The sequence below is a fragment of the Amblyomma americanum genome, chromosome 2, assembly GCF_052857255.1.
Source record: "Amblyomma americanum isolate KBUSLIRL-KWMA chromosome 2, ASM5285725v1, whole genome shotgun sequence".
Classification (NCBI taxonomy): domain Eukaryota; kingdom Metazoa; phylum Arthropoda; class Arachnida; order Ixodida; family Ixodidae; genus Amblyomma; species Amblyomma americanum.
This window is the reverse complement of record NC_135498.1, coordinates 145,857,961-146,002,139: the sequence shown is the minus strand read 5'-3', so window position 1 is coordinate 146,002,139 and position 144,179 is coordinate 145,857,961. Positions and strand designations below refer to the sequence as shown.

The 144,179-nt window shown below is 47.4% G+C and overlaps 2 protein-coding genes and 1 long non-coding RNA gene across 7 annotated transcripts; 2 read left to right on the top strand and 1 right to left on the bottom strand.

Moving 5' to 3' along the window:
• Nucleotides 1-3,359: 3,359 nt before the first annotated feature.
• LOC144119154 (uncharacterized) lies at nucleotides 3,360-48,019 on the bottom strand. The gene is made up of 2 exons (XR_013312276.1): nucleotides 47,711-48,019; nucleotides 3,360-3,530 (listed from the first exon to the last, which is right to left on the bottom strand). It is a non-coding gene; the product is annotated as an uncharacterized LOC144119154 (long non-coding RNA).
• Nucleotides 8,347-28,365, top strand: LOC144119153 (uncharacterized). Its single transcript, XM_077651855.1, has 2 exons — nucleotides 8,347-8,783; nucleotides 28,141-28,365. Exons 1-2 carry the CDS (start codon nucleotides 8,349-8,351, stop codon nucleotides 28,306-28,308), a joined length of 603 nt encoding a protein of 200 aa, XP_077507981.1. The 5' UTR covers nucleotides 8,347-8,348; the 3' UTR covers nucleotides 28,309-28,365.
• A 22,808-nt stretch (nucleotides 48,020-70,827) lies between the features above and the next one.
• Nucleotides 70,828-134,899, top strand: LOC144119151 (monocarboxylate transporter 13-like). Of its 5 annotated transcripts, XM_077651851.1 has the most exons (8): nucleotides 70,828-71,098; nucleotides 84,014-84,062; nucleotides 93,932-93,974; nucleotides 94,688-94,788; nucleotides 96,276-96,592; nucleotides 105,313-105,456; nucleotides 109,653-110,477; nucleotides 134,673-134,899. In XM_077651851.1, the coding sequence occupies exons 4-8, from the start codon at nucleotides 94,733-94,735 to the stop codon at nucleotides 134,840-134,842; spliced, it is 1,512 nt and encodes a 503-aa protein (XP_077507977.1). In that variant the 5' UTR covers nucleotides 70,828-71,098; nucleotides 84,014-84,062; nucleotides 93,932-93,974; nucleotides 94,688-94,732; the 3' UTR covers nucleotides 134,843-134,899. The 5 variants fall into 5 exon arrangements, with proteins under 5 accessions (XP_077507977.1, XP_077507979.1, XP_077507976.1 ...); XM_077651853.1 differs by lacking the exon at nucleotides 84,014-84,062; XM_077651850.1 differs by lacking the exon at nucleotides 93,932-93,974.
• The last annotated feature ends 9,280 nt before the right edge of the window (nucleotides 134,900-144,179 follow it).

Genomic DNA, 144,179 nt, shown 5'->3' with positions numbered 1-144,179 from the left:
CATTTTGAAGGTGAATCCTGCCCTCTGTCTCACAAAGCTGTCGAACAGATATGTGGTACTGCCTACCAGCTATTTGCCGGTACTGTCCAAAATGACTCTAGAGAGGATTTGTTTGAACTTTCCCTAGTAGGACGTACTTAAAATGAAGTTCACATATGCAGTACTTTGCCAATGCCAGTAAGGATTGAGTAGATAGCCTTAGGGCACTCAATGTGTCCTGGGTAAGGACCCCAGTGTCATGCCCATCAAATTCTCAGTCATCAAGCCAGGTAATGAAACCATTCAGAAAAGCTACTTTTGGGTCATCTGTACTGCAAGACATGGGATCTTCGTAAACAGTACGATGATGGAAGGCTTTATTCGGCGTTTTTACGTTGACAATACTCCACCAGCGAAGAATGATTTTGATGAAATGTGTTGTTGCTGCCGCATGTTGAAAATCAGCTTCACCATGGCGAGCTGCCAGGGCTGTGGCTACGTGCTGATTAAAAACCCGCCGTATCAGCTTTACATTTTGCCGTTCCAAGTTGCTCGGATTAAGTGCCTTGGATGTCAAGCCATACCCAGACTTTATCAGTTGAGATGACTCCTCTTTATGTAAATCTCTCAAATTCTTAAATAAGGCAGTCATTTTGCATTCAGGACGAACATCTTTGTTTGAAAGCTCAAAGGGTGGGTAGAAATAGCAAACCCCAGCATTTTTCTGATTCAGCCAATTGTTTCTGATACACTTCAAAAGATGTACAGTATGTACCACATAAAATAATGGCCGATCTGGATCTACTGGATGTGGATAAACATGACGAAGCATTGGCTTTGGCAGAAACATCTTCATTGCCTTTTGTGTTTAGAGAGTTATTGTCACAAACAACGGCTATGACCCTGTACCCAATCTCTTCTAAGCGTATGATCACTTTCTTCAGTATGGCATGAAGTTGGTCGCCCTGTATGGTTTTTACCAGAAGAATGTGTGCTACCTCCTGGAATGAGCTCAGCAGACTTTGTATCATAAACACGTGTACAGATGTGGCTGCCTCGCTGGAATTCACTGCAGCACCACATTTTGCTGCCCCCTTATAATCAAAACAAGGCTTGATATGAATTTCGTCAAGCATCAACGTCACTGTCTTTTCATGTGGCTGCAGATGTGTAAATCTATGGGAAACATACTGAAGAAAAGTTGCATCACAAGAATCAATTTCTGGGCACATTTGCACAGATGAGCACGCTTTCCTAATAATGCTCGGATGGGGCAAGGCTACTGTACTTGTTTTTCTCAAATGCTTGTAGGCATGCGGCGATATTGTGTGGAGAATGCATGCAAACACCATTACCTCTGTGCTGTACTGAATACGCTCTGCAGAGAGCAGTGTTAGCTGTTCCTTTAAAAATTTCACAGCCCCTTTCTTGTTTTCATTAATGCTTGCTTCGAATTTGTATCGAAGGGAATTTACTGCAAGCGACAGGTGGCGAGAGCTACAACGCTCGCCAGACACGTCAGACAATTTGCACAGGTTGTTCAAAATTTCCAGCAAGGAGCTTACTCTGAAACCGAGCCTCTTACAACAGCACTACCAAGATTCTTGATCGCGGATCCTTGGTAGTAGGCTTAGACTTGGAGGTTTTCAAACACTGTCAATGACGCCTTCAACCAAGGTTCACGATCGTTGGTGATGTTCAAAAACATCGTACACTTTTCTTCATGAATCACAGTCCACTGCACTGACACTGAGGCCACTTGCAGGCGCGGCTTTAGTTCTTCGAGTTACGAAAATTGGTCTCTCTCCTGCTCCGCTTCATATGACGCCAGTGATCCTTTGACCGCACGGGTGAGTTGGGAAGCTTCTAGTCGGCTCCTCTTAGCATCAGGTGCTTCTCTTGCTGTTGTCTGGTGCTGAAAGGTACTAAGGGCAGTTGGGAAATACGGTAGGCACCGATCCACGGCGCAAACGCGGTACTGGCAATCGAACTGTAAGAGCATTTCCTGTTCTTGGATTCGTGTACGATGTCGCCGTCTCGATGCATGAAGCGTCGAAATGATCGGCGCAAACCTGCAGAAACGTACAAACGTTTCGTAAACATCTCCGAATCGACTTAGTAAAATAGCCTAATGCTAGCCCCTTCGTCTATAAGCGTGTTTGCAGCAAACAAATGTGGCCACAATCAATCTATCTGGGCTTCGGAAGTATCACAATAAACGTGCCGATTAAGTAAAAACAACCAGGAGCACATAACAGTACCATAAACATTACTTACCTTAGTGTACGAAGTGGGCACGAAGTCATTCCTTGGAACGGCTCGTAACCACTTCTTGAAAGTGTCGTCGTCTTTTGGGAAAGAAAACACTTGTATCTTCCTGCCCGTATCGTAATTGCCGGTGCACCCCGGCACACAATTTAATAATAATTGGTTTTTGGGGAAAGGAAATGACGCAGTATCTGTCTCATATGTCGGTGAACACCTGAACCGCGCCGTATGGGAAGGGATAAAGGAGGGAGTGAAAAAAGAAAGGAAGAAAGAGGTGCCGTAGTGGAGGGCTCCGGAATAATTTCGACCACCTGGGGATCTTTAACGTGCACTGACAATGCAGAGCACACGGGCGCCTTAGCGTTTTTCCTCCATTAAAACGCAGCCGCCGCGGTCGGGTTCGAACACGGGAACTCCGGATCAGTACCGTGGCGGGTGCACACAACACTTGTTCGGCATTGTAGTATCCACTGCACATCGCACACGGAAACAAAATTTCCGCAAAACAACGACGAGAGACGACAAACGCGACCACGCCGCTGCACCCAACCGGCCCGCGTGGCGCAGGGAGCGTGAAAGAAATAACAGCAGAGACTAAAATCATGTCGCTGGCATGCGGCTTCTGCAAGTGTCGGCCTGCCGGATGTGACGTCAAAATTTTGGGCGCAGGCCTGAAAGCTGTTCAGGGGGTAATGCCACTCCGCGCGCACCGCAGCCGGCGGGGGTAGGTGAGGGGACGCGCGAATGGGGCCGGCGGAGGAGCGAGGAGCGTGCGAGAGGAGAGGGAAAAGGCGCGAAGACGCGGGAGTTCTAATTTTGCCTGCATATAACTTAGCTTCCACAGAACGCATTAAAATAATTCTTGCTGGAAGATAATTATGAACCGTCGTCTTTTAACATCCCGTACATATCGCACCTTTATTGAGACCGCCTTTCTGGGTCCCATTAAAGTAAAGATGGTAGAAATGGGCAAACGTTGGTGTGGTTTCCGCCTACTAGAGCGTATGCTCCCGTATTTAAATTGTAGCCCCTGAACCAGGAAACGTTAAACCAGCTAGCAAAATCTTTTTGCATGTTGTCGAAAACGTGCTCTAGGTGTCTAAGAGATTAACGTGTAGCGCTGTTTTTATTTCTCAGTGGCAGCGCGCGGCATCGTCGTCTTCGATTGCTATCGCAGATGCTCGGTGCCCATTACCATCAGCGACACAATGAGGTTTTCAGGCACCAGGTATGGCACCGAAGACCAGTCCACAACACGCAGCAGCTTCACGCCACCCGGGGTTCTGCAAAGAAAAAGACAGTCACATTATTGATTGGTCGGTATAGGTTGCTCGGCCCCACCAGCGGCTTCGTTTTAACAGCCACCTGCAACGATTAACCGCTGCACCACAGCGTCAGGAGGGGTATGAGTACTCCTCAATTCAACGTATATAATTCAATGTAGAGAATGTCCGTGTCGGCAAAGTGGTACAAAAGAGGACCCCAGGCCGCCGCAGGAACCTATTAACGCAATCGCGTCATACACTTAAGCCGGATGTTTCGTTTAGCCTCAAGCTTTTAATGCCATAACATTAAGGCTCTCATTCTGCAGAAAATCCGGCGTCGTTGGCGTTGGTGTTCAGGCCGAAAAATCATAGAGAGAAGCAACCTAGGAGGGTCACATGAGCTTGTGGCTTCAACACAACCTGGCCACCAGATTATGAGCAAACTGCCCACCGTGGCAGGTGGCTGGTAATTGAATGACTGGTCGCGAGAGGTTGCTCGGGAAGAGAAATCTGCGACGCACAAGCCCCACCGGTGACAGCACTCGTCATCTCAGGGCAGTGGTGCATCTCTTAACCGCTGCACGACTGTGCCAGCCAGGAGTGGTATAGGCATTCCCAGGGACCTATGAATGTAAAGCAGAGAATTGCCAATTGCGCATATATGGGCATTGACCTATTAACGCTATTGCGTCATACCCGCAAGGTGGAGCTTACGAGTCCCTTCTAATTTTAATTTTTGTTTTTATATTCACTGTTTAATTTTTTTCGCATATCTATGATCTGCTAGTGCTACGATGGCTGAAGTGTCGGCTTCAAACGTATTCAGCCGCGTTTTTCAAAATGAAATGCGCACAGATGAGAGATGGTGAAGACGACGTTATCCAAATCGCAGTTCGAGAGCCCAGCAGTTTAACGCGTGGGGCGACACATTGAAGTAATCGCTCCACTTTTTGGAATTAATATAGTATGTTTGAAATAGAAAGTGGGCGGCAGAAGACCAATATCATAAGATGCTTGTAAAACCATGTCCAACAATCATGGAGAAAAATTTTTAATATTGTAACATTGCAAAGTAACATTGCAGGAAAACTTCGAAGGCAATGATCTATTCTTCGGATGCATAGCAAACTCTTACTTTTAAAGTTTTTCCATCGCTCGCATAGAGCGAAAACGAAAACATGCAGGTTTCTTGACGGCAGATCTGCAGGTATCGACTGTAAAAGTTGAATATTAAAATGTATGTAAAAATTGCGCTCACTAACTCGTGTCCTCTTTGAAAAATGCTTTTGTCCAAAACTGTTGGGCACGTTCCATCAAAACAGGCGCAAAGCAAGGCAATTTTTTTATAACGATCGCTAACAAAATTTAGTATGCATCCCCCATCTGGAGCCCTAACCAAAAATATCTGCTACCTTTCGTAGAGTCACTACAGAATCGAGCCGCTAGATTCATTCATTCATGTTACTCATACAACTTCAGCTGATCATGTCTAAAAGCTAAGTCTAGTCTATCAAATCTTGCTTGTCGTCGTCGAACTACCAAAATGTGCTTGCTTCATAAGTTTGAACGCGAGAGCGTTAATGCCCCTTTCTCCAGAAAATCTGATGTCGGCGTTGTGAGCGAAATATCAAGGGCATGGCTCTGGCAGGTTGTTCCCAGAGAGCAACCTAGGAGGCAGGTGGGCCACCTAGTTAACGTGAAATTGCGGCGTCATCGCAATCTGCCCACCGCAGCAGGTGGCAGTTTAATTAATGATTGCTCGCTCGGGGGCAGCAACCTGGGCCGCAAAAGGCGTACCGATGCGAGCACGTGCCATCGCAGGGCATTGGCGCATCGCTTAACCGCTCGAGCACTCCGCCAGGAGGGGTAAGAGGACTCCCAGTGATCTATGAATTTAAAGTATAGACTTATCTTCTGCATTTATAGGATTTAACCCTTTGCGCTATCCGTCAAACCCTTAAGGCGGAACTCAAGGGCACCCTTAAGTTTTTTTTCTTGCACGCCGCTTCGTATTCCGCCCTACGTCAGCCCTCCGGCATGCATTTCATTCCGCGTTGGTCATCCCTTGCAAGTTTCCTGTTCAAGTGTTCATAGTACAACTAAAGCCCCTCCATGACGTTTTTTTCCAACCAGTAGCGTCATGGAGGGGCTTTAAGTACAACGTTTTCTGCGTCAATCTTTCCTCGCCCAACCGTAGGCTGAAACGGCCTTCCATAGACTTCACTGCAACCACCTGCCCCCTTATTTTTCATTTCCGTTATTTGCTTCATCATGCATTAATCACGCGCGCGTCCTGTACATATTCGTTATTGTACAAATAGTTTTTGTCTCTATGGGCTCATACTTCAAACAGAAGATCTCGATTCTGCAGCACGGTTTTTTGAAAGGTCGCTCTGTGGAAACGAATTTATGCAGCTTTCTTGATTATACTGGGCCACATGTATTTAATCGTGGTCAGGTAGATGCAGTCTACTTTGACATGACTAAAGCTTTCGATATGGTTTCCCATGAGGTACTTCTGATGAAGATGGAAAGATACGGACTTTGCCCCATATACTGCAGGTGGCTCAAAAGCTACCTTGGCAGCCGCCGTAACATGGTACGATTTTCCGGCTGTGTGTCCAACGAATTTCTGTTATCTTCGGGAGTGCCTCAGGGCTCCAACTTAGGACCGCTGTTGTTTTTAGTGTTTAATAATGATTTGCCGTTACATGTCAAGAACTCGAGAATTTTGCTCTTCGCAGATGATTTCAAATTATTCCGTAATATTGGAGATATTGAGGACTGCCGCCAATTGCAAGCTGACATTAACAACGTTGAGAATTGGTGTTTCATGAATCGCTTAAAACTGAATATTAAGAAGACTTCCGTTCTGTCTCTAACTAGGAAACGCGACACAGTTACGTTTGATTACACACTTTTGGCGGGTGAGATTTCTCGCGTGGCTCATGTACGAGACCTTGGTGTTGTTGTTGATTCAAAGCTTGATTTTAGACTGCATGTAAATTCAATTGTGTTACGCGCATTGAGGCATATTGGTCTTATCTCTAGATTAACAAAAAAATTTCGGCGGCACGAATGTCTACGCACTCTATACTGTGCCCTTGTGAGACCGCGTCTTGAGTTTGCGTCAGTAGCCTGGAATAGCGTATCTGTCGCCTATTGCACGAAAATTGAAAATGTCCAGCGTAAGTTCATACGCATCTATTATGATAGATATATTGGTCGCCGTCGTTTCTACGACTATGATTCTCTCTTGGCAGACCTCAATATGTCTACCCTTAGCGACAGGCGACGCATACGTGACATGCAGTTTCTGCAAAACGTCGTGCGCGGTTACATTAACTGTGGGACCTTACTGATGTCGCTGAATTTTCGTGTACCGCATGCAAAAGCTGCAAAATGTTTCGACACATTTTATCCCGATTTGCACGCCATCTGTCCAATGACTCGTTTACAAATCTTATATAACAAAACGTTTAATGACATGGACATATTTGCCTAATTGTTGTTTTTGTGCCTGCTTTTAAATCTTTTGAAGTGGTGTTTTTGATGTATCTGACCTAGTGTGCGCTCGTTTAGGCCACTTGGCTGTTGAGGCACACTCAAATAAACATATCAAAAAAAAAGAAAAAAAAAATTACCTCCACCCCCCCCTCTTCCTCTCTTCCTGTCCCCTCACCTCTTTCATTTCATTTCTCCATTCTGCCTGCTATCCTTTATTTCCGCTGCTCCATCTGAGGTGCTTAAGTATCGATGGCAGATGCCGGGGCTAGCAAAAATCTTTTCCTTCGTTTGTATTATTATTTTAAGAAACCACTTACTACTACTGTTATTTTCTATATTTGTTCGTTTTTTATTACTCGAGAAAGTATACAGCTCGTTCAGTCGAAAAGCCGTTAGCGTCGTAGTAGTAGTTGCCGGCCCCGCGCGTAGGAAATATTCCTTCCACTACGGCACGATTCGAGTGTCCACCGCGATTTGCATGTCAGACGTCATTTGCTTACCTTTAAACTAATTTTCATTCCATTTTTCTTCCTTAGCAGCGCGGTCCAGGCGCCCACCGAGAAGGTGAACAAGCGTCATTTCCTGTCCTTAAATACAATTTTGTTTTCATTTTCCTCCGTTACGGCGCGGTTAGGGTGCCCACGGAGATATGTGAGACAGGCGTCATTTCTTATCTTGAAACTGTCCAACAGGCAACGCGTCGCGCCGAACGGGCGATGACGTTCCGTGGACCCCTTGGGAACGCTGCCACACGTAGTCGCGTCCTTCATTTTTTTTTAATTTTTTGTTTTTTTTTTGATCTCTTGTTTTTCTTTGTTTAATATTAATTTTACTTTTTGATTTTATTTTTAACGTTGAACTGATTTATTTCATTATATCTACATTGCTTAAGAACCGTTGCCTAATCAAATTTTACATTTTTGTTTTATTTACCACACAACTTATGACTGAAAGTTCGTGCGCACAGCTTCCGTCTACAACTTGCGTCCACACCACTCATGAGCCAAGAAAGGCTTTCGCCTTTAAAAAAATGCTTTAATACGCATCTGGCATTATAACACCGACTAAGCTCTATGGTAAAAAATTGAGATGAAAGTAGAGCCCACAGGGTGCGATCTTGTTCATCCTGATATGGCACAGTAAAGACATACTATATTAATTGAGCAGTGTGAAGCAAGTTGTAATCCAAACAGTAATGCCGAGCTTCATGCCGGCCGAGGCTCAACAAACGGCCGGAGGACGGCCGTTTGTTGAGAAGAACTATCCAATCCCCCCGCGTGGGTATGTGCCATATACCTGGGGTGAAGAAGAAGAAGACGAAGAAGAACTATGACGCACAGCCGCGACAGCCGACCTCTTATTTCAAAGGGCATCTTTCGTGGACGAAGAGCACCTCTGCGAAAGCGTGTCTTCAGCGTCTTCAAGCGAAAGAGGGCTTCGACGCAAGAAGGGAAGTCGAAGGATGCTGAAGCATTGGGGGCTATCGAGCAGCTGTCCGACCTCTTCCTGGGCGTGGTGCCCATGGCGGCGCTCGACACGAACGATCGCGAAAGCGCTTCGGAGGACCCCAGCTCGTGGCCAAAGCTACGCGTCTGCCTCGTCGTCGTCATGGCGGTGCTGTTGCTATTGGTGCTTGCCACGCTGATTATTCGTCTTGCCCGCTACGACTCCACGCATGCGAACAACGCCCGAGACATAAAGTCGAGCTGGGTGCCAGTCAGGCCTCGAACGTCGACCAGCGTCATTCCGGCGGGCGAGGAAGTCGTGAGTGCTTTCAATACCGGGAGCCTAGAGAGTGCAATTTAACTTGAACTGAGGACGATTGCCTGGTTAGGTTAGGTTGCTTCAGGATGCGATGACTGCGTTTGGGTGGGTCACATAACTCAACAACGACGCCAACGTTCTACCGAGCGTAGCCGTACCGGAAATATCGGTGCGCAGGGCAGCTTATAGGCCCTGGCATGTGCGGCCTAGTAACCGCAGCTGACCCTTTCGACGACATGCCGCAGCGCGGCGACTTAGGCCACGGGCGGGATTCTGGGCTTACTTCGACAATACTTCGTTTTTACTGCCGTCTTCATGTAGTGGGTGATTTACGCCATAGGCACTGTTCATTGCAGCCGTACGCAAACTGATCGCTCTTTTCGTACAGTCATGAGAAACCGATGAAGTGTTTGTCACAGTGTGACTGTCCCTTATATCCCGTTTATGTGACTCCCTGCTTTGGTGTAAGTTGACAAAGAAAAGGCAAAGCAGGATGCAAGAAAAAAGAAGTACCACTGACAATGAAGCTACAGCTGGCGCTTGCAAATCGCAGGCAGAAACGTTAAACTTAATCGGAGGTGACTGACCTGCAGCGATGCTTACAGTAATCATGTTAGACCAGTGTACGTTAAAACACGTGCTAGCGCATCACATGCCATTTCGGCCCCTGGTTTAAATCCCCTTGCTGCTGCTGCTGAGCTTCGCGTGGTAGTAGAGCAGTGACGTGTATATGAGCTTGTTTGGACGCCTGTGACTTGTTCGCCTCTTATCTCTCTTCTTATTAGCTCTACATCACCTAATAGTTAGTTGAAGGAATTTAAGCTCATCTGGACTGTATTTTAGATTATCTAACCGCTGTGCTTCAACCGGTATCAGAAAGGTTAATTTATTTCTCGATTGCTGGGTTGCGGTTATTAACCCCTATGTAAAGCGCCAGCCACAAATACGTTAAAAAAGAGTGGAAGGCTATGGCATGCTCAACGTACAGAGAAAACACTGCCGGCAATGCGAATAGAGTTGGCCAGTTTGATCACATTTCGCTGTAAAGGTCGGCCAGCGCGGCCGGAAATGACCTAGCACACTGCATGTGGAATACAGCACACGTCTCGAAATCGGTATATAAGGTGAACAAAAAGCAAAGATAACTGTATTACACTTCAATATTACATATACACGAGAGTCTGCAGACAGCGCACACCAATCACCTTTCCTCTGTGGTCTCGAAGAGGCCGGTCTCACGCAACAAAAAAAGTCCTGGCCATTCATCGTTTCCGGCCAACCAAAATTTTCGCCGTCAAATTTGGAACGCTGGCGCCAGCTATCTTCACTACGCCGCTTGCCCTCTTATCACTTGACGCCGCCTGCAACGAGACGAACACTTAATTGAAATGAGAGAGAGCTTGGGGTTGTTGCAGCTACTGGTGGGGTTACCCTGGCGGATTCTACCGGCAGGTGCTGCACCGTAGCAACTCTTAAATGCTGAATACGGGCCACAACTCAGGCACATAGCTGACACCTGGCTCACCTACATGGATCTAGACAGAATAACTTATAACGATCAACAGTGAACTCCTGCTGTCGCCATCTGGAATCTAAATCTTTTTCCCGAAGAAACTTTAAAAGAAGGCGTGAATACTACTTTCTACACGACTTTTTGTGCACGAGTAGACAATGGCCTGAAGGGAACTCTGAGGGAGTCCTGTATTCTTGAGGAAAGCGAACAACACACACTTTTCCGCGTTGTACACTAAGCACCATATTAGATAATCTTTTATATCACCGCACGCACCACAAGTGGAACACAGTGGAGGCGACGCCAGACCCGTCTTTTACATCCACACAGGGGTACGAGCAGAGCCCGTGCGAATGCCATATATTAATGTGGCCTCGGATCTTTTTTGTCCTTTCGTCGAACATATGGCTTGCTGGGTAAACTACACACGGTTCTCAAATGGCCGAGCGCCGTTTCTCTGAAGAGTTCCTTGGCATCATGAGGTACCTTTCTTGATGGGTTATATGACAGCGCTGCATGGGCGAGACTGTCCTCCACCTTGTTGCCTATGACACCTATATGTGAGGACACCAATTGGGATTGTATGAATAAGCCGCTGCTGTGCAGATTATGCACCATGAGTAGAGAGCTGAAAAGACAAGGCATCAGTAGGGAACCCGCGCTATAACCTTTGAAGGGAAGATTTTGAATGTGTCAGGATCACAACAGGTTAAGTCGGACAAGACCCTAGCTTCCGTTATGCCGCCTCAATTGCAACCCTTCCGGCTGTTCAGAGGGCATAACTTCAGTAAAGCGTCCAGATCAGGTGGCATTCAAAGGAGAAATGTGAAAAGCTGCTGGCCTAGCTCCTCTGGGCTTGTGCACAGAACAATCAGTAAAAATTTGAAGATGACGGGCATACTCTAAATGTTCGAGCACGGGGGTACACGTTGCCGCCAAAGGAGAACTGCGTTCAGCGCGCAAGTTAGAAATAGAGACCGTACATTCGAGGCGCTCAAATGACCAGGATGGTTTCAACCGCTTGCTTTGTCTTCGAACAGCAAGGCCTAGGGAACTAAGTATTAAGTGCCAAGTAGGCTCGGGACTCAGATCTCTTTCGGAGCCGTTGCGGAAGGGCTCACCAAGCTGCTGTCTCTGCTAGGCGGCCAGATTGCGTAAGTAACCTTTGTGAAGAGATAAAGCCAAGAGGTTTGGATAGTAAGCCATGAATAACGGCATTGTCCGCGGGACTACAAAGGCTCTTCTGAGTTCCTTTATGTGCATAATTTTAAGACGGTCATGTTGTGACACCGAGGGGAAATTAAAGGCAGTTGGTACATTATGCGACTATTCACCAGAGGTTCGTGAATTCATACCATTGAGAAGGGTATTTTCTCCATTTCTCGCTTGCTATTCTACGCATTACGTCCAGACGCGAAGATAGAAACGAAACAATCGAGTCCACAGCTCGTCGCTACTGTAGACGGTAGTCAATAATGACGACCAAAAAGCACATGTGACTAAACTGACGAAAGCAACAGTGACCAATTAAGGTCTATCTTCAACCGCGCATATCATCTTCCTATGCCTGGAAGCAGGATGAAGGCGGATTTTTCCTCTGTTAGATACAAAAATTGAAGGGGCCACTTTGTTGACCTAAAGTGCGGTGAGTCGAAAGCCTTTAGCGCAGTATTAATGCTTGTGTAACTGATGTGTGGTAAAGATGTTGACTAAGTACAAAATTGTTTTTGAATCTTAAATGCTGCAGACACTGGAGTGCGTTTGAGAGGCATCCGTCTGATTCGACGCCTTTCCGCAAACCCTCTCCAGCGTCCTAGCCAAAGAGAACTACATATGAGTTGTCAGGAAGTAGCGTGGTCGTTAGCACGCTCGGCTGCGGAACGAAAGGACGCTGGTTTGAATCCCATCCTGCACAAGGGTTTTTTGTTTCATATCGAGTTGCTGAAGAGAGTAACGGAAGGATGCACGTACGGACACGGTCGCGAGCATGAGCCATTAAAGGCTTTCGCCTTAATACCTCACCTTGAAGATAATCTTGCGCGGCGGCTGCGTTTTTATGGAGGAAAAACGCTAAGGCGCCCGTGTGCTGTGCGATGTCAGTGCACGTTAAAGATCCCCAGGTGGTCGAAATTATTCCGGAGCCCTCCACTACGGCACCTCTTTCTTCCTTTCTTCTTTCACTTCCTCCTTGATCCCTTCCCCTACGGCGCGGTTCAGGTGTCCAACGATATATGAGACAGATACTGCGCCATTTCCTTTTCCCCAAAACCAATTATTATTATTAAGATAATCTTGTACTTAAAGTAGGGCCCATCGAGCTATCAATGCTAACTGATTGTGCTTGTAGAGGGTAAACCAGACAAATGTTGTCTGCATATAAGAAAGTACGCGCATGCCTGCAATTCTTGTGCAATGAATCGGCAGGACCATCCATTACAACTTTAAGCGTGGGGAAAGAACACGCCCTTGAGGCACATCTCGCGATAGAGCCATTTCGGTGCTTTTGGTGCTCCCTAGCCGCACTCGAATTGCACGTTCACAGAGAAAGGAGTTGATCAATCTTGGCATACCACCCTGTACGCTGATATCTTGCAAACTATTCAGCACCGAGCTGTTAATGACGCTGTCATAAGCCTTTGGGACCTCAAGGAAAATGGCTAGTGTGGAAAGGCCGAAAGCACTTTGATGTTTAGTGTGGCTTACAAAGTCCAAGACGCTATCTTGTGCACTTACACCTCGGCGGAAATCAGTCATACATGTTGGTAGCGCCTTGCTGTCCTCGAGCCAACACGATAATCGTTCACTTGTTAGCTTTTCCATCAGCTTATTCACACATGATGTGAGTTGCAAAGGACGACACGAAGCCAGGTTCGTCATCTGTTTGCCAAGCTACAACACAATACAAGCTACCTTTCATGACGGAGGAACGTCGCCCGTATTCCAAACTCGATTGATGTAGTTCAGGAGCGCCTCCCTGCGTTTCAGAAGCAGGTTCCGCAGCATTTCATTAATGGTGCCGCCAGGACCTGTTGTACACCTGCGCCATAGGCTACTGAGCGCTGTCTGGAGCTGCCTAAGCGTGAAGTGGGCGTCCACGACAGGCGGGCAGGAAGCAGGTGGAGGACATAGGTCAATTCCAAAATCTGCACATACAAACGCATAGGCAAATTCCTCTGCCAAGCACGCAAGAGGTTTCTGCTTGTGCATTGCAAGAACTTCGAAAGGCTTCCAAGGGCGAGATTCTCCAGCAAGACTGCCGATGACTCACCATTTTCCTGTCATAGCTGAGAATAGTCAAGCTTGCACAGAAGGAGACCAATTTCTGCCTGCAGAGCTTGTTCGTGTGTCGTCGAGAGGCAGAATTCAGCCGATTTAAGGCAGTCTTCAAGGCTCAGTCGTCCTTTTTCCGTTGAGTTGTCGTTCCACCCTTCTGCACGCTGCGAAAATGTTCTTCCTGGGCAGGAAAATGATCACCTAACTTGACCGCCGAACATACTGTCATCTTATTAGAAATAATTTTGTCAAGGACATAGCCGGATACACATGCTAGGTGCTCTCAGTACATGTTCCAGTTGACAACATGGCAAGTTCGATAGCCACGCACATGAAAGTTGGTGCCAAACACAAATATCTGGTAATGGTCAACCCTCCTGTGGTCGGATGCACTTGTCCAGTTCACCCGTACGTAAGGTGAATGCAATGTCAGGTCTATGGGACGTAAGGTGAATGCAACGTCAGGTCTATGGCTGCTAATGAGGCTGGAGGTCGGAAGAAAGTGGGGCTTCCTTCATTGACAACACAAAGGTCCAAACTGTGAATCACGTCGACAAGTTTGTGCCCACGAGAATCCGTGTTCCTGTCACTGCTGACGGAAAGATGAGCGTTGAAGTCACCGCAGATAATTCGGGAAGTTGGGAGCGATCACAAAGCTGCTAAAAAAACAAACCTTCCTCGGCGGAGACACCATACGGATGCAACAGAAGGAGTTCGAAAGCCGAGCTGTAGACTTACTGCCGCGAGTTCGACAGCCGGCTCTGAAATTTTGCAGACGTGCCTCTCGCAGCTCCTGCTAGGCTCCCTGGCTCGTGCTGCCCGGTGCGGGCCGCTGCTACGGCTGCTGCCGGGCCCGGGGACTTGCCCTTGACTCCTGCGGACCACACCAACTGCGGACCATTCTATTGAAGTTAAGGACGACTGCGAGCGGTTTTTTAACCGCTTTTTTCGGTTATTTGCCGCTTTTTGCGGACCTGGACTTGGCCGCGGCTGCTTTCCACCGCGGCCAGTGAGGAGAAAGATTCTCCTCCTGGCTGCCTGAGCTGCGCTGCTACCTTGGGCTCCTTTGTGGGCTTCCGAGGCGCCCTGCCTTGCTTTTCCTGCTACTGGTTCGCGGGGCCGATTTGCGATTTCCTGGCCACTTTCGTGGTCGGGCACTTCGCTGTAGCCTGATATCCTGCGCCTGCCCACGGCCCCTTCCCCGGTTGGGGAACAGTCTTGCTGCGCCTGCCGTCGACGCGACCACCTAGAGGTGGGTCTCGCCACCTTCTGTCGCCCGATTGCGGTTCTCGCCGGCTCCCTTTTACGGGACGCCGGCGATTTATCCCGCTTTTACGCGGTGTTCGGACTTTTGGCCTCGTGGTGAGGCTTAGCCCTAGTGAGGCCTAGGGCCGGCCCCGCCCTGTCGCGCTGGTGTTCGGGCATCATCTCTATCGCCGCCGCAGCCATGGGCGCCTCGCGCGCTTCCCCTTCGGCGTTGCCCACTGGGGTGAATTCGCCCGTTGTGAGCTACACCCCCTATCGCCGGACATCACCTCGGACTCGGGCACTTCGGGTGCCCGGTCCAACCGTGCGAGCTCACCGTTATCGGCGGCCGGGACGACCTCCTGGCTCGCATTCCGGAGCCGGACCAGACCATGCCTCCTCCTACTGCGCCTCAGAGCGTCGCGGGTCCCGGGGCGCACGAGAGCCCTCGGCGGCCACCCTCTCCAGCCGACGACCTTCCTGCACAGGGGTCCTCCTCCGGTGCGTCCCCTGCCTTTCCTGCGGTGCACGACACACCTTCTGCGGTTCCAGCTCTTTCCGAACCGCTCCTCAACCTGGGATGCTGCGCTATGCCAGGTGACTGCGCTCCAGGAGAAACTGGTCGTGTACGTTAACTGCGGCGAAAACAAAATTGCCGTCAACCATCGTGTGGCCATCATTGCCCTCTTTGGTGAGGTGGTAAACCGCTGCGCGCGATACCAGGCGTTGGCCTGTGATGCGCGTGGACGAGCTGGGATCTTACGGGCCATGTGGTCCGCCGAGCGCCGGGTGTCCTCGGACGCCAGGGCATCTACTGCGGAGGCACGACTTCAGGTCGCCGCCCCACCCGTCCCGCGGCCCACCTTTGCGGAGGTGCTCCGGTGCCCTGGGTCCCGCTCTGTGACTTCAGGTTCTGCGTCGGCCGCGACTACGGCTGCGGCCCAGGCACCTGCTACTGCGCCACAACGTTCGCAAGTGATGTACCATGTTGCATTTGTCACTGCGACTCCACCGGACTTCCTCCCCGGCGCATTTAATTCAGACCCTTAAAGTGAACATTGTTCCAGAGGACGTGGGGATAGGTACAGTAACATTCAGGCCGACGCAGAACGGTGTTATCGTCCTTGTGCACTATCGCACATCTGTTGATAACCTGCGCACAGCAGTGACTACAAATGCAGTAACGCACACTGCCTGCCAAATTAGGGTTGCGGAACGTCATCGTCCTCACGTTCGGGTCTGGGGCGTTGACCGTGACGTCGTAGACGACGACGTCATTAATACCAAAAACCCTGGAATCAATCTAGACCCCCGAACAACATCGCGCCGGTAGACTTTTCGGGAGCGCGACGGGACGAAGACACACGTCATGTCAATGGCGGCCGATGCCTTTGTGCGCGTAATCGCCAGGTATCGCTTAACGATTGGATGGTCCTCTGCTCCCGTGGCAGAGGACTTACATGTACCGATGTGTACGTTCTGTGCGACGTACGGCCATTCGAGGCACAACTGTCGCGCGAGGGTGGGCGCTGCTAGGGCGGTGTGCACGAGGTGTGCTGGGGCCCGCCTCGTATCCGATTGCGCTCAGTCGGAGGACACTCCTGTCGCGTGTGCCGTCTGCCGTCGCGCCGGACGGTAGGCACCGCCGCACAGGGTGGGTTTGCCTGACTGCCCCGTCATGGCTGCCCGCATTGCCCGATTGCGGTCGCGCACTGACTACGGTGGCACGTAGTTGCAGGACTCCTCGAGAAGGTGGGGAGATAGCCGGAATATTTTCATTTCTGTTCATATTGTTAAGTGACGGCAAGCTGATGAACGAGATGACAGATGGCTACAGAATAATTTTAATGGTGGACGGCCTGGCGCGAGCACTCCATGCTGCGCCAGAGCCCACTTTATCGTTTTCGAGTCCGCGACGCTGCCCGGGGCTGCCGAGCGATCGTCCCGATTGCGCGAACTAGAAGAACGGCAGTGATGATGAAAGACATGACGTGACGACGGGCGTGACCGGAGTGATGAACAGAGAAGAAGATACAGGGCTTGCCGTCACTATGAAAGAGATGAGCAGATGATTATAAGATGAGCGCTGGTCCTGGAAGCTTCCGGGCCACAGGTCACCTTGAGCCAACGGCCGAGGTCTATGGACACACCAAACGGCATGGCAGGGAGCTGGCTGCGTGCTCACGTGTCGCGGATCATTCGGGTCGTCGGGTCTGATCTGGATCAATTCTTCGTGTCTTATGGTCAGGGCGGCGGACGGGGCTGGGGCGATCGGCGAGGTCGGTTGTGGTCAGGCGGGCTGGGGTACAGCCGGGCGGTGCGGACAAGGAACACAAGGCCGACGCAGCGCGCCGCATCCCCAGGACCAACATGGCAATGGTTACCCCGCACCTCATACCAAATGTTACGTGACGGCAAGCTGATAAACGAGATGACAGGTGGCTACAGAATGATTTTAATGGTGGACGGCCTGGCGTGAGCACTCCGCGCGGCGCCACTGCCAACTTTGTCGTCTTCGAGTCCGCAACAATATGCATGCGGGTCCGGCGTCTGGTCTATAGACGGTGGCGTGGCCCTCCCTAAATTTATTTATTTATTTGTTTATTTATTTTACCCTCAAGACCTGGGGCATTAAAGAGGGGAGTGGTTGAATAAGATACAATACAGAAAAGATAACACGAAGCAGACAAATTAATGATCGACATACACACTGGTGGCTAATGCGGTTCTAAAATGAGTAATGTTTACAATGCTGGCAATTGGTCCGGGAAGGTGGTTCCAGTCCTTGGATGTCCGAGGAATGAAGGAGTTGTTGCATGTTTTCATCCTGAGTGGAGCAATTCCAACCTTGTGTGAGTGTTCCAGATGAGATGAGATGAGATGTACGAAGTCGAAGGGATGAGTGCGCTACGAATCTTGGGACAAATATGAAAAATTTGATGGAATAAGCAAATTCGAGAAAATTTCCGACGAGAAGCTAATGAAGGAAGGTTTAACATGTGTTTCATTAATGATATGCTAGCAGTACGATGGTAGTAATGCAGAATGAAACGAACGGAGTTATTCTGGACAAGCTCCAGGGCATAGGTTAGGTTAGCACAGCTAGGGTCCCAAATGAATGCAGCGCATTCTAGTTTGCTACGGATTAGTGTCTTGTACCTGAGAACTTTAAGTGAGCTGTGGCAGAAGAAAAATTACGGCGAAGATAACCAAGCATGCGATTAGAATTGTTTATTATGTTGTTAATGTGAAGGGACCAAGTAAGATCGGAAGAGATTTCAATGCCAAGATAACAATAGGAAGTGACGGATTCGAGCGCACTGTTATTTAGGTAATAGAAGCTAGGACTGCAGGAATTTCTAGAAACACGTAAGGCTTTACATTTAGATGTATTAAGGTCAATTTTCCACACGTCCCACCTATTAGTAATAGCATTCATATCATGTTGCAAGGCATTAGTATCGTCCGAACTGTTAATTTCTCGAAAGACGACACAATCATGAGCAAATAAATGAATGTTAGATGATACATAGTCAGGTAGGTCAATAATGTATATTAGGAACAACAGAGGCGCTTTATCGGGCGTCTGAAGGGGAACGTGAAGCTCTACGAAACCGGCGTTTTTTCTTGTTCGATAATCTTTTGAGGTGAAGGTTATACCAAGGTTCGTTTGAGTTGCAAGAAATGGTTCGTAGGGGAATGTGCTTATCGATTAGTAGTTGGATTTTGTTACTGAAGATGCTCCAATTATTTTCTACTGACCAGGTTTCGAAACCATCAAGGAAGGTGTCAAGGAATAGAGACAGCTCATTGTTGATGACCTCGAAATTAGCTTTGTTGTAGTCCCTGATCACTTTTTTATGCTGTTATATTCAAGGGGTGGGGCACATATTTAAAAAATGAACAGCTAAATGGTCACTTAACAGGGGCATGTATGTTACATGCGGGACGAGATCGGGGCGTGTTGTTAGTATTAAATCTAAGGTGTTTGCGGTGGCTTCCGTTAACTTAGTAGGTTGAGTGATTAACTGAGATAACGAAAAGACTGAAAAAAGATTTAAGAATTCGTTACTGACCGAAAACAACGTATTAAGAGTAGGCGAACTGGAAGACCAGAATATGTTCGGGAAGTTGAAGTCACCGAATAAAAAAATATCAGCATTAGGATGTCGGAAGTAGGCGCAATTAATAGCATCTTGCAACTGTTCGCAGAAGTTTGATGTGATGTTCGGGGGGCTATAACATAGACAAAATATTATTTTAGGGAGGTGGATTTCAACGCATGCCCAGATGGTTTCAAGGTTGGTATCAATGTGTATCGAATATGACCTAATATTTTTAGAAATAGCCAGCAGAACACCACTACGTGGGCGTTGCGTGCGGTCGCAACGGAAAACTGCGATAAATCATTTATTACTTCGCTGTCGTGAATGCCATATAGAAGCCATGTCTCGGTGAGCGCGATGATGTCGGCGTTACATGTGTCAATAAGGGAATGCAAAGAGTCACGCTTGTTAATAATGCTTCTTACATTAGCTTGTAAGACAGATATGCTGCGGGACGGAGACAATTTTCTACTTCCCCTCTCGTGTACCTAGGGCGTTTTATTGACGGGGAGTGAAGAATCCTGAATAGCATCCCGCGAGGAGCCCGCTTGTGGTTCGGGACTGGGCTGTAAATCAGCTCGTGACTGAATTAATAATTCAGCGTTTTTAGTTATTTCGTTGTAGATGTCGAATTGGTTGTTTGCGAACAGCTTGTTGTAGCGAAGCTGGAACTTCGGGGAGTGATGCAGGTCTTTGCCAAATTCGACAAGTCGGCTCCTCGCTAGGCGAGTAGCGTTCGAGAAATCATCAGATACGGAAAGATTGTTTTCCTTAAGAATATCACGGGAGTTCAGAATTTTTTCTTTGATTTTAAAGGAACAGACTTTAATGATAATAGGCCGACACTTCGAGGCTGAAAAAGAGCGCAAAGATGAGCACGGTCTACGCATGGGGACAGTTAAGCAGGGTCAGCGGCAGGAGATAAGGCAGAAATAACCTTTTTGTCTGTTTAATTCCATGTTTCGCGTGCATCGGGGATTCCACGCAAGATTAGATTGTTCCGTCTTGATCTATCTTCAAGAGCATCTAAGCGAGACTGTAGAAGAGCCTGTTGGGTGATGAGATCTCCTGCGGAACTTTGGATGGTTGAAAGGCTTTGCTCAAAGACATCTATGGTGCTTATTTTATTCTAGAGGGCTTGTAGCCGGCCAAATATATATATGAACTTAATTTCGATGTTTTCCTGGCTTGTCTTGATTTGTTTAATGTCTGCCCAAAGTTCCTCTTGGTTGTTTGCCAAATACTTGCGTAAGCTCATTGTTGTCTTTGAGCACCTGATACATAGCGCCAGATTGATCCGTATCGTCAGTCGTTGAGCGAAGCTTTGGGCCCGGGTTGGTCTCAATATCGCCAGAACAAAGCAACAATCGCACTACATCGAAGCAATCACTCATTAAATCACAGAGCGTTTGTGAGCATGGGAGCACGACCAGAAATCGATTGTCGGATTTTGTAGCGTATAAAGAAGAGCGTCTACAGACCTGCGGGGAGAACAGAAAATCGTGTTGGCCATGCTGTCGCAGTGGCAGCTCCCATGCTCACTGACGCGGAAGACGGAGTGCAGCCAATTTATACTGCTGATGGGAATGGGCGTTGACATGGTCGACCGGAAGTTATCAACTCCAGTATTCTCATTTATACAAGCTAATTTAGATCACTGCAGCAACGCGACCCCTGTGTTGGTAGAAACCATGCGAAACAACAATCACATATTTTCACTCATTTCAGACCCATACATACGACAAGACACCATACAGGGCATACCACCAGAGTGGTTTATTTCTTTCTATTTAACTATTTTTTAGCTTCTTCCGCGAGCATTATTTTTTAATTTTTCCCATTTGTTTCGTTTTTAAATAAGCGTTTTATTCGTACATCTTCCCTTCTTACCAGATTTTTGGGTTTTTCACGCTCATTACGCTCTTTCTCCACCATACCATACCGGTCCGGTTCTCTCCTTTCCCCTCTTTCCACAATTCCATTTACTCCCTACGTTGCTGCACATCTTCCTGCGCGGTAACACCTTGACAACACTTCCTGCACACTTTCGAATTCACACCTCCTCTCTCATTTCTTTGAGGTTTCCTCGTCATCCACCTCACACAAAGGTGTGCCCTTTTCACATTCATGTTCAACATCAATTCCACAACACTACGGGGATCATTTCACCTCATTTCCTGTCATTATGCCATCCGATTCCACTAAATCACAATGACTAACACTCCAACATTCTCATTTATACAAGCTAATTTAGATCACCGTCGCAACGCGACCCCTGTGTTGGTAGAAGCCATGCGAAACAACAATCACATATTTTCACTCATTTCAGACCCATACATACGACAAGACACCATTCAGGGCATACCACCAGAGTGGTCTATCTTCACCACCACTACGCGACCGCGCTGTGCCATTCTAGCACGCCATGCAACATTTGATCTCTTCCACATTCTCACCACGCCAAGAGTGGTGGCTGTGGTCTGCACCTCGGCCGCTGCTTCATTTACACTCATCTCTGCATACGCTCCACTACACTTCCTAATGACACCGACATTCGACGACATAAGACACGTGCTTTTACTCACGGAGGGGACGCCAGCCATCCTCGCCGGGTATTTCAACGCTCATCGCTCGGCATGGGGTCCGCAGATTTCTGATGCTCGAGGTGGTGAATTGTTAAATTTTGCCATGGCGTCTGACCTCATCATATTGAATAACCCTGAATCCCCTCCCACTTACACCATTCCATACACAGACACGTGGATAGACATAACACTGGTATGACCGGCTTTGGCATTGGCGGAACCGCGCTGGCAACTCTCTGACACAACAACCTTTTCTGAACATAAATACATAACAGTTTCGTTTGGCAGCCCGGTCGGTGGCCGCGAGCGCTGCGTAACGCATCGCGGAACCACGCGCGTTTTAGCGTCATTAGCCTCATCTTCATTTTTCACTGCAGTGGTCGGAGCAGCTCTACAGTCACCACAGTCATTAGAATACACACTCGCCAAATTTTATCAAATCTACGACCGCTTGAGACATATGCACTCGTCATCACGACCTCTTCTCCATACTTCCCCATATCACGCCACTAATCCATGGTAGACGCAGAAACTGGCGCTTGAGCGATCCAGGGTCCGTGCAATGCGCCGCAGGTTCCAGCGGACCAGGGACTACCACCTTCGACAACATTTTGCCCACCAATATTACAGAGCTCTCAGGTCATATCGCACGCAAATTTCCACCACCCGCGATGCACTCACAAGAACCATTGCACGTGAGTCCATTAAATCCAGTATTTATGGCCGCCCTTTCCAAGTGGCTTTTGCAAAGTTTCGAGCGCCGGTGGTGCTGCCACCCCTGCGACGCTCGGATGGCACATTAACAGCCACCACACTGGAAACGGCCCAGCTACTTCTTGGCACCCACATCACATCAGACGACATAGCTGCATATTACATGTTACACACACAAATGAGCGCTACTGCAGGGGGCACGCTTCACGGGGGGCCCGACCATGTGGCATTTACACCCGGAGACACACATGTTGCTATTTCTAAAGTGAAGAGTGGTGTTGCCTCCGGGCTTGACAGCCTCACGCCGTGTGTTGTTCGTGCTCTTTGGGAGACCCAGACACAATTCTTTCATTTTGTTGTCAACGCGGCGCTAAGGCGGGGCCACTGTCCGTCGGTCTGGCGTAAGGGTCGCATCATTTTCATTCCCAAACCGGGTCGGTCTCCTGAAGAACCGCGCTCTTATCGACCCATTGTCATGAATTCGACGCACGGCAAAGTGCTGGAGCGTCTCATATACGGTCGCTTCTACCATTTCATGGCAACTAAAAATATACTACATCAGGACCAGTTCGGCTTTACTCGACAGTGCGGCGCGGTTCATGCTCAGCATTCTTTAATTACCAAAATTAGAGGGATAATAGCAGACGGCCTTCACGCATTACTGGTATCATTTGATTTCAGGGGAGCCTTTGACAGTGTGTGGCATCTTCTAGTTCCCACTTCTCTTGGACGATGGGGATGCCCGAGAAATCTCTGTGTGCTCCTTCGGTCTTTTCTATCCGACCGAGAGGTGGTTTACCGCTCACGGGCGGGACACGCGGTGGCACGTCCCATCTAAGGAAGTCCGTAGGGTTCTCCGCTGTCACCGCTCCAATGGAACATCGTAGTGCGTGGTTTGCTTGAGCAACTTATGCCCGAGGGTGCGTCGCTCCAGGCCTATGCGGACGACGTGGTTGTTCTTGTGCCTGTATCGGGCAGGAAGGCGGTGCAGGATTTGGCGGAGAATGCGCTCGGCCGAGTGGAGACGTGGGCGAAGGCGGTGAGGGTTACCATCAGCGCGGAGAAGACGGTGTGCTTGCTCGTCATCCCTCCCAGAGGGGAGATGGGCGTACGCCACCCACCGTTCGCCTTGGCGGTGTGGCTCTGAAATTCAGGACAGCCTTCAGGATGCTAGGAGTCTTCTTTGACCGCACCCTCTTGTTCACAGCTCACGGCGACCATCTCAAGGAGCGTGCCGAGCTGCTTGCCACGCGCCTCGGTGCTTTTATTCGCTTTGGTGACACACCGGCACCGGCACAGCTGAGAGCAATTTATCAACAGGTCGTTCTGCCTGCGCTCGCATAGGCGTCCTTCGTGTGGTGGACTGAGTGTCCCCATTCAGGGCTTCGTGCACGGTTGGTGTGGGCGCGGCGGGCCCCTCTAATGGCGTTGGCGGGTGCCTACTCCACCGCGAGCACGAGGGCGCTTCAAATTTTACTGCATGCGGCACCCCTACAGTTCGACCTTAACCGGTTGAACGCGGAGTTTAGGTTATTCGCGTTGCGATTTGACACATTTGCCCAGCATTCATTTCATGCCACCGAAATGGCGGCCCCATTTGATGACGCGCTCCAGCATCTGTTGGAGGTTATTTCATTTGGACACGTCCGTCTAGACATGTTGGCGGCGGAGCTGGCGGCGTTGGTTCCGGTGCTTAATGTCTACACGCACGGTTAATATCCTTCGATGGCTGCCGGCGCCGCAAATGTGGCGTTTGCATCGGCTGGTCGAATCCAGTCTGTTGGCCGTTTCCGCGTTGAGGGTGCTTCGAGTGCGTATTCCGTGGAATTGGTCGCCTTCGAGGAATGCCTCAAATATTTGATTACGCATCACGAAACAACACCAGTTCACATTTACACTGTCTGCCAATCATTGCTATCTGCATTATCTACACATACAACTATGGACAACACCATACATTCCATAAAACAACTTTTGAAATCTATTACACTTACACGGCCGGTCTACCTGTTCCATGTTCCGGCCCATAGTGGGGTGCTGGGAAATGAAATGGCTGATATCGTTGCCACAAGGGCAGCTTCTTCTCTCAGGCTGCGTACCTCGGCTCGATCGAGGGCCACTGTGCGCTGTGTCCTCCGTCGAGTCGCCCGTGCGCAGTGGGCGGTCTGGTGGCGGGAAAATAATGACGGCACGGGTATCTTTTCTTGGGTGCCCGATGTCCTCAATCTAGCATCAAATTTCCCTCCGCCAAAGCCGCTGGTCTCTCTTCTCACCGGACATGACAGGTTTCCGGCATACTTTCATCGTTTCGGTTTTGCTTCGTCACCACATTGTCCATGCGGCCATCCAGAGGGAGATGTTCCTCATTATATAGCAGACTGTCCACTCATACAAAACATTGTCAGACCATTCCCAACCCAACCATTCACCCACTTCCCATTGGCGATCCTGGTTAGATTCCCATGAACACTGCGCTTTACTCTTAAAAATCACATCTCTCATCAGTTCGGCATTGCCGAACTATTCTCATTAACACTTCCATGCATTCGTTTCATTTGCACGCATTTGGCCACACAGTGTGGCCATGCAGACTTAACAAGGTGCACACGCCTAGCGTCCGCCTCGCGAATTTGCGCGATGAGCCGAGCCCGCTTAGTCCTGCTCGAACTCGATTTTTTCTTCTTTCTTTATTTATTTATCTATTTCTGCATTTATATCTTTTTTATTTTTTTCTGTTTATTTATTTGATTTTATTATTATTTATTATTTCGGTATTTATCTGTTTTTGTTTTTGTGCGCATCCATTTTGTTGCCCCTTTGGCTGCCATTTGCCACGGTTTTGTGTGTGAGCCGCCACGGTGGCTGAGTGGTTATGGCGCTCGGCTGCCGGCCCCGAAAGATTCGGGTTCGATCCCGGCCACAGCGGCCGAATTTTGATGGAGGCGAAGTTCTAGAGGCCCCTGTGCTGTGCGATGTCAGTGCACGTTAAAGAACCCCAGGTGGTCAAAATTCCCGGAGCCCTTCACTACGGCGCCCCTCATAGCCTGAGTCGCTTTGGGACGTTAAACCCCCATAAATATAAACCACAGTTAAGTGTGTGACTTGTTATGAGTGTGTGTGATTGTTTTTTTTTGTCAGTGTGTGTTATGTTTCTTTTGCTTTTTGATTTGTAAGTGTGCGTATTTCTGTTTTCTATTATTATTATTATTATTAGTTTGCCTTTTTTCTTCTGTTTTTCTTTCTTTCGTTTCTCTCTTCTCTTCTAGTTTTCAGAACCATTCGTCGATGCCAATTATGTCATCTAGACCTCATGTTTTCTTCCTTCAGACTTCAAGACCATTCGATCTTCTTGTTTGTGTACTTTTACCATTTCTCCATTTTCACTCATCCTCATTATTCCTACATTTTTCTCTTTTCTTTAGTTATACTCTATATTTCCCTTTTTTCTTCTGTTTTTGTTTTCGGCACCCCCATTGTTATTAAACATCTTTTAATCATTGAATGAAACAACTCTGCGAGGACTTTTTCATCCCTTTTTGATCGTTGAGCGCTTCGGACACCATTTCATTTCAGTTACCGTGCCAATTTTTCTTTTTATTGGCTTTTCATACCAAATTTAAAATTTGGCCAAATGGGCCCTGTTCATTATTTCTTTGATTGGTTTAAGCCTGGTGATGTCATGTAGGTGCAGGCTATTTCTCATTCCACTTTATTTTTGCTGTTACTTTTCTGATTTTAGCCGGGATTAAGACTTCGATTGGGGCGACATACCCAGTCAAAGATCTCCCGCTTGGCAGGCCAGCTCCCGAGAGGGCCAGTACTGGAACACAATTTTCTTTCAAGAATAGTTTCAGTTCAGCTAACCGACATATAATCCCAGCGCAATTCTGTTGCATTATAAAAGACATTTTTCGGTGGTTTTAGATCCAGTAATGCTACGTGAGGTTCCATGAGGTTGAATACTAGCCATATTAGAGCGAAATAACGTTCGCTGGAAGGCAGTAATCATGGACGCAAAGGAAAGCACCAGCTGTGGGAAGATCCTCAAGGTGCCAGGCGGCATCGCTGTAACATGTGAACGCAGGGCGTCGAACAAAACGCGCAGAAGGTCGAAAATACCTTTATTTTTGAGCTCCTTATTTTGCGCCATGCTCTGACTCACAATGTTGGCAAAATATGCGGACTGGGACACACTCTTGGACATTGTAGCTGGTTTTCTCGTCGCTTGTGAGGCATGGGAGAACCCTCTCTGCCGATGAGTCTGGCTGTGATCTGGTCACTGAGGAACATGGACACTTTTTGCTGAAGTTGCTAGAAAAACTTACCCGCACGCAGGGGACTTTGACCTCTTGCTAGAATCGCTTTGCAATAGTTTATATGGCGGCTGATCATGTGAGCTATTTGCTTTGTAGAGGTTTTGAGCCTCTGGTTAGTCTGGGTGACACAGAGGTTGCTCTGTGTCCAAAGGCTAAGCATGCGAATTAGGTTAACTTGCCTAATAGCTTGACCCTTGATGGAGACGTTGATGGAACCTGGAGAGACGTATAGCGGACCATGTACTTGTATGACCTCTGATTTCTGCGGTTCGAAGTGGCATGGTCAACCCAGCGGGGTTACACAGCATGCCCACTTTTACCCCTTTACCCTTCACGTATAACGAACATCTGAGTTTCAATGTCTTCGGTTTGCATAGAATTAGACACCACAGACGCCGCTGTTGGCAGCTGACAGACGAACAGGTTTTAAAACCTCCATGGACTACACCTCATACACCAAACATTCTACAGGCACAAAACACGCCTTTGGAGCCGTGGGAGTCACTGCTGACCAGCGATAACCTGAAAAAGCAACAGGCCCACATCCAACAGGCCCTCAGGGCACCTCCAGCCAATGGAGCCTTGTAACAAGGGCCGCACCCATAAGCTCAAGTAATTCCTTTTTGCTTACTAAAGTTTTCCTCCTCCTCCTCCTCCTCTTCTCGCACTGTGCTCTGGACATCGTCGTCTTGATCAACATCCATCGGTGTGCAAATTTAGTGCGCGGGAACCTCCACGAGCAAGCCAAAATTCAAGCGCATAGCCGCCTTGGACGGAAAATAGCGAAGGGGAAATGAACCCGTGGCGGCCCCCGTATTGGTAGACCGATGCTATTCGTTGAGTATGGACGTGCGTCCTAGAGTTACAGCCACAAGAGTTGGCAATGCTTGCAGAACACAACACAATTGCAATGCACGCTTAAGGTGACAAGCGTGCCCATAAATTTTGAGAGTGTTATAAAGAGAAGTTTGTAACGTATGTTGAAATAATCAGACTTGAGAATCTGGCACCTGACTGCTCTTTCATGTTGAAGACTTAAGCACAAATAATTTTAGTCTTTCTACGTAAGCCGATGGCAGAACTTGTGGGCGCTGCATATTTACGACAGACGCAAGCGCTTTACTGTATCGCTCGTCCACTCATTGTCCCTTCGTAACTTCTGCGTCCGAACTATGCAGCGCCCGCAAATGAGCCCATCGGTACACATTCAATTAGCCAAACGCAAGCTACACTGCACTTAGGACATAGTGCGGGTGATTAATTTATTGCCCAATAAAAGAAAATTTGTGACGAATATTTTAGAGCTTCTTTTCTTGAACCTTTGAAGTAGCAGTTCGATTCGCCTTTGCACGAAATATTTTTTCTTCCTTCTTTTCTTATGCCAAAATTAAGAGGCTCGAAAATTATGCAACATCTCCACTAGACAAGTTTTACCTTCTGTGGTAATTACTGAGATGCTCCTTAGCCATAATTGCTCTTCAAAAGGCTGTCAGACGAGTTGGGAGCATAGACGGGTAGCTGCAGTATTGTTTCCTCGAGAGAACAGGATTGAGCCTTGCTGTACTGGAACTTACACATAACAAATTTATGGTATGTTGAGTGCAGGTTCCGATGGCAGGGCGTGGAGAGCCCGAAGTAAACAACATTGGAGGAGAGGAAGACGGCAGGGAAGCGCTACCGCAAAACACGGAATCGCCGTCGCACGACAACGCTACTAATTCGACCATATTCACAATGAGGCTGGATACTGAAAGCCCGGCGCCTTCTCCGTGACCGTTTGGTCTCTTCGACCTGGCAGCGATATTTTACCATGGGTGGAGATGCGCAGTTCAAAACGCATCAAGCGAATCCAGCATGGACAAGCGATTGTTATCTTTAAATATCCCGAAAAACATAATCCATCAATAAAAGCATTGTTTAATTCAAAGAGAAAAATCAGATGCTGAATAATTTTTCATTCGGTGTTTTATTTGAGCAACTTCGGTTTATACACGTACGTGCGTGATAGAAATATAGTTCCAAGTTTTATTTATGGTAAAAGGAGCAGTGTTTCTTCTCTTACATGTCTGGTGGCACCTTGGTCAAAATAACATCCACAGACTTGCTAGTATATGCGGAGGGCAGTTAACGGCTTTAAATATATATATATATATATATATATATATATATATATATATATATATATATATATTAAGGAAGCTAACAGTCACCGAAATCAAGGTGCATAGGGGAATAGTTCTATTTTTTTTTTAAATCTGGTGCCAATCAATTAGTTTTTTTTTTAAAGAAAATTACTTACAAAGCAGAAGGCGCTGGTGAACACTCTCAAGGTTCGCTTACACGCAAAAACATAAATACCCACGAAAGCAGCAGATTGGACAGCCGTCGCCGTAGCTGAGTTGGTAAGAGCACCGGACGCGATATTCGGAGGTCGTGGGTTCGGATCCCACCGGCGGCATGGTTGTTTTTTCTGCTGCTTTATAAGTAATTTTCTTTAAAAAAAACTAATTGATTGGCACTAGATATTAAAAAAAAAGAACTATTCCACTATGCACCTTGATTTCGGTGACTGTTAGCTTCCTTAATATGTTTGTCAAACGAACCCCTCACTTCATTTGCCCTATATATATATATATATATATATATATATATATATATATATATATATATATATATATATATATATATATATATATCACGTGTTTAAACATGAAGGGTTTTCTAGGCAGCCTGTATATTAGTTAAAGTTTGTACATTTCATTTTTGAAAGCTTATTGAGCTGGCTTAAAGAATTGGCATTGGTTTAGGAGCAGCTTTTAAACCAGTTGTTTAAAACGTTCAGGAAATGGGAGAAAACGGATATAGGCATGTTGTTAGAAACTCCAAGATATGGCACATCTTACAAAGAGGCAGTAGAGTTGTTATTTGCATCATATTTGAAAATATTGCCCAGACAATACAGACGAAAAGAAAACCCCTATTGTACGCGCCAGCGGTAACTTTCATACTAGAACAGAACTTACGACCTTGACATTCATCGCTTACTTAATACTTCGACCCCCTACTTCAAAATCAGATATCATTCGGCCTTTCCCGCTGTTGTATGCTGTTGTGCCGCCTGCGGCTCGGAGTGACGTTCACAAACGCCTGTTGCCATCTCATCGCATTGGCAGACTTTTCAGCGTGTGAGCAGTGCGGTTGCAATGAAACGATCGGGCGCCCACTCTGTGACTGCCCTCGTTTTGAGCGAGAGCGTGCCTTTCTGGCTGCTACACTGCGCGCCTTGGATTCTCGGCCTCTTAGAGAAACCAAGATTGTGGGGCCTTGTACAAAACCTTCATCGCAAAGGACAGCGGTGAAGGCGCTCCTGAAGTTTTTAAAGGACTCTGGGTTGAGTGCCCAACTATAAACTTTAAGTGTGCGCCCTCAGTCTCCTTGTCAAAGTGGTCGATGGACACGTGAAAAACTGATTTCGTTTGCGCTCTATCTTACTTTTTTCTCGCAATGTTCCCATCTTCACGTCTAGGGTACTTTACTGGGCATCGCCTGGTTAACCTCCTTGTGTTTCCGTCCTTCTGTTTCTCTCTTTCTCTCTGAAGAGGCCTAATCTATACGCGCTATCTCAACAGGAGCTGAGGCAGATTTCAGATTGAAAATAGCAGAATTTTCTATGCATTGCCCCTCAAAATAAACTGGTAAAACAATCGACGAATAATATTGCATATTATGTGTCGGGTGTTACTTTGAAGTCCTGGTGCGCGATGTAGCCATTAAATGCACCAATAAATTTTTGACCACTCTGGTCTTCCGTACAGACAAAATAGGGCAAATAGGACATAGAGCTTAATGAAGGAGGACAGGTGAGGCGTATACAGTACTGAATGACGGGCACATACTGTGCTATCGCGGATTAGTGGATAGATGAGAACTAGGAATGAGATTCTTCATTGATCAGGATATAGCTGGCAACGTAGAGTTCTATAGTATTAAGGAGATGATGGCAGCTATCGTAATTAGGCTCAATAGGAGGTACGAGCTGAAGGTGGTGCAGGCCTACGAGCCTACATCCAGCCATGATGATCAGGCCGTTGAAAGCTTCTGCGAAAACGTGGAATTAGTAAAGTAAGTAAAATCACAGTACACTGTACTGATGGGCGACTTCAATGCGAAGGAGGGCAAGAAGCAGGCTGGCGACCAGGCTGTAGGCGACTATGGGATATGTTCTAAGAATAGCAGGGGATTGTTATTAGTAAGTTCACAGATATTAATGATTTACAGATCATGAATACCTTCTTCCGCAAACGAGAAATTTGGAAGTGGACCTGGAAGAGCCCCAATGGTAAGACTAAACATGAAATTGACTTCATACTATGCGCTCAACGGGGCATCGTTCAGGATGTCGATGTCCTCGGAAACGTGCGCTGTAGTGACCACAGAATGGTATTTCTCATATTAACTTAGATTTCAACAGGGAACGGAAGAAGCTTGTGCAGAGAAAGTCCATTAAAGAGTTGGCGGTAAGAGGGAAAATAGATGAATTCAGAATATCGCTGCAGAACAGATATTGAGTTTTAACTGAGGAAGACAATCTTAATGTCCATATAATTAACGATAATCTAACAGGTATCATTACGGAGTGCGCAGTAGAAGTAGGCGGTAGGATGGTTCGACAGGATACCGGCAAGCTATCTCAGAAGACAAAAGATCTGATTAAGAAATACTAAAAGCATGAGGGCGTCTAACCCTACAGACAGAATAGAACTACCAGAGCTATCGAAGTTAATAAATAAGCGCAAGGGGGTAGCCGACATAGTGGTAAACTTTATATCCCACAGTAGGGGTCCTGAAGGACACTCTGCTAGGCACCAGGTGTAGAGGGCAGCTCCCACGTCGGCACAGAGAGCCCGAAGCTCTCCGCCTCCGCACGGGCCTCCTGGACAGCCCGAAGCTGGTCGTGTAGTGAAGCGCTTTTTAGCACTTTTGTCCCAATGGTCCTTGTTCTTGGCGTAGGCGTCACTCGATGCACAACCACACAGCATATGGTTCAAGTATACACGTTCACTGCACTGTTCACACACATGTCCTTCGTAGTCTGGGACGATGTGCTTCAAGCGCCAGGGGTTGGGGTATGAGTTCGTTTGGAGCAAGCGTAACGTGACCGGCTGTCTGCGGGTTAACTACATATCCAGGAGAGGAAACTCTCGTCTGCCTAAATAAAAGTGCTTAGTGAGCTTGTTGTACGTGAATAATTGATCCATGTACTCGATATGTGGCTTAGCGGAGGAAACAGAAGGGACGTGGTCGATGAGTCCTCGCGCCGCCTCGTGTGCGATCTCGTTGAGATTCCGCAGACCACCCACTAAGCTACCCATGTGTGCGGGGAACCATACGATGGAGTGATCGGTGATGTTACTTCCGCCTAAGACTCGTAGCGTCGTCTTGTCTATTCCGCCCTTGGCGAAAGCTCGTGTGGCTGCTCTAGAGTCGCTGTAGACAGTTGTAAAGCTCGAGTCTTTGAGAGCTAGTGCTATCGCTGCTTGTTCAGGTACCTCTGGCTTTTTGGTGTAAAGCGTGAGTGAGTTGCGCGTTCGCCCGTGTCCGTCGATTACTGCTACCGAGAGGGCATGCTTTCCCAGTATGTAGGCTGCATCCACGAAAGCTGTCTCGTTGGGAAACCTTGCCACGCCCACAGCTGCGCTTTGGCGCGGGGAAGTCTTCGTCCTTGATTGTGGACCAGGTGTACGTTTCTTAGGAAGGGGAGCACTTTAATTGCTTCTCGCATGACTTTAGGTAACTGCTGGACGTTGTCCCTTTCTGCTATGGTGTTCAGGCCGAGCTTGACGAGAATCTCTCGGCTCGCATTGGTGCTTGATAGGCGTGCCATCTGTGCCGTGTGCTGAGCCTCGATGATTTCGTCAAAGTTATTGTGGACTCCTAGCTGTAAGACTAGATCAGTGGAGGCATTATCGGGGAACCATTCTAATGGCGTTGTCCTCGCTCAGACCCCTGTGTCTATTCATGATGCGCCGAAACATTCGGATCGCGTTCGCAATCTTGATCGTGATGCTGTCCTGCATCGCCCAGTTGGAGCCGTTACTTTGGATGGTTAGGTATAGAATTCGTATTTTGTTAACCGTAGGTATGTGATTACCGTCCATGTCGTGTAACTCTATGCACGGAGTGTGGTGTTTGCGCCAGTCGTTGAACGGGCGCCCTGGTCTTGGGGCGTGGTAGATGAGCAGCTCGGATTTTCTAGAAGAGCAGCGAAGTCCCATTGGGGTGAGATGGGCCTCGGTAACTGAGGTGGCTTCTCGCATGCGAGCTTCCAATTCCGCATCACTGCCACCGGTGCTCCAGATGGTGACATCGTCTGCGTATATGGTGTGCTGCACATCGGCAATTTCACCCAGTGCGCGAGAGAGCTTTGTCATCGCCAGGTTAAATAAGAATGATGAAAGTACGGAGCCTTGTGGTGTTCCCTTATCGCCCAGATCAGAACTCTCCGAGACGTGCTCGCCTATCCGGAGAGTGGCCGCTCGATCCCCCAGAAACACCATGACGTAGTGGCAGAAGCGTGTTCTGAGATTGTGGTCAGATATGGCTTTGAGAACGGCTAGATGGTGGATGTTGTCAAAAGCGTGCTCCACGTTGAGTCCGAGTAGCGCCTTGGTGTCTCGTGTGGGGCGATCCAGCAGACTTTTCTTGATTCGTAGCAGAGCGTCTTGCGTTGAGAGGCCCGGCCTAAAGCCGATCATATTGTAGGAGAAGTACTCCTTTTCCTCTACGTATTCCGATAATCTATTCAGGATGTCGTGTTCGGCTAGTTTTCCTAGGCAGGACGTTGGTGAGATTGGCCTTAGGTTTGGTAGGCCCAGCGGCTTGCCCGGTTTTGGGATGAGGACCATGTTGGCATGTTTCCACTCTGTGGGTAGATGGTCAGTTTTCCAGGCTTCGTTGATTTGTTGCGTTAGGAACGTGACCGAGTTGTCCTAAATTTCGGAGAGCAAGATTTGTGATACCATCGGGGCCTGCCGCAGAGTTACTGTTGAGTTCTTGAATTGCGAAGCGTGCTTCGCTTCCTGTGAAGTCCTTATCTAGGTCTGAGTTTAGGGCACCGTCATAGTTCGTCCTTTGTAAGTTACTAGGTGGCCCCGATTTAAGCGGTAAGTATCGTTTGGGAAGGTCATCCAGAAGTGCTTCGGCAGTACTGCTTTGCCTCGCATGGTGCACTAATTTGCTTAGCCTGATCCGTTGCATAGTCTTGGACTTTGTTCCGTTTTCATCGAGGAGGTGTTTTATGAGCACCCACCCACTCACTCTGCGTATTTGCCAGTTGAGGGAGTTACAGACATCGTCCCATTGTTGTCGGGAGAGAACCTCGCAGTATTCCTCAATGGTCTTGTCGAGTTCGGCAAATTTTCTTCGTAGTCTTCTGTTGAAACGTTGACCCTTCCACCTGGCTAGAATGGAATGTTTGGCTTCGAGAAGATTCGCTAGCCGACTGTCCATTCTCTCTACCTTAACATCCGTAGTAATCGTTCGTTCCGAGGCTACGATGTCTGCTTTGAGCTGCTCGGCCCAGCTCGTTATCGTGTGCTTTGTGTTTGCCCCTGATGAGTCGGATGGCTGTGTCCGTATTGCACGAAATTGTCCCAGTCGATGAGCTTGTACTCCCTTTGCTTTTTTCCCGGTATCTCTGAATCAATTCGGAGAATATGGGAGCCGACATAAGGAAGTTTAATGTGGAGAGAACTGAGCATGATCTAAAGAACGGAGGTAGCCTAAACGTGGCGCAGAAGAAACTAGGCATAGCTAAAAAACAGATGTGTGCGTTAAGAGACAAGAAGGGAAACGTCAGTAGCAATATGGATAAGATAGTTAAAAGAACCGAAGACTTCTACACAAATCCATACAGTAGCCAATGTAATCAGAACGTTAATGAGATAGACAGTAGCTCACAGTAATGCGTCATCCCGCCAGTAACGTAAGAGGAACTAAAAAAAGCCTTAGGAGCAATACAAAGAGGAAAAACACCTGGTGAGGAACAAGTAACAGCAGATCTATTAAATGACGGAAGGGAGACTCTGCTAGAAAATCTAGCCACCATGTATACGCAAAGCCTTATTACCTCGACCGTACCAGAAGCTTGGAAGGGCTCCTGAATAATTTAAGATCCCCATGTGGTCGAAATTATTCCGGAACCCTCTACTATAGCACCTCTCCCTCCTTTATCCCTTCCCTTAAGGTGCGGTTCAGGTGTCCGCCGATATATGAGGCAGACACTGTGCCATTTCCTTTCCCCCTAAACCGATCAATATTATTATTCAAACGATATATTAATTCATAAGAAAGGAGACGCCAAGGACTTGAAAAATTACCGACCGATCAGCTTACTGTCCGTTGCCTGCAAGGTATTTACTTAGGCAATCGTTAATAGAGTCCAGGCAACCTTACACTTTAATCAAACAAACGATCAGGCTGGCTTTCGTAACGAATGTTCCCCAATAGATCATATTCACATAACCATTCCGGTGATACAGAGTTGCGCAGAATACATACAACCCCTATATATAGCCTTCATTAGTTGCGAGTATCCATTTGACTCAGTAGCAACCTCAGCAGTCATACAGGCATTGCAGAATCAGTGTTATGAAGAGCCTTAAGTCAAAATACTGGAAGATAAATAGAGCAACTGCACATCTACCATAGTCCTCCCTAAAGTCTGCAATAAAATTGCAATAAGGAAGGGCGTCAGGCAAGAAGACGTGATCTCGCCAATGCTATTCACCGCCTGTTTACAGTAGGTATTCCGAGGACTGAATTAGTAACAGTAGGGGATGAGAGTTATTGAAGAATACCTTAATAACCTGCAATTTGCTGACGACGTTGCCTTGCTGATTCACTCCCGAAATGAACTAAGTCATGGTTAATGAGGTGGACACTCAGACAAGAACGGTGAGTCTAAAATTTAACATGCAGAAAACCAAAGTAATGTTCAACAGTCTAGCAAGGGAACAGCAGTTCACATCTGGCAGCGAGGTGCTGGAAGTGGTAAAGCAATACGTCTACTTAGGGCAGGTAGTGACAGCTGATGCGGATCATGAGAGGGAAACAACTAGAAGGATAAGAATGGGGTGGAGCGCATATGGAAAATTCACCCATATCATCAATGGCAGTTTACCAATAATCCTCAAGAGAAAAGTGTGCAACAGCTGTATCTTACCGGTACTCACCTACGGGGCAGAAATATGAAGGCTAACGAAAAGGTTTCAGCTTTAGGTTAAGGTCAACGCAGCGAGCCATGGAAAGAAAATTGGCCGTGGTTTAGCTGTGGTCAAGCCTGGAGTCACGCGAGAGCTACATCTGGCCGAGTGGAGCTCGTTCAGTCGAATAAGTCAGTCTTTCGCGTTTCACTGGGCGTTCCTTCATCATCTTCGTCCCTGGACGTGGATTCACTCTCTCTCCCTCTCCATCCACCCATTCGGTTTCGCCGGCAGCAGCAGCTGCTCCGCACCACGTGACCAGCCACGGTGCCGCCATGGAGCTCAAGGGGTGCCACGCTGAAGGCTCGAAGTGCTAGCGTAGTGTAGCTCTCGCTGCAAAAATGATAGGTGTAACGTTAAGAGACCGGAAGGGGGCGGAGTGGGTGAGGGATCATACGCGCGTTAATGATATCCTAGTCGTAATCAAGAGGAAGAAATTGGCTTGGGCAGGGAATGTAAGGCGAGAGGAAGATAACCGCTGGACCTTAAGGGTAACGGAGGGGATTCCAAGAGAAGGCATGCGTAGCAGGGGCGTCGGAAGGTTTGATGGCGGATTAGATTAAGAAGTTTTCCGGCGTAGGATGGACGCAGCTGGCAAAGGAGAGGGTTAATTGGTGAGACATCGGAGGAGCCTTTGCCCTGCAGTGGGTGGTCAGGCCGAAGAAGTAGATGATGATGACGACAGACAAAATTTGCTCCAACATCTTTTCATGAAAACAATGTCCCGTCGGCAACTTGTGAGAATTAGCATCGTGTGGAACACAAAAAAATGCACTTGCGGCTTTTTTCTCCTTAGGTTTATTCTTCACAACATTGCAAAAGCACTGAAAACAGCGAGGTCCCACTCGTGAATGACTGTTCTTAATTGATTTTCTCGAGCGATACGCCTGCGGGATTTAAATTTTGGAAGAAGCTGTGGCGTTGTCTTTGGTATACATCCTAAGAGTCGGCATATCTGGACACAATTCCTAATTGCCAATTACACATGGTGGCAGAAAGATAGGTGGGGGGGTGAGATTAAGAAGTTTGCAGGCATAGGGTGGGCGCAGCTGGCAAATGACAAAATTAATTGGAGATACATGGGAGAGGCCTTTGCCTTGAAATGGGAGTAGTCAGGCTGATGATGATGATCAGTAGAAAAGGCATGCCAGGTTCGTCAGGAGCTGCCGTAAATGCAGAAAACACTAATTCCTGGAAGCTGAAGAGGATTGAACTTTCTAGAAAGCTATGTTCAACTCTCATCGCATCAGATCATAATTAAGTTTACAGCATGGTAGTACTGATATAGAAGAGCAAGACACGGGACGAGCGCTGTTTAATATCCAGAGCCACACAGGAAATTTGCTGAGCTGAAGAAATTAGGTGTGTAGCAGATGTCCTCGGCGGCTGAGCAGGATGCTGAAGCGTGTTCTGGACATCGCCCCTAGAGCAGAATCTGAGAAAATGTGCATGCCTGGTGGGCGGAGACTTGTCCGGAAGCAAGCTATGCAGACTGAGAACCGTTTGCTGCAAGGTGAACTCCGTGGTCCTCTCTGTCGTTGTGCTGAATCGGTGCCACTGGCGAACGGCACGCGAAGGCCCAATGGTTGACGGTAGACAAGGAAGGAAGCCTTCCGTGTAAAGACGAACATCGTGCTGATATTCATAGCGGCTAACCTTGCAGATCCTCGCGTTATGTCTTAGAGATTTTAAGGGGTATTGAGATAACAAGCGTGGGTCAGACGGGAGAACCTTGAGGTGGACGCCGAATGCGAAAGTGCGCGAATGGCACGAAGCGACGGTAATGAGGCATACTGGGGAACACTGATGCAGAGAGCCCCTTGTACGAAAAATGAAATTCATTGTGGTAGTACTTTTGGTTCGCTCGTGGTGTAGCATAGTAAGGATTGCAAATCGCAGGAAGACCAACGCACAGTACAACGACACGGACCGAGCGCTGTGTGTTGGTCCTCTCGCGCTGTGTAACCCTGGTTGTTTCTCCGACAACGAGCTGAAGACGCTATCATCAAAGTTAAAAAAAGAGTTGAAGCGGGGAGTCACAGCAACTTTACTCCCTTCTGTTACTTGGGGAGTCTTCATTATACTTGCAAAATGAGTCAGTTAATGCGACCGCCATGCTATGAGGACTTCTTGCGCCCACGTGGCAGCAGCGCACAAGGCGGGGTCAAAGACCCATTTCTCAAGCATTTAACCGCTAACAAGACGGGCACCAGGTTGGCGGAAAGCTTGTACCCATTGTGTCACCGGTGGGTACTCTGCGGTGCTGGGGATCGAAGCTCGCACCTTCGGCATGCGAGGCGAATGCTGAGTCTGCCATATATAGGCCACATCTGCGGAGCCAAGCCAAAACATGATGGGCAGATCTTGGAATGTCTGGAAAATTATTTTTAACGCATGTAGACTCAAACGTATTGAAGGGACTGCACTGGAAATGATCTACACGCCCTGTATACAGTTGAGTTTCCCCTTCCGGTGGCTATGAGAGGAAACTACTTGATGATGAAATCGGGGTTTCTTGATGACCCGGTGGTTCTACTCGCAAACATTCACATTACTCAAGGAAAGGAGAAGGTTAACTATTTATTTGCAACATAGGTAAAAAACGAGAAGAAACAAAGCAAGGAGAAAACTATTTACATGACTAAATCGTGGATCAGACGAATTCAGCCCCCGCTCAACCCAGAGCGCTTGGTTTTAAACCCTCTGTCTCCGCCATTAGCGGGGACAGCAACCAATAAGATAACAAACGACCCATCTCGCCAATCAGTGGTTAGGGAAAGGAAAATAAGGTCCGCCCACTCATCAGAGAGAGATTGGGGAAAAAGTTCTGATTAAAACATTTGGGAAGGAGGTTTCAAATAACCACACAAGCAACACAAATGCGACTTCCGTTTCCCACGCCACCCACGGCACCACAGATGCTATAAACATGTGCCGACGAGGCGATGACTCAGGTTGTTGACAGCAACAAAAAGAACACAGTCGTTAAGGGAATAATGGGTTTCCGGTCACTCGGCTAATACTCAGCCGTATCTCGTGCGCCCCCGAAACCTCGTCAACCTCTTAACAACCACATGTCGACAGCTGTACATGGTTAGCGTTTTTCCCGGCGGGTCATCCCCGTGACGGCGCGGCGTAAACGAGGACGTCCGCCGCACGAAGGGGAGGCAGGGACGGGATGGGCCCCTCTGTTGGGGACTTCCGACCCCACTGGAGCGGCCTTCCTTGCGAACACAAGACCAACGAGTTCGCGGAAAGGTCAGCGAACTCCACACCTCCCAACCAAGAATGTCACGCGGACACTTGCTGTCAGTGTGACATAAAAGTCCAGCCACAGTTTCCCGGAACAAAATTACACACACGCGCGCACATGTATGCTCAGCTGTTCAATCAGACCACAAACACGCACACACGCGCGCACATTGCGGGTAATTCAATCCGCACACACAAGGTTAGGACACCAATCTGCACATTCCAGAATCCACCATGTCAGATCAGTGCACCAAATTGGCAGAATGATTTCTAGCCACCTACATCTCGAAAAAGAAGATGTTTCCTTTTAGCTTTGTCCACAAGATTGGACCAAAATTCCAATTTATCCGGCACGGCGCCGGTTGTGAAGGCTACCGCCGTTATCGGGTCTACATCGTCGTTTTCATCAAAAGCAACAAAGCTCACCAGCTCCCTGCATTCTACCAAGATTGCTGCTGCCATCGTGTCTGCGTTCTCTGCCTCTATGAATTTCACAGTTGGGATAGGCCTGTCACCGGCTACTTCACATGCAGTTTTACATCGCTCTTCAGGTAGCGCTAGCTCCCTGTACGGCTGGCAGCCGGCATTCTCTTCAAAGAAAACCATGCCCTTAAGCATTATTTTCTCGCATTTACCTTGACCAGCTTGCTCCCGCTCTTCTGGTAATGAGGTCTTATGCTCCATGTTTAAGCTTGCAGGGATGGGTGTAGTATCCGAATCCCCCAGTTCCCTATCTGCTGCGAAACTCGCAGCTGTTCCTGTTAACTCCCAATCTGCTGCAGGAACATTTGCAGCGTTCGGATCTGCCTGAAGCTCTACTAAAGCCCCGGGTTTGTCGCGAATCGAATCGTGGGGACTTTAAAAATGCTCTTCGAAATCTGAACTGTAATTTTCTTCTTCAAGCTGCTCCCTTTCAGAGTGCTCTGTCAGTGCGTGTGTTTCCGGTGTTACCAGCTGCCATACACCTCTAGCTAGATCTGCTGTCCCTGTGAGTGCGCACAGTGTCAGCACCGGCTGGTAAGACAACTCCTCTTTGGCAGCTACATTTCCATCGACTGCAAAGCACGTTATCGCACTCAGATCTGCCTTCTCGTCTTCGACCCTTACTACTGCGTCAAAGTTAGCGCACATAGACTGGGTCACGATGCTGAACCCTTGATCGCGAGCAACACACTCAAGTGCCCCCTGGGTCTGCTCTATATTCGGTTGCTCGGACAGAAAATGCTTCACAGGTGTGACTAACGCCCCTATGCCTGCAGTACACTCTTTTGGTTTAGCACACAACGTTATATCATCTTCCTGTTTTGTTATTTCGGCCCCTGAATCCACATAGGCTTCAGAACTCTGATCGTCGGTGTGCAAGTCGCCGCATGCCGGCGCCAGTGTCTCTACCTGAGCTACTAGCTCGCACACATCTCCCCTCACCGCGGGAACATCTTGTTATTGCTCTTTTGGACACTCAATCATCGAATGCCCAAATTTCATACAGACAAAACATTGAACTGATGCGAATAAGACCTCGCTATCGACTTTCGCCCCCTGTCTTAATTTTAACTGCATCTGTGCAAGTTTTCTCTTTTCCAGTTCAATTTGCAGTTTCAAATTTTCAATTTCACTTAGCTGTTCAGCCTCCTCCTGCTCAATGCATTGCATCCTGCCCTCCTGATCATACCGTACGGCAGCCATCTCCGTTTTCCGCGCTATCGTTTCTAACACATAAACACTACACCGACATGGTGAATTCGGAGAAAGCAGAAAGGTCTCCTACCTTACTGGTTGCTCTCTGCCCCGGTGATATCGTCGTCCTCAGTGATGACGACAGGCTCCTCGATGCGGACGACTTGAGCTCTGGATCTCTCAGCAGCTCGCTGACTTCTGCCTCGTGTGACTGGCTTGACTTGGTCGCCTGGTTACTTTTCAGCAGCTCGCTGACTCAAACCAGTTCGAGGTGGACGCCTGGTTCTTTTCAGCAGCTCGCTGACTCGAACCCTCGATGGCTTGTTGCTGCCCGGCTCCTTCAGCTCCTAGCTGACTTGAGTCTCCGACGTCCTCTCGAACTCGACCCGTGATCCTGAAGCTCTCCACGTCGTCTTTCGACGCAGCTTTACGTTTTCTCCTTTAGGACAAATAGCTTGTCCACCGACTTGTTCTTCTCATCTTCCGTCCAATGCCTTGAGTAGAAAGAAGTTGCGATCCTGTCGACTGCGCCAGTTGAGTTTCCCCTTCCGGTGGCGATGAGAGGAAACTACTTGATGATGAAATCGGGGTTTCTTGATGACCCGGTGGTTCTACTCGCAAACATTCACATTACTCAAGGAAAGGAGAAGGTTAACTATTTCTTTACAACATAGGTAAAAAACGAGAAGAAACAAAGCAAGGAGAAAACTATTTACATGACTAAATCGTGGATCAGACGAATTCAGCCCCCGCTCAACCCAGAGCGCTTGGTTTTAAACCCTCTGTCTCCGCCCTTAGCGGGGACAGCAACCAATAAGATAACAAACGACCCATCTCGCCAATCAGTGGTTAGGGAAAGGAAAATAAGGTCCGCCCACTGATCAGAGATTGGAGAAAAAGTTCTGATTAAAACATTTGGGAAGGAGGTTTCAAATAACCACACAAACAACACAAATGCGACTTCCGTTCCCACGCCACCCGCGGCACCACAGATGCTAGAAACATGTGCCGACGAGGCGATGACTCAGGTTGTCGACAGCAACAAAAAGAACACAGTCGTTAAGGGAATAATGGGTTTCCGGTCACTCGGCTAATACTCAGCCGTATCTCGTGCGCCCCCGAAACCTCGTCAACCTCTTAACAACCACATGTCGACAGCTGTACATGGTTAGCGTTTTTCCCGGCGGGTCATCCCCGTGACGGCGCGGCGTAAACGAGGACGTCCGCCGCACGAAGGGGAGGCAGGGACGGGACGGGCCCCTTTGTTGGGGACTTCCGACCCCACTGGAGAGGCCTTCCTTGCGAACACAAGACCAACGAGTTCGCGGAAAGGTCAGTGAACTTCACATATACCTTATTCTAAAGTACACTTTTAAATTAAAAACAGCACCTCGAAATCGCACGCACGTTGCAATAGGATAAAAAGCCGAAACCTCCCTACGAACGGGTGCGCTTTAGATACAGGGGAGGGTTCGAAACTAATATATAAAGTAATTACGGCATGTTCCCGCCACATATTCGTTTTTATAGATTTGGCAGCATGAATGGAAGTTATAAAGAAAAGTTAAAAAATGTAATTAACTAATCAGATGCTCGAATACAACAACTGTGCAATATGCCGGCGACAAAAAATATATTGTAATGACCCGAGGGCCCGTATCGGCAGGAGTAAGAAAGAATCCATGAATGAGGTCGGTCTTTTTATCCCAGAGCCAGGTTTAGCCCGAGCACTCGTCACGCACCAACGGCCTCTTCTTCGTCGTTTCGGCTAAACGTGGGGGCCGCGCGGGGCTAGGCACGTGGTATTATTCCCCCCAGAAAGCATCGTCTCGATGCAAATGAGCAAGGAGGCTCGCAGCTCGCGTTCCTGAAAATTTTGGCAGGATCAGAGAGGCACGTCGTAGATCAGTTAGTCTCGAATTCGCCAAGGATTCTCCACCGCCTAAAAGGTTTACGCTTGAATTCTGCAGTTACCGTGCAACTGAATACGTTGGGGCAGCAGCACAATGCTATAAATGTTAGAGGCATGACCATCTCTTGAAACATTGCGCTGGCCCTGTTCACTGCAAAATCTGTCCTGGCCCCCATTCGCACAAGGAATGCACAAATTGATTGCAACCTCAGTGAGTGAACTGGAAGGGCCCGGACCCTACTTCATACGGCCGGTGCATTAAAAATTAAGCTGCTACACTTACAGGCACTCTGCGGCAAGTTCAAGGGAAACCGCCCAAGCGATATGACCATCGCGTAACCCTAAGGTGGTTCTCACGAATACGCCAGACATTAACGAAGATGCATCAGTGCAACAACACGAGAGAGCCGGAAACACATGCAGCAGCAGAGAAAAAAAGAAAGGTCGCAAGCCCGCCGGTACACCGCCTACTTTAAAGCTACCGGAGCATTCAACACAAGCCCCGAAAAATGGTCACATTCCTGAGGCACCGCATCGCGACAGAACGATGAGCGAAAGGCAGCAGAACAGGAAGCACCGAACGCAAAATTACAGGCCTAATGATTCTGATGCTGTTTGCAGACATCAAGGCTCTTGTCTATGCCAAACCCTCCTCACGAGGTCTCCCAGAAGTAGAATATGTCCTTTCAATGGAGCCACTGGTGTCAGCCTCCGGCGCTCCTCAGGGGCATAATACTAGACATGAACAATCATGGCGTCAAGAGCGACAGCTTCACCACAGCTGACTATACACATCTTTCGCACATGCACCACTTTCCAGTGGAACGCTCGCGGTTTAATCTCGAAACTTGCTGATTTTTGGCAGCTCGTGCGAGCGTACCACTTTCATTTCATAGTCATCTCTGAATCACGTGTCGAGGAAAATTTTAGACTGCGCGGAAACTATTTTCAAAACTCACAACTACCAGAAGACGTCAGCAGATTGCTAATTGGCTTTCGCAGTGATATCCCGGCTTCCCTGGTTGATTTCCCGCTTCACAGTGATAACGAATACGTGTGCGCCGTAACAGTAATTGGCAGACAAGCGTACACTGTCATTGGAGTATGTCTTGAGCCAGGAAGTCCATTCGACGCTTCGAGGCTTGATAGTTTAGAAGAACTTTTTGTTGGGCTAGATGGTGCATACTGTAACAAAAGAACTGTAGCGCGACCAAGACGAACACAAGACAGAGGCACACAGGACTTGCGCTAAAGCTTGATAGGAAGGATGCCTTCTCGGCATAATATTCGTGGAGACTTCAATGCTGACAATGAAATTTGCTTCATCCCCGCACGGGAGCATGGCGTTCAACATCATGCGGACCTGCCTGCCATAGACGGGGCGGAATCGGGTAAACTGAGTGGTTTCCTGCGTCGCGGTATTGTACGCGAAGGTGGCGCTCGGCACTATCTCGGCCTACGTTATATGCCATGTCAAGCACGGGGCCGACTCATCAGGCGCCGGCTCATCGAGCGTGCAGAGAAAATAGCGGTGGCAAACTGGGCCATGGACGGAGAGCTTCTTGAGACCGTTCTGACCGGCACGAACCTGCAACACCAGCGACAGCTGCTCTGGTTGGCACGCAGGACCGCGGCGGCACATGGAAGTCTGGTCTGAGGACGAGATTATATTTCTGTAATAAAGGTTGTTCCCCGTCCTCCTCCTCCTCCGTTAGGCCAGTAAAGCTTTGTAGGGGGCTAGTTGGTTGTACATACTGAAACTGGGGATCGCTATAATCAAGACAAGAGGACAACACCACATAAGAACACCACAAGACACGATCGCAAACTTTCAACTGAGTTTATTTTCGACATGGCGCAGTCAGTCCGTTAGGCCATTTGTTTGCCGATGATACGCTTTTGTTGGTCGGTGATCTGTATGGCTTACAGTTAAGATGTCGCGTAGACGCCTTGCCCCGGTCAGTAACGATGGCCGACGGAGGACCATATCTAAGAACAATGTCATATATTCAGAAGTGAGCAACTTCAGTGGCTGTACCTCACGCAGTCGCCTTCGGTTCAGCGTAGGGGGCCAAGTAGTCTCTGATGACTAAGATGCACTTGTGGTCAGTCGAAGAGAGAGGAAATGGTTGCAGAAGGTGCATGCCGACTTTCTCGAATGGTATTTGATGTGGCTTGACTGACTGCAACATGCCGGGAGGCTTGAGCGCAGTTTTTTTTTCGACGCTGGCATTGCCGCCACATCCTGACAACGCCTGATGCTCGAAATAAGTCGTGACCAGTAATAATTGCGCCCAATTCGGGGCATGGTGTAAACTAGGAAGCGCAAAATACCGGACGACGGACAGAGTAAGGGACACAAAAAACAGGTTCACGAGCGCTTTCTCTGTCCGTCGTCCGGTATTTTGCGCTTCCTAGTTTACAACATGCATCACCAACTAGCCCGGCAGCTTGCTCTCCTGAACTGCATTTCTAGTACAGCGGGCCCATCTTTTTGTGTGTCTCCTGCTTCTCCTTCACTCATCGATCTTCTAGTTCGGCACAGAAAAAAGCGCTCGTGAACCTGTTTTTTGTGTCCCTTACTCTGTCCGTCGTCCGGTATTTGGCGCTTCCTAGTTTACAACATGCATCACCAACTAGCCCGGCAGCTTGATCGGGGTATGGTGCGTGTAAAACTAAGATGAGTCGATTCGTCATGGCACCCTAGGAGGACTTCGTCCTGTAGATCAGACGGTATGACGAATAAGTACGTTTTCGCAATGAAAGTGGAGTTCTTATAAAGCAGCACTCCACTCCGGAGGCAGAACGATCATATCCCACGAGTTAGGTAACGGGGTATTTCAAAGTGCCCAGCTTCGATTTAACCGACGAGTAGCCTCAGCTCAGCGTCTGAACGCTGTCTTGAAATGAGGTCGGACCCGCTGAATGCTCCGAGGAAGCGATCGTCGTCGGTAGTGTCTTGCGGAAAAGGTTCGACAGGAGTGCGATGGGCTATCAGTGTCCATGTGCTTCCGGTCAGACTGAGAAATAACTGCGAAATCAAATTCCTGCAGGCGTAAAGTCCAACGTTATAAGGGTCACAAGGTCTTTCAAAATTTTCAGCCAACACAGTGAGTGATGATTGGGGACGACACGAAACGGTCTGCCATACAGGTGTGGCGGAACTTAGCGGTGGTCTATACTACCGCCATACATCTTTTACTGTGGTAGAGTATTTCAGTAAAACGCGCAAAAATACGTGGTTGGCGTAGGCGCTTGCTTTATCGACACCGTCTTGCCGCTGAACTAGAACGGCACCAAGGTCGACGTTGCTCGCATCCGTGTGTACCTCAGTGTCGGCATCTTCGTCGAAATGTGTCAGGAGTGGGGATGATTGCAGCCGGCATCGTAACTTGTCCAAGGCCATCTGCTCGTAGAGAAAGGAACTGATAGAGAGCGGACACTCCCATAGGGCTCAGCGGCCCAATTGAGTCTAGCGCACCAAGCGGCGGAATGACAAACTTTCGGTTTCGGCTTCAGGCGCGCGGAGTTTGGATGCTAGCATGCGCTGCTGCCTGCCACGCCATAATGACGCATTATTTCTGCTCTGTTGTGTCTCTTATTTATTTTGGTCCAGAGAAGTGCAAAATTACATTCTGGGCGCTCTTGACAGGCCATCAACGCCACTGCCCTACGGCCTTCGTGAAAGAGTGTCAATCCAGAAGAGACACCAGGTGCTTTGCGAAATTAACACTTATTTTGCTTCACATAAACACATAAAAATAACACTTATTTTGCTTAACATAAACACATAAACAAACCAATACAGTTGCCGTCGCCATTTGGCGCATCACTAAGCTCGTTCCACGCTTCTGGTGCGTCCATTGTTATGGAAAAACGGCTCACAGATGTGGTTATCACTCCCACCACGCACCGTCAGCTGGAAAATGTAAATCATGAGCAGGTGTCATTCGCAAACCTTACGCAAAAATTGTGTGAACGGGCGAAACGCGCGAAAGCGGTGAAATTGCGAAAAAGGACAGCATTCTTTTACGAACCTCGCGTGCGGAACATTGATGCACCACATACAAGATGACGCCTCCCAATGATTAACAAGCGCTCTATTCCCTTTAAAAGTTTCAGCCAGCACAATGAGTGATGATCGCTAACGACACGAAACGGTCGGCCATACAAGTGTGCGGAACATAGCGGCGCCTCTACTACCGCCAAACATCTTTTTCTCTGGTAGATTATTTCATAAAGCGCGCAAAAGTGCGCGGCTGGCGTGGTCAATTGCTTTATTTGAGCAAGAACACTCCAGGTGGAGAGTTGGAGAAAGCAGATGCAGGCGCTGGGAAATATCAAGCATGATTAAGCTTATCGCAGAGATCACGATATTCAAACCCACAGTAATACCAACTGTACGTTTTGTTCCACAAATGTCTGACACCATAGCGGCTACAACGCGGGCCCCCAACCATGCAGTCGTTCACAGTGTGTTAAGAGCACTGAGAACAAATGCGCGGGAGGAATGCACATCCTCAGAAGCGTAGAAAAAAATTTTCAAAATACCAGCTCCCGATTTTCAAGCTATTAGAAAGTCCTGCGAATTTACTCTTTTTTCCCCGGTCGCGTTTTGAAAAGCGCACTCCCGTATCGTCACTACGCGGGTGCAAGGCGCGTGTTCACTAGGGCAGATGACGTCTTCAACGCACAAGTTTATAATTTTTGAGCTTTTCATGTGTTAACATTTTTCTTGGCAGTCATGAAAATTAAAATTACACTCCCGTTCTAACAAAACAACGCTCTTCAATATCACTCGTAAGAAGTTGTGTATCGTTGGGGGCATAAAAAATTTCACGTACCCGTAAAACTCGACACATAACCATGCGAAACTAACCGCTAGGCAAAGCGCACAACGCCCAAGGCATGGGCGCACCCTTCTCTAACTGCGCTGCGACCGGCATGCTCCCGCCATGGCGTGAGTAGCGTCGACTTGCCTTCCACAACTGCGTCATATTGCGCCGGCCGGCATGCTCAGCGAAACTGCTTAAAATGCAGCGTAGCTCGGGAAAAACAAAATGTGTCTTACCTTGCCACTGTCGGAAACAGCAGGAGTGTCACGAATTGCGCCAGAGGAGCCGGCTGGCAACAAAGCGTGCACGCCTCTTCCCAAACTGCGTAGTTAAAGGCTCCGGCTGGCATGGTCAGCCTTAACTGATTGGATGCAGAGTGCTTAAGCAAAAAAAAATAATTATCTCTTATCGTCGTCAGAAACCGCCCGAGTTCCGCATCGAAGACCAAATCAGACGCAGAGACACGCAGTCAGCGTTCTAACAAAGACGCCGCATGCTCATAGGCGCAGCCGCGCAGACGACTGTCTCCTGGTTTCGTTCTGCTACAGTGTACTAGAATATTATACAGTCGCGCGAGTGGGGGCTATTGTTCAGCGCGTGCCGATTCCGTCGTCGCCCGCACTTGAAGCGAGGCAGCCTGCCCTCCACTTCTCCCTACTGCTTCTCGCCACGGAACGCCTCTTGTTGTTGTTGCCTCTTCTTTCCCATCTTTTCTTGCTTCCTGTTTCTTATGTTTTCCAAGCGGCATTGATATAATTGTTACGCACCAGGATGGACAAGTGGGCATGCGAAAACAGGCTAAGGGCTAAAATGATCTCTTTTTTAAGGCCCTAAAAACGTTAAGAGCAACGGCTTCTTTAGAAAATATGAATTTTCATAGATTTCACTGTTCGTACGCTCCGGCTGTGCTGCGTGTCCATATCTGCACTTTGAGCCACGTTTGATTTCGAAGTGTTGTATGCGCCCATCAGGAACGCTTGACACAGGGGCGTTTCCGATACCTCTACCTAACCTTCCGCTTATCTGAGCTAGAACACTCTAGTTGCAGAGTTGGAGATAGCAGATGTAGGCGCTGGGAAATATCAAGGATGATTAAGCTTGCCGCATAAATCACGATATTCAAATAGACGATAATGCTCAGATGCTGCAGTACATGCAGAAGAGCAATTACTGGGGCTAGTTGGTATTTCATCCTTACGGTTTTTGAAAGCGCTAACTGTGCACAGGAACGGACACACACACACACACAAACGGCGCTGAAGCGAAGCCTTCGACGAAGCAGACGAAGTTTGTGCCGGCGACCTCCGCAGACACATGCATCTAAATACTTGGCGCCGAATGCATTCCTGGGCTTTCCTTACTGTTGCTACGAGCTTTGTACGCCGAACGCAGCAACAAAGGAAACGTTGAGAAAGTTGAAAGATATGACATCTTAAGAAAAATTATAGCAAATGATGGTGATTATGGATTTTTATGGCGCAGAGGCATCAGTGGCCAAAGAGCACCATGGCACAGGGTATTTAGAACTTGTCATGGGGTGGTCAAATACTCATTTGCCAAGCATTTCACCCTAAATAACCCGAGCACCGGACAAGGGGAAATCTTGCGCCCGTTGTATCACCGACGGGTACCCGGCGGCACTATAGGGATCGAACCCCGCACCTCCCACATGAGAGTCGGATGCTCAACCACTCGGCCACCGCTGCGGTATAAAAAAAAATATATTAAATAAAACAACATTGCTAGAATGCATGCGTGCACGTAATACAACGCGGAGTGCTAGATTGTCTTCTGAATATACTACGAAAGAAAAAAAAGGAAAAGGACCGACCACATTAGCATCATAAAGCGTTGTAAATCGGCAGCACAAAACGGTACACGGAACGAGTGCTAAGGAGCGAAGATATAGCGATCGCCCCGTCCGCCTTTTTGCACTGTCCCATGTGTCGTACTAGGAGGTAATTCACACCATGTGGAACAATGCTCCTTCCGGAGATTGCCCCGGCATATGCCATTATCCGGCGACGTGGCATCCCATTTTTTTTTTGCCTTGGCATGAGTTGCATATTCAATTGAACTGTATATGGCGTACACGGAAAACATTTTTTATGTGTTGGAAATTAAGAACACAGGTGAAGAAAGGTTTTATGAAAATTCACCCTCAGTTTGAAGATTTACTAAAATAAGTATATGGAGGCGCGAGGAGCGTATCTTGCTATCAACAATCTCGCAGTCTGCGAGATTGTATATGCGCTTTCTCCCGCTATTTTGCTGGCGGTAGAGAACTGAATAACATAAGTCCATAAATGTGAAGCAACGTTGATTCGTTTTCGCTATATGCATCCTAATTATACCTCAATGGTGGCCATGTGGTTAAGGAGCTCATCTATTGAGCCGGAGCACCCGGGTTCGAACCCGACCACTGCGGCTGCGTTTCGACGGAGGCGAAACGCAAAAGGCCCCTGTGTGCTGTGCGATATCAATGCACGTTAAAGATACCGAGGCGGTTGAGATTATTCCGGAGCCCTCCACTAGGGCACCTTTCTTCCTTTCATCTCTCCTTTCCTCCTTTATCCCTTTACTTATGGCTGGCGGCGCCACTGGACAAAGGGGCGAAAAATGCAGTTCCTGGGGCAAGATATCGCGGAGTGCCGTCTCTTGATAAATTTCTTTCACTTTGATATATTCGTCGCTTTCCCACGAAAAGGATGTGTCATCCCGGCTTAGGAGCGTCAGTGGGCTGGCGAGCTAGGCAAAGTTTTTAATGAAGCGACCGTAGTAGAAGCGGAGGTCTGGCCACCGTCAGAACACTTTTTTTGTGGGCGCGGACCGGAAAAGGCAGCAACGGCATCAAGTTTCTCAGGGCCAGCTCAGATTCCGTCAGCACTCAAAACGGCACCAAGAAACTTCACTTTAGCGAACCTAAATTGGCACTTCTGTAGAAGCCATGAGAAAATTGCGTTAAGAAAGCGCGACATAAAACGGAAGAACACAGAGCAGGACGCAACCTACGCTCGTCCTGTTCTATCTTTCCTTACTTTGTGTGTCGTGTTTTTTAGCGCAATTTTCCCATATCTTCTACAGACGATCACCAAACAAGCCCGGCTACAACTCTTGTTAGTGGCACTTCTGCAGTTTCAGGGAGAGGTTGGCGGACCGAACGGCTTCAAGGGCATCTCTGAGGTGGTGCAGATGTTCTGTGAACGTTGTCTAAATAATGATCACATCGTCAAGATATACAAGGAATATGAGCGCAGTGTTCACCATTCTCTGTACGTTGCAGGAGCTCATCAGAGCCTAAAGGGGAAGACGTGGAATTAGTAGAGCCCATCCGGTGAGGCGAAGGCGCTTTTCTCACCGTCCCTCTAATCAACATCTATTTGCAAATGAGCCCTCCCGAGGTCGACCGAAGAGAAGAGCTTGGCTCGCCGAAGTCGGCCGAGGGAAGTCGTCGATGCCCGGCAGAGAATAGACGTCTTTCTGTGTCACGCTGTTAAGCTTCTTGTAGTCGACGCAGATGCGCATTGTTTCATCTTTATACTTCACGAGGAGGATAGGAGACGACCACGCACTTCTTGATGGTTGAATGGTGCCATCTGCAAGCAAACCTTTGACTTGCTTAAGAATAGCGTCTCTCTCCCGAGGCGACGCACGGCAGGCTTGGTGATGAATGGGCCAAGCACTTTTGTGAGTGATAATCCGGTGTTTAACGACCGTCATTTGGCGCACTTTAATTGGCGACATGAAACACGCATCCGGACCGCATCCGGTTCAACTGTAGGCCTATTTTTCCTCGCAAGGAAAGGACTCAGCGACTTCCTGAACTTGGTCGACATAAGCTATGGCTCTGCGACAGAACAGATGGCAATGCTCATTGCAGAAATTCGTGGCAAGCACCTCAGTCCGACCGTCATGAAGGAAGCCAAGACCTCGTTCCACAGAAATCCCCATAGTTAGAAAGAGGGTTACATTAGGCTCGGCAACCCGGAGTCCCCGATGTGGCTCGTCGCAGGTAACTCTTGCGAGGATGTTGGCGCGCGGTGGCAATGGGAAGTTATTAGCGGCAACTCGCAGTGCGTATTGGGAACTATCGCCGTCAGGCTTTCCTTTGGCCATTTCAGTGAAAAACGTCACCAAGAGATTCGAGAGGTCTGTAGTGACATTATGCTCATGAAGAAAGTCGATGCCAAAGATAACATCGCGAGAGCATTCACGCAGTTCGCGAAAAATGGGGACGAATGTCCAGCCTCGCACCGCAACCCGTGCCGACCATATACCGAGTTGAGCGACATGTCCGCCTGTCGTCTGCATGTCTGGCCCTTCCCAAGGCGTCTTTTTTCGGTGTCTTCATAAGTCGTTCGCTAAGGATGGAGTAACCTGCACTTGTATCGACTAACACGCTGACCTCATTCATGTCGACGAGACCAGGGATGTCCAAGCAAATCCGGCCTTTACCATGGCCTGTTGATGTCGGTTCGAAGTGGTGCGATCGGTAGGGCGGCGGAAGCTGATCGGTGGTTGGGTTAGGCGGCCGGGCTATTGAATCGGCACATCGGTAAAAACTGTTCGCTAATGCGATCTCATCGATGCAACGGTGCAAACTGCTCAGCGATTCGGCGTTAGATGGCAGGGTGATTCGATAGGTGCGGCGGTAGAAGCTTTTCGCTGAATCGGCGTTTGGCTTCCTCGCCTCTACGAAGGACGGCGTATATATTTTCCTACCGGTGGCTCGGGGATCCAAGTTGTGCGGTGGCATAACGGGACCCAGAAGCCTATCGCGATCGGCGGCATGGTGAAGATGGGGGACTAGGTTGGCGGGTGACGTACTTGGCAATGTCCTGAGACCTCTCGACAAGCCGTAGACGAGGGTTGTCGGTGAAAAACCCTCGCAGTCCGAGATGGCGATACGGGCAACGCCACTATAGATGACCTGCCTCGCCACAGTGGTAACCGAGAGATCGTTGATCTGTATTGCGCCACAGACTGCCTTCCTGGGCGCCCTCCGCCGACACGCCCAGTAAGGAAGCGGTAGGGCGTCGGGCATCGCGACCGCCGGAGGAATGTAAGCCAAGGAGTCAAAAATAGGGGCTGGACGGCGTACAACGGCCCTATACGTCGCTCGATGAATGTGAGCCGGGCGCGGCCCTGGAACGAACGCACCGGCAGGTGCCCTGACTGCGTGGTGGACTTAGTCGACTTGGTTCAACGTGGACTGCGTGGACACTGAATGCAGTTGCTGGGGGCACTGGCTGGACCTTTGCTGTCTCCATAAGCACAGCTTAGGCCAAAAACTCCGCACTGGGCTGTTCTCTCACGGCACGCATCAGCTGCCGCGTCAGTGCTTCCCTCATTGCCGAGTCTGCGTGAGGGCAAAGACGCGTCATATGCTCAACATACTGTGCAACGCCCTCTTTTAGAAGTTGGATGCGAGAGGTCAAGGCTACTATAGAAACACTGTTTTCTGGGGCTGAGTAATTTGTTTTGATAGCGAAAACTTGCAGACATAGGTAGATTGTTAATTGTGAAGTTTAACGGCCCGAATCGACACATGGCTAGGAGGGTGCCGTAGTGTAGGGTTCCGGCTTAATTCAGACCACCTCCGGTTCTTCAACTTGGGATGACAGCGTATAGCACACGGGAATTTTCTTATTTTACCTCCAACGAAATACGGCTGCCGCGGCCGTGATCGAACCCGCCACCTTGGCATCAGCCATCGAACCCGAATGCTGCCGTGGCAAGAGCACACTTAAGAAAAAAGTAGTGTCATAAATATACATTATTGCTGACGTTGAATTCTACTGCACATGGGTGTGCAGTTGAAGACACCACTATCGGCCGTAGTTTTTCGTGGAAATGAACGCAGAGCAGTACCTCGTGTTGATCCTGGTGCTCAAAACTGATCCGAGCACATCAAAACACGTTTTGTACGTGCACAACACTGGCAACACGAGGAGCAACGCGTGCAACATGATAAAGAACGCTTGCTGAAAGCTATCGCGGGTAGCTCAAACTATCGCCGGCTCCTCAGTGTGACGTCACGTGGACTGACATGGACGGCGTTTCTCTCTCCACCGTTTTTCTGTCGGGCGCTCGCGCAGGACGCGAGGAATTTGAGCAACGCGTTTTCAGTTGCTGATTGATCCAGTGTTTTAGCCTAAAATCGGGAAAGTAAATTCAAAGAATCTTCAGAAATTTAGAACCCTAGCAGGTAAGCGGATCTAAAAACGGCCTAAGTATTCCTTTTAAGCCTAAAGCACCAAAAACCATCTGTCACCCTTTGCGATGAAGAGCCGGCTCCGAAACGTGGTGATGCCTGACAGTTTGCTATAAAAACATTTATAAGGTTTCAGTTTCATGATTTAACTGGCACACAATTGCTGAATGTGGTTCAGTGTAGCCGCCAAACCCACAGAGGGGGGAGGAGGTGGGTGCATTTTATAACGGCTGATGACGTACATGATGATGAAGCTGCCCAGTTTCTATCCGAAAACTGATATTCAGGTATAGTGGCGCTGTCGGGCATAATAAAGCGTTGATTGTCGGTAGATTCCAGGGCCGAATGCCAGCGTTACTGCAGCTGAGTCCTGCAGGCGATGCCGTGGCAACGTTAAAGGGATCAGCAGAGCAGAGAACAGCGCATTGGTAACGGTGCATGATGAATTCGAAAGGGCTTATGACCTAAGCGGGAGCACAGCCACCGAGCGGTGCAGCGTAAATATAAAGAAAAAATGTTGACGAATCGCTACCTCATGAGGCGATGTGTGGTTTTGAGCTTGGCGTTGTCGACGTTGCATTCCATGCCTGCGATTTGGCTGTATGAAGCACAGACAGCCAGGCTCCAGCTTCTGGGTTTCATGTTGTAGGCATTCAAAGCACGGTTTTGAAATGCAAAATGTTTGCATGCTGAAGATCGAGCACTAACCTCAATGTGCCAGCTTTCAGTGGAGTACAACTTGTCACGGTACATTTACTCTAAGAGTGTGGTGGCAACCACATTTGAAATTGATCCCATTTTTATTACTGAAACTGCCAAACTGCCGCGAAAAGAAGACACCAAGCAAACCCTAATGTAGAAATGGAAAAGGATGCGAGTTAGTGGCATCCTAGTCGAAATCAAGAGGAAGAAATAGGCTTGCGCTGGGCATATAATCCGAAGAAAAGATAACCGCTGTTCCTTAAGGGTAACGGAGTGGATTCCAACAGAAGGCAAGCGTAGCAGGAGGCGGCAGAAAGAGATTAAGAAGTTTGCGGGGATACGGTGCCCGCAGCTCGCAGAGGACAGGGTTAATTGGAGAGACATAAGGGAGTGGCCTTTGCAGTGCAGTGGCCATAGTCAGGTTGTTGTTGATGATGATGATTTTAAAAAAGTGTCCATCCTTGAAGGATTATAAATCAGTGAGCCCAGGAAACCTGTAACGCTAAGCATAGTTTGTTCAAGCAAAATGGACACTCTTATGACTGCGATGTCCATTTTGCATTCGGGCGCAGGCTTCTTTAAACATTTGAGGTTGCTAAAATTTAGCACTTTGTAAAATTGAGCTTCATTTTGGGGACTGCTAGAGTCCACCACAGAAGAGTGCCTTTGAAAGAAAGAACAAGAGCAATGTCAAAAATTTCTGTGCATCGATTGTATAGTATATAAGCGTAAATTTTCAAAGCCATACGAAAATTGAAGGAAGAGAAGTTGGTTGTGCTGAAATGTCAGAAGCCGTAAATGCCTCGCAGTGTAGGCCTAAAATGTTTTTGCCTTGAAAAGAAGCATTGTACCTCTGTTTATGGTCGTATGCAATGAGGATACAACGGTAATGAACGTTTTACGGATTGAAGTTCTGAGTACGAGCCCAGCATTGATATTTACGAAGTTTGCTTTGAAGACATATTGAAATTTTTTTCGCACCTGGGTGTCGTTCACTAATAACCTGGGCGTGCTGAAAAACCTCTTGGCCTGGTGGCAGGCTACGCGTAGCTCGGTGTAGTTTTGTTTTGACACGAGGCAGAATGTTGAAAAGTTGCATAAAATATCTGCAAGTTAAGACAGAGTAAAAAAACTTTCTATTGTACCACTATGTGAAATGCTTTCTTTTACAATCTATTAAAACGTGTATATGAAGAAAAGTTTTATGTGCATTCAGAGATTTTCAGTCACTATAGTGTTGAGAGAAAACTGGTACGTGTGTATAAGCCTCAGGTATGCACCACGATATCTGCAGAATGTTTCTTAAGACAGTTTTTGCATTTCTGCTAGATCTACAATGAATTCTACGGCTTGCAGTTATTTCTATGGACACAGATTTGCTTGAAGCAGTGACACAACGCAGTGATGATATTTTTCAACGCAGTGCGATGGAAAAGAAGTCGGAATGGCAGATGGGAATTCCAAGACCTGTAACCTTGACAGCCTGTATCTGCGTGGGAAGTGCAATCGATATTTCGTTATCCGAGGAAATTTAGGCACCAGTGACGTTAGCAAGAAGCAGAAAGTTTAACTTGTATCACCCATTATTATATTTTGTATCAAAGTGGTAGCGAATAAAACGATGTAAGTAAAATTCCATGCGACCATAAGCAAACGTCATCTTTCACACGACTACGGTGGTTCTTCTTGAGATACTGCAAGAAGGAAGTGCACTTGTTTATAACAGCATTGTCGTAATTTTACAGGCGTGGTAGCTGCAGTACAAGTAACAAACCCTTGTTCGTGCGTGGTGTAGGTAATGGGCTAAACAATGAACTAAGCAAGTTGGTAGGGCTCGGTAACAGAAAAGTCTGTAACAGACTAACATACTGAGGAAACACAGAGGAGCACTTACTGTCAGTGGTAAAATCTAGACCGAGCTTGGAATCCTAGTGCCGCGCAATTTTCTACAGCGTTAAAAAAAACTTCTCTAGAATTGCAAAACCAGGCCTGGGGTGCGGCCTGGTCACGGTAGCAAGAACCGAAAACGCGCTCCCTCAGCAGAACAGGATTTGGCCATCCTGATGCAGCACTTGGTGACAGCCTACTAAACAACGGCTGCACAGCTACCATAGTCCTCCATAAAGTCAGAAATGAAATTCCCATAAGGAAGGGTGTCGGGCAGGGAGACACAATCTCACAAATGCTATTCAAGTCTTTTTACAGCAGGTATTCCGACGCCAGGAATGAGAACAGTTCGAGATAAGCGTTAATGAAGAATACCTCAGTACGGTGATTTGCTGATGACATTGCATTGCTAATTCACTCAGGACATGAAGCGCAAAGCATGATCAATGAGTTAAGCAGGCACAGCTGAAGGTGGGTATAAAAATTAACATGCAGAAAATCAAAGTAATTTTCAACACTCTCGAAAGAGAACACAAGTTCATATTTGATAGCGAGAGGCTGGAAGTGGTCAGGGAGTGACTGTTGATCTGGATCACGAGAAGAAAATAACTATAGCAATAAGAATCGGTGAAGCGCATATGGCAGGTTCTCTCAAATCATGAATGGCATTTTACCAGTATCGCTCAAGGGAAAAGTACATAACAGCTGTATATTACTAGTACTCCCCTATGGGGAAGAAACATGGAGGATTACGACAAGGGTTCAACTTAACATAAGGACCACGCAGAAAGCTATGGAAAAAAAAGTGATAGACGCAAAGTTAAGAGACAGAAAGTGGGCAGATTGGGTGAGGGATCTAACGCGGGTTAACCATTTCCTTGTCGAAGTCAAGAGGAAGAAACGGGCGTGGCCAGGGAATGTAATGCGAAGGCAAGATAACCGCTGGCGCTTAAGAATAACGGAGTGAATTCCAAGAGAAAGCAAGCGTAGATGGAGCCGCAGAAAGTGACATGGGCGGATTAAATTAAGAAGTTTGCGGGGATAGGATTGCCGCAGCTGGCACAGAACAGCTTTAATTAGAGAGGTGTGGAGAGGCCTTTGCCATGAAATGGGCCTAGTCAGACTGATGATGAGGAATATGCAAGCAAGAGCAGGCCACTTGCAAGACCGCCATAATTTTGCCGCAGTTTTGTGATAGCCAAGCTTCCAGGGACGTGATGGAGACCGTTTACAGAGAGCAGTTAGCTCTGTCCACAACAGGTGGCGTCACTAGCACGGCCGCCACTTCTGGCCTTCGGAGCCATCGTTAGCAGCATCGGCGCACAGTGCTAAACTCTGCTGGGCAGCTTGAGTACGAATGTCAAGTGATTAGTAAACAACCCGGCTTTGATACGGATGTCATGCGCATTGTTGAATTAAATTGTAGAGCTAATATTCCTGTTGCCCAGTGTAGGAAAAATAGACGCGCTTATTACATTTCGGACACTTCGCAACACAAGCCGCCGTTTTTCAAGGAGGTGTCTTGTGAGTTCATGCTGCTTTCAGGGAGAACAGAACGTTAATGTGCTGTTCTGCGAAAAAAAATAAGATATCACGAACCCTATTCGCCAGATTATTTTAGCTGCAGCAGTAGGTGTGTGAACGCCAGAATTAGCTGGTGACATTTTTGCAGCAGTAATATATTGCGGCATTGTAAGGTTGGCACGTTATTTTTGCAGTGTATTAAAACACATCTTCTTGTGCATATTAGCTCGGACACGTTCATATTTCATCAAAGAAGGTCAACATGTACAAACAACATACCTGTGACCTTTCTCACCTCCGAAAATTACTGATCCAATGCATCGAATAATAAGGGCTTTTTTAGAGCTTTGGAATAAGTGCTTCCTGGGCGTCGGCGCAGGGCTCACTAAACTATCGTGCTTATTCGGCGCAGCACGGTGGAAGCGGCAACAAAGCGTTTGCAACAGTCCTCAGCGGAGGCGTTTTGACAACTCCCTCGCCCGATGAAAACGTATACAGAAGTACGCTAATGCACGAAGGGGCAGCGGTGAAATTTATTTTGACTGTAGTTCGTATATTTCAGCTTATTCCGGCCGGTTACATCTGGGGTTGCTGAACTACGGAGCTGTTTTCAGCTTTATTTACCAATAGATCCCAGTCGAACGTCGCCGATCTTCTCAAGGAGCCTTTAAACAACATCCACATTCTTTCTTTGGAAGCTGGAATGTTAACGGATGATAAAGTAAATATCTGGGCAATCGACCGGCGATCCCACGCATGCGCACATCCGGTTGTAAATCACGTACAAAGGGCTGAGCTGGGAACGTTCTTAATATATGCGAACACATATTCCTCCTATCGGCAAAAATACCGAGCTCTAAAAAGCTAGCTATCAGACATTGCGCTGCTGTTAATCTGCAGTTCGACAATAAGTTATGCGGTCCGCGAATAGCGTTAGACGGCGAACTGGCTGAATACATATGAACGCGCAGGTAGCTGACCACGAGACGATGCGGGCAGTTTGAAGGAGACAAGTAAATGAGGTGGCTAAACGAAACATATCTAAGTACCAAGAAGTTCTATGCGAACTGAAACGAAGGTTTTGTGCCGTCCGTCAGCTCGTTTTCCACAGCGAGAGCCGGAGAAGCATCTTACAGCCGGGCACCAACGAGCCGAGAGCCGTCAAAACGAGAAGGCCCAAAGGCCGGTGATGGCGGAATGGTCACGTGACCAAGTATAGCGGCGCCCATGTTCTCGCGCTGTAAAGCGTCTATATGTTTGGAGTAAACTTGCTCAAGCTTTGCTAAAATAGGCGTGTCTTTCTTCTAGTGTCAAAGGACTCCAAAGGTTGCCATTGTCACTTGACCTCTATTGGCAAGCAAAATTGTTTTCTTGACAGAGCCTTTATGATCAGCCTTAAATTTGGTGCGATGTGTCTTAAAGCATCTCTTAATGTTGACTGCAGTCATTATTGCATTGTCCATCTTGGCCTTCCTATCCAGTATTATTATCTTGCTCCCTGAGGAAATACACTTCGTAATGTAATAGGATATGCCAAAAATCTGCATGGTCTCACCGCTCATTTCAACTCCTGCTGGTCAATGAAAGTATTTCACATGGTGTTGAAATGTAAGACAAATTATTGTACATTGTACAGAAAGGTTAATGCGGACTGAGGCAATGCAGGATCATCCTGAAAACTATGCAAATGTTGGATATATTTTGTTGTATTATCAAGAGCGCATGAGCACGCTAAGGCTCTAAAACAACATTATTCTTTTTTTGTCGATAGCTGTGCTGTTGGAATGACACAAAATCAGCTAGCCAACAGAGACAACAACTTTTAAGAGCAAACTACTGACTGAGGTTTTATTCCTTTACCGCGGAAAAAGAAATCAAGAATACATGGCACTGGTTTCAAGATTTAAAAAAATAGCAGAGGAATCGCGTAAGTACACTATGCTGGCAACAAAAAGGACAAAAAAAATCCTAACAATTATTTAGTGAGCTCGGATGGAATTTTTTGAAAGACCACGTCTCACTCGCCCCAAGTTATACAGACGTGTGTGTGATAGTCACATAATTTTGATCCCTCCGCAACATATCTGCTTCTGTCCGGGAGAGGTTAAATGGCGGCTAACTTAAGTAATCTCTTTCAATGCCTGATAGCATTCGGAAGACCTCAATTACCTCTCGTTTTTCTTCTCGTTTGCTTGTAGCTAAATTTACCGTCTTTTCTTATTTAGGTGACGTACAGTTTGCCCCACATAGGGCTTGCCCCATGAAAGATGTATTTTATAAACAACCTTGTTTCAATGAGATACAAAATGTGAAGCTTGTTGAACACCACACCTCTTTTTTACGTCTATTCTTTCTTCTTGATTAACTTTTTTAAAAATGCCTTTAAAGTTTAAGTGCGCCGGTAAGACAACCTTGAGAGTCACCCACTCGCGTGTAAAATTTGTGGGCGGTAGGCACGTGGTATTTCGCAGAATTCCACCCGAGATTTCTGAATCATTGTACGGTCTTCGTTCTTTTGGCTTCCAGCATAATGTACTTCGCCGGTATTTTCGTTGTCTCTTTTTATCATCAATCCAATGTCATGTGCTTTTGATTTCTTTTTACACTGTAATCGAGTAAACATCAGATGGCAGATTCCATTTAACAGATCTTGTCTGTCTTGGCCACGGAGTGAGATAGACAGGAGCACCGGCTCCGTTGAATCGTGATGCTCAGTTCTGCTACAACGCAGATAGCTTGGTGGCGCATCAGATAGATGGCGCTTGGATTTTGCATTGGGCCTCCCGCCGTACTACCGCCTCGTCAGTGCTCCGGCGGTTCCGGGGTTCGACGCCACAGTTGTCGTCTGCTTCGTGGCACTGCACTGGCCGGTGACTGTCGAGTCTTGTGCTCGGGTTCACGCAGGCGACAACCAAAGCGGACGCGGGCGGTGCACAGACGGCACGGTATCAAGCGAAGTTAGTGGGCTGCTTTGTTAATTGAACATGCATTTTGCGGAGTCGGCTGCAAGGTACCCAATATCAGTAACAAGTGAAGTTCACTCGCTCTATATTCATCTCGTTTTGCTGTTTAAGCTCTAAATTTCTCGTTCGCCTTTCATTTGTTGCTGATGGTGCATGGGCCGATCCATCAAAGAAAAAGTACAATCTTAGAAAAGAAACAGGCTTCCGTACGTTCAACGATAAGCACGATTCCACTTATGGGTTTCCCAGCTAGCAGATGACGCGCAAAGACCGTATTCCGTCTGCTCTTCACTTGCTGGTTGCCATAGCATTGCATTTTGCGGCAACATCGACAGGGCGCGTTGATGAAGCTGTTTTTGCAAGAAAGCGAGGTAGATCCTTCTGCAAGTGGGATGTCGTGAGGAGAATAAAATTGCAGATGGCCTAGCTCTGCTAGGCTAGGATATACGCAGCGAAAGCGCGGCGACTTCTGCATCGGAAGACTGCATTCAATAGATGCGCCTTTATTCATGATTAAAGCTTCAGCCGTCGTGGAGGAGTGTAAGCACCCCGCCACGACGGCTGTATCTTTTCGGCACTTTTCGGCTTTTCTTTTTGCCACTATTTCCATGCAATAAAGACAACAAAAGAGCCGTCATGGCGCAGTGGGAGCGTCTCCGGCTCAAACGCGCAAGGCCCTGGTTCGTTTCCGAGCCTCGGTACAGTTTTTTTTTTATTATTATGCAGTGAGTGTGCGGTGGCTCCCATAGATGCCGCCACCGAATACGTTGGTTAGCGGTTAAGCGCATGCTCTGTTAAGGCGCGTTTATACTCCGGCGAGCGCGCGCGCGAGAGAGCTGCACGGCTACGTTAGGGTGTCTAGAAGACACCCTCTACGTCACGTCGGCGAAAGCGAGACCCACCGACGCGTTCGTCGGCATCGGCGCACTGCCGGAGACATGGGGCACGTCTCTTCCGCGCCGAGTGCGCCAGCCGCCGCCGGCCTGGCCAGACCGGTCTGGCTCCGCGGCGAGGCGCGCGTCGTGATGTGATGCGCCTCCTCGGAGGAGCCCCGCCACGGCGAAATCGCAAGTTCGCGGCCAGTAAAGCTTTTGCTTTAAAACGTGTACAAAACCGCGTCGGCGGGCGAGCGAAGGGAAGCGGCTGGAGAGAGTAGAGGGCACCGCTGAGCGCCGCACGTGCTGTGGGCGTTCGTGTAGCAAAATCGATCTAACCGAATGCAGAGTCGGCGCTCTTTTCTTACTCTGTGGTCTTGGGTAACTGATTTCGTGTCATTCAAAGCTGCCCAGCTCTTGTAAAAAATAAAGTTGCAACTATCCAGAATCGAAGCACTCTTCATTCCCTTTGTCATATGAGGTCCGCTGGTATGGGAAGTTGCCACGATCTTTCACATTACAGAAACGAAAACCTGATAGGCTGCGAACCATGCCTCATTTGCTTAATACCACGTGGAGGAACGTGCAATGAGGCTAACACCTGACAACTATAGAGCGCATCATTGTTGTTTGGGGGGAGATTGTCCTTCCCAATATGTAAACAGTTCATGGGATTGCGCACAGTCATTTTAAATAAATCTTTTACATAGTATAAATAAATTATGTGTACTCTGCAACACTAGTAATTTCGTGCTTTCCATTCATTAATTGGGAAGCGTACACGGACCAGTCAGAGATATTGCTAATGCTAAGCCTGCGCATGCAGGTGTCCACATTAGACTCGGAAGCGAACAAGCGGGACTGACTTTTGCGATGAGGTCACATTGGAAGGCAAGAAATGCTGAAATTTCAGCTTCATTTGTTTGGGTTAGCAATAAAGTTAAGGCTGGAACTTAAGTATTTACGTACTTTGAATGGGAAAGCATTCATGGCTCATCTTCGACAGGCAGTGAGAGCACAGCGACACGCTTTATGGGCACTCGCGAGCGGGCGCAGTGCGCTTCTAAGGCGCGCTTGTATTCCGACGTTCTCGGCGCGCGGGCGCGCGCCGGTGGTGGTTGATTACGTTGGCGACGCCGGAACAGGCGTAAATTTCGTCGGCCTACACTCCGATAAAGGCGTAGCGCCTGCGTCTAGAGAAGCGCATGCAGAGAACGTCACACATGCCGAAATACAGACGGCTGCATTCGGCGCCGGGCGCCGTGGGACCGTGCCGGAAGCCGCCTAGCACGCTGGCGGTCGAGCGCAGCTGAGTTACAGTGATCTACAAGGGGGTAGTGGGGTCAGGGAGTTCCCGCGGGTGCGGCATTTCATGTCGACAGAGTGAGATGGCGCCACCGGAGCACTGGCTGTAAGGAACCCACGACATACCCGAGATACGCGCTGCATTCGCAGCTCCGAGAAAGCTGTGTCCATCTGGTGTAACACCGGAAATCGGACGTCTGCAGCTCTAATGCATATTTTCTTAAAACCTACCTCTCAAGGCAAAGAGCCCAGAAAAGGTGGAAAGGCGGACATGCCACAAGTTAGGGCGAAGATAAAGCCGACCCGACGAAGAGACAGAACAGCCGTACGACGATCCGGTTGCATTTCTAAACGCAGAGCTCACAAATAGGGCAGAAGTAAAATTGTGGATGAGTAAATCGCTGAATTTTAATCAAAATTTTCGATGCACGTCCAGGCGCAATCACATTCACTGTTAAATTTAGCCAAACAATTGCGGCATGCGTACTTACGCATCCTGAACCGAGATATCCCGAATCGACGAGGCTTAAATTTATTTCATCAAATTCAGCTTTTATTTTCCAAAGTACACATTCACTGAAATCTAGAAAGATAATTCCTGCCACGATGATGCAATTAGCAGGCGGTCACGGCGGTTCCCAAAATGCGCAAAATTTTGTAATACACCAGCAAAAAAAAAAGTAGGGGAACTGCACCAAACAATTTTATTGGTACAACAAATGGGCAGCCACCTCCTTCTCAAGGCACTGCTTACGGCTGCTGCGAAAGAGGCGCTATGAACAACGGCTTATCATCGGGTGCAATTTCTTTTTACGTCGTTCCTGTCGCGATTGGTTCAGCCCTTTTACATAAAAGTGCAGCCTTGTCAGCACATAGAAATTCATCAACTCTGTTGTGAGCACATCTGCATGCTGGCTGCAACCTAAGGCTTAACCAAAATTTGCCTTCACAAGCAGCATTATATCTACTATGCTGTCACTGCAGAGTTCCTCGCGGCTGAAGAATACAGTGAATATATCCTCTAACTTCTTCACTGCCCGGAAAAGTTCTTGCGAAAGATACAACAACCCTCCCTTGCCACATATCTGTGAACTCAGAATTTCTGCCTTCTTTATTGGAGTTTTCCAATAGGCTTTGCAGTGCGTGCAGTGATAACGTGTCAGAAACTTTCGGGCAACATACCCTGCCATATAATGTATAAGGCGGTCGTCGCTCTTCTGCTCTAGATACTCTCTGTGCTCAGCAGGAATATTCTGAATCATGCGCTCGGCTGAAGCTAGGTTGCCTTTCTCGATGAGCTGGTCGATTGCAGCAACCCTGTCTTCTTGAGCAGGAGCATCGCACGCATCCTGGAGAGAACTTATTTCTCCACTATCTCCATTAAGGTCAACATTGCCTGAGCGCACTGTCTTGGCAAAATTGTAAAACGGCAAGCAGTTGATGGCAATTAGAAACTGTGTTGGTGTTGGGTGGTCGCTGGACCCGCACGATTGCCTGATTATGCCAAATAAATTTTCCAGTGGATCCTGGCTCAATCCGGGTGTCATGATGTACTTAAATCCCTGGCTGGCAAATTCCGCGTCTTTCCTCATCTTTCGACACGGTAAAAAACGACGGCTGCTTTCCTTTAGTCCACTTGTAGTCGGTTTGACGACCGCGGGATCAAAGAAGTGTCGTTGCCGTTGACGGTTCCAACTTTTCACGAATGAAGAAGGCAGCCGCGGCGAAACAAACTGAAATAATGCGCTGAAAAAACGGAGAACAGCGGCGACTGCGTTTTTTTTTTTTGAGGAAGAACGCTAAGGCGCCCGTGTGCTGTGCGGTGCCAGTGCACGTTAAAGATCCCCAGGTGGTCGAAATTATTCCAGAGCCCTCCACTACGGCACCTCTTCTTCCTTTCTTCTTTCACTCCCTTCCTTACCCCTTCCCTTACGGCGCGGTTCAGGTTTCCAATGATATATGAGACAGATACTGCGCTATTTACTTTCCCTAAAAACCAATTATTATTGTTCAATTATTACGCCAGAGCTCACTGAGCTGAAGAAGCGGAGTGAAGACAGTAAAGGAGACTCCCAGAGGCTAAGGAAAAACCTGGGGGACTTAAAAAATAAGCTTGTTGAATAGAACCAATACAATAGACGCAACAGCATTGAACTTAAAGGAGTGCCTGCGACAGAGAGCGAGAACTTACACGACACAGTCCAGGAGGTGGCCAAGTGCCTGAATTTGGATCTCTCTTTCTGTGATATAGATGTTGCGCATAGAGTTCCGGTTAAAAGATCAGGGCTTCCAAATGTAATCGTGAAGTTCAACTCAAGGTGTGCGCGGGACAAATTCTTTTAAGCAGCCAGGAAAAATGGTTGAACACAAAGATGCTTGACTTTGGGGATAACGGCCCAATTTTTGGGAATTACCATCTCTGCCCTGAAAACAAAATCTTTCCAGGCATACCAAGTAAATCAACTGGCTTCCCTCAATATTGCGCGAATCCGGTGAGGTTATCTCTATTAATTATATTTCTAGTGCTTTATTGTATATTATCCTTCAGGTACAAAATGTTTACAGCGCTAATTAGCAGTTGATCAACAGCGCAACTAGAAATAAGGAGATTCCCTGTGATTTCCTTCGTTTGAGTGACTACTGACTTCCATCATATGCATTTATTTAAGAGTGTTTCATTTACCGACCCTTGTCGGCTTTATAGCAGGAAAGGCGGCTTCAGACTGCCGTGAACGATGAGGTGCAGTGGAGCCTGGCTCGAACTGCGCGCTGGTGTCATGCACCTGTCTTTCCCTGGTCGGCCTAATTAAAGCAACGAACGCTTGCCTGGTAAATGCCTGGAAATATATTCCCTCGTCTTTTCTGCCACAGCCTTTGTTGAAACGGATGCTGCAAAAGTTTCCCCACGGTTTTTAACGTTGTAATTACTGGTCCCCCGGTTTAGTGCAGGAAAATTGTAGGTATGTGCGTATGTTTATATATGCAGACATTTGTCTTTGGTTTACCGGCTACCAACACAAGCGATCAGCATTGATAGCTCGACAGACCCTACTTTCAGCGCAACATTACCGTCAAGATGTCGGATTGCTTCTATGAGTGAAAAAATCCGGCTTCGTCTTGTTTCTGGGTTTAGGAAGACATGCGCGGTTGAAGATAGACCTTTGTTCCTCTTGCATTCCCTAATTTTGTTACATGCACTTTTTGGCGTCATTATTGTCTCCTGTCTACAGTGACGTCTAGCTGTGAACTCGACGGTCTTGTCTCTATGTTTGCGTCTGAATGCGATCCGTAGATTCGCAAGTGAGCAGTGCGGAAACCACCCTTCCTCAATTGTCACACTTGACGAAGCACTTGGGATTAGTCGCATAATATACCAACTGCCCTTAATTTCCCTGGCTCTATCACAGCTTGACCGTCTCAAAATTTTGCACAGAAAGGGCCTTTGGTGCTCAACAGGAGGCATCGAACAATGCAGTTCTTCATGAGTGAGTATCGATACCGCATGGCCTTATCGCTTCACAAAGGTTACTATTTCTACTTGGCACCTCGTAGAGACGGTAGCTGGGCTAGCCCTTCTGAAGCGGCCTCGAAAGAGATCTCCGCTCTTAGCCTACTTGGCACTTAATACTATTAGTTCCCTAGGCCTTGATGTCCGAAGACAAAGGAAGCGGTTAGAACCACCCTGGCCATATGCGAGCCTTGTCTGTATTCTGTCTCTATTCCTAACACGCACTATAAGCGAAGTTCTCCTTTTGCGGCAACGCGTTAGCTCGTACTCGAACATTTATAAACATTGTATGCCCGCCATCTTCAAAATTTCACTGATAGTTCTGTGGGTAAGGTCAGAGGCGCTAGCGCAGCAGCTTTTAACATTCCTTCTTCGAATACTGCCTGGTGTGTGCGCTTTACTGAAGTGGTGCTCTCCACAACGGCCGAAAGCTTTGCAATTGAGGTGGCTTTACGGAAGCAAGGGTCTTGTCAGGCTCAACCAGTTGGGATCCTGACAGATGGATCACGGGTTCCCTACTGACGCCTTGCCTCTTAGCTCTGTACGCTTGGTGAAGAATCTGCACTTTTCCATACGATTCGTATGAATGCCCTCACATATTGGCGCCATAGGAAATGACGTGGCGGACAACCTCGCTCATAAAGCGCTGTCAGGTAATCCATCAAGAAAAGTCCCTCAAGATGCCAAGAGGCGAGAAACGGTGCTCGGCCATTTCAGTACCCTGTGGAGTTCACCCAACAAGCCATGTGTGACCAAGGAAGTAAAAGGCTCCCAGGCCAAAATACTACATCGCATTCGCACGGGCTCTGCTACTACCCCTGCGTGGATGTATAAGGCAGGTGTGGCATCATCCCCGCTATGTTCCACATGTGGCGTGTGCGGTGATATAGAACATTATCTTATGTGCTGTCCAGTGCACAACGTGAAAAGGTGTGTGTTGTTCGCTTCTTTCCAGAAGACGGGAGCCACTAACAGTTTCCTCCAGGAGGTCATTTACCCGCGACGAAATGAGTCGTGTAGAAAGGAGGCTTCACGCCTTCTTTTAATGTCCCTCCAGGACTCAGATTTGGATTCTAGATGGTGGCAGCAGGAGTTGGCTATTGACTATTGTGATTTATTGTGTGTATAGCGATGTAGATCAGTCATATTTCAGGTATTTGCCTTATTTGTGGACCTTATTTATCATTTTAGTGTCCCTAGGATCAAGCAATTGCCAGCAGAACCCACAGACAAAGCCCACTATAAGCTGCAGCGACCTCAACCTTTAACTTCGGGCACTTCCATTGGTTGGGAAGGTTTCTTCACTTGATTATTCATGTCTTTTCCTGCAGCTGCTTTCATTCGCTGGCTGTTACCAGAAGTATGAGATGAATCATGTGGGAGATGTAGTCGTGTAAGCGTTGGTTAAGGCGTCGCGTAATGGCTTAGTCCGTAGTCCGCGTTTTTCCTGATAATTTATTTACTCAGAACCATCATTCGCTGCATGAGAACCGCTATCCGCTGATCCCCTTTAAGTCCACATTAAATCCTTGAAAAGAATTAGAGCTCAGGTCTGACAGTCCTCAGTGAAGCCGCTGGCTTATGGTAGCAGGTAATGGCACCGGCAAGTAGCTCGTCTTGCCTAATCTTTAGAGCTACCTGTGCCCGTGGTTAATGCCATTCCACAGAGTCAGTTCGGCACCCTGACCAAGGCTACATCTCCGCACCTGCGAGTGCCGATTTAAGTTTTGCGTGTGTAGCTTTTGGGGCACGTAAAATTGGCCCACTTTTACCTCTGCTCATAACCTCTAAGCACAAAGCTCGGACGCCTTTGAACTTATGACGTACGCTTCCCTCTCTTACGGATTCCAAGTATGAGGAACAATCACAACAATGCACTTGGTCGTTTGCTCGTCACTCAGAAGTAGTTATTGTCCCCACTGAGACCTTGCATATTGTCGACGTCACAATAATTATGTAGAGTACGTTTCTAGTCAGCTGGCGCATCTTTATACCACCTTCTTCGTTGCCTTTGCTGCAGCTTGTCTGACTTCCGCCAGCCAGTTATTCCGTTGCATTCCGTTTCCCTTCTTTCCTGCGATGGCCTCCGGTAAGTTGCTGCCGCCTTTCGCTGCAGTTATTTCCTTTCTGCGAGGGCCCTCTGCTACATTCTTCAATGAGGACACGCGCCTTCAGTATGTGGTTGCTTCCTAGCTCAAAATGAGTTGTCCTCGTTTACACTCCGATTGCTATCCATATTGGTTGCCCTCACTTAATTAGCGCCGCGTTCTGCTGTCGCGCATCGGAGTAACGGCGCCTAACTTTTAGGGGCAGGCAAAATACTACGTGCCGGTTTTTGTTTGGCAGCGAGAAGCAATGCAACGTGAACAGAACTAGAATCTGTCGCCAATGTGAGTGGTGTTTTGCTGTCTAGGTACCAACAGGCGGAGCTTGGTACTACTGCAGAGTCAATTGATGCAGTAACTGTGGTGCCGCCGTGCTGGGTCATCTGCTTGGCCCACAATAGTAGGCGTGCCGGTGTCACAAAATTTGGTGCACATTCGGAAGACCGGCGCGGCGCCGAAGCTATCTCGCTAGTGCACGCCAGAGAGAATTCTGCAACAGCAGAGAAAAGAACCTCCGAGAGTTCCTAAACTTGTTTGTGTTGCTGCCCTCTGTACTTCGCTCGCCAGCGCGGCGCGAGAGGAAACGCATACGCACGCCCCGTCGAACAGTCGAGAAGTTTGGAGTAAATGCTACTAACTGCCGACGGAAAGGGCATAGCCTTGAGCGTGCTGAGTGATGCACTCTCCACTGCGCTCACGCGCCTGCGCGGCCGGGTCGGAAAGAAGAGACTAGAATGCCCTGAAAATCGGTCTCTATACCTGACAAATGACGGCCCGTTGCAGTGATACCCTGGACCTAGTCAAGCTGCCCGAGCCGCTTTTATCGAAGATACCCTCCATAGATACCTGGCAAACATAAATTTAACTCAACTGAATTGAACAGCTGATGCTTGTTTTTCGCGGCGTGATAACTCCTGCCAGCATACGAAGGCTTTCCTGGGTTCCGGAACGGTGGACTGATGCGGTCACCTGTGACAACATATCTTCATGCCTCCTCGCACAGGACGACTACTGAGGTGAAGTTGGGAGATGAATACAAAATAAACTAAGAAAGCTAATGCGCAACGAATGCAGAGTATGCAGATGATTTACAGACGGTTCAGAGACTGCAAATATTATTGTCGCTGCATGGAATGTCTCGTGCAGCCAGATGAATCTTGAACAAGGCGTCTATACGAAAGCAGATAAGGCCATCAAGAACAATAATGTAAGGCAACCAGTCACCTACTGTGTCGCTGAAAAACCCCACAAAGAGCTACGCTGAGGGTGGTTTACTAGGGTCTTTGCCGCGCGTCGACCGCGGTGGAACTATACGGAGCCGAAATAAACAAAACTATGAAAAAAGAAATTCCGAGGAATAACAGTGGATGGTCATCGTTAGAACGAAGCGATGTACTCTCCGCAAAATATCTAGAGGCAAGACTGTTAGCATTAATATGCCGGCATTGACAATTTGACCGGCGGACGCCAAATGCCGGAGCCGTGGCCAGAAATCCGCTGCTGAAGGGTGAAAGGGTGGGTGTACCAAGCGCTTCGACGTCCACGCTCTGTGTCAGTGCTACAGAAGAGAAATTATCAGCAGAGTATGAACTTCCTTCAAACTTAAACAGATCACTTCCCGAGCCTAGCTATGCACCTGATGCGGGCTGTTTATAGCCTTGAGCGGGCTGTTTTACATGGATAAGTGCATGGGATATTTCCTCTAGTGTAAAGGAAGGTATTTAGAAAATGTTATCTGGGTAATCCATAGCGAAATGGCGCTCCTCAGTGTGTGCTGTTTATGGTCATGTGCAGGTGTTCATCAGATTGTGCACTCATAGTTATACACTCTGGGGAAGATCAGTGGTACAACACTTGCTGTCAGTTCATCACAAAGCTGAAAAAGGATACGTCTGTACGTTGTTCCATTGTTGGGGAAATTCACAGAACGCCCAGCGAAGCCTGCTGTGGTCTGCTACTGAATCCTCGTTAACGTGAGGAACGCTGCCTTGGATGCCAAGGCGAGCCGAGATCAGCAACCCTGACGTGCCGGCAGTCTTTATCCGCATTTTAACGCATCTTCTTCATGAGGGAGCACTCGCTCGTTTTGCCTTGAGAGCCTCCCGTCTTGACATGTGCCGGGAACTCGGGGATGGTAAGGCGCAGCTGCAGCGGAGTCAAAGGAGCAGCAAGCGTCGCTCAATGCATCACGCTTTGAGCATTGTGTGTTCACGAGGTTTCTTTGCTTTGTCCTTTCGTTCAGCGCGTGCGACGTTACATTCCAAGCGTGAGCAAGAAGAAACGAGCTTCACGGCAGCTCATGCCGGGCGCTGGCGGCGGCTTCTAGTTCGACCCGGGGCGAACGCGGCACCTGAGAACACTACGCTGTTCAGAGCTGCCTCAGCAGCTGCGTGTGTCTTCGCTGCGTGCTGCAACCCGCTTCAATCTTTAAAACAAAATCGACGTCTTAGCAGCGACACAAAACCTGTTTGTCGGATTTATACGCTCATGTAGGATTCCTGCCGGTTGTCACGACTGCATAAGAAGGATTGTATCGAAAAGGTATGTCGTTTTGTCGAACCACAGGGCCAGTTTCTATTGTACTTATCCGGGAGAACTTGTTTTGTGAATTTGCCGTACTAGGAAATAGATTTCTCACAGAAGGCCTTTGCAAGAAATTTGCTAAACACGCTGTGCCGAAAGAAGCCTACACTGCGAGGCGATGAGCAACATTGAAGTTTTTAAAGATGCATACGTCTTTAGAGGCTACATCTAGGCATTTTTCTCCTCGTAAGTGCTTTGCACTGATGTTTGCTTAGAGCGGCTGCGCTCAAGGGGAGATTTCTGGGTAAACTGAAGCATTTGCAGCACTGAAGGCTTTCCTTTCTGGTCGTGCTGAGCAAGTACGCTTCGGGAGTGGCTGTATCCAAGGGATGATAGGTTGGTACATCTAAGCTGTCCCGCATATAACGCAGTTGAAGATATACGCATGCACAGCACACAGCACAGGGAAACGCTTTTTACCTGATTCGCGCGAAATACGAAGCAACAAAAAGGTTAGGCGAGCATGGGCGTGTCCACTATGCGGAAAGGACAAGAAAGAGAACTTCAAAAAGTGATTTGATATGCTTGAAATTAATTTTCTCCCCCTGGAGGGCCGTGATGGCTCATGTGGAATTAGCGGATTATGTAAAAGGGGTTTTAGATTATATATTTAGTGGCGTTTATTCCGGCACTTATTCATAGTGAAGTCTTTTTGGCAAAAAGGAAAGCACGCGTCACAGTGTGAAGTCTTAACTGGCTAAATGAAGTGCGAATTCTTTTCATCATTTGCTTGTCTTTGATGCTGAGAGCAACTGGACGGAAATTTAGTTGCTGTCGGTTGAGGCAGTTTCTCGATTGCTCTTGGATATATCTGATTGGACCGAGCCGGCTTATAAACTGGAAGCCATTGGGTACATATCTATGTAAAGACGATGCACGAAAGAACGCTTTTTTGCTCGATTCCAACGTAGTAAGGGCGAATTGAGAACAGCGAGGAACGGAATGTGCGTACATGCTGCTTTAGCGATATTTATGTTGCAGTCATTTCGCCTGCAGCTGCGTCACTTCAACCAAAGTCGAAATGTTAAAACACCCGTTGACTGATATTTAGGTGCAGATTGGAAAACTCCACGGAGGCTGTTCAAGAATCCGAAGTACTTTAATTCTGCGTGTCCGGTTCCTCATGCATATTGTTGACACAGAAAAATTGGTTGTCATACTCTTGCTTATATTTATCTTTTAGACGTCGGTACTCTGCACGTGCCGCACTGCAAAATGTCCCTACTTATCAAGCCAGAGTGCTTTTAGATTCCAATATTAGGATATTCGCGCGAATATCATCTGGAAACCGCGGCGAAATTCACTTTGGCCGAACTTGTCACCGAGTCTAACCGAACCTTTGCATAACTGTCCTTCGGAATGCTCTTCAGCCAAAAGAACTTCGAGGATTTCATCTCATTTTTGTTTTCCGCTATGCGAAATATTTTTATTATTTGTTATTTTTTAACTTAGAATTGGATTATGCCAGTTAATCTTAGTGGAACGGGCCGGCACATTTATTTTTTTAGCCTTTTCTGCGGGCTTCTGCTAACTCGTACCCTCTAGCGCTAGGTATCGTAAATTATTGCATTTCTCATGTTTAGTCCGCTAATTATGAGCTTCCATATGGTTGGAGGCAGTAGTAGTTTCACCAACTGAGCGAAATACAGAAATGCTTGACTATAGCACCAATGGCAGATTCATGTAGTCTCGCTAGAAGGTGAGAGCGCGTCGTAGGCGGCCAAATGCGTCGCTAAAGACGCTGAAGGGTGGGCGTGTGCTATGACGCGGCCAATCCCCCATCGTGGCTATGTGCCATCGATTCAGAGGCAACAACAGCAGCAACGAAAACAACAAGGAAGGCTGAGCACGCTGCCCATCATGGAAAGCAGAAGTGGCTGAACGCGGTTGCACTCAAAACACCAGAATCGGCGAAGGAAACGGTGCACTTTCTGTCTTATGGCGGAGGTGATTCAAGCCGAGAAAACATCAATGGATATCTTGCGCGCTGCCTAATTTAGAAGAACAGAAGTGGGGGAACGTGCAGCAACCAAATGGTGTGGACTGTACTAGTGTGCGGCCTGTGGTGGACAATAGTCTTGGACGAACACCGCGCATCCCCTACCTCCTCTCTCTTCTTGAACAGAAAGTTGAGGATTTCATCCAGCCATTTTAGACGTTTTGCGAGAACGATGACGCTTTGAAATGGCCATGGCTATTTCGCAGTTAACCGCGCCTGCAAGTTGTTCTAATAGCGTCGGTGGGTCCGAAAATAGAACGGAAGCGACAGAAGTCGCGTTCAGCGGCTTTAATGCCAGGCCACCAAGATGGCGTTCAATTCCAATCTGCGGGTCATACTTTCCTCGATCATTGTCTTCCCCGCCCATCTCCAACAGCAGGCGTCATATTCACCTCCCTCTGGGCTTTCAGGTGAGAACATCAAGCAGGTAGGCAGGTGTTGAACCAGCCTAGTAAGTTCGTGGCCCTAGTAACAGGCACATTATACATGTGCGCCCAATCCTACCCTTGCTCTGTCATCTTGTCATACGAACTCATTTGTAAAACACCTATTGGCACACTGTCCTTCTGCACAATAACTACGTCTCCGGTCTTGACGCTTCCATGCTTGTCCTGCGCTTTCTCAAAATTGTCTTTGGAGCTCCGTCAAGATCTTTACTGCCTGCGTAGGCACATTATCTTCTCTTGGTCCGTACAATTACAAAATCGTGCAGTTAATATCCAGCCCCAGGTAGCCGTCAGCTTCGTGAACGGACTTGACATGAGAGCCCTTAGTCGACTTACAATTAAGCTTGACGGAGGAAGCTTCTTTCGTAGTGCGAGCCGATTAGAGCTTCAGCTGTGCCGCACGAGTTCTCAAGCCTTCAGTGTGCATCCGTGGTTCTTGTATCTCCTCCCGGAGGCCACCGGGGTGCTCACGTGCAAGGCGCTCGCTTTCAATTCGTTCTAAGTGCAAAGCATTAGAGTATTCAAAGATGCATGGTAAAACAGCGCGAAAAAAACACGAGTACGGAACAAGCACGACGACGCGAGCGTTCGTGTCGTCGTGTTTGTTCCGTCTTCGTGTTTTTTCCGCGCTGTTTTACCATGGATGGTAGTAACCAACTTGCTCAGCTTTCCGTACTTGTAAGATGCCTTTCCTTTGGAGCAAGGTGTGGAGCTCTTTGAGACGCAACACATCTATAGAGCAAGAAAGTTTCTCTCTTTCTTTATCTCTCCCCACTTCCTTAATGAGAAAATTGTGAGTTTACCAGATCTCCAAAAGTCGCAGGCGCTTAGCGTACAGTTCTTTTCTCCATTTGAAGCAGTTCCTTGTCCTCGCCAAAGCGTTTGAGCGCAGCCAATGAGGCCGCACATCTGGAGCAAACAGTAATCTTGCAGTCGACGGTGGACAACTCCTCGAGACTAGATTCTTGTTCCTTGAGGAATTCCACCTCATTCACAATCGTGTATAGTGTTCGTGATGTTGGCAGCACTCGTAACGGAAGGCTAAAAAGGCTTCTTTGATGTGCCGCATCATAGACAAGTCCTGAAAAAATTCCTTCGCACCTCGATGATGGCGACCACCTTAACTTCGCGCTTGCGTTTGATGTTGGTTTGGCTGAAGCTTTAGATAAGGCTGTACATAGAGGTCGCTTGTCTGCGTTAGCACTGTTAATAGTGCACTTTACGGCAACACTACTCTGATACTTGTCCCATAGCTGTGAACTTTAAACATGTGCCTGATTTTTGCTGATCGGCGCCTGTTTTCCTGTAGGCTGGCGATGAATGTTCCTAACTTTGTCGCGTGCAGAGATGACGGGCAAAAGAAGCTCTGAACAGCTTGCTTGAACGCCTCGCGGCGCAGAAAAATCGCCGAAGGCAGAGAGCTCTGGAGCGAGTGTGTCTTGTCTTTCCGCTCTCTGCAGGCACGACACGGGAGCCGTTTCGCATGTGTTGAACGGTCCACCAGTGCGGTCATGATGACCTGAGAGTCCAGAGCTGTGTGATCCTAGCTGCTGGAGGCAGCCCCATAGCAGCGTCGGTGAAAATTGTGGGCACACAGGCAGCAAGAGTAGGCCACTAAAGTGTCTGGATGTTGCGGCAGAGTAGCGCCAAGGTCGCGGAGGCGATGTCGTCGCATTCGGCCACTGAGACAGTCTTCTAAAGTGTTCCCGCCTGCAAGCACAAAGAGACGATTCAAGTCTTAAGACTGCCATGAATCTCTTTCAATATAGGAAGAGTACCTGCGTCCTATTAGAGGTTCCTTAATGAAGCCCCAATAGGGCCCTTTAAGGGCAAAATATATGATGATGGTGATGATGGCGAGGTGGCTGGCTTCATTGCGCACCACGGTACCCTTGCTTTCCACACGGTAGAAGATGTGTCGATAAGCCACTCCTCGTTTCCAGAGCAGTTCGATGGTGGAACCCAGAGTTTCAGCCCCACTAGATATAGAGGAAGGAATTCAGACACGTCGCACCGAACAGCTTTAATGCCATGCCACCAACATGGCGTTCACTGCAAGTCGTGTGCCGCGTTCGCTTCGAGTCGTCTTCCTTTTGCAGCACCAGCGTCAGGCGTCAGTCTTAACTACACCTAAAAACACACCTGTGGTCCCTATGACATGTGTAGTTTGCTGTTTTTGCTGTTTTAAAGCTTATTTATCCGATAGAGAAGGAACACGTTCTGCTGAAAACCCGGCGTGGCCCGTAGTCCTGCGTCGGTCGGAAAATTACAGATGTAAATCATTAGAATTAAATAGCCGCCATTCGGGTTGGAACCCAGGCCCTCTGCGTGCCAGGCACGCACGCAGCGGTTAGGCCTCGAAAGGTTATTGGTTCGATTGTGTTAGATGGGCACCTAGTGAACGCGTTGTGGTGTACATGACTTAGTAACGTGTGTTTAGGATGAGCACTGATAGTATAGTAATTGAACAAAATAAAACCAGATTAAATATGGCAATCAGGCGTCACAAATTGCGCGTAATGAAAAGGCGGTTTAATGGTGGTTTATTGAACTGAAACAAATGGCCTGTACGTGAATAAGAATGTAGTGAGGCAGTATGTCGTGCACTTCAACCTTGTTAACAATAGGTGATTGGTAATCGATAACTGTGATTGCTGGTTGGAAATCGGTGATGTGATCGGTAATTGTGATTGTAATCGATGAACATGATCGGTATTGTGATTGTAGACTGCTAATCATAGGAAATGAGAAAGAAAAGGAATAAAGAGAGAAAAAAAGGAGAAGGCGCTATCGCTTCTACTCTTAAGGAGAACGCGTTATCGTGTCTATTCTGAAGGCGAAGCCTAAGCGTCATCTTAATTTTTGTTTTGCATTCATAAAAATTATGGTTGAACGAATAGAGGGTATTCAAAATATTTAACTCTAACTTCAATGAAAATATTCTGTAATTACCCCAGTCGCACTTCGCAAAGTGACAAGAAGTGTCTATCCGTTATGACACTAGTCAGTGCTCGGCGTCCAACACTTCGCGGTCTGTTACGACGCTTAAGCTGCTCAGCACGCTATTTGACCGGCTGAGATGTTCACAATATATATGCACAGATTTATCGGAGTTTTCAGGGGATTTCATACCATTTCAATAAAATCCGGCAGAGAGAACCTTAGTACATCTGAAATCAAGCGTCTGTGCAAAATCTTCGTCACTACGCATGTGTGAAACCGGTGCTCAAACCTCTGTGCCTGTTCATTTAGTCTTGGCTAGCTCTTCCATGCGCGGAAGCGCGTCTAACAACTCGTAACCACCATTATACTATCATACCATCACATAAGCGTTGATGTTCGCTGTCTTAATATAATAATATCATACGTGCACTGAGAACTCTCGAATTTGCCTTTTGCAAATTTCGGAATCGATATCAGCATGGAAGTGATAAGCAATCCATGACGGTTTCGTCCGGACAAAGCAGCTCAGCGAGTTTCTTTTGCTCTCTTAAGCGGATTCTCATGACGAAGAAATGTTCCTGAAGGTTGACTGAGCAGGGCTGCTTGAGGCGACTGATTTCTAGAAGACGCCAGAATGGCGCCAACATCAGGTGCTCGATCTGGTCGGGTGCAGCGAACGTTGCGTTTTCATGAGCGATGAGCGCTGGTAAACACATGTAGTACACGTTCTGTAGCTGTTAGCCGTCTCATTTCGCAATAACGAGCTGGATTCCTAGATTGGTATTCGCGCCTGCTGTTGCTGTCTAGCGGGGACGTCACACATAAGTGCAGCATCACATAGCCGTTTGGGTCCAAGAAATTTTCTCATTGCCAAAGCTCAGTTCCATCTCGGCAGCATGGCAACACGTCTAAGGCTCGTCTGCGAAGATTGAAAGTCTGGAAAATTATTCACGTTTAATGGTATTGACGCCCTGGTATAACCTCACCAGTATCCCCCTAAATTGTAAAGCACAACTCTCTCTTATGGCGTTAAAAGATGCCCTGTTTCTGCCTATCGTGGGAAGACAAAAAGCTTGCTCACAGTTACACAACGCAGTAACCTTTTCGAAAATTCTGTAGCAAAACGGGCGTTTTCAGCAGCCTTCCATGATGATTGCTTTCTCTGTGCGACCCCTGCTCCTAGCCGTGAAACGATTCTCAAGTTACCACGGATTACCATGGGATAATTGTAAATTTTGTTTTTAATGTACATTTGCTGCGTACGTATTTTTTTCGGCGCAGGTGTTGCAGAAACTGGTAAATGTTAGATTTACTGTTGGTTATCTAGACTAAGTGTAGGAAGGACTTTTGCTCTTGGAGTACATGCCGGAGATGAATATGCATAGTTTCCTGGGAGGCGATGGTATCTAGCGGCAGTTATCTGCTTTCGCTACTCTAGTCAAGGCAGAAGATCTTTTTGGGACGCCAATACCAGCCCACAGGCTTTTGTTCCGCGGAGCTTCCAGCGTTTTCTTTTTGTTCGAGATACTGTGTGGAGAAGCCGTAGAAAATATCGTAACATTCCTTCAATGTATACTTTTTGAAGCCGAATCGTTGAGCGGCAGTTGCAGCACCATCACCCTTCCGCCATGACTGAAAATTTGTGACGCCATTACTATCCACTTACGGAGATTTGTGATCTGAGGCATCTGAGAGATGTGTGCGCATCAAAATACTGAGAGATCGCTTGAATCGTGCGTAATGTAGCAACCATGCGCCTCAAAGGAGCGGATACCCGTAAAGGAACGGCTTTTCTTCTTGGCCCCTTTCACAATGTGTACGTCATGTTGTGAAGAACAAATAAAAAATGAATGAAATGAAATGAATAATTTTTCTCGTCTAAGCCATGGTAAGCACACGGAGATGTTCAGTAATGCTGTCTGAAGACGTTGCTGAGTGATGTCACGCGGATATGACGTGCTCCATATGCAGATATCATCTGCATAAACCGTGATGCGTACTCCTCGGGGAAGGCTCCTTGTCATAACTGTCACTGTAGGCTCCTTGTTAGAGCGCGGTACTAATGAACAGGAAAAAGCTGAGAATACCTCTCAGAGGTGCACCCTTCTGGGGTCCTTCAAAAAACGTTGGATCATTTTAGGTTCTCATATTTCTTCCTCTTATAAATAGGTTTAAATCGACTTGTATAGCTTCCCTTTGAGGTCAATACTGCCCAAAGCTGCGAGTACCGATTGGTGAAAAACAGTCCAAAGCGGCCCTAAGCAAAATAGCTGTCAGGACTCACTGAACATGAAGGTCCCCTTCAAGTGATGAGACGAAGGCGATGACATTACCAATCACATAGCTGCTTTGGCGAAACCTGTATATCCTTGGGAATACTCGTTTTAGCTTTCGAGAAAATATGTGAGGTGTTTGTAGATCATGTGCTCTGTAAGTGACGCAGCTCAATAGGGCGAAGGGCCGGAAACACGCGTACCTTGTTGGCTACTAAGAGCTGCACTTCTTTTTTTAGCGATTTTTCTGGGGTACAGGGACGTCGTACGAAACGAGAACCTTCAGCTCAGTTTTCAATCTATCGTCGTCATCAGTATTCTAGTTACGTCAACTGCAAGACATATATACTTCCCGATCACCTGTTCTACAAGGACATTTGCAAACTATCTGCAGGATTATGCTGGAATGTTCTAAACGAAGCATGATTGTTTTTGGTCAAAGCACCGCTAGACACGCACACCCACGCACGTGCAGTTGCCCTACTGAGCTCCGCGCGCTTCCTGAAACCACAAAGAGAGGCATGATAAATTGTATGGAAAATTTTTTGGAACGCACCACATCTATTCAGGAACACGGTCGCGGTGGACACAATGATTTTAGAACTGTGGCTCAAATAGGAAAGAATACAAGTAATGGTCGCGGAAATGAGCAGCTTCATCTTTAGCGAAACAGGAACATCCAGAAAGCCTAGCACTTAATGTTTTATTCGACATTTTCTAGCTCAGAAATAGCTGCTGCAATAGCACTGAGTGAAAAGAGGGTTGTGGAATCGAGTTTTTGTACAAAATGTACTTGACAAAAGAAAAAAACTCTAAGGGAGACAGAAGCAACTTGTACATTATCGCAGATATTGGTAATAATTTATGTGCTGCAACGTGCATACAACCGAAGTATTTCTCGATTTGTGGCAAACACTTCGGCTGTATGCATACTGCCGCACTTCATTTATTACCAATATCTGCTATATTGTGTAAGCTCTTTCTGGCGAATAAATTTCTCGAGTATAAGCGCTGTCTAGGATTCTCGCCATTTGGTCGGCGTCAGTGCAGTTGGTTGTTGGCATCATGAAAAAATCTGCCAGATTTTTCGCCATCCTGTGTGGCATGGTATACAACAACAGTGGCAATGGTGCATCACAAGGAATCACGTAGGTCGTTTGTTGAAGATTAAGCTAGATATCAAGGTCGTTGAGTTAGGGAACAAAGTTTTTACAAAAGCTACAAAGCTAGCAACGACACTGCGGCGCTCGCGTGCAGAGACTGCAGCAGTTTAGTTTTTAAAAGCAACAACTACTACATCAGCAGCGACAAAGGGCGCAAAGAATAACTGCGTCATTAAACCGGTGATAGCTTTATGAAGGAGCGACAAGGAATTTTTGAGAGCCCTAACGTGCTACCCAGAGTAGTTATGCCAATCGGCAGACTATCGAGGTTTTCTTATTAGTTCGAAAAAGCACGTGCCATGAACGAAAGGGTATTGGACTACCCGACTGATTTTGTTTGTGGATGCTTGATTTACTGTGCAAGAATGATCGATTGTTGCCGACTGTTCCGTGTGTCGTACCTCATCTACAGGAGAATATTTTACGGGCGTTCATTTTATGTCATCTTTTAACGTCGTGGGCTGCCTGAATTGTACAAGTCAGCGTTGCTCACAAGCAGGAACTCTTCCGTTTGCGATCAAGAAAAACTTTCGATGGTTAGCACCGAAGTGGATATCACTCATTTTTGATGTACAGTGTTATCGGGGAGGTCCACTCGCACGTCTTTTTGTGCCTACGAGTGTCCGAATGTCTGTCAAAGAAGGATGAATTCGAGACAGAATTTTCACTTATGCACCTTTGCTTCACTCGCAACTTCTCAATTTTCGTTTGAAGCTCCGCATGCTATACACTGCCTTATGAAGCCATCTTCGCTTTTCATCTGTTTTTTCGCAGACGTTTTTGTTCGCCGCGTTGGCACAGTAGCAATAAATGTGATCGGCTCTTCACCTCGGCGGCCACATTCGAGCGAGGCGAAGTGAGCCGCGTTGTATGAGATTCCAATGGCTCTTGCGTGAGAGACATTTGTAGAAATAAGGAGTCCTACACTACATCACGTCTAATAACCCGCAGCCAGGTTTACGGCGTTAAACCCTACGTGGAACAGCACCCCTGATAAAAAATTTGTTGGGCCATGTGTGGTGTTAACACCTGGGTGGAAATTTAGACGCTATTCTGGTGTTTCCCGGCTAATGTATGCAACTTAGTTTGCCCCGGTGATATAGGCATAAAATGTTGCACAGAAAGGAAACACAACTTGTCATAAGTAGACACGCCTACGTCCCGTGATCACGATAGATTTCTCTTTTATTTAGGCTTTCGCTGTCGCAAGCTCGCATGCTTTCTGCAGGAGCCGTATGTTGTCATTGTAGGCCGCTTTGAGCACTTGCTCTTTTGAGCAGCCCCTTGAGTTGACATAATGCTTGAAAATGATTAACATCTTCGAAACACAGCCACAGGCGGAAACGGTTTGCCCATTTGAAAATGGCTGGTAGCCTGCGGCGCTAGGTACCGAACCCTGGACGTCCCGCATTAGAAGCCGATGCTCAAACCACTGAGGCTTCGCTGGGGTCAGTACTTCAAAAGAAAAATACAGAGAAATAGATAGCACATGCTCATTCGTCCGCCTATGCCCCGAAATTCTGAGCAAGCGAATTTTTTTTCGGACCGTAACTGCACCATAGCAATCAATATATCCGTTGATAGGTCCTCGGAGTGCTTTTACTTTCCCTATTATCAAAAACGCTCTTCACTTGCTTTGAGTGGCAGTCTTAACTACTCGGCGCAAACGCAGGAGAAACATTAAAAGCAATATTTTGCTATATGTCGGAAAACAAGGCCAGTGCAATCAGTAGGCTCATAAGAGTGTCTTAAAATATCTCATAGTTTTAACTGCTAGCTGAGAGCGCAGGACGAACTTCAGAAGCACGAACATGCTATGAAGCTTGACGATTCTTGACGATTCCCATCAACATCTTAATAAAAATATCTTACAATATTCCATAGTTGCCTCACAATTATAAGTGATATCCATGAAAGCTTAACTTGCTATAATTGGAGCATTAACATGCAATGTACAGCTGAATGGCACTTACATTGGAATGGTACCACACGAGCTGTTGTCACACTGGTCTAGCTGGCACACAATAAGGTATCAGACTGCCTTGGTGTGCTGACTGGAATAGACCGCACCATCATGATGTGCACATAAGTTTGACCAGACGAGGCTTGTCCTTCATTCTCTGTATTTGGAGCGAACCCACGGGCTTCTTTGCAGGCCTGTGCACGTCTTTACGCCGAGACACAAAAATGTTTCAGAAAGCGGATTTTCAGAAATGTACCCAGTATGCATCATGTCTCGTTGTCAACGTGTAATGTAGCCCTTGTCTGACAATACCATGCGCGCCTCTGTGCGTCAACAATGCTCCATTACCTTTTGCTGTTTGGTGCCTAGTGCATTTTTTTCTCAAGATCAAGGGACAGACACAGTGGTGCAGGAGAAAGGACGTAAATGCGGTAGTCTGCCGGATGTCAGGTTTTAGTAGAGTAGATTCTAGCGCACGTCATTGTGGAGACGTACACCCGGCAACTCTATAATAGCATCGCAGCAGTGTCGGCAAAAGGCCGTACAGTGGCCTGTGACGAAGCTAAGTGACGAAGCAGCCGAGAACACGCACAGCAACCAACACGCACAGGCGCGCAGAGTGCTAAACTTTTTCATCCTGTTTTCCTGATCTGCTCTATCACAGAGCGCTGTACTCTTGTTTGTCCGACACCGTGGTGATGCTGTAAAAAATATCCCGGGTGTAGACAGTTAAAGCCTGCAGAAAGCAAGAGGTGCAAACAGAATAATTGGTGTACGATAGTCCGGGAAAAAAAAACTTTCTAACAAGACACAAGGGTAAAGGAAGACAAGGCAGGAACTAGCAGAAATAAGGTTGTACACCAACCCGCTCTTTTCTTTTCTTTCTCTTTTGTTCCCAACTCTCCTCATGCACCGAGGCAATAAATAACGCTATCAAAAATAAACAGAAATAAGGTTGCGTCAGTGCCCGATAAGATTTTGTTAACTTCGCTGCCGTGCAGAGAGAACAATCAAGAATTCTAGGGCAAAAATTTCGAAAAATGAAAAATTGTAAGACACTGTTATAGAAATATTGAAGGTAATGGTCCATTATTCTTTTATGTAGCAAAATCTTTCTTAAAAGTGTTTAAAGTGTTTTCTTTTAAAGTGTTTACATCAATCGCATCGAAAAGTTAAGACTGGCTTAGAAAATAACTAGGGAACGCTTTTGACTACAGCAAAAACGGGGAAAAAAAATACAAGACAGCCGTAGGGGGATCTGCGGATATATTGATTGTTATACTGAAATTTTACAATATAGAAAAAGTTGGGTTGATAAACGGTTTCCCACACAAAAATGCTTTTTTTGCTGCGTGTGCTCCGAATGCTGCATATGCGGGATTATGTGCCGTGCAAGGCAAGTAACGCTTGCTCCACTTAATTTTGACTGAAGCAATCTAGATTTGAGCACCTAGCGAAGACTGTACAAGCACGCTCGTGTTATTCTTCTAAATGAACGACTTGGTAAGCTGCGTCATTTAGCAAATTTTGCGGACAGGTAAAATGTGTCCAAAGGGGACGAATGGCATGAACGAGACTGTAGAAGGTACCAGCTGTTCTTTCGTTAGCAGTGCTGGAGAGGGTTTCTGCTGTTTGCTTTGTAAAGGCAGACATGTAATTCTGGACTTTGCCATAATACACCTCTAGATATGTCACTTGTAGTGTCAAGTGTGTGTCGTTATGTTGTCTGTGAGAGGGTTTGTGCTGTTTGCTTTGCAAAGGCAGAGATGTGATTCTGTGCTTTACCACAATATTTCACTTCTCGAAGAGGTTAAAAATATTTTGTTACGTGTTTAAGCGAGTGCTTATGTAGCATAAAATGCAGCGCAACACAAAAAGTAACGTTTTTTACTGCACCTTCGTCCTCTGGTAGTGCATAAAATTGTTCTGGAATTAAATATTTATTCGGAATTGGTGAGTTCTATAACGCATACGATGGTCGAAACTTTACTGCGACCATCTGTAATGAATATGCTCAGGACGCTTCAAAAGTTCAACGCAACACACTTCACTATCATCTTTCCGCTCCGGCGGACTTCTTATGCAGGTCCGAGCCAGCTTTAAGAATACAACAATTGCTATATGCTGGCTGAACGGTAAGAGTCTTCTTAATGCAGCATCGCGCTTTTGCTGCAACTTAATGCTTGATGACCAAACGCAGCCTGTTAGTTCACGAACAGTAATTTTCTTTATACAGGGTGCAATTTCATCATTACATTAATTATGTTGTTCCACAGCGTGGCATGGAACACTGATATCCTGTCTCACCAGTCTGTCTCACAGCATGGCGAAATCTCCAGCTGCCACGAGTAAACCAACGCTTGAGCTTATCAAATGCTTTTGACCAGTTAGAGCAGTCCATGAATGTGTGTTGGCTCCGCACTCCGCTATAACCATGCTCGGAAAAATGGGAGCCAGTCAGTTAAGAACTAATTAAACCTAGGAACAGCTTTGAAGATTTCGTCCTTGATCTGGTGACAAGTTCAGCAGCCTCTGCAGTGCTGTCCTGCTCAAATGAAATTAAGTGAGTTAGGGTCTTTCAGTATTAACTGTTCACATAGAGCATCGCCAACATTTTAACTCCGTGTTCGTGAGGAGTAATGCAGTTATAGGACAAGTGTCGAGATAGGTCCATGCCAGGTAGATAGTTGTTAAAGCAAAGAAACAAAATATCAACGTTTACGTTGTCGGTGTTATGCGCTAGAATCAGCGATAGATGTTATGCCTGCCCTGGATGCTTTGCTGCCGTGTCGTTAAAATGCTGCCGATAGAGCTGTGCGGCACGTCGTGCTTAGCGCTCACGGGCTCGGCTATTCCAATTCCGGTCGCGCACGCGGCGTAGAACGTCAGCATCGTGCGGTTACCTTCCTGTTATGTCGAACCAGATACCAGAATGAACACATAATCCTTATCATAGCGCTAATACTCCTTCTGTGACGTATTTGAGGCGCGGACCAATCATGTACTCTCATATCTGCCATTGGGCGCTGACCCTCGCGGTTTTTGTCGAAGCCACTTCCGCCTTTTTAGCTCCCGCCACGCGCAGCTCACCCGCTACACTAGCGTACCCGTTGTTGCCCCTTGAGAAACTCCTCTATGAGGTGGCTTCGAACGGAGCATTACCAGCTGTTGCTGCGAGAAGTCATACGCCGCTAGTGCGGGCAGAACGTTTCGAACCGTCAAACTGTCATCCGACGACTAGCACACACGCACTGGGCCATGCGCCTGCCGGCTCCAGCTAGTAGAGAGGGCAACGCGCTTGTCGAGAACACGTTCAGGCTGAACACGCGATATCTGGCGATAAAATGTGGTAAAATATCGCCCCGATGTAAGCAGTTGCAGTTTAGCCTAGGAGGTGACCTTGACCACAATTATTAAGACTTTCAGAAGAAATGAGCGGCAGCTGCAGCGTCTGGCGCAGGACAAGATCCCGATGATGATGATGACGATATCATCAGGCCCAATGGCACAGATCCACGGCGTGGGATTTGCCAAGATTTCGAGCGTTCTGTTCTGCGCGAGCTCACTGCTTCGTCTTCCTTCGCGAGGGCGCTACAAGGGCCTCCCGCCCTGACCCCAGGTCGAGAAAAAAAAGTGAGCAAAAAAATACCAACAGGTATTACCGACAGTTACAAATAATGAAGGTCAAAGAGACCTGGACTATGCTTCAAACAACGTTTTCGAATGGTGCGACCGATGAGGCATGATTCTGAATGCTGATAAAAGTGTTTTTATACCCATAACCCCAAAAACAATACGCCATAGCTACGCATATAAATTAGGCTCTCTCCCTCTTCATCAAGTATCTAACTGCAAATACCTAGGAGTAGCCATAAGTAGCAATCTATCGTGCAATATGCACAAAAACAATATCTGCTCCACTGCATTTCGAAAATTGTGCTGCTTATGACAAACTAAAAAATGCACCTTGTAACGTTAAACTAATTTGTTATTCTTCAATAATTGTCTTAACTCGAATATGCTTGCATAGTGTGGGACCCGTATAATGTGTGGGACCCTGTAGAACGGATGTTGGTGAATAATGCTGTTCTGCGCGGGAAAGAGTTAGCGGACGAAATGAATAAGTACTTCATTAATACAGCAATGTGCCTTCAATCCCTAACCAACAAAAGAAGACAGGTAGGCTCACAAAAATGCAGTCACACCTCCAGAAATTGACAAAATCATAAAGCAACTGAAGCCAAATGCAACGAGCGGTTATGATGACATCCAAGTCTCAACTGCCAAGTATGTGTCATCTGAAATAAGTCCTCTATTGTCACATTTAATAAACATATCTCTATCAACAGGAACTTTTTCTGATAAGCTTGAAATAGCTAAAGTGGTACCTATCCACAAAGGAGGAACACCAAATGATTTCGTTGATTATAGACCAATTTTAGTGTTACCGGTTTTCTCAAAGGTATACGAAAAGTCTATAAATAATCGATTGACTATGTCCCTGCAAAAATATAATATAATCTCACCATTTCAATTCGGGTTCCAAAAAAAACAAGACAACTGAAGAGGCCCTTCTCAATGTAATATCATTAATTATTAAGAATTTTGAAGCAAAAATGTTTACTTTGGGAATTTTTCCTGATTTACGGAAGGCCTTCAATTCTGTCAATCACGAAATTTTGCTTCAAAAACTTCACGGGTATGGAATTCGAGGCGTTATATCAGACCTCATTAAAAGCTATTTGTCATAAGATACCAGTTCATAAACCTCAATGGAGAGCACTCTGAAAACTTAGAAATGAAACTAGGAGTACCTCAAGGTTCCATCATAGGTCCCACGCTTTTTGTTGCATATGAATGATATCACAAATGTTAAGTACACACCTGATATAACTGTCTTTGCTGATGACACTAGTTTATTTTTTACAGGTAAGCACGCAAATGACCTAGGAAAAACAGCTAATCATCACCTGTCTCCGCTATCAATTTGGCTCGAGGACAATAGTCTGCAACTAAATACGCGTAAAACAAAGTTCATACTTTTGAAACCAGTCAACCAAGTTACTAAAGAAAGCCTCACACTTAAATTAAGAATGGAACACATTGAACAGGTACATTTTCAGAAATTTCTAGGTGTCTGGTTCACTGAAGATCTATCCTTGACTCCACATATTAATCACCTTCTAACTGATCTTTCCCATGCTGTAGGCTGTATGAGCAGTATAGCTCCACTTATCCCTCTCTGGCTGAAAAAGACTTTATATTATACGTTATTTTACTCACGGCTACTTTACGCAATATTAGTGTGGGGCACTACGGCTAAAAGAAATTAGGACAGGCGGCTCGTACTGCAAAAACGCGTTCTACGTCTATTTGAGAATTATAGAGGACGAATACGTGACCTACCAACCCTGCCACTCTCCTTAAGACATGATATACTACCGGCCAACAAAATGTATTACTCTAAACTGATGCAATTAATCCATAAAAAAATTTACACTAGATTTACAGATATATCGCCACAGTATAGCTTTCGAGCCCATACACATTAAACAAGAGAAGTGAGAATAAATTATGAGAGACAGGATGTTGATTATCAAGCAACAAAGTTATTTAACCATCATGAGTTCTACATTGAATTACGCTACCATTTAATCCCTTCAAATTACAGTACAAAGCATTCCTAAGGATCACTAATGATATCTTGTGTATATAACTGCACTCATATGCCCATGCAAATCACCACTCTTGCGAAAAAGTTTTTTTTTCATGTTTCTGTCAACATGTTATCCAGCAGTTTATTTTTCTCGCCAGTGTGTTGTCGCAGATCCTCTGGTGTGCTTTCGAACGTTGCGTTAATCGACAGCCAGCATTTTATGTTCATATGTAATTTATATTTTATGTCTATGTGCACACCGTTTCATCAGGAGAAATCCCTGCAAATGTATGGAAGTTTTGCCAGCTCCGAACTAAAGATGGGAGTCGAGGTCTTCTCAGGCTCCATGCCTTTTGCCTCGTCTTCCACATTCAACTGAAAGGAAATAAAATGGTCTGAATCTGAATAAAAAAATCTAACGTAAAAATCTGGAAAGATTACAAAGAGCTGTCACGTTTATTTTAATTAAATATGCAAGGACTGACTCCCCAGCCACTTTAATGGAGATTAATAAAATTGACCGTTTGAACATCGGAGAACAAAGCTCAGGTTAGAATTTATTTCTCTTTTATTACATAACAAAACTTGGTTTGTATCCCTCGTCATACTTAACGCCGGCACCAAACAGACAAACTCGTCAACACTATCCCAGTTCTCTAGCTCCTATATTCGCTAGAACAGACACAAGTTTTCGTCCTTTCCACGCACAATAACATATTGGAATCAACTTATGAAACCATTTTCCCATGAATTTCAACCAATTATTGCTATGCTGTTTTTTTTTGAAGTGCTGTGTTTTTTTGGTTTGATTGACTTGTTCTCCCACCCTGCTTGGACTCAATGTCCGCAGTATTTTGTAAATAAATAAATAAATAAATAAATAAATAAATAAATAAATAAATAAATAAATAAATATGTGCAACGGCAGACCATCTACAACGAAGGTATAAAGGTCCCCATGTAGTTCCACGTCCAAGTAGTGGCCCAGAGGCTAATCGGGGGCAGTAGACGTGACTCGGGATGTCTATGTTGGAAGAAACGCACAGGTCGGCGAAGAATAAGGCTTGAACATGGTCGACTCAGACACTGGAGATGGACGCAGAAGCTCGCCGAGGAAAGCGGAGGCATGTTAGAATGCGAATGAATGGGAACATCGTGCTGGACCCAGCTATCGCGGCTGTCGTCGACGGAGGACTGCAATGTCGATGCGTACGGAAGCAGAGCGCTGGAAGCAGGTGTGGGCGGAAAAAAAAAACGGGCATATAGGTTGAGCCACGCAGGGAGTGCAAGGAAGCATCTAGGATGGGCACTCTCAGCGAAAATGCAAGCTGATGACTGAGCGGCTACCTTGAAGCGATTGCTGGTAAACGCGCGGGCAGCAAATGATGTAAGCTCGTTAACCGGAGAGTGCAGGGTTAATAAGGAACATCATAAATTTAACGCTCTTGGCGCAGTGCACGATGGTTAACAGGCTAGAACTGTCAGTGACGTCGCTGTTGGAGTGGACACCGGGTGTGAAGCCAGCGCTACACATAAGTTGGGATGCTTTCGGAAGACTGCTGATGGGCGGCTCCTCAGAGGGGACAAGCGCCACCGATGAAGGGCCTGGGCCGTCGCAGTGTGCAGTGCGACTCAGTTGTGATGTCGGAGTGATGTTTCGGATCTGCACTTTGCTGGTTCATACCGTGTCTATGAGTGAGCGAGGCTGCACTGCCCATCCGAGGAAAAGAACGCAGCAACCGACGCAGTAGCACGTGCCACCGATGAGGAATGGCATAACTGCTCAGCAAGAGGACGCCAATGTGGGTCTTAAGGATCGGCTAAGAAAAGCTGCGCGGGACACTGAGGTGCACTGGATCGTGAGCAGATGAAAGGAACATAGTGGGCCTGGCTGGAACTGGAATGGCCTTACCGGAGACGCTGGACAGGAGTGGTCGGGAGGCGGCCAGGTGCTTTTGAGACGGAGGCCTTGCGGACGACAGCAGGGCCGGTGCGGGGGCGGACGTTCGCGGCTGCAAAAGTAGGTCTGCCACGTCGTACAGTGGCAGCGGGCAGTATGAAGCGCCGAAGTCCGCCAGAATGACCACGTGCAGCGCGTAGTATGAGCTGCAGCTCAAGGCAAGGCAGGCAAGATGGTGCAGCAGGTCGGGCGGGAGGATGTCCCAGAGGGATGCGTGTTTGAACGGTTTGGTAGTGATGCTGTTCAGGCACAGCACACCCATCGACGCCGTGTGGCCAGAACGCTGGAAACGGCGGGACGAAGGCCGGGTTCTTGGAGCTTGAAAATTTTTTTTGAGTAAAAAAAATGGCGCAGTATCTGTCTCAGATCTCGGTGGACACCTGAACCGCGCCGTAAGGGAAAGGGTAAAGGACGGAGTGAAAGAAGAAAGGAAGGACTCTGCCTTTTTTCGGATTAATTTCGACCACCTGGGGACCTTTAACGTGTGCTGAAATCACACACCACATAGGCATCTTTGGCATTTCGCCTCCATTGAAATGCGGCCGCCGTGGCCGATTTCGAACCCGGGTACTTTGGCTCAGTAGCCGAGCGCCCTAACCACTGAGCCCATCCGGGAACGCCGCTGAGGGAGAAGATGCGGCCTCGCTGGGTCAACACAATGTGGCGGTCGTGTAGGAGGCGACCGTGGCATATTTATGTAGAGAATTGCAGAAGAAGTGAGCGGCGGCGGCAGTGTCCAGCCGAGGCCAAGGCCCGGAGCATTCTGCTCTGCGCGAGCCCACTCCTCCGCCTTTCTTCGCGATGTGGCTACAAGTTTATAAGATTTCATCGTCATTTTTTTCGTGCCGGGTCGCGGTGGCTTTGGGAGCTCCAGAACATACAGTTCAGTCGTCCTAAAGATGCATTGTGCCCCTTGTACGAGGATAAAATTGATGGCTGTGCTGGAGTGAAGCCTGTGCAAGTAGTAAAATAGATAAGAGTAACAATAATCGCACTTTCTCGTGGCAGAAAAAAATAACGTGAATTAGCTCCGCTAATTCGTTATAGAGAAAGCGGAAGCTCTCGCCGTTCGCTGTGTTTATTGCCGTTGGCGTTGACGACGTTCTAGACGCCGATGACTATTCTGAAGAAAGGAATGGCGCACAACTGGCTGTCTGGGTCAGTGGACACCTCAGTCGCGCTTTGAGAGACGCGGTGGTGTTGAGAGAGAGAGATGTGGGCTGCATACAATATCGCTGACAACGTTGTGGCAGACACGCGGTATGGCAGCAATAGGCCGCAGCGTTCATTGGGCGACCAACCTCTCGCGATCAATCATCAACTCCCACAAGTCAGGGTGGCAGGGTGGGCGTGCTGCCTATCCAGTGCGCGAAACGCACTAAATGTTACAGACGCCAAGCCGCGTCTGCTGGACTGGATGACGGGGTCAGGCAGTAGTCGCGCCGCGGCTGTGGACCCCGGCGCAGCGACGGCGAAGGCTCGGCTCAGCGGCTCGGCGAAGTCACGTGATGCGTTGCTGTTGCAGCGGCGCAGCAAGAACGTTCAAGCCGACACAGCAGCCCACGGCGAAATCGGCGCCGCTAGTCCAGTAAAGATTTCGCTTTAAAAAATGATACCCGCAGGCATGCCACATCCATGGTGCGCTCAGTACAATACTGCCAAGCGTACTTTGCCCATTTGGCCACAGATGGTGTCTTATCGATAGCGATACCATCAAGCCTAAGTATCACTGAGTCCTCATGGTGAACACTGGAGGTTTCGGTTACAACATGCCACGACAGCGACGCCAACGTCATGCCGAAAGTCCCTTACAGAGCCATTGCTGTAGAATTCCGGGAGATTATTGTGACAAAGACAGCGATGACTTCGATGGCCTCTGGATAGGAGTGCGGAGTTAGTGCCGGCGGTCCGTCCGGTTGCTTGTTGCGGTGTTTGTTTAACCTTGCGGCTGTAAAAAAGCTGTGCACTTCGATCTTATGTGGACGTGTCATCTATATTCTTTGCCGAGAGGTGTGCGAAAGCCACCATGAAGTAAATAGCATGCCATACAACAAAAGCTTGTTTTGAAGCAATGCGGAAGGGCAAAACAGGCTATCGCGCCAGAGCAAGGACCGAAGCAACTGTCAAGAGAGACAAATTTGTACAATGTGTAGAGCGAAGCTACTGCCTCCGGCGTTTGCCTTCGCAGAGAACAAAGCTCAGTCCTTAAAGGCGAGCGATGCTTGCCACGTGCACCCGGTTCTGCAAAGAGGCAGATTGCTCGAACGATAAGCATCATAATTTTCCATTCCAAATAACGCTTCAAACCCGTAATACACTTACAATACTCGCTTTGTTTGTATATTTAAGGCTAACTGCTTCGTGCATAAAATGCGCTTACGCGTCGACAAAGCCAGTTGAGGCGGTTACCTTTCTCCGCGAAATGGAGCTCTTATGAGGCTGGATAGATACTACGCCCATCCAGTGAAAGAACATCGCCTTAGTGCTTTACGTTCCTAGAGAGAACGTGCGGGTGCAGTTGTACGTGCGCAGTGTCAGCACAAACCTTCCATAGCACGGCCAGGTTCTTCAGTAATTACCCAAGACTTTATGGCCAGGTCAGAGAAAGCGACATTTGTATACACGTGGTCACGTTCCGTCAAGCGGTCATGAATAGGTAGTGGGGCCACGTTCCTATACGGCCAGATGGGCACAATAACGCTATCGCTCCGATATTATTGTTCAGCGGATTTAAAGGCATGGGACTTTGTTCTTTCCCTTCCGTTTTTTTTTGTTGCCCCCTTCTCCCCGTGTAATACAAACAGCGTGAGAAAAATGACGCTATCTGAGGAGCCATACGCTATGATAGTTTTGAAAAAGAAAGTAAAATTAATAATGCACAGCCACCATCCGCAACCGACTAACAAAGCCTTAGTACGTTCAAACCTCACCTACGACATCCTGTATCACAACCTCACCAAAGAAGGCCACAGCAAAATGGGGGAGGCTATCCGCAAGAAAGCGAAGACAACGCTAAGAATACCGATCCTCACCCGTGGTACTACAGTCGTCACTTTTGGCATGCGCAACAAGCTAGACGAACGGTTAGACGCGCAGGGAACCAACCAAATAAAGCATCCGTTTTTTATCAGCTGTGATATAATCGTGCGCCTCTGCTGCGCGGTGCGTGAGACTATTGTTAACCACTCCTTACAACCCACGCATGACGAGCGCACCCCGATTTGTGTCACACCTGCATTACTCAATATGCACCATGAAAGACAAGATGCCTGATGACAACTCCGGGAACGCTGGATACAGAAGAACTACAGCTGGCAAGACGGGACGGAGTATATGCTGTGCACAGACGCATCTCCGCTGCCAGAACACGGGGAAGGTACCAGTGCGTTGGCTGATAGAGACGACTCTCCGCTACTCCTTTCTACCGAGATTTACTCTAACGCCACCTATTACCTCGAGGAGCCCGCCACAGCTAGAGCAGACCAGGCTGTCCATTTCAAACGGACCAATTTATTAACCGGTAATCATCCTTACAGACTTGCAGGAAATGTGCAGACGGTTCCAACAAGGCAGATTCAGTCACCCCGCGGTATAAGTAGCCCGCCGTGCACTCGCTGCTTGTGCCTGCTGGAACTGCATCATCTTGTTGCCAGTGGACACGGCTGTCGCCGGGAGTGAGCGCGCACAAGCGCTTGCCTGCGAGCAACGGAAATAGGTCGTGTCGGGAAAGTTACGTGATCGGCATGTAATGCGAGGCAGGTGCTTAGCATGCATTCCACTCACACGAAGTATTATGCGAGCGCCTTGAGGGTGTCGCATATGCCCTCTGCCCCCTTCACCGCACGCTATACAGACAACCGCACATCCAACACCACTACAGGAGCCTTGTTGGAACACCACATGTCGTTCCCTTTGCCCAGCCACCAGTTACAGCTGGTCAGCCATGGGCGGGAGATCGAAACCAGCGCTTGGATTTTGAAATAAGAGGTCCACTCCCGAAGGCTTTCGTCCACTGTAGTGAAGTTTCCTCTCTCTCTCTTTACACGCCTTACTTGTATAAAGTGCGGTGTGTGTGCACGTGTTCTAAGTATCCGAAGGGCGCTAGTAGCATATATCATAGAATCAATTGCTCTTCTTCCTCTTTATTAATTTCAACAACGGCTGCTGTGCTGTAAATTGGCAGTGAGCAGCACTTCTGTAATAACACAAAAATCGCAATTATTGTTCACTGTCCACGAAAGGGGGCAGAAGAACCGGAGTACATTGTTTTCCTTCTGAACCACAGTGTCGGTACTGTATGCGCAAGGTATGCGTCATTTGAGCTCGCACTTCTGGACTTTAAAGCCGCGAAGCAATTGACTCTGACATGTCTTTGTTTTTTTATGCAGAGAGGGAGAGGTGTTGATTTCGAGGTAGCCTAATATCAGCGAGGTAAGACGGCGAGTAAGGTGTTTACCATGCGATGTCGATGATGTTCACTTGCGGAGGAACACAGCAGATGCGGTGGCATACCATCCGAAGCACTCTGCTGGCGTAGAGAGTTAGCAGAGGTGTCGTGCCGAAGGATGGTCACTTGGAGCTGAGAAAAATGTGTTTAGAAAAATCAAGGAATTAGGCAATTTTTACTATGGGTTTCTAATTTTCCGCTAAAAACTGAACAATACTGTGCGAGCTGCAGAAGCACTTACTCTCATTTACTTGTGACGTGCTAACTTCAGCACGGCGCACATTCTCAGCGTTACCAATCTTTAACAAGGAATATTTCTCCCAAGGAAAATAGGTCGTCGTATGGTACATTGCAAGTCGAAACCTTGTAATATGCGCTAGCTAACTGGGTAAAGACAACCTAGGCAGGTAGCGTTTTCTTTGAAGAGGCAGTAAGAAAGGGTATGTAAGATTAATTTTTACCTTCCTTTGTTATACATTTTAAAAAGAGCAAGTTGCCATACGCCTCTCGAGCTTTCAACATGTCGGTGTCGTTCTGAGTGGATATTTCGCAGATAATTTGGAGTGTCTTCTTCGTCTTTGTCCATTGACATTTTTATCTGAGTACCTCCTTAGTATTACGATAACAAACTTGCCGCTAGAATTCGTTATACCAGCTGTGAAGCTCTTTTTATTGTTTTATTCCCGACCGCCAACAGGGTACTTAAGCATCATTCGAAAGGAACTATCAACGAGCACGAGCAATGGACCATTGCAACAAGAGGGACATAGTCTCCACGGGTCTCCTCACGATTGTAAAGCAAGTATACCAGTGAAATGAATTTTATTGTTCGAACCGCATATTCTTCATTTTAAACAATATCAAATGCACACACTGGGTGATTGTTGAACTCTTTCATAGTTGAACTTGTTGAGGTTGAGTTTGAGTTGTTGAATGCTACAGGTGGGGTTAGCCTTGCTTTATCTGCCGGCAATTGCTCCACTGCAGCGTCCTTTCGATATTAACAATGCCGCATCTACCCCGCTAAGCGCACAGTCTCTTGTAATAGCACACATTCTCTCCCGCAGTCACCATCTATGCACACAATCAATCCACACAGTTCACATCACAGTCCACTCCAGAAGTCACCATATATGTACATATTCAGTCACAGTAGAACGTAGGCCATTGTAGTGCCACACTCCATACACACATTCACTCACAGTATAAAGTAGTCCACTCTGGAAGACACCATCTACGCACACATTCAACCACAGTAGACCATAGCCCGTTCCTGCTGTTACCATTTAAAAACAAGATCCGTGTTCTGCAGAAATGCTAAAAGAAGGCATGCAGCCTCCCTTCTGCATGTCTGGTTCCCACTCGGGTAGACAATGTCCTGCACTGTGCTTTGACGGGTTCCTGTCTTCTTGAAGGAAGCGAACTTGTTGAGCACCCGTATCGGTAGCAAACATTTGTATATGCTGCCTTTAGTCAGCGGAGTATTACTGCACCATTCTACTGGAATGGGCCCAAACCATGAGAAAGCAATAGCTTTCATTCCTTGTAATAGAACTCCATTAAACCAGCAAAACTACTATCTATTGTTTCTTGACAATAAGTTTGTCGGAGCTGGTGAAAGCTTTCGTTGAACAATAACGCCCCACAAAAAACCTAGCCAACCAGCATATTTCCTACGTGAAGTACAAAAAGCTGTAGGTTCCAATTAGTAAAGGTTCAAAGTGCATCCAAGTTCTTAAAGAAAGCACCCAGTAGCAGGGCCGCACATCGCAAGAAAAGTAGGTGCTTCCCACATTTGTTGTGTGTTGTTTCACTAGCTGATCGACTACTGATATAGTTCAGGCTTCTCCAGTTTTTTGTGACATAACTGCAGTGCCGTGGAAAACCGCGCTCAAATGATAGGGGACATATACAGACGGCGCTGCCCCAACTATTTGGGTGCAACATTATTGAGTGTAGCGTCCCTCTGTTATGTAAATAATTATGGTTGAAGTCCCAAACAGCTAGCGCATTGAATATTGACCCTAGCAACAAATCCCTGGATCTGCAGCTCCTTACGGCAGTGTATTTAATGCTTGTTGCTATGTACATTCGTTCTTATGACGTAGATAGCTGATATGTGTGTCTTTAAAAATACTAAACATTTTAATTTACAACCACTCATTCATTGCTTCATCTTTTATCAGTTACTGGTATCGGTATTCACAAATTATTTGCCTTCTTTTAATGCCTCAAACGTAATATTCCTTTTTCCTACTTGTATTGTGAATCACATGCATCAACAGGGTTGACTCAGATGAAGCCCGAAAGGCTTCGGCCGCAAGCTGTTTCGGCGCACCCCGAAAGCGTTTTGTGGACTGCGACAGCCATGACACCCTCAACTCTGCCGGTGCCGGTGCAAGGGACGACGGAGATGCCGAGGCAGCGGGCATCGATAAGTGCTGGGCGGTGGCCGCGCTAGCTTTTGTGATGACCACCATGGAGTCGGCGTCCAGCCGGTGTTCAGGTTTCTTCTACGTTGGCATCATGGAGCAAATGGGAGTCGACCGAGGACTCGCGTCGTGGCCTGTCAACCTCATCGGCTCGGTGAATGACTTCGGAGGTGAGCACGCCTACCGTACAAGCGTAGCCTGAAGTGGCCGCTAGTCGCAGGTGTTAAGCAAAATTACGGTAGGCATGTATATTATAAGCTGTTAATAGCGAGTCTCTACACGACTCGATCTGCTGTATTTGCCATTGCGTTTCATGATTAAATACAGCGGAAACTATACAAGACACACAAGATAAAGAAGACACCGCAAGGGCTGACTCGCAGTTCAAGGTTTATTGAAAAGGCAAAGGAATAAATAGAGGAAACTACCGGAAAATTGCACCCATCGCGAAAACGTGGAGACAAAGTAAAAAAAAGAGAATTACAGAGAGTTACTACTCAGGTGCAGACGGTGGTTGGCTATCTAAATAGCGGAATTCGATCTGAGAGGGCCACTGAAGGCTGACTGACACACCGGTTAGTGTTTTTGCTAGTGAAAAAGGCCTCCATCACCTCACGACTCACTTGTCCTAATGACAGAACAGGATAGTGGTACTCGGAAAATGCGGCGTGCATTTTCATTTTCGGTAGTGCACTCCAAGACGGTAAAGAGATTCACTGCCTAGTAAATTTGCGTGCTCTAAAAGACGTCCGCTCGGTATACACATTATCGCATGACAACGGTACTCCGTAAACAACGCCCTGCTAAACAGAATTCCTCTACTTAGATAACTAGCTACCCTCTGCTCCTGACCAGTAACTTTCTGAATTTATCCGTTTTTTTTCATGCGTTTAACCTTGTTTCCACACGGTCGTGATGTGCGCAGTTTCCGGCGGTTGCCTGTATCATCACACAGCGCACAAGCACAGTCAATAAAATTGTGTTAGATGCCAGGCTACTACTTCAATATATATTCCGGTCTGCGGCTCATTATAAACTGCGGCAAGTTAGCGCTCGTATGCCAGCGGTTTCTCTTCACCGTCCTCGTCTGGTTGTGCGCGTATATTTTCATGTCATATCGTACCAACACGCGCAAACTGCAACGCTAGAGCTTTTTTCCGTTACAACACACTGAGACAACGCCAACCGCGACGTTGACGCATTTTGTTGCAAAAGACGACTCGATGCAGCTGTCGCTGAAAAAGAAAAGGAGAGAGGATTTTATATTTCCCATTTGTAGCATGGATAGAGTTCTTATAGTCATGACGTCAATTAAGCTCGAACGTCGTACATGTGCATTACTCAAGCTGCTTACGGTCGGGCCTACTTAGCTCGCCATTGCGACACGTAACAAGTTTGAATTCGCATGCAGAAAGAGATGTTAAGGGGTCGATGGCTTCTTGTGGCGCTAAAAACATGCTTCCTTCTCACAGAGTTGCATGGGGTGCCGTAGGCAAGTTAACTTCCGAAGGCTCGACATAACCACCGCTTGCATTCTGGAATTGCGTGGCGCAGACTTTGGCGATTCGTTTGATAAAAGAAGCAGTCGGAGAAACCAGCTCATCAGCAGTAGTTGCGCTTTTACGAGGGATCAAGCAGTCGTCAAACGAGTTCAGTTACAAATTCTAGGCTTATGCTAACCGCACCAACGGGCAGTGAAATAGCTGGCACCAGCGAAGGCACCCGGAGTGGCCTGTTCTTCAACAGTTTTCTTTTTTAACGTGAAAAAAAGGACGTTGCTGGACGGCGGTATCAAGTTCTGCAAACCGGTACCATGAACCCTTTGCAAGGTATTCCATATGAAATAAAAGGCGGAAACATGGGCATAGGATTTCGTAACCGAACACACCCAGAGTTCCCACGGAACAAAGGCCGGTATTATGGCGGATATAAATACAACCTTTGCCCGTAAAGTTTCTAGACTGACTTATTTTCTTCTCTAGAAATGATTCCCAAAACAAATGTTGGTGCGTATGTGTAGGGCCATATTTCGGGGCTAACCTGAGCTATTTATGTTAATTGCTGTGGCTGCCTGTGGGTGGCACTACATGTAAAGAAATACGTTGTCACTAGTCGTTTGCGCATTCTACTGCGAGTGAATGTGTAGAGATGGACGTACACCTTGGGCAGTGTGTAAACTTAAAATTTTGTGTGAAGCTTGGCAAGACAGCCACACAGACTTATGAGCTTCATCATGACGCTTATGGCAACGAGACATTATCGCGGGCGCAAGTTTTCGGGTGGCACAAGAGGTGCGTTTTGGGGAGAACGTCGGAGGACGTCGTGAACAAGGCAGGGGTGCCCTTCAACTTCACGGAATGAAAACAACGTGGCTCGGATCAGGGAAATCGTACAGCAAGACCACACCATTACAGTCCGCATGCTATCAGATGCTCCCGACATGAGTAAGACAACATTGCATCAAATGTTGCGTGAGCACTTGGGTAAACGAAGGCTGAATGCCAGACTTGTACCGCGCTCCCTCACACAGGCATAGAAGGACACGCGGGCCTCAGTGAGCACTGATTTGCTCTCCGAGGCAGAGAAGGATGCTGCATTTGTCGGCAGCATCATTGCTGAAGACAGAACATGATGTTTTCAATACGATCCTCAAAAAAAGAGCCTGAGCGCCGAATGGCGGTCCACAAGCTTTCCGGCGCCGAGAAAGGTGCGGCGACAGAAGACCAAATATTATTGTGTATTAGCTGAGCTAATCCACATTAATTTACACAGGATATACAAAACGAAAGATATCGGCGTTCACTGTGCTCTTTGGCGTTGGCGTTGACAATGTTCTAGACGGCGATGGCTTTGAGGGAAGGTAAGGCGCATAACTGGCTCCCTGGATATGTGGAAGCCTCATTCGTGCTTTGATTCGTGGTGAGAGAGAGATGTGGAATGAAAGAATTAGCGCTGACAGCGTTGTGGCTGACATGCGTCACTGCAGCAATACCTAGACCGCAGCGTTCATTTGGTGATCAATCTCCCGCGGTCAACCATTAACTGCATGCGACCTCCCAGGGTGGCAGGGAGAGCGCGCTGCCTATCCAGTGCGCGGAACGCAATCAAAGCAGGCTTTTGACACCAACGCAATGTACATGAAAACGAGATTGAGGTCTCCGTTGACCCACGGAGCCGGTTGTGCGCCTTTCCTTTCGTGAAAATGAACGGCCTTTGCAAAGTTGTCAACGCAAATGAATTCTATGAACCCCGTCGGCTCCCTTGTTTTCTTTGGTTTTGAGGAAAGGAAGTGGCACAGTAACCGTCTCACATATCTCGGTGCACACCCGAACCGTGCCGTAAAGGAAGGAATAAAGGAGTGAGGGAAAGAAGAAAGAGAAAATTGAAAACTGAAAGTTGCATTTTGAGGAAAGGCGCAGCGCTGCGCAGTGGCGGAACACCTGTGGCTCGGTGTGACTGGGGAACGAGAGAGAGAGAGAAAAGGCGACGAAGCCGGCGGCGGCTACCTGCGCCGTGCTTGACGTCACTCGTGATCCGAAATACGCCGGCTCGCACGATGCGCGTTGTTGACTAGCGTAGTGAAGCTTTTCGCTTGAAAACAAAGACGATGCTGATAATTTTTTTCGTTGCCAGAGGTGTCACACCACGAGTTCGTCCAACAAGTGCAGATGGTGAATCGGGAGTTTTATAGCCGCGGGCCCCAACACATGCGTGATGCACTGCAACGCCATCGCCCTGACTTACGGGCATCTAGACAATGGAGCCTTCTCCACGATAACCCAAGGCCGCACACTGCTCTCAGCGTGACAAAATTTCTCGCCTAGCACAGCATTGCTGTACTTCCCCATTCGCCATACTCGGCTGACCTCTCCCCATGCGATTTTTTACCGTTTCCTCGTGTGAAGAGAGCCCTAAAGGGTCGTTGGATGGGGAGCGTGGAGACCATTCAAGACGCCAGGACAAAGGAGCTGACAGTCCTGCCAAAAAAAAAAAGCGTTTTCCAACTGTTTCCAAGAACTGAAGAAGCGTTGGAAGCTCTGTATAGACTGCAAGGGGGACTATTTGGAAGGGGTGCTGTACAAATGATTTCAATGTTAAACGCATTTTTTAATGCACTCAGTCTCGGAACTTTACGGACAAAGGTTGTATAATGCTTATGTCGGTGTCGGGAGGGTGCTCTGAACAATGTGGCCGTCAAGCACCATTGACTTTGAAAGTAGCGCATTTCTCTGAACTTTGCCACCGCGCCACGGGTTCTCGCACTTACTCCTCACGCGACTCACCGCTCGGCGCTTTTATGAACGATGATTGGCCCCTCCGGCCGGCGCCAGGGAAACGCGCGCGAAAGGAACGTTTTCTTGTGTTTTCGTTTTTCGTCGGCGCCATGCGCAGTCTGTCTGCCTCTGCTGCTGGTCCAGCTCCCTTTAGTTACGCGCTGACAATTCGAACTGTACTTCTAGTGCCGCGTTATGCCCGGTTGCGGTGCATTTCTGTGCACAAGCCGGAGTGAAAATGGCGTCATGCTGTTCGCGATTACTCGAGGGAATTAATGATATCAGCCTTAGAAAAAAGTGGATCAACAACATCACCCTTAAGGACTTTGTTCAGACAAGGCACACCGTTCTCGGCGATGTACTGCGCATTTCGTGGTACATAAAATTGTGTGCATACTTAAAACGTCTTGCGAGATCATCAGGAAGATGATAATCTTGCTTTATTCGCTGTTCATTTTGCGTCGTTGCACACGCTAATCTTTTCATTTGATGGCATTTTTCAGGTGTGTTCTATTCGCGTCTGTTGGCGTGCTGAATACACCTATTATAGCCACTATAATTTGTGAATCTATGTTTGAGTTTGCGTGAAATACGTTTGCATCGCAGACGTTAATTTCTTTTGTTATTAAATACGCGAGCTTGTGACGTGGTGGAAAATAAAAAGAAACGTTGATTTTCGTAGCGTATACGGCAGCATCTCTCCCGTGGGCCCCTGAGCTCTAGTGTGGTAGCTTTAACGGCGTTATACAATCGTCTATCTAGGAATAATAGGGGATGTTAATCTTTATCGCGATCAAGGCGCTCGTTCGACTGTCGTGACTGCGCGTAACTCTGCCGAGATTCCGAGATCTAATGCCACCGGAGGGGAGATACACTGAAAAGGTGCCTTTTAGAGCGATCTTTCACTTGTTGCAGGCGAGATTGTTATGATATACTGCATTGAATGATGTTTTCAAAATAACATCAGATTCTTTAATTCCATAGTTTATAAGATAGTACGAATCGTTTCCGTGAGGCTCAATCAGTCACGGAATGGCTACATCCTTTCTGATCGCGCTTCACAGTGCTGGATATCGATTCAGCATGGTCATCTGAAGCACTCCTTAAATGTACATATTCGAGAAATTAGCGTAGACGTGTCATGAAGAGAATATCACGTTCCCGCCACTTATTCAAGTCTTCTGCTGGCACCAGCCATCCCCCAAATATTTGAAGTCAAAAGCTTGGCCAGGCTCACTTCTGCAGTTGTGAATAAATTTAACGAAAAAATAGAAAATAAAATTTTTCTCTTTCGAGCAGCCGCAAAATTCATGTTGACCAGGCAACAAACCGCGGCATGTGAGAAAATTTCCCATTATTTTCCCAGCGACTGCCGTACTTCTCAAACTTCGCTCGTGAAACATCTTTACTTTAAGTACCGCAATCTTTGCCTCGCTCGATTGCAAAAGAACAGGGCCATAAACAGTATTTCCGCGAAAATGCAGCTCGAGGTCAAATCTACATTTAGCGGAGCGTCAGTGTGCCGAAAAATATTGAAGAATATACAAAAGTAGCGCAAATTTCAGCCTAATAAAAAAACTCCTGTATTGAGGTGGACGGAGTGCGCTTTGATTGTTCTTTGCGCAAGCGCTCATGTTAAGTGCTTTCATTGCTCGATTGTGAAGGTGAGAAATGTGGCTAGTGGTTGTGCTTAATAATAGAGCTTGAAAAAATTGATAACATCGGCGCGCTCACGTGTGCCAGCGAACACATAGGGCCGGCGAGCGCGTGCATGGTGGCCTGCGAAGCATGCCGTACGCAGCGCGCACAGCCGGCGGGCGAGGATAACCGAGGAAGAAAGCGCGGGAGTGGAGGAGTGTGTCCCTACTTTCAATATTGTATAATTGCGCGACTATATGCGCTTACACGCGTACGCCCGTTGCGAATAGCTTAGGGAACATGACATTACCGGAAAAGTTTTAATAGAGAGTTAAAGCATATCGCTACGGTGTTTACGTTACCGTTTACAGTGTTACCGGACGCCGCACTTTCCGGTTAGCGCTGCGCACGCCAGAATATCTTTTATTATACCGTATCTCCTGTAACAAGTTACCGTAAGGCAAAAACGAGTAATGATAATGGCAGATGCCCCAGCTTTAATTGCAAAGAAAAATACGGACGCATTGCAAGCTTTTCTACGAAGTGAGATGCCACACGCACTTTAATAATCTTTTTCTCCGCATATAAAGACGTACACACTACACTTCAGCTGAGCAGCTGACTCAGCGGCTTTTCAAATCAGCCCGTGAAGCTAGGCACCTTGCCTACACTGGCCAGTAGACAATTTTACTACGCAGAAATCAGAAAGATGGCGTACGCAGCGCTCATTGAGTTGCGAACGCTGCAAACAGCGCAACTACGATACCTTCCGTTTGCCGTGCCGCATCGTGGCTTTAGATGTTTGCATGTAAACACAGTGGCGCCATCTAGTGGCAGTAAGTTAAAGCGAATCAGTTCTGGGCTGTAGAAAATTTTCATTTTCTCCAATTACTGATGAATATAGTAAGGGAATTGCCAGTCTTTTTTTCTTGAAGAGAAAAATTATGAAAATAGAGGAAAATGTTAAATCGGGAACAAAATTGAAGAGCTGCAGAGTTGCTATTTTGGCTGAGTACACGACATATAGTTAAGTTCAACTGCCTGCTCAACAATTCTCAAAAACATGGACTAGTTGTTACTCAAACCTCGACGTATTAGTGAGAGTATGCTAATTAAACTCGAATGCCTTCTTTCAAAGCGAGGAATAGTGCAGAACAATGCGGCGGCGGTGCTGTATTTGGTCTGAAGCGGCCGTGCAGTGCGGCGCCATGTTTGTTTACGAGCGAACGCTAACTCTGCGGAACGCTAAAAGTGATCCCGGAAAGTGTTAGCGGCCTAGTAAGTGGCGGCGCATGCGCAGATGTCGCTAGCGGGGCCCGTTAAACAGTAACGTAAACAAGGTAACGATATGCTATAACTCTTTAATAGAGAGTTATAGCATATCGTTACCGCGTTTACGTTACTGTTTACCGTGTTACTGGACTTTTCGGTTAGCGCTGCGCACGCCAGAAGACGTTTTAGCTTACCGTCTCTACCGTAACGAGTTACCGTAAGGCTGAAACGAGTGATGGTGATGGCAGATGGCCAGCTTTTATTGCAAACAAAAATACGGATGCATTTCAAGCATTTCTATGAACTGAGATGCTACATGCACTTTAATAATCTTTTTCTCTGCATATAAAGACCTGCCGACTGTACTTCAGCTAACAGCCGACAAGGAGCTTTTCAAATGCGCCCGTGAAGCTAGACACCTTTGCCTAACCTGGCCAGTAGAATTTCACTTCGTAGAACTTAGTAAGCTTGCATACGCAGCGCCCGTTGCGTTGCGAACGCTGTAAAAAAGCGGAACTACGACACCTACTCCATAGTTTCGGATTAAAGCGCGACGCACGCTCCAAAGGTTACTGAAGTGACTAACCGGAAGTGTACTCTCACTATTGCCATTCACTTGGGAAAGGAGCTACCGGTGTGAGCGAGCTGGGTTAATGATGCGGAGTTGGAATTTAAGTAGTGGCAGCGACTGCCTAGGAATTTAAGATTTCTTTGACACCTGGCATGCTATCTTCCGTGTTTCGCCGATACAGCGCCTTTTATTTCAGCGAAGTTGTGCGCGTTTTCTGATTAAGTGCCAACATATAGCCAATAGCGCATCGGTTTCTGTGTATTATACGCGGCATACACGAAAGGGAATTTGTAGTCAAAACTTAGGGGGCCCTAATCCCTGATTACATGTGACAATGAAGTAGCATAGAGCCTCGTTGTGCACCCTTATGCCGTGCCCCATAGCATACGTTGTAATGAGACTGCACACCTTTCAGTTAATTTCAAGGCGCTCTATGATGTGATGGTCGACGGTTCGACTTCACTGCGGCGGGTGGCTTAAAAACGACAATCAATTCTGCGCTAGGTCTCACACTGATTCGAACTCAAGCAGTACCGCACTTGTAAAATATTTGGGAGCCCAGAAACTTTGCGGTAGAAAAGCCTCACCGGGCAAAATGGTACGTTCATTCTCGCGGTACATACAAATTGTCAGTAGAGGGTTGTCCTGCCTTCCTTACTTGCGAACATCTTTATGTTTGCGGTAATTTTACCCAAGACAATGAAGCACCAACTAGGCCAGCAAAACTTTTTACCCGAGTATATATAAGGCTACACAAGTATTGCATTCCAATATTCCAACTAATTGCATTCCAAATGCCAATTCTATTCCAATTCTATTATCTTATTTTATATCATGAAATGTGGAGCAAGGAGAGTCCCCTGCGTTACGAAGGCGGGCATGGTTTTTTTTCCAACGAGGCTTTTATGCTTTCGCATAAAAGACTTATACGAAAGAATAGAGATTAAGACCGCATGTAACCGCTTCTCTACCTAGATTAATTAGCAACAGTGGCCTTAGGCCGTGTTCGCGAAGCCTTCCATATACGTAGGCAATTCGTGCGGTTGGTCAGAGTCACAGTGCTGTTGTCCAGTCAGATTTGGTTAGCCTACCACAAGCAAGAACCTATGCCGAACACTTCGACATTCTTGCACAGGCCTGGTGTCCGGCCCTCTGAGCGAGCACTTCACCACAGTACCAGTCTTGGCAGTTGGATCCGTGCTGGCGTCAGCTGGTGTCATAGCGTCTTCATTTTCGCCGGATATCACATGGCTCTCCATAACCCTCGGCATCATCCACGGTGCGTAATCGCTCACACATTGTGCAGACCCATTCGTTTGTTTTTCAGGTAAAATACAAAGCAATTCGATCCCCGTTCGCCAACCGTACAAAAAGTTGGATTGAGTAAGACGGCCTTTTTGGAGCGAAATAATCATGTCATTATTCAGTGTGAAAAGTGGGAATAGAGCGGTATAACAGAATCGTTTGTACAAATGTATGCAGCAAAGTAGTAGTAGTAGAAAACATTTATTCCAAAAAGGTAGGATAGAGAGGCGAAAATACAGATTTTGGGTGGAGTCCTTATTTAAGGACCCCAATGTCCACCGCAGTTGCTCTTGCTTGGGATATCAGCTTTCGCTGCGTCGCCAAGTCAGAACTAAGCAGAAGCAGGGCAGACTCCCACTGTTCCTCGGAGTGATGTTTGTCTATTCGGGGGGCTTGGGACCGGAGCAGCCCCGTGTTACATGATTGTTGTTGGAATTCCGCCACACCAGGGGCAGATGCTGTCATATCTGTCGGGGAAGATGATGTGGTACTTGTGTAGGTTAGGAAAGGTGTTCGTCTGCAGTTATCGCCATTCCCTCGCCTCTGCCGCCGTTAGCTTGCGGTGTGGTGGGGGATAGACTTGTCTTTGTGTTCGGAGAAGGAGGAGGCGCTCGCCGTACGTAGAGGGGAGAGGGGTGAGGTCGGGGAGGTTAGTCGCTCGGTTAGTATATCCTCGAGCTAGACTGTCCGCGGCCTCGTTTCCCTCGAGCCCCTCGTGCCCAGGAGTCCAAGTGATTTGGTGCTTGCATGTGGAATTTTGAACTTGTGGGGTGGTCAGAATGGGAGCGAAGGAGTGTGGAAGTCTACCAGTGAGGAAGAGGCGACACGCCGACTGGCAGTCGGTAATAATTTTTAACTCATTTCCCGTAGCATCGCCGTGCTGGATTGCGAGGGCAATTGCAGCAGTTTCTGCTACTGCGGGAGAGCAGTTTCGTAGGGAGGCGTTGGCGATTTCCTTGAAATTGGTGTCCAAGACGACCGCCACCGCGTTTGTTGAATCGGGGTACATGGCTGCGTCGACGTATACAGAATTTTGTGCCTATCGATGTGCGCGGCGCAGATAGTCCACTCGCGCCTTTCGTCGCCCCTTTTGTGAGTCCGAGTGCATGTTCTTTGGGAGTGGAGCTACATACAAGCGAGTTCGCAGAGTTGAGGGTAAGTCTCGGTTGTCCTGGACGGCGCGTATGTCAGCCGGGGAACCCACTCTTTCCAAGATTGCGCGTCCAGCTTTGGTGGTGAGGAGGCGTTCCTTTTGCGATGCTAGGACGGCTTCTCGAATTTCTTCTATTGTGTTGGTCAGTCCCAGGTCCTCGAGGTGGCAGTTAGCCATGTACATCGGGAGGCCTAACGCATGTTTGTAGGCGGTACGGATGACGGCATCTGCTTTGTCTCGCTCATTCCCCAGAAGTGGTAGGAATGGGAGACCGTATGACAGGCGGCTCATAACTAGAGCCTGTATCAGTCGAATTGTATCCTCCTCTCTCATGCATTTTCGGTTGCGGGTGATGCGCCGAATCATGCGGGAGATCTGGAGGGCAGTTGTCCGGACACGCTGTAATGTGTGGTTGGCTTTCCTGTCGCTCTGAAGCCAAAGGCCCAGGATGCGGATACAAGAGACTTCCTTTATTCTCGTGCCTTCGAGGTAAACCTCGATTTCGCCGGGAGATTTGTAGGCCTAGCCCTGAATGCGGATAATTTCGGATTTGTCGGGTGCGCAGCGGGGACCTCAATTTGCTGCTTGCCTTTGTACGCAATTGACTGCCTCTTGTAGGGTGTTTTCTTGTAGGGTGTATGCAGCGAAGGGCAACATTCTTTGAAGATCAAGCACTTGGAACAGAGCTAGACGACAGAGCAGTTAATAAGCGTGGGCTCAAATGCGTGTGCCAAGCAGGGTCAATGTATGGATGTCGGCGCCCTGCAATCTGCAAAAGGCAAGCTATATTGAATTTGGGGCTTCAAGAGGTATTCCCATAATACAAAACGTTTGTTTGGAGAGCTGACAAGAAGAAATTTGCAAGCCTGCGCAAGCTCAACGGCTGATATTATGTAATGCATCTCACACAGCATTTAAAAATATAGAAGTTAAAATCTAAATGCTTATACATATATGCATTGCATCACAAATACTAACACACGGGCGAACAAAACACAAACAATATACAATGTGTAGTAGATTTGTAGTAATGGGCAATTGCCAATTAGTATCTAGCCAAGCGGAGACATACAGCTACAAAGGAAAGATATGAAGCTTTCACAAAAACTCCATAGTTTAAAAAAGTTGGTCTTTGTCTCGGGTTCAAATCAGAGACTATGCCTGTACAGGGCATTCGATCTACTAACTAAACTAACCCAGCCCATTTGCAGATGGCGGGGCGAGAGTGAATCGATCAATAATTATAAGTAGCAACAGTGTTAGTTCCATTACGGAAAGAGAAGTAATTTGTTTTAAGCTGCTGGAGCGTTTGGATGCTGAACAGGGGGATTTTTTGTCTCGGATACTGACCGGTGATGAAACCTAGACCCATCAGTTTGAGCCAGAGATAAAAAGATAATCGATGAAATGGCGTCATCAAGGTTCGCCAAGAACAAGAAAATTCAAGGCGATTGAGTCGCCCAGAAAAGTCACAGTCACTGCTTTTGGGGACACTGATGGATTTAGATACCCTTGGGGATGCGGCACCTTAGAGCTAGGCAGTAAATTGGGTCACTTACATCAATACCCTGCAGAAGCTGTACCAGCGTTACCAGCGTGACCGAAGTAACAACAGCGCGAGGGAGATTCTCAACCATAACGGCAATGTCCCCTCTCACACCTGCCTGAAAACAAAAGGAGCGATTGCCAATATTGGGTGGACTGTTCTGCCCCATCCTCCTCACAGCGCTTACTGAGCACTGTTTGATGTTCATATTTTCTGGCCGCCAGAAGAAGCGTTTTGTGTATCCAGCTCTTAGACGACGAGAGCGTCATTAGCGCAGTGAATAGATGGCTGCACCAGAAGGAAAAAAGTTAGTACGAAGCAGGAATGCGCACCTTTATTAACCTGCGGCATAAAAGCCATACAGGTCGACCGTGATTACATTCAAATTTAGTAGATCCTGCCGACATGCTTTTGTATTCTTTGTGAATTTCGTAAGTTTTTAGGAGACGGTGTTCGAGAAAAAACATGGCAGGAGGTTTAGGATTATAAGCCCGAAATATTGTGCGAGCGCAGTTTTTTTGCAGGTGCCCGCTACAGCCACGTACCCCGTCTTTAGTCTCCGATATCTTCGATGTTATGAAGCTAGCTAAGAAATTTTTGCAGTCACGAGCGATTTCATGGTCCCTTGAAGGCTAGGCAAATGGTCGAAAAGAGATTTGTTAGAATATCCAAACTCCTGCAAATTGAAGAGTTATTTTTTTTTTCACCGAATGCTTGAGTTTCTACTACGGATCTGGATGATGACTAGACAGCAACGTATTGCACGCAGTGAAACGTGTTGGTTTGACTGTCGACTTTGGTTTCGCCTTTCCAAGGCACATTTGACTTGCTACGAATAACGGGGATAGCGCTTGCGCGATTTGCGCAAAGGAAGATGGCTAGCAAGCTACCTGTATGCTAGTCACCGTAAATTGCAAATGCTGCCGCTTACAATGGGTTATCTGTTCATAAGCAGGCCGTAAAATCGTGATAGCTGCCAGAACTGAAAAGAGCGACACAAATTTGGGCGATAAGAATTTTGCTGCGCGAATAAACCAGTTGTTAGAAAGCCTCCGGCTCACCCAGGGTACTGCACCGTCTACTGTATTCTGGGAGCTGTTTAGATTATGATATGCTTAACCTTGCCAAACATGTGAGAGCCCAGCGAGGCGTATGCAGCTTAAAGCGAAATCCTTTTGCTATTACGCCGCTAGACTGTGGTGAATTGGACTCTGTTTTTAAAGTTCCGTTTTATGCCATTTGTTTTAGACACGGTTGTTGACACTCTGGAAAAATATAGAAAGCGGCAAAATATCAGCGCTTCTTGTAAATTGCATTTAAATTACTGTTATCAATGAAGGTTCCTTCATCTTTTTTTTTGCGTCCTAGGCATTGTGTTTACTTTTTATTGCGCTTAGTTTAATTGAACATTGTGGTCTTTAAAATCTGCACCTATCCATGTTTCTTACACCTCTTTTTTCACCGCACACAGGTTTCGGCCTCGGCATCGTCGTAACCATGCTGCAAGTCATCATAAGCATGTACTTCAACCGGTACCGCGGCACCGCAAATGGCATTATGTTCGCCGGCTCCACCGTCAGTGCGTTCTTTTACCCGCAGCTGCTGCTGTTCTTCAGAAATACGTACGGCTTTCGCAACAGCCTTCTTCTGTTTGGTGCCATCTTGATGAACATGTTCGCCATCAGCCTCGCGTTCCGAGAACCACCCTGGGTTCGAAACGAGCAGATCAAGAAGAAGCACTCTGTGGAGCCGCGGCGACCTTCGCTCTTTACCATAGAGCTCGAGCCCCACAGAAGGCCGAAGATCTCAACCTCGCGGGCTGTTCTGCGGAGCATCCGTGGCGTTGTCAAGTGCGCCATGTTCTATGTCCTCATGATCACGTGGCTTTCACTGAGCTACATTCTCGACATATTCTTCGCTACCGTCGTGGACCTCGCTTTGGACAAGGGCGTGTCGCTGCCCGACGCCGTCTCTCTGATTCCCTACTTCTCAATCGCGGACCTCGTGGGGCGGGTCTTCTTGCCGCTTCTTGCAGATCAGAAGTGTCTTCGGAGGGCGACACTCATGGTGCTCAATTACACTCTCTTGGGCGTGTCCCTGCTCTCCCTGCCCTTCACCAGCGGATTCGCGACGCTTCTGTGTGCGTGCCTTGCTGTTGCCCTATTTATGGGCTGTGGTATGACAATGCACAGCGTCTTGATGGCAGACTACCTGGGACTCGAACGACTGGCAGTGGGGTACAGCATCATGGGAGCCATTTGTGGTCCATTGCTCTTGGGGAAAGCTCCTTTCACAGGTGAGCCAAATTCTTATTACGCATACATGGGCGTTAACGGTGACTAAAAAAAATCATGCGCAAGACTGCTTTTCGCATATGCCACGGAATATCTTTCCAATGCAGTACCATGAAGTGAGCAATATTTTTTCATAACTGCTGTATAAAGAGGTTATGCTCAATTTATTTTGTCTAGAAGGGGAACTTTGAGAAAAATATAAAAGCAATTTTTTCAGTAAAGAAATATTTTCTTGAAAGTGATCAGGGAGACTTGTGATGGTCCTTAAGTTGTGAAGCGGGATACAAGGGGGAACGCCTGTGTTCACACTTTAAATATTTCAGGAGGGAATAGAGAGCGCGAAGAGCCTAATACTAAATGTGGCAAGTTTTTCTGCAGGATCGCGAAGGGGCACGCGATTTGAAGAAAGCGTTAGTAGATAGCTTCCCACGATTGCGTTGTTCGTAAACTGGTGCATCGGCCTTCGCTCTTTGATTAGCGGGATAATTTTTTCTCTGACCACGTCCCGAACCGTTAAGAATGCCTCCGGGCCTAGTTTCTTCTAGGAATGCATGCGAACTAATTTCTGCTAGCAAACTGGAATTGTTGAGGCACAAGCAGAGCATCGGTCGAAAATTTGCGGTTGATGTGCTCGTCCTTCAAATGGTCAGAATGGTGCATAATTTTGCAATAATCAGGGCACCCCTGAGGGTGGCTCAGTTTGGTTTTTAGCGGACCTGCCGCGATGGCTCAGTGCTTAGGGCGCTCGGCTACTGAGCCGGAATTTCAGGGTTCGAACTCGAACGCGGCGGCCGCGTTTCGACGGAGGCGAAACGTAAAGGACATGTGCAATAGAGCTTACTAAATGCTGCAACACTAAGCACGAATTAGCCTGAACGGAAGTAAAAAAGAGTAAGATGTCCTCTAGTGCACTCTTCTTTAGGTGAGGCTCGGAGCACGAGCCACGGGCTAAATTCTCTTCACTGAAAATACAGATTATTTACGGTTGGCAAAGGAAACAAATTCATCTTCAAAACTTGCGAGGTTCTGGCAGTTACGAAAATTTTAACAGAGGTTACAATCTCCTGTTTGTACTGACCTTAAAACCTCTGGCGCCGGTTTTAAAAGCCTCCTTCCATTCATAACTTCATCAACTAACTATGCTTTTCGGGAAATATGCCTCCGCTGCCAAAGGTGAGTGTTCCGTATATTTAGGAATTGAGGTCTACCCGCGAATTGAGCGACATGCCTCACCCACAAAACGAAGTGCATTAGAAGCGAGCCTATTTTCTTTTTACTCTCACATAGGTTAACTTGTATTTAGAGTTGGGGGCGAGGCGGAATAGGCCGGCGGTCTCTAACAGAGTCGACCAGACGATGCAGGAACTCTTGCGGCTGGGCAACTAGCTGCGCTGATGTGAAGAAGTCTCCGGGGAGACACAGGGAACTACCGTACACCAGCTCCGCGGCAGAGCATTGTAGGTCTACTCGGAGAACGACCCGTAAGCCCAGGAGCACAAGAGACAAGGCATCAACCCAGTGGGCGCAATTGGGACAGGTAGCTAGGGGGGCCTTCAGTTGGCGGTGAATGTTTTCCTACACACTGTTGGCGCATGGATGGTACGCAGTGGTATGGCAATGCTCGGCGCCGAGAATGTTATTAATGGAAGCAAACAGGGTGCACTCAAACAAGGCGCTCACGGTCTGTTGTCACGGTGTCAGGACATCCAAAGCTAGCCTCCGCAGGGGGCATCTGCTTCTGGCAGATGTTGAGTGGCGACACCAAGGGATCCCGAGCATCCGCAGGGACATCCTCGCAGGGGGATGATGGTGAAGAGTGCATCACCACGGACCCGAGCAGCCTTTGCTTAGCCGTGCGTCGCATCGCCGTGTACGGGGAAAAGGGGATCCTGGTGGTTGAGCCGATTCCGAGCGTTTGGACCTGTAAGGCCCCTCAGCGGAGACGACACACCACTTTGGCCCCCCAGCTTTTCGTAGACTGCACCTCCGGCCTGACCTGACCGGGGGAAATCGGCAGTAGCCTTTTACTATCCTCCCTTTCATTTTTCATTTTTCTATCTTCTTTCTCACAACTCCCCTGTCTCCTATTCACTTCTTAGATTTCCCCTTTTTCCTTGCGGCGAGGGTTAACCTTGTGTGGCCAACCACCCTGAGTTGCGTCATATTTGGTTATAGTTGAGGGATACAGCGGGCGTGGGCAAGACTTGCTTTAAGTTCTTGTACCGTCCCCTTTTGGACTCCGTGGTGGGTAGCTGGCACCATGACCGAAAAAATAAAATTTTTTATGGCTCCCCTCTTTTCCAAACCTGATCGCTCTCTCAAAATAGGGCGGAATGAAGCAGATGACTTTTTTTTTAAAAAAAAAGAAACCGGCATTCTCAAAGTTTCACGTAATACACAGTGAATGCGAAGAAAAGCAATCCCGAATAATATCAACATTTCTTGTGTCCAAATGTTTAACAGATACCTTGGGCCCTGGCTACAAGGTATAAAAAATGGCCAGCGGCGACTTACTCCTTGAACTACGCGAGAGCATCCAGTGCTCGCAAGTATCGAACATTGCTTCATTAGGGGACGTCACTGTCTCCGTGGCTCCCCACCGATCCCTTAACACAGTCCGAGGCATTATCTCAGAAAGTGACTTCATCCATTTAAAAGAAGCCGAAATGTTTCAAGGGCTCACCGACCAGAATGTAATTGACGTTCACCGAATCAAAATCCGCAAGGATAACAAAGAAATAGATACCAAACACATGCTCCTAACATTTGACACCAGCACCTTGCACGATACGATCGAAGTTGGATACTTGAAAGTCAACGGCAGACAATACATACACAATCCCCGACGATCCATAAATTCTCAGAAGTTTGGCCACGGCTCACAGAGTTGCCGCGGCCGCAAAACCTGCGCGAAATGCGCTTCGAAGGACCACGAATCTGAGGAATATGACGCAGCACTGCGCTGCGCAAACTGCGAAGGCGACCACGCGGCATGCTCCAAGGCGTGTCCGTCCTGGAAAAAGGAAAATGAAATAATCACCATAAAGACCAAATACAGTTCATTTAAAGAAGCGAGGAGGCCATTTGCCCTCACGAACACATTCTGCGTCTCAGCGAAACCCAACTTCACTGAGGTGGTGCGCAGGGGCGTAGTACCACACAGCACTCCGGCACCAGCCGAGACCACTTTCCCAGAGCCTATGGCAGGGCCATCCACGCCCCAAGCAGGGTCAGCTAAAGCTTCCCTTCCATTACCAAAGCAGGGAGCGCCTCTCCATGGGTCGGCATCCAGCAGGAGTTCTCCCCGTCAGGAGAGGCCTAAAACTAACACGACCGCAGCTTCTCCTCGGTCCTACAGCACCTCTGACGAGGTGATGGATGTAACTACCAATCCGCCAGCTTTTCAGCGGCGAAACAACTCTGTTGAGCGCAAAAGAGACAGAGCCTTCATAGCGGTACCAGAATATAAGTAAACCCCATATCGTTTCCACCCCAAAACATAAACGTGGATTTTTTAGTTCAGTAGAACTGTAGAGAACTGTTGAAGAATTGCAGTGACATAACAGATATATTATGGTCAACGTTGTCCGTAGCCTTATGTCTTCGGGAAACCAATCTAGGTCCACAGCATATGAATATCCTGAAACATTATAAAACTTCCCGACGCGATCGCGAGCAAGCAAACAGACTTTCGGGGGCGTCGCAATTATCGTCCAAAGCGACGTCCCTGCTCGAGAAATCACTCAAAACAAAACTTGAGACGGTTGCAGTCAGCTTCGTCAGCTGAAAATCATTAACAATCCGTTCCGTATATTTTCCTCCACATTTAACATTAACAGTTCATGATCTAGAAGAACTGATCGATAAACTTCCAGAGCCATATCTGCAAGTTGGGGATTTTAACGCCCACTCCCCTTTTTGGGGAAGCGAGCACTGCTACCCTCAGGGCCAAACAATCGAATATTTTATCCTCAGAAACAATGTACGTCTTTTAAACACAGAAAAGGTCACATGATGCTCCCCAGCCTCGAGGAAAATGAGCTGTTTTGGTTTGTCATTGAGTTCATCGTCAGTTTTTAGTGAATTTAAATCGGAGGTCGTCGACAACCGATATGGCAGCGATCACCTCTCTGTACTAATCAGTTTAACATCTCCACGTGAAATAATCCCCACAAAACCGCGGCGTTGGAAACTTCATTTTCCAGACTGGCAACTATTTTGAGCAGAAGCCACATTAGAAAAGATAGTTTTAGAAAATTTGAGCATTGATCGGATCAATGAATTACTCACAAACTGTATCGTAAGTGCTGCACACTTAGCTATTCCTCAGTCGTTTGGAGAGGTTATAAAGAACCACAAGATTGCAAGGAAGCAAAAACGAAACAAAATAAAGCTCGGGATAAATTTCGCAGGTACCCTACACATGAAAACCTCGTATATTTTAAAAAGGCAACATCATAAGCGCAGTATGTCCGTCACAGTGCCGGAAAAGCATCATGGAAAAGCTATATTTCACCTATAAACTGTCAAATCACATAAAAAAATGTCTGAACAGGTTCGAGAATTAAATGGAAGTCTCTCAACGTTCACGATTCTTGTTTTGACAACACCTGGTACAGAAACAAGCATAAGAGAACAGGCCGACATTTTGGGGGAACATTTCGTTGCTGTTTCCAGTTCACCTCACTATACGCGGTCATTCTTGAAATACAAAAATATTGCCGAAAAACAAAGACTTCCAAAAGTGGAGGTGCAAACCAACAATTCGACAATTTAATTACTCTCCAATAAATCCTTACTGTACTGACTGCCGACAAAAAACTGCCCCAAAACCCGACCAGATTCCCTATCAAACACTTGCCCCTCTTTCTCCGCCTGCTGTAGAGGTACTCTTCAATTTTGTAAACAAAATATTCATAGAAAGAAAAATACCTAAAGATTGGAAGGAAGTCATCATAGTGCAAATCTTGAAACCTGGAAAACCACCAACTTCTCCAAGTAGCTACATGCCGATAGCGCGCACAAGCTGTCTTGCGAAACCTTTTGAACGAGTCCTTAAGATTAGATTGACATTTGTCCTTGAATCCCGTGAATTTCTAGATATCCATCAATGTGGTTTTAAAAAGGCAAGATCAACAACTTACAGTCTTGTGCACCTAGAAAACACAATAACAGAAGCTTGTATACACAAACAGCACTGTCTTGCCGTTTTCTTCGATATGGAGGCAGCGTATGATAAAACCTGGAGGTTTCGTATCCTCCGCGACCTAGGGAAACTATGAATCTGCTGCAGGATCTTGGGCTGCCTGAATGAGTTCCTTTCCGACCGCTCATTTCAAGTACGCCTAGGATCAACCCTGTCCAGGAGCTTCGTTTAAGAGGATGGGGTTCCTCAGGGGTGTATTTTAAGCACGACATTGTTTATTATAAACATGAATTCAATGAGTAAAAGAACCCTAAAGTCCGTTATTTATTCCGTGTATGTTGACGATCTTCAATAGCCTGCACATCCTCAAACGCAGCAACATGCGAGAGACAAATAAAGTTAACAATGAATGAACTAGAGACATGGGCAGATCAGAATGGTTTCCAGTTTTCCAGGCTGAAAACAGTAACCATCCTTGCATCTTGAAACCAAGCAAAATAACTCCACTAATTCACTCTACTAATAGTCACCAACTAGCCCGTCTCTCTCTATTGTACTTGTAACCATCCTTTTCTCACTGAAACGAGGCCTACAAGTCCACCCATTCATATACCTGAACGGAACCCAGATACCCGTCAACTTTGATAAAAAAAAGCTCACTTCCCTGCCTCATATAAACACGCTGAAAACGAAAGCCTCCGGATCCCTAAATATACTCAAAGTACTGTCAAGTAAGTAAACGTTGGTATGCCGGCAGGACATGTATTTTACAAATTTGTCGCTCCGTGGTACGCTCTGCCTTAAATTAAGGATGCATAGTTTACGGGTAAACGAGACCTTCGTACCTGAAACGACTGGATCCAATACATAATTTTGGTTTGCGCCTTTCCTCCGGTGCTTACAGGGTGTCGCAAATAAAGAGTCCTTATGTAGAAATCAACGAACCGTCACTTACAGTCAGAAGAACCTTGCTCACATGCTCATAGATTTTAAAAATCCATTCGCTGCCCAAAAACCAATGTTACCCAATAGTCACAAAGTTCCCTTCTAGAACACTGTTTAACAACAAACCGCAAGCTATCAGGCCACTCCTCATGCGTTTTGAAAATATTTGCCAAAACCTCTGCGTACTAGATACTTTACCCGACATTGCTCGACGAGATCCACTGCCTCCAGGTACAATTGTCCTGCAATCTGTGTACTCACTCTTACCCAGTGCCATAAGAAACAAACTCCACAACAATATATAGTGCAAGAATTACCAGCACTAGAAGAAAAATACAGTAGTTTTACGAAATTTTATACTGATGGTTCAAAAACGGGCGTTTACGTAGGAAGCGCGGTGGTGCGAGGAAAGTCGGAGAAAACAGTACGAATTCCACAGTGCGCATCCATTTTCACTGCAGAATGCTATGCAGTCTGCGTGGCCGTAGAAAAAAATAGTTAACAGGAGCTTAAAATACGCTTGTTAAAGTCCGTCTTAGGCGAATGGAAGTCGTGTGTGCACCAGGAACGATTCAAGAAAGTGATTTTCTGCCGTCTCCAAACAGGCCACGCACACCTTACGCACAACTTCCTCCTAACAAAAGAAGACAAACCTCTTTGCGAAGAATGCGGAGGTGAACTTACTGATTAACCACGTTATTATCTTGTGTTAAACTGGAAAGACTAGGTAAAAACGCATTCTTCAATTTTATGACAAATATTTTCGTTTCATTCAATAATTCGTTTAGGAGACAGTGCAATATTTACAAGTCTTGCGTTTTTAACCTTTCAAGAGAAGCAGGATTTTTCGAAAAGCTGTAAATTCTGACCAGCGGCTTTGCTGGACTTTTTTAGTAGACCTCAGCCATTTTCTCATTCATGAGAAGAAGTCTGGGGTTTATTTTTGATTGGTTGGGAGCCTCAGGATCCTTGCCCACCGAAAGATAGCCGCTGAGGCTACCTGACCTTCTTTAAAGCTTTTACAATTCGCCATTTCCAAATTCCGTCTCCTCTGTTATTACTAAACAGTACAATCTTTTAGGCAATCTACACCATCGATAATATTTCGCATTTCTAAACATTCTACAGGAAGCTTATTCTATACCTTGAGCTTGGCGCAAGATTGCCTAGCTGCCTATGTGCCATAAACTCCAACCCAACCCAACGAAACCAGAGCTAGACACACACGAAGAAATGAAGGCTGTGATGGCACAAATGGGCACAGCCTCCGGCCAGCGTGTGAAGCGGTTGACCGTGGTGAGGATGTAACAGTAGCTTGGAACATGGGTAGAGGACCCACGATGTCGAAAGGAGCATGACGTAAACGATGGCCGGGGGCAAGGAAGGTCTGGGGAGGAATCTTGGTGTGACGGAAGACTTTTGTCACCTGGCAGGGGAGACATATGCCCGCCCACGCGCACACATCACCATTAATACCGGTCAAGATATAGCACTGGGTGAGAAGGCGCTGAGTAGCCCAAATGCCTGGGTGACAAATGTCGTGGAGCGACTGAAAAATGGTGAGGCGGAGTGCAGCCAGAAGAAAAGAGCAGGGAAGGTCTGCTGAGAGATCGCACCACATTGGGTCAGGCGAGCACGGATGAGGCACAAGCCGTAGTTGCAGAGAACGGGGGCTCTCCCCAAAAGCATTGAGCTCACTGTCACCCTGCTTTGCGGAAGATAATGCGGCCCAGTCGATAGTTGAAGCTGGAGAGTCAACCGCAGCTATACGCGAAAAGGCATCAGTGGCGCTGTTGTCGGCACCCGTCGCGTGACGGATGTCGGTTGTAAATTCCGAGATGTACGCGAGATGGCGGAGTTAGCAGGACATGTATTTCGATAAGCTAGTCCAGAAAACGTACTCCAATGAATTATGAGCACGTTGAACATGCGTCCTTCTGGAAAATGTCGAAAGAACTGTTTGACAGCGTAAATGGCGAGTAGCTCGCGGCCAGAGACGCTGTAGCGTGTCTCACTAGGAAGTAGTTTCCGAGAGTAAAAATACAAAGGTCGCCGCACGGAGTTAATGAGCTGCTGTAAGACGGTTTCGACAGCCACGCTAGAGGCATGCACCATCAATCTAGTAGGAGCGTTGCTGCGCAGATAGATCAGAAGCACATCGGTCGCGACAGGGCGCTTGGCAGGAGTAAAGACGGCCTGAGCTTCGACTTACCAGGAAATTGCAGAGGACGGGACACTGGTTGACCGCAGGAGGTCGCTGAGCGGGTGGAGCAGCTCTACGCAGTGCGGTACGAAGCGCAGGGAAAAATTCACCGGCCCAAGGAATTGGCTTAACTGGCGCGGTGTAACAGACTGAGGATAATCCTGGGTCGCCTAGACATGGGACGAGGCGAATGGTTTTCCATGGGTGGACGCCGGAGTGCGGCGACCGATGCGGTGATCTCATCGGCACAGGCCTCAAGGCAAGAAATCACCATGTCAATAGGCGACAAGACGGTAGATGTAGACGGGGAAGCCCCCCCCCCCCCCCCCCACCCACCTCATGAACATATCTACCCAAACGGCATCGCGGGATTGTAGCGGCGCTGCTGAAGATGAAGCTGCGAACGAAGAGATAACGGGCAGCGAAGAGAAGCGATTGCGTCTGCTGGTGCTTGGCTGAGAGTTCATCTGTGGTGTCTTGGTGGCGCCTGCGTGCTCATCTCTGGTGAGGCCGTTCTGCGTGGGGAATTTGGCCAGGTCTAAGGTTAAGTCTGTAGGCACGGTTAATGTGCATTTGAGGGCGCGTGTGGCTCAGGTATGTCGCTTACCTCCCGGCGGAGCGGCGGCAGCCTGGTTTGACAGCTTGCCTATCCAAAGCTTGCCGCGGGACGTTTTTCGAAAAAATGAAGTTGACGTTATCCTTACGGTTCTCGTATTGATTTGTGAGAGAATGATCAAGATGAAAAGCTCTAAGGCTCTTTAGAAGGAGCTAAGCTCTCTAACTACCCACTATCTACAGATCTCTGAGGTGTGACCGTTCGGCCGTAGAGGCATTGTTTGGAAATCCTCTGACATCGGTTGTGTCACAGACCTGGTCCAGTGTAAAATGTTTCAGTCATTAGCGGTGAAAGCATTCATCCCTAAACACCTCGCATGCTCCAAAGGTATTGTTTACGGAGTGGACCCCTCACCTTCCCTGCAGGAAATACTGGAAGAGTTTCAGGATGCAGGTGTGGGGGTTCTTTCTGTCTACCGGTGCAGTAGAGAATTAAATGGTCTGCGTGTAGCGACAGAATCAGTTATAACTACTTTTGCTGGCTCCTCCTGTTCTGCTGCTCTCAAGGTCTTGCCAATAGTGTATCGTGTGGATCCTCTGCAACCCCGTCCACTTCAATGCACCAACTGTTGGCGGTTAGGTCACAGTGGTAAAGCATGTAAATCGGCGACACACTGCCGTGTTTGTGGAGAAGGGCATTCGGACGACAGCTGCGCCTCTGATAAGCCCCAGTGTTGCCTCTGCAAGTGCAATCACTCAGCTGATGATGCAAACTGTTCGAAACTAGCTTACGAACAAAGCCTGCTAGATATAATTCAAGCGAAGCGATGCTAGAGAGCAGATGCATATGCACTTCTGGATCGGAAGAATAATACATATGCCAGCCGCGCGCGAAGCTCAGTTGCAGATATAGAGTCAAGTTTGACTACTTCGATAGTGTCCTCAGTAGAACAGGCGCTTTCTGTGGTGGTCAAGCGAATGCTGTGCATATTCACCGAGACTTTATCTCAACTTGTTGCAGGCCAGTCTCTGCCTTCTCAATCATCTTTTTCGGCGGCGACGCCTGCATCGCTCCCAAATTGTGCTGCTAGTAAGAGTCACTTCACGTCGCCTCCTAACGCATCCCAAGTCCCGCCTGCGAACAGCGTTCCTGGCAGTGTCTCTCAAGTAGACATCTTTACCACGGATACTGAAATGCTCAGCCCTTCCCAGGAGCTACGAGCTTCTTCTTCACCCTCGAAGTCAGCTGTTCAGCAATTTAAAGCAAAGAAAGCACCCCCCTAACTTATCCCCAGACTGATGTGCTCAAGGAGGCTGTTGCTGCCTCTTTCATCAGTAAATAGTCATGGCAGGTCTAAAAGTTCTGCAATGGAATTGTCGCTCCGTACTTTCTTCTCACCAGGATCTTGAATTACTTCTTCATGAGCATACTCCAGATATTGTGATTTTGCAGGAAACGCGCCTTTCTCCACTAAAATCATTGAAAATGAAAAACTTTCGTGTTTTCAGGGAAGATCGCATTAATGGCAGAGGTAGTGGGTTAATAACAATGATCTATACAAAAATATGTCACTGGTCATCAATCTCGCAGAAAGTTATGCTCCCTGACTGTGAGCTGTTAGCGGTTGAAATCTTCCTTCCCCAGTGCGCCAAAGTTACTATTGCTAACGTCTACTTTCCTATAGGTGTTCACAGGACAGACTGTTTGGATAGCATGCTGAGTGGGGCAAACAGCACAGTCATCGCAGGGGTTTTGATTGATTCGAACGACAGTGTCTGGGGTAGTCGCTTTGAATCCTGTGTATCATGCAGTCTGTTCGTGCAATTCCGAAGAAGTAACCTTTATGCGAGGAGTTAGTCGTTCAGTCATGGATTTAACATTAGTTTGTCGTGGGGATGGGGTATCTGCATGGTCAAGAGAGCACTCAGGTACATCTAAACAACCTTTACTATTCTATCCTCTCCTATCAGAAAAGGTGGTGCAACCATGAAATTTATAAACCACATTACGTGCTAAATGACATCTACCTCGCTTCCCTCCAAAGTTAGCTCAGGTCGAGCAGAAGGAGCTCAGCGGGCAATTTCCTTTCTGCAAGATGCCGATGACAGCTCTGTATTCTCTGTGTGCGCTACTGTCCCTGCCAGACAGCCGTCTCCTTGGTGGACGGAGGAGTGTCAGAAAGCTTATCGTCGTAGAAAAGCAGCCCGGAAAAGCGTTTCCTATAATCAAAGCCCAGCTAATAGGATAAACTATAAATTTTTCTCTGCATCTTTGAAAGAAGCTGTTAAAATAGTGTAGGAGGATTATAATCAAAATTTAAAGGCGTATCTCTCAAATACCTAGAATAAGAAGGATCTATATATATTCATGGCGCACAATAACTTATCTCCGGCCTCCAACCGCATAAAGTCAATAGGATTTTCTCCGCAGGAGGGTAAGCAAAACCTTGAACTTATCGCTCAGGGGCTGGCTTTATGTTTCCAGCTGCAGAAAACGGAGCCTTTTCACACTCTCACCCCCAGCTCGGTCGGACTATTCTGAGGTCGACGTTACGGAGCTCCTGCCAATTGTTTCGTCGATATAGTCTGCTGCCAAGGGATCTGATAGGATTACTGTGGGCATGTTGAAGATTTTAGCATAAGACTTTACATCTCACCTTCTGGATAATATAAATGCGTCATTGGAAAACTCTTGGATTCCTCAAAGCTAGAAAATTGCAAAAATAATTTTACTTTTGAAAAATGCACAGAATGGATTTTGACTAAACAATATACAGCCAATTGCTTTAACCTCAAATTTAATAAAGCTAATAGAAAGAGTAGTACACAGTCGCCTCAAAAAGCATGTTCATCACGTTAACGGCCTCAGCTCCGCACAGATTGGATTTCGCCGCGTTTGTTCCACATGGTCCACGCATGTGGATCTGGAAAGCCGAATACGACTCTCAGTGCAAAAGAGGGAAGTTTCGGCCTTAGTGACACTTGATGTTGCTAAGGCTTATGACAGCGTAGAGCACACGGTCCTTATTAACAACCTTGCTCAGCCACGACCACTGCACTACATTTATGCCTGGATTTGTGGATTTTTAAAAGATAGATTTTTCTTCTGTACAGATGAATCTCTGTTCTGATGCCTATGTCCAATACAGAGGTGTGCCGCAAGGATCTGTTTTTTCTTCGCTGCTTTTAACATATTAGTTCGGGACATACTCATTCATTTTAGCATAACAGTTCATGTATAATACGCAGATGATATAGCTTTTTTGCATCAGAAAAGGATATTCACGCACTTTACGAGTATTTGCAGGTATACCTGAATTCTATTGAAATCTGGTTGGACCAAATTGATTTATCACTTAATGTCAGCAAATGTGGCGTGCTAGTATTTCCGCTCGGCAACCCTTTGTACATCTGGCTAGTATACCGCTCCACCCCAATTCCGCAGGTGGAGTCGGTTGAATACCTAGGCGTTTCTTATGACCAAAATTTGGACTGGCGAGACCATATTAAGAATAATGTTATTAATGGCGGACGTGTTGTGGGCCGGTTGGCACAAATTCGCAATAAAAAGTTTGGCATGCGTCGCGAAACGTTACTGTTCCTTTGTAAGGCTTATATGAGACCGATTCTTGAATTTGGTTGCATCTTGTTCTTTGGTAGCGCAAACTAAAAGGTGCAGCGGTTAGCTTTACTGCAAAGGTGTGCCCTACGGCTATGCCTCGGGCTCCCAAAATCAGCTTCAAACGCTGTCTTTCACATGGAAGCCCGTATCCCGGTCTCTTTTCCCGCTTTCAACTTCTAACAGTGCGTACTTTCCTCAGGTCCTTTGACGCGGCACCCGTCGTTAATATTCCCATTTTTCTATCTCGGCCACACCTGTTTTTCTCTAATCATTGGCCATGCTATAAGCTTCCGTAAGTTAGGTTCACGCAGAATCTTTTAGCCCCGCTTCAGGTTGATCTAGTCTCCTTGCAAGGAGTTGCTGATATGCAGGCTGGCCCCGTCTTCTATTACGAACATATTTTCCCGTCCCATGCGAAACATATGACCGCAAATATCCTGCATGGTATTCTTTCTGAACATCTACAGAATTTTGCTCATCATACTGTTCTCCCCACTCATGCCTCCGGAAGCTGTGAGAAGGCGGCGATTGGGATATAATCACAGGATCTGGCTTGGAGCTATTCTGTTAGTATGAGTGATTATACTCCTATATTATTCGCAGAGGTTTTGGCTATTAGTTTGGCCTTTCTCAAAATTTCCATTCACGTTGCACGAGTTCTTATTATTGCTGACTGCCTTTTAGTTTGTCTCTCTCCAAAATTCCGGAATATCTTTATTGAATCGTTCGCTTAGGTTTTTTGTTGCATGCGCAGTGCGTGAGATCCGCTTTGTCTGGGTACCTGGGCATTCGGGTGTCTAGTTTAACGAGGTGGCTGATTCATTGGCAAGGTCAGCTCTCAGCGCTCCTGTAATCTGTCCCGTACCTCACGTCATTCTGTTGGAAACTTCACGTTTCCAGCGGTTCCAACATATTTCAGCCAGCTTGAGTGATCCGTTCGTCAATACAGTGGATTTTCACCACTTAAGGTACCCATGGAATGTCCGGTGGCGTAAATCAAGGCTTTGTGAGGTGTCAATGACGCTTCTGCTATGCAATTTCCCTCACTTAATTTTGTACTTATGCGTATGCGGGTTCACTGCGACAAACCTTTGTGTCTCATGTGGGCAAGTTGAAACAATAGATCATTTTCTCCTCTCACTGCCGGTGGTTCGCTGCTCAGAGAAAGCAGTATTTGGAGGTCCCACTTTCGAGGTTAGGACTCCCTCTGTCTCTTCCAGTTCTTCTCTCGTTCGGTGCGAGCGCTGAGGGATTCCCGTTAAGCAGTGTTTGTGGCTACCTTCATGAATACATAAGTGCAACTTATCGGTTACCTTGTAGCTGTACACAATATTCTGTCACATATTCAAAAATGCATTATTCTATTCCTGGCAATTCGTATTTCATTATTTATTTGAATTTTTCAATTTTTATCTTGATTCAGTCCTCTACGTCGTCGCCTCACGTCTTTTTTTTGCCCGCGCAAATAATTCATTGGCATTCTCCACTGTACCTTGGCCAGTCCCACCGCGTGGATATGTGCCACATTTACTGAGGTGAAGAAGAAGAAGACCTGGCTCGGGAAGAAAAGAACAGAACGGCAATTTTCACAGCTGAATTTCTCACTATTGGCTTGGGTCTTCAAAAAGTTCCCCACAATATTTCTCAAGTTATCATTCTCCCGGACTGCATTGGCTGCATTAGATAGTTCAGCAACTAGACTCTTGTACCGATCCCTTATGTACTTTGTGCCACTTCATATCCAAGAGGTGCGCTTTCAGTGGGTCCCAGGGCACTGTGGCATTACTTCAAATTCGATGGCCGATTTCTTAGCAAAATCAGCCATCAATGGGCCTGTTGCCCAAGTCGTTCCGAACCTCACCCTGCTGACCACGTGCCGTTATGAACATTACTAACTACACCATTATCTGAGCCATGGTACAGCGGTACAGCGGATTCATGGTACAGCGGATTTCGAACATTTATAACTCCCATGGAACACACGTTCTTGCACATCAAGACATTTCCATGACGCTGTTGCGCTGCAGGATTCCTCGCCTTATTCTATATTTATGCCGTTCTGGGTTCACGCCGTCGAACCTTTGTGCGTCATGCGGGGGCGTTGAAACAATAGATCATTTCATCCTCTACTGCCAGCGGTGTGCACGGCAGAGAATTCAGTTTTTGCAAAATCCTCTCGCCCAATTAGGGCTGCCATTTACTCTTCCCCTCCTCCTCTCCTTCGCTACAACCGTCAAAAGGCATGTCATTAGGCGGGTGTGTCAGCTTCTTCACAAGCATATTATAGTGTCACGTAGTGGTGACGGCAGTCGAAGCAGCGATGAAGACGGACGAAAGGGTCTTCTAAAAGAAAACTGTTTATTGGGCTGACTTGCACCCAAAATGGACTGAATCACTCGGCGGCGGCGAAGCGGCAAGCGTGCTCGGCGGTCGTCGAACAGAATGCCGGCCACTGTCGGCCGTGCTCAATTTGAAGCTGATAGCGAACTTTCGAGATAAAGAGCGCAAAGTTACTAGAACATTCCGGAACAACGTAGAATCAGCTCTGCCTGGCTGCGATCAATCGAGATAAATCTAGTCGCGTCTTGCGTCGCAAACAAAGCGATGAAGTGATGTCGCGGCAGATTTGAAAAACGAACACACTGCAAATATTCGCGGCAATAGAAACCGGGAGATTTTTGTGGAAACTTCTCAATGCTTTTACTTTCCTGTCCAAATTATTTTCTTTCTGATTAATTCTTTAAAATTTAGTTATTCTGCCCACACAGCATTGTTTCCTCAATTTTCATTCCGATTTCCTCAAGCTCTCTCAAAATTCGTGATTTTATTTATCTCTCAGATTCTTCTATATTTATGAGCCACCTGAGATAAACCTGGGTGAGTTTTTTCCTCTTTGGATATGCACCAAACTCGGGCCAATCCCCCACAGCGGGTATGTGCCATCGTATTTGAGGCAACAACAACAACAACAGAATGCATTCGGCAACCGGCCTGGCCAGAGGACTGCCCAAGGAAGACGAGAGATTGGCTAAGTATTGAGCAACTGGTCCTGTTTTCTTTTTCATTTCTGCCTTTGCGCCTTTTGTTTTGTGTGGATAACGCACGCGGTGAGTTTGTAAATCTGAGGTAATGTCTACGCAGTCCCCCGCCACGGGAGCTTCCCCTGGTCGGCTTTCCTGTCGCCTCATGAGATGCCTCTGGAAGCTTTTCAACGCCCCGGGGTCCGCAGCATTCTTGTGGCGCTGGTGCCAAAGGATGATGGTGCTATCAAAATTAACAATCCAGGGCCTGTTCGAGCTGCTCGTTAGGCGGCCACTACCATTTATGATGCAATCACTGGGGTAAGGAAGTTTGGACGTGGCGGGATTCTGTGCCGTTCACCAGACCTGTCGTGCGTAAAGGATCTTCTAAACTGCTCTTATTTTGGTTCTCTTTCGGTAAACAGCTTCATTTCGTCTCATCTGGCCTGCACAAAAGGTTTGGTCCGCGGTGTGGACTCTTGCTTGTCTCTATTTGAGACCTTCGACCTTCTCTCTGGCACGGGTGTTGTTGCTGTGTATAGCTGTAGCCGGGAGGTGAGCAATGATCGGGTGCCAAAGAAAACGGTCATTACCACTTTTGCGGCGACTGCCTGCCCCTCAGAAATAAAAGCATGGCCCCTATTCTTCCGTGTAGATTCTTCCGTATAAGCCACTGCAGTGCAGCAATTGCTGGCGATATGGCCATAGTGCTCGCGGCTGCAAGTCCACCTTGCGCTGTTGGAAATGCGGCAATGACCATCCAGCAAATTTATGCTCTGATCAAAACGAGAAGTGTTGCCTTTGTGGACGATCTCACGCTGGATATTCTACGGATCGTCCTTCTCGGGATCATAAATTGCAAATTATAGACATAAGCGACCGCAAACGCTCTTCGCGCACCGAGGCAATATCAGAAATTAAAGAGAGAGCTCACGACTATGCTGGTGTGTCAGCCCGTTCAGAAGTGACTCTGGATTCGTATCTCTCAGGCAATAGTGACTGCCATGGAAGCCTTTATGGCTAAGATGGTTGACAGGATAGTGTCCACTCTGACAGAGTGCATATCTAATGCTCTGGCAACGCAGATTTCCCAGGCCATGCGAATTAGAACTTCTACTGCCATGTCAGCCATGCCTTCGTTAATGACAAAACATTCCTTACCTGCGCTGTCTCAGCTCCAGGAACAAGTTACTGCTGTTTCTCACACTTCCTCCGTCCACTAATTCAGATAATGTTCTAATTATTCATGATGCGAGATATTGGATTCAGGTACGCGAATCCTCAAACGCAGTGAATCCCCCATGTCTAACCCTTCTTCTCCACATCCTCAGCCGAAAGCAAAGATGCAACAGATTGGCTCTAAGCCATAAGAAACTATTTTGGGGCAGGCAGTTACTGCTGCCCGAACTTCTGAACCATAGGAGTGTTAAGAGTTCTCCAGTGGAACTGTCAGTCAGTTCTTTCAGCTTCAACAGACTTACTCTACCTTATATCTGAACATAAACCAGATATAATTATTTTGTAAGAAACTTGGCTTACATCTGAGAAACATTTCCATTTGCAAAATTTTTCTTCATTTCGACAAGATCGACGGTCAAGAGGAGGAGGCTTACTCATACTGGTTTCTTCTAAATTTTGTCACAGGGCTAAGATCACTTTTCAGTCCTTTACTGTTGACTGAGTTATTGGCTTTAGACTGAATTACAGGGTGCTATTCCTTTTTTATTAAAAAACGTTTATCTTCCTTGCGGTGTGCAGGATACCAGGCTGCTAGATATCCTGCTTTTTAATTGTCAGAAGTCAGTTTTCTTGGCCGCCGACTTTAATTCTCATCATGTGTCGTGGGGCTCTAAGACAGATTTCTGTGGTAAGCACCTTTGGGATTGGGTTACTGATAACAACCTTTCGTGCATGAATTCGAGTTCGGCCACATTTCTCCGCGCACAAATCCAATCTGTATTAGATTTAACTTTCACCAGCCCTTGTGTTCCTGTAGTCAATTGGTCGACTGTATATTGTCGAACATCTAGCGATCACATATTCTTTCGTTAAAATTTAAGCAGCGCTAACTTTTAGGACGAATACACAGAAGACATGACAGGACGGGCGCTACATACGTATCGTTTTTTTATGTTAATTGCCGCCTAACTCAAGCGTGCTCTCAGTTAAGGTCATATATAAACAATGACCACTTTAAGTCCAATTTGCGTTCAACTCTTGCTTCAGCGATTAATTCTGCTGAAGAGCATAGAGCAAAAGGCACAAGCTTGGATATTGAGGAATGCCGAAAGAAGTCCGAATTTTCGGTACGTACATCAAGACGGAACACTTCAGCTAGATGGTAGAATGCAGATTGTTCGGGGAATTACAGACGCAGAAAGGCTGTATGGACGAAGCTCCTACACAATCAGTGCCCTAAAAATTGGCATGTTTATATGTTTATTGTGGCTACATTTAAAGGCACAATCTCACAAGCGAAAAAAAAATTATGAGTCCGAGCATTTCTATGTCCTTAACAAAATCAGGAAATCGTCGCGCACTTTTCGGATTCTTTAGATAGCGGAAAAAGATTGCGGTTGCAGAAAATTCATCCTCATGTGTGTTGACACCGCAAGAAGCAATAGAAATAATTGAGACAATTGCCAAAAATATTAGAGCAGCGTTTCTCGTCTGTACTTCTTTTGCGCTCTGCGTTTGTGGCGTCCGCGCACAAGTTTCAGCATGTCTCCCCTATTACCCTTCCCGAGCTTTCCCCGATAGTGCTGAGATTACCAACTACTGCTCGTGGCTTTGATGGGGTGACATCAAAAATGTTAACGATCCTCTTTGAGGAAAGCGGAAATTTGCGCGAGTTGGTAAGTGTTCATTTTCGCTCTCAGCGCAACGCGAATGGGACACAAGACGAAGGACTAGCACAAACAGGCTCTTTGAGGAGTACCTTACCTCCTTATTGGAGCTGGTTAATTTTTTAAAGAAGCATGCATGGGTTTCTCCTGAGTGGAAATTCGCCAATGTGATCCGGCCCTTGACTTAAAAACAATGGTGGTGGGCATTCTCAGGGTAATATTAGACCCATTTCATTGACATCAAGCGTGGTTAACTTAGTTGAAAGGGTCATACTCGTACGTGTTTCGGAGTTTGTGGACCGTAATATTATCCTCAGTCCATGTTCAAATTGGTTTCCGTCAAAAATGTTTGATATGGAATGCTGACACCAGCCTTGAGAGTCGGTGACTTGAAGAAAGTTACGGCGACTTGAAGAAAGGCCAGACGGCGTATTTTGGCTTGGTGCTTCCGCCGACTCTCTGCGCTGCTGCCCTTGGCTCAGACGCTGCGCCGCAACTTATCTCGTGACCACTGGCCAAATCCCCCCTCATAGTTGCTTCGGTTCTCCCTCTGCCACCTACTACACCGGAGCCACTCCCCACACCGGTGTCTCCCAAGTTTGCTCCACCGGCTCCTACGGGCGGTCATTCACCTGCGAGGTCCCGTCCCAGGGCGCCTCCTGCACAGCCCTGCTTGCCAGCTGTGGCGCCTGCCCTTGGGCCATCCCCAGAAGAACCCTCTCTCGACCCGGGCCCCAACTCTCTTCTAGTCCCATGTTCTTCTGCCACCTCATGCCCAAACACAGTGAGCCCATCTGTCCTTGTCGCGAAGCGCGCATGCAAGCCACACCAGAACGTTATCGCCCATCACGCGCCATCCAAACCGCTTGCCGTGGCTCCCTGCCCACCAGGCGCTTTCACAAGTGACTGTGCCTCCGCGACAGACGAGACTGCCATCCCGGGTGGTGTCAGGCATGCGACGCATCAAAGCGTGCCCTACCTAACACCACCAATGGACTCTGCTCTACTGTTTTCTTCCCATTCCGGCCCCTACGTCCCGGAATCGTGTCTTCTTTTCCCAGCAAGCGGTCCCAACGCCACAGTGGGCTCGCTTTTGCCGACAGCCGGTGCACCGCGTCGCCCGCTTCTACCACTTAACTGCACGGCAACCCGAGCTCCACGCAGCAGATCTCCAGACCAGGCTCGTGCGCCGTCGTTTCACCGCCGCCAGCGGGCGAGCCATCCCCTTCTCTCCTATGGCTCTGGTTTCCGCACGCCATACGTTCGCCTGCACTCACTGTGCCAGCGCGCATCAATCGGCCGTAAATCCCGGCGCGCGTACATTCTCGGCACTGGCATTTCCTGGCCAGCTTCAACCCCACTGCCGGCCCCACCAGTTCACCTTACGACTGGAGCACGCCCATCTTGCAGCCAATTCATGGATGACTATTCCCGCCTGTTCATTTCGTCATCATTCTCGTCTTTTGGCTCCCCTCGCCCTTTGCGAAGTAGCCAGGCTCGACCACCCGAGTTTGTATTCCCCCGCCCGGCGGCCTTCACGGACCTTGCTGTGTTTTGAACTTGACCGACACGTTGAAACCTGTACATACCGTTTTTTTTTGCTCTATCGCGCACCGCGCTAGGGTTAATCTTGCTCGCGCAGAAAAGAGCATAACGCGTTCGGCAACCGGCCTGGACAGCAACGTCGACAGCCCACTCCGTCGGCTCACCAGCCGCGGCTACTGGGACCTCCAATAAATATAGACCACCTTCCACATTTGCCTTCCGGGACCCAAGATATTAAACTTATTTTTGAAATGCGGCGGAATGCTTGAAGCACTCCGGCACGGGTTGGCCCGGTATTGCACTGCCTCCGGGATCGGACCGCTCTATAATAGAGCGCGCGTCTTTTACTTCTATCTTTGCACTCCTATCCTTTCATATCTCCTATTTCAGCCCGAGGTAGCAATTGTGGTTCAGCCTGAGCCAGTTGGCAGACCCGTGCTCTTTCCGTTTCATTCTTCCTGTCAACAGCAGCAGCAGCACACATGATCAGAGAGCTCCGCCAAGTGGTCGAGGGTCAAGCCTCCGGCCGCCGCGAGCAAAAGCTGAGGGAGGCGATTGAGGAAGAGCTCAGTAGAAGGAACGCGGAGTGAGTGGGGACGTCGCGCTCCCCGAGAAGCTGCCGCATCCAGCGCAGCAGTGGGGATGGTCGCCGGTCGGCAAAGTCCTACGTGCAGAGTAGTGTTGGATGCGGGCACGCTCCGACAGCGTGATTCTCTCCATTACCTTGGTCTTGAGGTGGTGCTGAAAAGGTGCATCTCCGGTGATTTCTGAGAGAAGATCCAAGAATCCGCAGGCAACATGAGGAAGAATCGCGGAGACAACCTTGCAGTAGCACGTCTTTTCCGAGATAATGCGATGGAGGCTGAACTGCGCCTCGATCTATAAAAACCAGACTTGTAGGCTCTGAGGCCAGAAGGGTGGAAGGCGAAGCCGCAGCGACGCAACGTCATGTGAGCGTGAGTCCTGTTCCGTGGAGGGGTCGCCCGGATCAGAGATGGTGTTCGTCCTAAGTTACCACTTGTAGACTTATGCCTTAGGGGTGAAGGAACGAGTAGCTGACTTGAATCTAGACAATAATAGTTGTTGTTGTTAGCCTTTCACAAGATGGCACATCCCCAGACAGCGGGATCAGCCAAGAATCGGGAGGCAGATCTTCCTGTTCACCTGCACTCAAGAATAGAAGCGTCTGCCGTGGCTTCATGTGGCAACGCCCCGCGTCGTATTTATTTTCTTTCCCTAACGGACACACTTTGGCCGTGCTCCAGGCTCAGCCAAAAGAGGGCGCTACGAACACTTTGTTTGGGTCTCTTGAGCACTTCCACACAGAGTTTGGCGCTGATGGGTGTACCATGTGGCACAAACTCATGGTGGACGAGCCCTATGATGTCAAAGAAAACAATAAACATGGTCTTGACCTTTGACTTGCTGATTCTGTCCTTCTTGGGACGGTAGGACACTGAGGTCTGCCACTCGGCAGATTTCTGTTTCGCATGCTGCATGTTTCGGGGTCGTACAGGAATTCAAACACCCAAGGCTCGTCACCTGTGATGACATTTTTTAGAAAGTGGGGGTCACTTCCACAAAGGTCCCCAAATTCTTGGCACGTTTCAAGTCCACGATTTTTGCTCGTCCGTCAGCACTTTTGGTACAATCATCGCGCACACTTTTCGCGACGGTGCAAATTATTCACTGAAGTCTTGTATACGGTACTTTTATGGAAAGTTTAATGTCGGTGCATCTAAACGGACTCTCAAACGGCGGTACTGGGTCAAGATCTCATTAGTGTCATATTTACGTTAGTGGTGGTCGCTGATGGTCGTCAGGCTCGGGCTTTATCGCGGACCTCGTCACAAACTCCTAAAAAGGCCCTGTGCCACCGGTGGACTTGGCGTTCGGACAAACAGTTATCACCAAAGGTCGTCCTTATCATAGAAAATGTTTTCACTGTGACCTCGAAGAGTTTCACACAAAACTCGACGGCAATCATTTGTTCCAACGAGCGCAGCCTTATGGCTTGCACGGGAGATGAAAGCGAATTTCATTTAAAAGCCTCTCTTAAATCTCCTGATGGTCGCAGACGATTGAATTGACAGCGCGTGCGTAAGCTAACTTCCCCCGTCGCCAATCCTAACCTGTTATAACCCGGTGCGACCTAAGTCGCTTCAAAATGTAATCAGTGACATTACTTGTCGGACATATGGACATTCGCCACGTTAGAAGTTCGAGCACAGGTCAAGAAATATGAGCAAGGCACGATGAAAATCACTCTGTCGTACGCGTCACATTGAAATACTCGTGAACGGAGCCACCGTTATTCACTGAACGGCTGCAGTTTCCTAAAGGTACCCGGCAGTTACTATGTAGATGAAACGTTAGCCAGAACAAACTTCGTCGCAAAGCGTTTTAGAGCCCTGGGCAAAACACACTAAGTGCGCGGAAATGGAAGAGCCTTGCACCGCTTTCCAGCTTAAAATATTTGTGAACACCTTCAAAATCAGCCTAGCAGAACACAGTCGCTAATGACGGCAACCGTTGTACGCTTTGAACGTAGGCGGCCAATGTGAGAAGAACGGGTATGCACTGCGGGAGACACCTGACGGCATGAGAATAGGTAGACACCAGATGTAGCAGCGCATCTTCTATGTGACATGAGTTACTTTGCTTTTAACGTGTACCCGACCACGACATGCGAGGTAATCTTCGAGCGGTTGAAAGTGTAGAGAATTGTTGAGCCCACAAATGATTACTAATGATGCCAAATGCGCAAGCGCTGACGATTGTGCAGTATATATAAAAAAATGCTTTTCGCACTTGCGAATATTGAAGCAATGCGAGGTCTGTGAAACTTAATAAAAAGCGATGGATGGCTAGGATGAATACTGAATGACAAAAACTAGTCAATAGAAATTAAAGTGATAGAATAAACTTTTTCTGAGTGGGTATATGATTGGGATTTTTTGATGAAATCGCAACAACGGCGCTTAAAGCAAAGGAAATGTTCACTTGTATCAGTTTCGCCGTGGCGTGATGTTTTCTGCGGGAATTGTTCTTTTTTTCATAGAACTATGACCTGTCAGATTAGGCGAAAAGTAAGTTTTCGCAGTGACTGTAACTCCAAGGGACAAAACTGCCTCACGTTTTCGATAAGTACGGAGTTTTAAAGCTGCTGCATGAGAAAAAAGCCTAAAAAAGCGATCTTCAGTGTAATCGAATGAATTATCTGTTATAGAATTCAACATCATTGGCGCTGTGCTGAAATCATGGTGTTTCCAAGAATCAGCTCTCCAACAGAAGGCAGGTGATACTGGGGCACTTGGTGAAATGGCGTCATGATTGAGGAATTTGTCCCTGATAGTTTTGTTTGGATAAGAAGACAGATACCCAGCTCCTTTTGCAAGGCATAGTTGGAGCAGCCGTCATTCGAAACACGCTTTCGTGACCACGCATTCAAGAAATCGGACATTTTGCTCTGGCGCACTGTGTTGTTAACCCAGCCGGGACGGCGCCATGGTTTACCCAGCGCTGCTTATTTTTCCCGAGAAATCGTGCTCAGTATGGAAGTGTCGCTTGCCTGTCTCTCATTTTGTTTATGCTAAATGTACAAGCGGCTGATTCTGGCTATTGCGCAAAATTTAGCACATGGCACGCTTACAGAATACCAGGACAGCAGCTTGGACATGTTGGCTTTTCATTTTTGACGGAACAGCGCAGAAAGCCCAGTCTCTTGTGCTGTCCCATCGTGTGGCGCTGTTCCATTACAGAAAACGCTGAACATGCTCTTTGAGGCACGAAATGTAATTCCTCTCAATAAAATTAAACAATAAGTTTTAGCGCATAGGTGCAATATATTGCGGAGAAGAGTTCGTAGTAAAAGAGTGTTGTATCTTTGCACTTGAAAGGCCCTTGCTGTGTCAGCGTTACGTGAGAGATAATATAATTCTTTTACATGGCACTTCCAAATATCAGCTGTACTATTTATATTCGCGCACAGTATCTCAGAAATAAAAAAAAATATCAATGACAAGGTGAATCATTTTAGAGACTTTAGTGGTCTTGGTTTCTATTGCTCAACAGATAGCAGTGTGTCGTTATATGTATTCGGGCCCATGTCTGATTTCACGACTGAAATTTGCGTCTATTGCTGAACGCGTTTCATCGGGTAGGAGCATCGCCACAAAATCTCCCTGAAAGAGATTTCCCATTCTTCACGCCCATAGCATGAGTTGCTTTGGTACGTTAAACCCCATAAACAACATTTAACATGTTAAAAGTTGCTTACATACCGAATAAGCGATAGTTACGCCTTTCTTTGCAGGCTTCTTCAGGGATGACCTGGGCTCTTATGATCTGATGTTCTGGCTTTTGGGATGCCTGGCGTTGTTCGTCGGGCTGCTGTGGACTGCAGTGTCGTGGTTTGAAAGAACGAAAGTTCGCAACTGGGAGCTGAACATAGCAAGAAACATGCCTTGCACGAAACGTATGTGATTGCGAAAGGTGTCGTAGGAGAACATATTTAGGAAATAAACAATTTAGTCACAAAAATGCTTCGTTGACATGGAACAGATGCTTAATTATTCGAATTTGCGGCGGCACACGTCGATTTTATGTGACAAAAAGAGTTGACTCTAGGATGGTTTTTGTAAGCGCGATCAAAAGCGGCATTTTTATTAACGTAGAAAGGCAGAGATGCCGGTGTTGGGTGCAATTCCTTGGCTTGGTGCTCGCGCGAAGCCGATGAAGAGCGGAAGAGGGATATGATGAGTGACGATGTGGGCAGTATAGTGGCGCAAATAAGCTTACGCTGTGTTAGAAACTGCGTAAACGTTGTTAGGTCCGTCCGGCTGTTGATTCTAAGGTCGCAGGTTGGAGCCCTGCTACTGCGGCCGTGTTTCAATGAAGGCAAGGTAGAAAAATGGCCATGTGCTGTGTGTTGTCAGCACACATTAAAGACCTCCATGTAATCTGAATTACCCCCGAGCCCTTCACTGAGCCTTCTATTATATAGCCAATGGGACCCCAAGCAGCACAGGTAATCGGCCCAATATTCCAAATATATTGGCGAAGGCTGGTCCTGCAAAGGACCAATGTGATACCATTCTTTTGCAATATTCGGCCAATTACCTGCACTGCTTAGGTCGTTACAGGACGTTAATCCTTGAAACGAAGTTTGTCTCTCCGGAAAAAGGCTAATTTCTACCAGCACGCGAAGGAAGAGTCCTAAAAAAAAGAGATCACATCTGTAATAGCAGGCAGTGCGTCAGAGAGCGCTCACAGATATTGCTGTTTTTCGTAACGGAACTCGAAAAAACCTAGACCTAGCTTAACGAACCAACCTATGAATTAGCTAGAGCTGATTGGAATTAGCGGCCGAGAGGTGTGCAGTGATAGAAGGCCATGGTAAGGACACCTAATGTTGTTTTGCAGCTAAGCCAGAAGCACAAGTGGCTGCCTCGCTTTCTCTCTCTCCTGGCGCCACTCCTCCGCGGTTGTTTGTAAGTCTACGCAAATTATGACCCTGAAGACGCGGATTCAATCTCCGCCTCGGCGGTAGCATTTGCGTGGAGGCGAAATGCTACATGCCAGTGTTCTGCGCGGTATCTGTGCATGCCAGAGAACACCAGGGGGTCGAAACTATCCGAAGCACTCCTCTATGGCGTCCCTCGTAGCCTGAGTTTCTTCGGACGTTAATCGCATAAAGCAAAATCAACCTCATGTCAGCATCACGGAAACCTTTGTTGCATATGGGGGCAGTGCTAGGACGGGACTACAAGAGTGCATGGCGAGAGACGAACGCCTGATTCAAAAAGGGACACTGCATCATGGGCTATACCCCTTTGAATACTTCCTTGACCGCATAGTTTAGGTGTTCACCAATTGTGACAGCTACAGGCTCTAATCGCTAGGCCGGCCGTTACCAAGTTCAGGAAATTACAAAAAAATAGCCGTGGCTTAACTACCGTTGAACCTGGTTAGAGAGCGAAAGCTGTGGTGTATAGAGCAACCAGACGAGGCTTAGCGTCTGCAACGTTGGCTGCGTTCCGGACAAATGCCAGAACTGGTGCTCGTCTAAACGCCTGCGTCTTAATTCCCGTCCATGTCGCCCATTCATGAACGCCTCAGTGCACACACGAAGGTACGTTTATGAGACATCTGTGCATTCACAAGACGCGCGCTATCTCCTGGACCGTTGCCGTACATTGCGCGTTGGGGTTTCAGTGGGCGTCGCTTTAAGCGCTACTACTGCATGCTATGCACGAAGGAAATTCGCGGAAGCGACCTTAGCTATTCGTTTAATTGGGATATCTAATTTTGATGCTTTAATTAAATACTTCACGCACGCCTCTGTATATACCTTGAAGATACGTTTCTTAGACATCTGTGCACTCACCAGACGCGCATTCATTCCCTTTGAAATGTCGATCAGTGGTGGCGGAGTGGAAGCGTACCCGTCTTGCATGCCGGAGTCCCTGATTCAGCACGATAGTGCTCAGTAATGCCTTTAAAACAAAGAAAAGGCTGTGATCATGGTTCAGGCCTTCCCAAGAGACACCCTGTGCCAGGTAAGTGAGTGCGCTGGCTGCCTCATGGGCGGCTTCGTTACCTGGCATGCCTTGGTGGCCGGGGAGCAATATAATTGAGCCATGATTTAGATCGCAGTCGCGCGTACTGCGGGGAAGAATTTCGTGACCTAGTGGAGTGATCCAACCGAACTCAAAGTTACTACATGCTCCGCGAGAGTCTGTGAGGATGAATTTAGAGTCGGGATGGGAGGCTGCGAGGGCGGTCGCCACCTCCACATGCGTTGAGCTGAGCGCTCTGACCGAGAGGCCGTCCACCTTTTTTTCCTCGTGTATGACAGCAGCCCTGTATCATTCCCCGCTGGAGTGGTACAAAACGTAGAAGACATGTTTCATGGAGCCTTAGTGGAGGTACAGGACATCCGCCCGCGCCTGCCGCCGGCCATAATGGTCCTCCTTGTTCATCTCAGTCGGAAGGGGTCGAACGTAGAGGCCGCGTCTCCGCAGTTCGAGTACAGTGTTCTAGAAGGCATTGTATTGGCAAGAGCGAAGCGGATTCGAAAGGAGGCGCTGAAGCATAAAAAGCGGTTGCCCGCGCACGGCGCTGCCGTCGAATACTGGAGGGGAAATGCCGGCCGTCTGCGTTGCGGCGTCGTTGCATTCAGCAAATTTGAGCGTTGTCGATAAAAAAGGGTGGTGCTTTAAGCTCGTTTGGATAACAAAGTGGGTAAGCGCGTCCCTCGGAGACATAAACCATACGCAAAAATTCTACTGAACGTGGGTACTACTCCATACCCAGCCGACCGCAAACATTTCGCTTGAGTGGGGCACCCTGAGGATGCATTACCAACCAAAGGCACATAAACCAAAAATCATCTGGGGCAGGGAAAGTGCACTGCAGAGCAAGTAGGTGGTTAGCGAACGCGGGCAAAGTTGTACAGTTGCAAGCGATGAGGAGTGAAGCTCGAGGAGGAGGTGAAAGACGATTGGCTAAATGAAATGGAGGTGAAACCAAGAGTAGCTATAAAATCTCCTATTAGTGTTATAAGAACGCCTCGATCGCATGGTATTTTAATAACATTGTGAAATTTTCGCGAATAAAACTACAGTCAGAATGTTGGTGAATTATTGTATAGGGAAAAAATCAAGGGTCCGGTGTCCTGTGTCCTGAACCTGAACGAGTGAGCAAAATAGTAAAAAGGTCTTGCGGACTCATCGTTCAAGCGCTACCTTATTTTGTCGGAATGATATTCCACCTGACCTTGAAAAAAAAAGTAATGAAACAAACCCCCGGAAAAACCAAGATTGGCAGTTGCCTTTTATCAAATAAAATTAACTTGCAGCCAAAAGCATTGTTCTTCTAGACGAAGTAAAAAGAACAAATTACGGCATTCAGACAGCGATGTATTGGTTTCACATAATGCAACGCAAAGATTAAGCCGCTCAGGTGCTTGTGAGCGAACAAAATCAATACCTCTAGTGACAGAAAGGAGCGCCGGGCAAATTTTCGAGGCAGCGGCCGCCATTTCTTGCCTCCTTTGACGCCGTCAATGAAACACAGCCACCAATTTCCCTTTGAAAGGTTAAAAGTAATTATCCATCCGTTTTTTGCATCTTCATTGGCAGCCAAGCGGTGATGCAGTAAAAAAATGGGATACTTATGTGATAACGCCATAAAAAATAGCGTGACTGTCCTGTCAGCCCCTGGTGGCCGCGCTGCGCGCGTACCGACGACGCGCTGTTTCTGCTAGAGAAGTCTACTGCAGCGCCGCGCCGCGTCAACTGCTTCTAAACCCTCGCGGGTAGAGCGCGGGTTTTTGCTCTACAAAACCTTCTAGAACACTTTTGTTCGGGAGCTCAAACCCTTTCCATCATACGGTGGCCGTGTTTGATATGTAACTGGTGAAAGACACGGCGAACGGACACGGTCTGGGCGAGACGCGTATATTGGTTAACGAAATGCGCCTCGCGAAGTTCCCCGTAGATGTTCACCACCTCTAACGCGACCAGTCGCGCGTTGGAAGTGAAGATAGGGAGATCAAGGGCTCTCTTGAATATATTGAAGTGTACAAGCTCCAAGAAATCTTCGTCACGTTCCCGTTAGCGGATGTAGAGAGCCGAGTACAGTACTCGACTAGTTAAGAAGGCATATGCGAGCTGCACCGCATCGTTACGCAACCCTCCTCGCTTGTTCGAAACATGGCGAACCATCCGGCTCACCTGGTCGCTGACTTTGCGGATTTTGGCAAGAGTTTCTTTCTGCCTTGCGACGTTGATTAATGAAGAGACCGAGTATTCAAAGCTCCTGCGCTTCACGGATGGGGCCGCTGGCGAGAGAAAGCTGAATGGAGATATTGCAATTCGGACAAGGGGAGATGCGCACACATTCTGTCTTAGACGCGGTTGACGCGTCCACCGAGAAATGCGACAGTTACTATGCCATTTCGCTTCCTCAAAAAACCACTATCCGCTCACTCCCCTACGGCGCCTCTTTCTCTCTTCTTTTACTACCTCATCCATTCCACCCTCTCGGCACGGTTGAGGTGTCCACATAGAAGGGAGACAGTTACTGCACCGTTTTCTTTCCTAAAAAAATAAAAACAAAACCATTGATGAGTCTAATGTCGCGGATTTTATCCCGAGAGCGGCGACCGCGTTTTGATGGAGGTGAAACGAAAAAAAAAGAATTGCTGGCGGTGTAGCATTGTCACGGATCTCTCCGGAGAACACTCGGACCGCAAGAACGGACTAGGCGACGGGTGTACCCACACAAATGCACATTTAATACAGCCTACGAGACACACACACTAGAACACAAAACTAACAAAACTAACACAAAACACAAAGACTAACTATACACGACCCGGGCACACTGCTATCAGCGTCTACTACTAGCGTTCGGCGTTCGTGCTCACGTTTGGTCCGGTGTGGCTGCGGCGTTGTATGGATCCAGTATCCGGCGTCGGGGCGGCGTTCGACGTACTTGGGCTGGCGTCACTGGCGGCGTCGTACAAGCTCCAGGTCCAAGCGCCCGTGGAGGTTATGCCGGTTTTGTTGGCGTTGAGGGAACCACCCGGATGGGTGGCAACAGCGCTGGAGACACCCCTGGCCGTAGCAGGTGGTAGCGTCCTCCATTGACTCCCCGGAACGGGCTCAGGCGCGGCAGGAAGTCCACGATGCGAAGCCGTAGAATGCGAGCTCACCGGAGCAGTAACCGGCGTCGCTGTCTTCCAGCCGAAGTGTCCCTGACCCGCCGGAGCCTCCGCTTCTCTGCTGTTCGCCCGCGTGCATCGCTCTCACTCGCCCTTGTATAGCCTCGGTGTTGTTGTTGTTGTTGTTAGCCTATCAAAAGATGGCACATACCCACACTGGGGGATCGGCCAAGAATCGGGTAGCTATTCACCTGAACGCAGTTAACAAAAAGGAAAAGCACGTGGGAGCATAACACCGGTGAATTTTTCGTCATGAACACCACGTAAGCCTTGTCGTCGTCTTCTTCTCTTCTCCACCAGTAATCTCTCTCCACCTCACCGATTGCTTCTTCCTCTTCTTTATTCTTCGTGAATTCACGTCGTATTCTTCACACCTCTTTTTTTTAAATTTAATTTAGGCTCCTCAATATATGTGACAAGCATTGCTAATCATCTAAATGTTTTGCGAAAGCATGGAGAGCCACCCAAATTAAATGGTGGGCTAAACTTATTCTGGCGTTTCCCAAGTGGGTTCCGAACAAGGTAAAAAATTGAAAATTTGTTTTGAGGAAAGAAAATGGCGCAGCAAGTGGCTCACATATCTCGGTGGAGACCCGAACTGCGCCGTAAACAAGGAATAAAGGAGGGAGTGCAAGAAGAGAGGACAAAGAGGTGTTGTAGTGGAGGTCCCCGGAATAATTTCGACCACCTGGGCATATTTAACGTGCACTCATATCGCACAGTACAAGGGCGTTTTTTGCGTTTCGCCTCCATCGAAACGCCGCCTCCGCGGTTGTGTTCGAATCCGGGTACTCCGTCTGTCTGTCTGTTGTTGCCAGAAGAAAGAAAAGGGAAGTGCAAAGGGCTGCTCACTGGCTCAAGCCGAGCCACAATCGCTACCACGTGCAGATAGTAGGAGAATTGAAAGGTTGGATAGAAAGACAGGATAGTAAAGACGCGCTAAAGACAAGACCGATTCCGGAGGTAGTGGAATACCGGGCCAACCGGTGGCGGGAGTGAAGCATCCTTCAAACTCTCCGCCACATTTCCAAAAATAAGTCCAATTGTACCCGTAACAGATACTCTACGGGGTCCTGACATTGCCTGCGTGGCATACTTCGGCTCAGCAGACGAGCACCCTAACTACTCAGCCACGTCGGAGGGCGTCTTTAAGCTGAAAGGCAAGAGGCTGCCGCCGGGCACCAAATGGTGCACATTTCTAGGTCTGATCACTCGCTCCTTGTACAGATGGATGCGTTAGAGGCTTTCTCCGGTTTGAGCAGCGTAACACGTCGGTGAGTCAAGTGGCAGTCGAGAGCCGCGTTCTCCTGATGGGTTAATAGAGGATTACCTATGATGGTCTATGCAAGAAGCAACTTAGTGGGCCCGAAAGTAGGCGTTCTTCAAAGTTCACTACCCAAAGAGGGTTAGGCAGTTACAGCGTCTTTCCTTTCCCAATAAATACCCATATTGGGCAGCGTGTTTAGAAGGCAGTGTGTTGATCACGAGTTCCTTCTGTTCAACCCGTCACATGTTTTTTGACTCTGGCCTCCCGCCCACGTGCAACGCTCAGGAGGCATTTCGAAGCGCTTGGCGGCATATTCGACCAGGCGTCACGCCCGGTTACGACGGCTGCGTGGGCTGCGTTCGCGTGGCAGTAACGGGATCGTGGACCTTTGCCACGCTGTTGAGCTGCGTGTACCAGTAGCAGATGTCGGTATTACTAGCGAATCACCAATGCGCCCGATCAGAGCCACTGGAACAGGCAGAGATATGCCACAAGTTTCTAAGGGGATGTCACAGCATCCTGCCTTGTGTATCGCATCTGGTCTACCTGCATGACCTGGCGCCAAAAAAATTCACACGTGTTCGACAGGCCGTTGCAACAGAGATTTGAAACATTAGACTTTCATTCTCCTTTGTATTACATAACACATCACACAGATTTTTTCATATCCACCTTTATAGCGCGCTTAGTTTTGGTTGTACTTCTCTACATCTGCATTCTTCTTGTTTTTTTTTCCCGAGAGCAGGATCTTCCGTCTGTCCGGGACGCGTTCTCGGTAGGCATTGCTGTTTTGCTCACCGGGCTCGCCTCACGTCTTCGATGCTTTGTACACAGCTCATTTAAGGACTAGCTTCCATGAGGCCCACTCTCAAGCACCGCACAGCGCCGTCAACCATTCATAGGGGCAAGCTCTGTGCATGTCCCACATGCAAGAAAATGGTACAATTACACTCAGAATATCTTTAGAAATATGATGACATCAATTTTAAGCCATTTCGATCAATATATTTGCAGAAAAAGTTGTACTGGGTTGTACCAATGATTTCACACAAAGAGAAAACGTGGTAGGTATCCGTGCTTTAGTATTTTTGATGTGGAAGACAATTGCGCTAGAACTGAAAGTTACTTCAAGAATTATGAGGCATTTGACTGATTCGAATGGCCTCAAGAGCTCAACAATTTTGCAAGTTTTCTTTTATTCCTCCTCGATGGACCTCGTCGAACCGTATACCGGCATTTGTAAAAGCACAGAGAACAGGAAGGAGGCTATCTAGCAAAATATAAACACACACTGATGGGCTTGTTTTACATTTCAGTAGTATTCACACACGCAAAAATCTTGCAGGTAGGTAAGTGGTTCCATCGTTTTCCATTTGTCGGCAATTGTAGCATGTGGGAAATGCATGTCGCGCTGTCTATATGGGGTTAAACCGCCAAGGAATCCCCTCACGAAACCACTTCAACTGGATTTTGGCTGAGCGTACCACGCTGAGTTGAGGGCATCTCCTGAGAGACGGAAGCCGTTACACTTGCACACTCTAAGGGAGTCTGCGAGCGCACGTAACTAATGCGCATATGTGACATTTCTGGTGGCTCTTCGTTTTATGGGGATTTAACGCCCCAATGCGACTCAGGCTATGAGGGACGTCGTAGTGAAGGGCTCTGGCAATTGAGACCACAATGGGTTCTTTAACGTACATTGACATCGCACAATACACGGGCCTCTAAAATGTCGCCACCATCGAAATTCGATCGCCGCGACAAGGATCGAACCCGCCTCATTCGGGTCAGCAGCCGAGCGCTATGACCACTGAGCCACCACGGCGGCATTTTTGGTGACATTTGTCACATAGGCAGATAATCTCAGATTGCCAGTTTCTGATGCTCTATGTAATACAGCATTTAGCGTGTAGACTAGCGACACTTACTGGACAAACGCCCCAGCTCTTCTGCAGCTTTAGTAGCCGTGGTATATACTTTAAGCAAAATTTTATTTTTGTCTGCATCCTGTAAGACACTGGACCGTCCTGTATAAAATATGCACATTCTGTTTAATACAGCGTTATCCCGCGTGACACATTTCTATCCTGTGTAATACAAGGCTAACCTTTGTAATATTGAACACCTCTCTACATACAGGAAATTCCTGTGTCTATATCCTGGAGATTAATCCGATATGCAGTTGCTATTTAAAATTCATACAAGATTTTTCAATAAGGAAGAGTGGCATCCGTCGGGCCCGCCGCCCTTGGATCTACATTCCACAAAATCCACCCTCAGGTTGCCAGTCCTGCCGTGCCAACTTCCTCCTCCGTTCACACAGAAAGAAATAGGTACCTGCATCTTACTCCTCTCCCCAACAAATGGAAAGGGGCTTTCCCTTTAGCCACTTTGCCTTGGCAGGTGGAAACTACAGACAAAAACGGACACTTTTTATTGACAGGGGATACGAATGCTACCGCAATAAAACCAAGGAAGCCGCTAACATCTGTCGGTTACATTCATACAACGGCGAGCTGTAATTATTTGCTCAAGGGTCTTGGGGACGTGGCATCGAGCATAGGTTGGAGATTTTGGAAGTATTGCTAGGTTCTGATGCGAACGCGTGTAAAAAGCTTCTGTGGTATCTTTCATGTTAGTGCCAGGTTCACGCCTAATCTAACGCATGAGAGCTGGTTCTGTATTTTAAAAAGATAGTTAGGATCCAGCCATTGCAGTCGACTAATTTCATGCTTGATACCGGTTCCTTGCTTTCACACTGATCGTAAAGGAAAAGAAACAGTCGTTTTATTCGATTACAGAAACGCAAGGAGTGTTCGGCTACC

Excerpts from the sequence above, each read along its gene's own strand:
- LOC144119153 (XM_077651855.1), top strand. The coding sequence starts at position 8,349 with ATGACGCACAGCCGCGACAGCCGACCTCTTATTTCAAAGGGCATCTTT. Across the intron at positions 8,784-28,140 it reads TTCCGGCGGGCGAGGAAGTC|GTTCCGATGGCAGGGCGTGG; the intron begins GTGAGTGCTTTC and ends TGTTGAGTGCAG.
- LOC144119151 (XM_077651852.1), top strand. The coding sequence starts at position 94,733 with ATGGACCATTGCAACAAGAGGGACATAGTCTCCACGGGTCTCCTCACG. Across the intron at positions 94,789-96,275 it reads GGTCTCCTCACGATTGTAAA|GGTTGACTCAGATGAAGCCC; the intron begins GCAAGTATACCA and ends ATGCATCAACAG. Across the intron at positions 105,457-109,652 it reads AACCCTCGGCATCATCCACG|GTTTCGGCCTCGGCATCGTC; the intron begins GTGCGTAATCGC and ends CACCGCACACAG.